Source organism: Hemibagrus wyckioides, linkage group LG07 (genome assembly GCF_019097595.1).
Source record: "Hemibagrus wyckioides isolate EC202008001 linkage group LG07, SWU_Hwy_1.0, whole genome shotgun sequence".
Lineage (NCBI taxonomy): Eukaryota > Metazoa > Chordata > Actinopteri > Siluriformes > Bagridae > Hemibagrus > Hemibagrus wyckioides.
The window spans coordinates 9,719,593-9,847,792 of record NC_080716.1 but is presented as its reverse complement, the minus strand read 5'-3'; the positions used below and the strand labels follow the sequence as shown (position 1 = coordinate 9,847,792).

At 37.9% G+C, this 128,200-nt stretch overlaps 7 protein-coding genes across 18 annotated transcripts; 3 read left to right on the top strand and 4 right to left on the bottom strand.

Moving 5' to 3' along the window:
* The first annotated feature begins 7,024 nt into the window (after positions 1-7,024).
* Positions 7,025-35,695, top strand: si:ch211-106h4.4 (MAM and LDL-receptor class A domain-containing protein 1). The gene is made up of 51 exons (XM_058394841.1): positions 7,025-7,251; positions 10,294-10,401; positions 10,553-10,681; positions 10,767-10,866; positions 11,057-11,219; positions 11,366-11,609; positions 11,713-11,835; positions 12,169-12,296; positions 12,389-12,623; positions 13,488-13,750; positions 14,300-14,390; positions 14,631-14,771; positions 14,940-15,071; positions 15,636-15,763; positions 15,855-16,023; positions 18,485-18,604; positions 18,689-18,843; positions 18,969-19,064; positions 19,838-19,928; positions 20,126-20,248; positions 20,335-20,437; positions 20,910-21,060; positions 21,216-21,432; positions 21,988-22,114; positions 22,255-22,384; positions 23,300-23,378; positions 23,505-23,669; positions 24,199-24,324; positions 24,721-24,936; positions 25,046-25,165; positions 25,447-25,599; positions 25,839-25,918; positions 26,103-26,273; positions 26,378-26,557; positions 26,698-26,806; positions 26,918-27,037; positions 27,245-27,344; positions 27,780-27,942; positions 28,262-28,379; positions 29,306-29,449; positions 29,541-29,728; positions 29,819-29,984; positions 30,566-30,784; positions 31,012-31,190; positions 32,992-33,223; positions 33,338-33,497; positions 33,597-33,711; positions 33,806-33,923; positions 35,178-35,277; positions 35,368-35,437; positions 35,557-35,695. Exons 1-51 carry the CDS (start codon positions 7,179-7,181, stop codon positions 35,569-35,571), a joined length of 7,146 nt encoding a protein of 2,381 aa, XP_058250824.1. The 5' UTR covers positions 7,025-7,178; the 3' UTR covers positions 35,572-35,695.
* A 957-nt stretch (positions 35,696-36,652) lies between these two features.
* Positions 36,653-46,955, top strand: plxdc2a (plexin domain containing 2a). The gene is made up of 14 exons (XM_058394849.1): positions 36,653-36,850; positions 40,666-40,898; positions 40,990-41,130; positions 42,367-42,436; positions 42,523-42,645; positions 42,726-42,844; positions 42,928-43,027; positions 43,151-43,252; positions 43,446-43,527; positions 43,708-43,768; positions 43,862-44,012; positions 44,960-44,998; positions 46,243-46,400; positions 46,728-46,955. Exons 1-14 carry the CDS (start codon positions 36,670-36,672, stop codon positions 46,953-46,955), a joined length of 1,788 nt encoding a protein of 595 aa, XP_058250832.1. The 5' UTR covers positions 36,653-36,669.
* A 10-nt stretch (positions 46,956-46,965) lies between these two features.
* On the bottom strand, positions 46,966-74,563 carry myripa (myosin VIIA and Rab interacting protein a). Of its 6 annotated transcripts, none has more exons than XM_058394845.1 (17): positions 74,392-74,563; positions 72,800-72,923; positions 62,488-62,709; positions 61,156-61,292; positions 58,032-58,106; positions 57,847-57,944; positions 55,032-55,112; positions 54,743-54,820; positions 54,390-54,543; positions 53,589-54,175; positions 51,966-53,450; positions 51,799-51,849; positions 51,328-51,507; positions 51,005-51,166; positions 48,228-48,305; positions 48,049-48,109; positions 46,966-47,881 (listed from the first exon to the last, which is right to left on the bottom strand). In XM_058394845.1, the coding sequence occupies exons 2-17, from the start codon at positions 72,907-72,909 to the stop codon at positions 47,868-47,870; spliced, it is 3,573 nt and encodes a 1,190-aa protein (XP_058250828.1). In that variant the 5' UTR covers positions 72,910-72,923; positions 74,392-74,563; the 3' UTR covers positions 46,966-47,867. The 6 variants fall into 6 exon arrangements, with proteins under 6 accessions (XP_058250828.1, XP_058250827.1, XP_058250826.1 ...); XM_058394844.1 differs by having other exon boundaries at positions 46,969-47,881; positions 51,966-53,453; positions 72,800-72,918; XM_058394843.1 differs by having other exon boundaries at positions 46,971-47,881; positions 51,966-53,453; positions 74,392-74,562.
* Positions 74,564-82,983: 8,420 nt separating this feature from the next.
* Positions 82,984-96,641, top strand: ackr4a (atypical chemokine receptor 4a). 5 transcript variants are annotated; one of them, XR_009204988.1, is made up of 4 exons: positions 83,031-83,091; positions 91,723-91,851; positions 92,147-92,283; positions 93,623-96,641. XR_009204988.1 is itself a non-coding variant. In XM_058394954.1 (2 exons), the coding sequence occupies exon 2, from the start codon at positions 88,810-88,812 to the stop codon at positions 89,899-89,901; it is 1,092 nt and encodes a 363-aa protein (XP_058250937.1). In that variant the 5' UTR covers positions 82,984-83,091; positions 88,788-88,809; the 3' UTR covers positions 89,902-90,041. The 5 variants fall into 5 exon arrangements, 1 of the variants encoding a protein (XP_058250937.1); XR_009204989.1 differs by having other exon boundaries at positions 92,068-92,283; XR_009204990.1 differs by lacking the exon at positions 91,723-91,851 and having other exon boundaries at positions 83,015-83,091.
* e2f5 (E2F transcription factor 5) lies at positions 96,580-104,767 on the bottom strand. Its single transcript, XM_058394953.1, has 8 exons — positions 104,460-104,767; positions 103,098-103,207; positions 102,728-102,889; positions 101,127-101,235; positions 99,118-99,400; positions 97,872-98,048; positions 97,733-97,771; positions 96,580-97,427 (listed from the first exon to the last, which is right to left on the bottom strand). The coding sequence occupies exons 1-8, from the start codon at positions 104,589-104,591 to the stop codon at positions 97,318-97,320; spliced, it is 1,122 nt and encodes a 373-aa protein (XP_058250936.1). The 5' UTR covers positions 104,592-104,767; the 3' UTR covers positions 96,580-97,317.
* Positions 104,768-104,903: 136 nt separating this feature from the next.
* lrrcc1 (leucine rich repeat and coiled-coil centrosomal protein 1) lies at positions 104,904-117,093 on the bottom strand. Of its 3 annotated transcripts, none has more exons than XM_058393862.1 (20): positions 116,993-117,093; positions 115,600-115,657; positions 115,217-115,422; positions 115,063-115,128; positions 114,776-114,943; positions 113,983-114,152; positions 113,399-113,578; positions 113,129-113,316; positions 112,061-112,226; positions 111,823-111,971; positions 111,087-111,291; positions 110,580-110,719; positions 110,105-110,306; positions 109,308-109,493; positions 108,660-108,834; positions 108,039-108,202; positions 107,741-107,949; positions 106,956-107,093; positions 106,730-106,865; positions 104,904-105,660 (listed from the first exon to the last, which is right to left on the bottom strand). In XM_058393862.1, the coding sequence occupies exons 2-20, from the start codon at positions 115,641-115,643 to the stop codon at positions 105,550-105,552; spliced, it is 3,003 nt and encodes a 1,000-aa protein (XP_058249845.1). In that variant the 5' UTR covers positions 115,644-115,657; positions 116,993-117,093; the 3' UTR covers positions 104,904-105,549. The 3 variants fall into 3 exon arrangements, with proteins under 3 accessions (XP_058249845.1, XP_058249847.1, XP_058249846.1); XM_058393864.1 differs by having other exon boundaries at positions 113,998-114,152; XM_058393863.1 differs by having other exon boundaries at positions 115,600-115,660; positions 116,993-117,081.
* Positions 117,094-123,096: 6,003 nt separating this feature from the next.
* On the bottom strand, positions 123,097-125,164 carry klf17 (Kruppel like factor 17). The gene is made up of 3 exons (XM_058395820.1): positions 124,970-125,164; positions 123,947-124,808; positions 123,097-123,505 (listed from the first exon to the last, which is right to left on the bottom strand). Exons 1-3 carry the CDS (start codon positions 125,054-125,056, stop codon positions 123,330-123,332), a joined length of 1,125 nt encoding a protein of 374 aa, XP_058251803.1. The 5' UTR covers positions 125,057-125,164; the 3' UTR covers positions 123,097-123,329.
* Positions 125,165-128,200: the final 3,036 nt, after the last annotated feature.

Below are 128,200 nucleotides of genomic sequence, written 5' to 3'. Positions count from 1 at the left end.
ACCTTCAATGTTGACTTGGCTTGAATGACCTGAAGATATTGATAGTAAAGGTATTAAAGGTGCATCTAAACATGTTTTTATTTTTTAAAGGGACTGTGTTATACAATTCACATAAGCGTCTAAAACTCATAGCCAAAGCTAATCATGAACTATCCACTATGCACTTAATCTTTAATAAATAGCTGACAAGCAAGTGCCTGTAAGTATTTTCACTAAAATGGGTTTAAATAATAATTCGTAATAAATTATTATACAAAGAATTTACCATTCACTGATTCAGTTCATTCACAATTTTTGAATAAGCATGATAGCTAACACAATGTTGGAGATAAGTATATTAATAAAGGACCTGATGCTTCATGTATAACCTTTGCATTTACAGGAAAGGGTTTCACTTATATTGCTCAAATGAGGCCATATAAATGAACTTGCTCACATCAGTGGAAAATATTACACTGTAATGATTTGTGATGTACAAATACATTTAACTATTAACCTAGACATCCATGGTCAACCCATGATTCACTCATTTTGAGGAAGTGTAGTGTTGGGAAAAGATATATTATTTAAAAAAAATTATTGCAAAAGTTATGTCAATACATTTAATTATCACTATTTTTATTAGTGACGCACATTAGTTAGTGCCCAGCTGCCCATAATGTGCGTTTTATAAACTGCTGAATAATCCAAATTGTACTCTGAAAGCTTTCATTTTTCCAATATAATACTGCTGGCTGTTCACTGCTGCTGAGGAGGACAACCCCATGTGAAGGTATACATGTATGTGACTGCTTTGGATAGTACTTCTTGGAAACTTGAACATCTGACATCTTTGGCAGTCACTTTAAAACTATAGTAATTACAACATCTACACTGATCCTCCTACTTAGTTTCTCAAAAGCTCCTGATTACAAAATTGCACGTATAAACAGATATAGAAAGGAAATGATTTATCCATGTACTATCCGGGTTGAGTCTTGTTCATCTCAAGGTTTCTTCCCCATTTCATCTCAAAGAATGTTTTCTTTACAACCATTGCCTCTGGCCTGCTCTTTAGGGATAACTATAAATAAAAATGTATTATTTATTACCACTCCGTCCAGGGTGTATCCTGCCTTGATGCCTGATGACTCCTGAGATAGGCACAGGCTCCCCGTGACCCGAGTATAGATCAGATAAGCGGTACAGACAATGAAATGAAAATGAAAAATAATTTATTACCTATTTTTCTATTCTTGTAAAAAGTGTTTTTGCAACAATGGCTACTGTTAAAAGTGCTATACAATTGAGTTAAATTGCAGAACTTATTATTCACTTTATCCTACTTGAATGTTCGAAATATCTGATTTGAATTTGACACAAAATTCATCTAAGGCCTAATACTGGCTATTTATCATGTCTTTAATAGATTAATTAATTAATTAAAACAAATCAAAAAATGCTGTATCTAGAAGTACTCCCTACAGTGCAAACATAGGCTGCTGTTGCCACGTCTGACCACAGAATTTGTGTTATGAATATTTTCTATACTGCAATCTAATGTGTAACCCAGATTTTTTTAAAGAACGTTGATATAATTTATGATAGAGTGCTGTGGTGTGTTGTGTTTTTAATGTCAGATAAACAAATTCCTGTAAAAAGATGCCCAGTCTCATAAATGATAACAAATGATCAAAATATTTTTCACTACAAATATGAGATATACTGTGTTCTTATGTAATTTAACCTCTTCCACTCTTCACACTTATTTTACTACCCTTCTTTTAACAATTCCATACTTTCTGGGAAGTACCTTGACTTTACTACTCTCGCGTGCTTTTCCTGTTTTTTTGGCTCTTTTTTCTCCACTGGGAGGATGGGGGCCATTTCTCTTGTGATTGATTTATCTGCATGGTTTTAATGCTTTCGACAAACTTTTTTTTTTGCTGCATAGTCTTCCTTGAACTGAAGTATGCACCTTTTGCACAAATTCTGCTAGCCTTTTATATATATTTATATATATACAATGTTCATTCATATATATATATATACAAATGGTTACATTTCACAACTATGCCCATGTGGACAGAGTTTTGCAACCTTGCAAGTCAAAAGGTTTTAGTTCTCGTTTTATTTCCTTCCTGTACAACTTCCAGCACGATCTCTCCACATGCCCTCTTTTTTTTTGAGCAATTTGGTTAAAGGTGAGGAAGCAGTAGCATACATTACACTAAAGTACACCCACAATTACAGACTTAACATACTGTCATAAAATCTAACAGGTTTTCATTTAATTGAAACACTTTTATATTGGTAAGAGGTCACACAGCTTGGAACATATTATATATCTTATAGTGTAAGCTCACTAAACACAGCAGGTCAAGTCAACAGATGACAAAAACACTGCAGTGGGTCCTTTTAATTTTTAAATGCTTTAAATAAAATAAAGCAAACAAGAAGATCAAGCACCAGAGTGATTGGTAATCTGGGTAATGTAGCATAATAAAGATATGCAGATGATATAATCTATTATAAAAGTGTCTTTCTTTGGGATTATTATATTGTATATAACTTGCTATAATGAACAATTTCAATTAAATTAAACAATAAATGTGTTCAAAGGACAAAGTTGCAGAGTATTTTCATCCAATTCAGGTAAAAGGAATAGCACTCTATGGTCAGTGGACACAGACATTACAAGACACTAGATTTCTTCCTTTGTGTTGCTACTAGGCCTTCACTGCAGCTGCCTTCTTTTCTTATTTGTTGTTGGGGAGGTTTGCCTTTAGTTTTTCCTTCAGCAAATAGAATGTATGCTCAGTTGGATTCAGTTCAGGTGATTGATTTATCCATTGCTGAACATATCCCATATTTGGGGGTTAGAGTGCAGGGTCAGCCATGATGCAGCACCCCTGTAGCATGGTGGGTTGAACCATGATCTGCTGGTCAATGACCCAGAGCTTTAACCAGTTGAGCTACTACTCCCCCCGGGCAGTGGGGCAGTGGCTTGGGAAATATAAGAGCACTTAGTCTTTTCCTATGCTGAGTAATTCAATTTGAATCTACAAGAACCTGAGAAGACAGAATTTCTCCAGTTTCTCCAGAATTTTTCATTATCTCATCTTACATCTTGTCAGTATGGTTTAAGTTAATCGAGTTGTGCTATCCTATTCAAGACCCAGCTTCATGACCTTTAACATAAAGTGGCAAAAAGAATGTAACTTGAAAGTAGTTATTTTAAGTCCATTACTTCAAGAAATATTACCCCCCCAATAAATAAATAATAATAAAAAAAATCACAGCTGAAGAGAACACTACAGCATCATGAGGTTGCTGTGAATATGCTTACTTGTCAGGGTGATTCTCAAATTAATGTCTTATAGACGGTACATACCATAAAAAAATTATAAAAATATTATAGCTTTGTGGATATAATATTATTTAAGAAAGTTCCATTTAAATTGGAATCAGCAATTAGGACATTATGTGCAATCGCTATTTACTACTGTTAAAACTGTTTGTTCCTTATTTGCATTTGTTAAGTGCCTGCAATGATAATTATGTACTACACAGTAAGAGACATTAATATATGTACAATTATATCTAGCATATAATCATTTGTAGTTCATGTATGGACCATGTGGCACAAAGTATACTTTTTGGTTCCTCTAGGATATGACATGCAGTAAAAAAAAAAAAGCTTACATTTCACCACATTTAGAAGGTTTAACAGTCTTCCTGGAAAACTACAGGAAATTACGTACATACACATCTATATAACAGTCACAAGCACATTTTACAACAGCAAACTTTACTCCAGTTTCAGAAAATATTGCTTAATTTAAAGCTTGTTTTATGTGCTCATGTCAATCCAGGTAAATTCATTTCAGTTTAGATCAAATCAGTTCAATGTACTTTACTAGGATGAGACTTGCTACACTGAGACCTGGCTACATGATGGCATACCTGATTCCAGCATTAATATAGATGGCTTCAGTGCATTGCAGGCAGATCGGAGACGAGAGGAGTGCAGTAAGAGGAAAGGAGGAGGACTGGCTGTTTATATTAATAATATGTGGTGCCACCTGTGTCATGTGACTGTGAAAGAGCGTGTTTGCAGCCCTGATATTAAACTTGTGGCTGTGGGGCTTCATCCATACTATTTGCTCATACACTCGGTCACTGCCAGACTTCTGACTCAACACCCTGACGCTCTGTATCTCATGACTGGCAACTTCAATCAAGCGTCCCTCACGAGGACATTTCCTACCTTCATGCAATATGTTGATTGCCACACCAGAGGTGTCAGGACCCTAGACTTGATGTATTCAAATGTTAAAGGGGCCTATAGTTCTTCAGAACACCCCCCCCTTAGAAAGGTCAGACCATAACCTGATTTATCTTCTGCCAGAATACACACCACTGGTTAAGCGGCAATGTGCTGATGTCAGAAAGGTGAGGAAATGGTCTGATGAAGCCAGTGCTTTGAGGCTACAAATTGGGAGGTACTCTGTGAGCCACATGGTGAGGACATTGACAAACTGACAGAGTGCATCATGGAATATATCAATTTCTGTCGACATCTGCATGCCCCTAAAAACCATCCACTGCTTCCCCAACAACAAACCCTGCATCACCAAAGACATTAAAGCTGCACTCAATGAAAAAAAGAGGGCTTTCAGGTTTGGAGACTGGGAGGAAGTCAAGAGGGTTCAAAGACTGCTGTCTGTCAAAATAAGGGAGGGAAAACAGTTCAGGAGGAAACTGGAAAAGAGTCTGCAGCATAATAACATGAGGGAGGTGTGGAGAGGCATGAGGACAATCACTGGCTACAAGACCAGCACCCAGGTGATGGAGGGTAATATGGATTATGCAAATGAGCTTAATCTATTCTTCAATAAATTTGATGTCAGGCCTCAGATGCAACCTTCCTTCTGCCCCACTACATGTTCACCATTTCATCCCCCTCAGGTAGTGGCCACTATTCCAGATTCCTCTGGAACCATCACCATCTCAGTGGATCAAGTGAAAAGGGAACTAAGCAGGGTTCACCCCTCAAAGACTGCAGACCAAGAAGGAATCAGCCCGAGAATACTGAAAGCCTGTGTCTTGCAACTTTGTGGAGTACTCGAAAACATCTTCAACCTAAGCCTGACTGAGGTTCCCAGTTCTATGGAAAACATCATGCCTAGTACCAATACCAAAGGTAGCATGGCCCTGTGCCTCTAAAGATTACAGGCCAGTAGCACTGACCTCTCATTTAATAAAAGTTTTTGAGAGACTGATCCTCAGTTCCATTCATCCCCTCTCCAATCCCTTCCTTGATTCCCTACAGTTTGCCTACCAGCCTCAACTCAGAGTGGACGATGCCATTATCCATCTTCGTCACTGCACTTACACCCACCTAGAGAAACCGGGGAGCTCTGTGAGGTTTATATTTTTCGACTTCTCATGTGTTTTTAACACCATCAGGCCCACCCTACTGGGAGAGAAGTTGAAGAACATGAATGTGTACACTCATCTGGTTTCATGGATTATGGACTACCTCACCAGACGTCACAGAACTGTATGTCCAACACCATGATCTGCAGCACTGGTGCTCTCAGGGAACAGTTCTTTCTCCCTTTCTCTTCACCCTGTATACATCAGATTTCAGACACAACTCGGAATCCTGCCACCTTCAGAATTTCTCTGATGCCTCTGTGATTGTCGGATGTATTCAGGGAGGTAACACCTCAGAGTATCAGACAGCAGTGGACACTCAATGTTGGGAAATCAAAGGAACTAGTAGTGGACTTTAGAAAATCCAGAACCCCAGTCTCTCCTTGGTCTTTCCATGGTGAGAAATTTGAGATTGTTGAGGATTACAAATACCTGGGAGTCCATATTGACAACAAACTGGACTGGAGACTAAACTCAACAGTGCTCTACAAGAAAGGTCAGAGCAGGTTGTACTTGAGGAGGCTCAGGTCCTTCAATGTCTGCAACACCATACTGCAGATGTTCTATGAGTCTGTGGTGTCTAGTATCATTTTCTATGCAGTGGTCTGGTGGGGAAGTAACATGAAGGTGGCAGAGAGAAATAAACTGGAAAAACTAATCAGGAGGGCTGGCTCTGTACTTGGCATGGAGCTGGACCCAGTTCACGTTGTTGAGAGAAGGATGCTGTCAAAACTCCATTCAATCCTAGACAATCCTTCTCATCCAATACACAGTGTGCTGGTTGATCAAAAGAGCACATTCAGCCAGAGACTGATCACTGCCAAGTGTTGTACTGAGAGCTTTCAATCCTGTGGCAATTAAATGTACATAGTTATTATGGGCCTTTCATGCACATTTCACCATTATCTTTCATGTACAATACAACTTCACCATTATCACTTATTAAAATTATCAACAATTTACAGTCCTTGTGTGCAATATTACAGTTCTACACTATTATTTGTACAGTATTTGTTTATGTTTATTCTATTTTATGGTTTATATAACGGAGTATATATTTCTTTCTTTCTCTCTTATATTTTTATTAGAGCAACTGTAACATGGCAAAGGAATTTCCCCCTGGGATTAATAAAGTTCTTTGAATCTTTAATGACTGTTAATGACTGCAGACATTTTATACAGAAAGCAATTGTATAACTCAAATGAAGCAAAAACAACTGCATACCAGGCGGTGCAAAGGTCAACACGGGGTGTACATGTATGTGTGTCTCAGGCTGATATGAACTGTGCTGCCAGAGCTTCAGGTACCTCTTACTCTCCTAAGAGAAAATGTCGACCTAATCAAAAAGAAATAAAGTTAAGTATAAATTTTGTATGTGTTTTTTTTAGGATATCTGTGGTACTGAAAAGTGCTATGGAATTTGCAAAGTCATTTCCCTACTCACGGTCCCCCTTCCTTCATTTATTTCAAGAGTGAGCAGTTCTCTTGATGACAGGACTTTTTACCTTTTTATTTTTTTTGCAAGGGGAAATGATGGTGATAATAATCTTGGTGTAATCATGTTCCACTGACCAAAGTTGAATGAGCATGTTACTTTCAAACTGTAATAACTGTATATGTGTGTGCTGTATCTTTACAGCTATACAGACTAGGACAGTAATATTTAAGGTTAACGAGTACACAATGGACTCTTGCAACAAAGGATTATTAAGATTAAAGGGTTAAGATAAAGAGTTGCATTTGGTCACAGTGACATATGCTTACGCTCTGTATCCTTCTCACCACTCTGTGTAACTTCCCAATGGCAGGCTTGTTCTTTCTACTACTTGGTAAGGCAAAAAGTATTTGTGTGCTTTCGTGTATATTATAGGTGGTTAAGTGTTCACACAGCAGGCTGAGATTTGGAGGAGGGATCTTTAATCGACAAGACTTAAAATACAACAGAGAATAAAAATGTCTAAATAATGTAGATAAATTCTTTAGTTGGTAAATTTGTTATGTAATGTGTGTGCTTGTTTTATATAGTGTTATGCAGTTGGGTTATATACTGCAGATATAGTCATTATGACAAATCATGTTCTTTAAACAGCAGGAAATTTAGTTTTCTACATAGACTAGCAGGCTCAGTGTGTTTACTAAAAAATTTTCAATGATCCTGTACAATCCACATTTACACTGGCAACACTTTTAGACACTATTTATTACACAGTGGTACAGTAGACAGTATTGGTGCTTAGAGCTGCAGGGTCTTGTATTAATACAACTGTCAAAAATATGCAAATAGTCAGACTGGTGGTGCTAAATTGACTTTAGGTATTAATATGTTCATGGCACATGGAAATAGATTGCCATTCTGTTTTGGAATGAATTCTCGTGCCTTGTGCCCAGTGTTCCTGGGATCGTGATGCAATGGAAAATCATTTGTTTTATTGTTCAAATCGTGACAAAACCACAGCTATTCTAGACACTAGAGAGCAAAACTGCCCAAGCAGTCTGGATGGGAGAAATGACACACTCTCTCCTGGTCACTCAATGCAACATTAACCAACTACAGACTCATATATAAGCATATAGCATATCCAGTATTCTTCCATGAGCAGCAGTAGCATGGCTTCATATGTCTCAAAGGAAGCATGTTCTAGCCCTCCCCCTCCCTAGTTTGTACTGAACTGTCTTGAGGTTGTCTTGGGTTCCTGTTTTAGTCTGGCTCCTCTCAAGGTTTCTTCCTCTGGTTGTAGGGATTTTTTTTTTCCACAGTCACCTCTGGTTTGTGAGGGATCTAAATCTTATTCCAAATCCATATCCAAATTTCTGCAAAGCTGCTTTGTGACAATGTCCATTCTTAAAGGCAGTATATAAACAAAACTGAATTCAATTCACTTGAATTGATATAGGAGAGCTGGCTAGTGGGTAGGAATTGACAAAAAAAGGAAGAAAACTAAAAAATAAAGGAAGAAGGAGAAGTGGAAGAAGAAGAAGAAGAACTGTTTGTAGTTTCACACATCATTTTTAATGTGATATGAGCACATGTTCAGGACTTGTGGCCAGTGGTCTAGGGGGCTGCCTAGAGGGCACCATGTCAAAAGTTTTTCATTTTAAATGAACAGTAGAATTTTTTGACACCTCTGTTAGCAATAAGCAAAACAGAAAAAGCTAAACTCCATTCTACATGTTTATGTTCTTGCACCCCAAGTGTGCAATAATGTAACATGTTATGTTGGATGGAATTTTAACAGATATTTATATAGAATTTATTTTATGAAAATGAAATTTAATTCAATTTTTAAAAAATTTTGATAAATCATTGAGGACTGATTCTCCTCCCTTCTCCATTTTAAATTGTTTAAACTGCTTCAGAGTGTCCTGATGGACAAAGCTTCATCTTGGGCAGAAGGCTTTATCCAGAAGGACACTCAGGCTGCTGTTCTGCAGCTGGACTACAGACAACAGAGCTGCACTCAACATATATGCAATATCTTTTTATTGCCTATATACCCACCTATATATTTTTCCTTGCCACAGTTGCATCAGGCTTGCTCATAAGGGATAAATACAAATACATTTAAATATAAGTTTAATATTAATCTTGAACTTTTTGTTTAATATTAATCTTGAACTTTTTTTACAGGGTTTCAAATAATGCATTATACAAATGCAGCAGACAAACAATGAAGCCCAATAGCAAAGTCCATAAACCATTCATGAGACAAAAACCCAGTCAGTGAAGAGATAAAGGTTAAAGGGTAATCCAGATGATAATCTCAGGAAAAGGCTCATTCAAAACAAGACAAAATAGGTAAACAACTCAGAGCTTACACAAGAGATATATCAGTAAAGCATTCATAATAAATGAGTGTATATGAACTGCTTCTATACTGATAAACCAAGTGACCCAGAAATGGGTGCAAGTGTCAGTAGAAAAGTCCATCATTCAAGTAACAATATCTTTTGCATTGTACTATTCAAAATTGATTTACGTCAGCACCATAAGTTTACAGGTTTTCCTAGAGTCTCACCCTTAAATCATGGGCTTGCCTTCTGAGAAAGAAAATCTATGAAAAAATGTTTTTTTCTGTTAAGTGCGATATGATGTATAAAATCATGCAGCAGTTAGTAATAATATTTATTCTAATATGATATATGAATGAGGAGAACTAACAATGGGCAAATATTGTAATTATATTATAGCTGAATGTAATGAATAGATCTAATGAGGTGTAAAAAAAATAACAGATGAACGCTTTGGTCAGCTTATCCTTTAAACCATGGGCACATTTTATTTAGAGCACACTGAATTACCAAAAATAATAGCAATTCTTGGATGCACTGCTGATGCACAATATGAAATATCCAAATGTAAGTATTTTGTAACCCCTGCATCAGGTTTGACTCTCTCTGACACTGAGAGAGAAACTTCTAGTTAACTGTGAAAATGATATGCTAAAGTAAGTTCTGTTTTTTATAAGCAAGTTGCCAATATGCCATGAAGATGCAATACTATTAAATGTTTATTTGAATACATGGCATTTTTTTAACACTCATATAACATCATATTCTGTGTTTTTATTTGTTTACTTTTGCATTGTATTTTGTTTTTATGTCACATCATATTGCATATTGACTGCAAAGACAAAAACAAGTTCTCATTTTGCATCACCTATTTGTTGAAGTATTTCTTTGAAATGCTTATTTTTTAAAGCTCTGGTGTTTAAAGCTTTACTCAAGAAAAAAAATCTAACACTATCAGAAGCATAAACTGAATAAAATAATTTTCTCTTGTGGATATGCTGAACTTCAGACTTCAAATTAAGTTGCAAATTAAGGGCATTTTGTCATAGAAGTGTGTGTATTTGCTATGTTTTTTGCCCTAGCTCTTGCTACCTGCTCTGCTGGACAATTCCAGGGTGTTTTGCAGAACCATGTGTCTTATAAAAAAGCGTGTGCCAGCTATACTGATGGACTAAACCCAGAGTTCTGTGGTATGCAATGAAGTCCTTTCTATTATCTCTATGATCACTTTTTTATAATCTTTTTAGAATATACTTAATATTCTGCATTACTTCCAAGCTGAAATGATGATAGAATATACTGTTTATAGTATTTATAACAGGTGTACTGCTGTATCTGCAGGATCTTGCAATTTTGAGAAAGATGCTTGTGGATGGAAAAATATCAGTACAGATACATTTCAGTGGAGGCTTGAGAAGGCAAACATCAGCAGCATCCCTGGTGTGGACCATACCACTGGAACACCATGGGGTACACACCTAGTATTAAGTATTACTTAGTAGAATGCAGAAAGTAAAAAGTACTGAATCTGCATATGTCTATCTGTCTTTTATAGGTCAGGTCATGCATGCAGAGGGTGAGAACGTTGGGATTTTCTCAAAGGCAATTTTGGAGTTTTCTTTCCCTCAAGAAACTGCACTTTGGTGCCAGATAAGGTAAGTGAAATAACACCACTTGACGGCACCAATTAACACCAGTTAAAACAATTCTTGCTAGTGACAGGCTTGAAAATACCACACTACTTATAACTGAATGTTTTTTTTTCCCTGAGTGTCCTGAGTTTCACATCAGGATAATAATTCATGCTAACATGCTAAAAATGTTCATAATGTCTCTCTTTTGTAGCTTTTGGTATCATCTTCATGATCCTTATGGAATATCCTCTCATTTTGCCCTAAGTCTGGTCACTAATGGATCATCTATGGTCTTGTGGGAGATTAAGCAGGGGCAGACTAATGGTTGGGTAAATGCAACTGTAAGAATTGGAAATCATCCTAAAGGATCAAAGGTATCCAGTGTTAAGCATTTCTTGATCTCTTCATTTCTGCGTATTGTTGATTCTTGCTTTATAACTTCACCAATTTATTTGAATCTTTGCTGCATATGTCTAGCCATCAAAATGTCTTACTCCCATTTACATGCATTTGCATACAGATGTTGTTTTCAATCGATCCAAATTTTATTGGAAATCAAGATATAATGCTGGATGATATTACACTGATGGACTGTGCAGAAGGAGATATTCCTGAAGACTCAGACCAGCTCAGCTGTGACTTTGAGAATAACATGTGTGGTTGGTACATAGACCAGTCTGCCAGTCTCATTTGGGAGCGGAGCAATGGTCATAAACCCTCATATGACAACCAGGGACCAGGATATGACAAGACAACTGGGTCTGGTAAAACAACCTCTTACATTTTGGCCTAATTTATCTTTTATGTTTTTTATTTATTTATTTATTCTACATGCCATAAAATACATACTTTTCTTACAATTCTAAGGTTATTATATGTTTATTGGAACAAAAAAAAACTCTAGTCCATCACAGACTGCAAGACTAATCAGTTATCCCCAGCAAGTCAAATGTGTCAGCTTCTGGTATCATATCTATGGTCCCAGCATTGGTGAGTGATGAGTAAATGAAATGAGCAATGAATTAAACACTTTCTTGTTTTGTGGGCTGGGGTCGGGGAATATCATCTTTTTGTACGAAACTGTCATTTTAGTATTTTGTTCAATTAAAGTAGCTCACAAAAAAAACCTCTGTTTTTTTATAAGAGCTGGGGGATGTATATTGGTAACAATTCTTTAAATGCCAGTCGGAATAATCAAAATAGTAAATTTAGCTTTAAGTTTGGCATTGAAACATATTTAATATGTTAATGATTGTATTGAAAACAAGGTGCTGCCAATTACTATAACATTTACTATAACGAGGGTTCCTGTGGCGTTCACAGGCTCTCTGAGATTTATTTCTAAGAATACTAATGGGACCGAGACAGTTATGTGGACTAGGACTGGTACACAGGGGAACAAATGGCGCTTTGCAGACCTTAGCTTTGCCACCAATGACAGTCCAGTACAGGTACTGTATTTGATATTCTGTATATATTAAAGTTTGTTATAGTTGAGTATAGTTGTAAATTATATGTTTTTTGTATGTGTTTGTGTGTGTAGTTCATCTTTGAGGCTATCTTGGGAGGCACTGATGGCAGTATTGCTCTAGATGAAGTGCAGGTCTGGAGCAGTGTAAATGGATCATGTCCACCTGAGAGAGAATGTACGTTCCAGAGCTCTCTGTGCAGCTTAGAAACCGACCCTTCAGCTGACTTTCCCTGGGTCAGAATCACAGGGATGCAGGATGCTGGTTCTGCAAGCCCAAGCAAGGATCACACTCTTGGCACTGACCAAGGTGAGAAATTCAGCACCAACCACAGTTCAGCAACAAGACCGACTGTTTCTATTTGTCAGGTCAGAGCGTCAAAACATACTGAGGATTGACAGTTGACAGTATTTTAATCTTTTTTTCATATTGATGTACAATATAGGGCTAAAAGTATGTGGCTGTGAAAGTATGTGAATAAGACATTCTAAAACCATGGTCATTAATATAAAGCTGTTCCCCCATAACAACTTCCACTTTCTAGAAAGGCCTTCCACTAGATGTTGGAGTGTGGTTGTGTGAGGAGGCCTGGCACCAGTCAGTATTCTAGTTTATCTTAAAGGGGTTCAGTGGGATTGAGGTCAGGGGTCTTTGCTGGCCACTAGAGAGTTTTCAGTCCAGGAAAACATGTCGTTATAGAGCTCGCTATTCTCACAGCAGCACTGTCATGCTGGAACATGTTAAGTCCTCTTAGCTCTGGTGAAAGAAAATGTTTCATTTGAAGACATTGAGGTAACTGTGTGCTTCTAACTGGTAATAGTGTGGGTTATATATGGGTGTGGTGGTCAGATATCTCCATAGTTTTGGCCAGTAGGTTAATAGTTTTTATACAAATTTAATGCATTTATTCAGGTAAAAATAGTTGAAATATTATCTGCATCTTTTCACTCTTCAGTTATTCTTCAATGTTTATATATATATATATACATATATATATATATATATATATATATATATATATATATATATATATATATATATATATATATATATATATATGTAAACATATATAGATATATATATATATATATATATATATATATATTACCTACACGTAATTGTTATGATGGCATTATGACATTATGGATCAATATGTATATTTCCTGCACTAAGGTTACTATCTGAGTGCGCAACAGTGGGATCGACCAAGTGGTAGTAAAAGTCGCATGGTGACACGTTTGTATGAGCCAAATCTTGAGAGCAAGGAATGCTGGATGTTCTGGTATCACATGAGTGGCAGAGATGTGGGAATGCTCAATGTGTACCTGCACGAGTCACACAACTCTCAAGTTACTCTTTGGAGCCGCAGTGGAGATCAGGGAGATCGGTGGAGACCTGGTCGAGCCACTGTCGTCAGCCCTCTCAGCCCTTACCAGGTATATGTCCAGGCAATATTATACAATTCACATGGGGCAACACTAAATAGACTTGCTATTACTTGTTGCTATGCAGGACTGCACACTGCTGTGGATTTCCGATCAACTTTATGAACTTAACCTTGTAAACAGTGATTAAGTAATTTTAAAACAACATTCTGTCTGATAAGGACCGGTTGGATGTGATATCATTTTTATGATTAAGAATTATACCATCAATCATAAAGATTAAGCAGGTTTCTCTTCGGAACTGCTGTTGAGCTGAATATGACTTACTTATCTAGCTTGAAATGTGACAACATAATAGTAATTTGAAAAGATAAACTTATACATTATGTGGAAATTCATGTGTATGCATGAAGTTCACAAAGGATTGCTATCCTGTTAAAAGGACATGACATACTGTATCTTCTTGAAAATAGCACACAAAGGAGGAACAGTAAGAGCATTTACATGGTGTATATAAAGACAGAATTGTTGCATACTTACAAAGATATAAGAATATAGGTCTGATAAAAATAACATGCATATTTTTTGGTCATCTATCAGATTGTATTTGAAGCAGTGGCTGGGGAAGGTCAGGTTACGGACATTGCCATTGATGATCTGAGTGTGTTAAATGGGCCTTGTCCTCCTCATGGTATGAATATTAATATCCCTACTTAAAAGGAACAACACCAGCACTTTAACAATATCTGTGAAACTAAATTATTTTTCATTCCAGCTAATGTTTTACATTTATAATATATTTTTTACATTAAAAATATACAGTATATTACATATTATAGCACAGTAAGGAAAATGATTATTATTTGAAATAAATTTATTATAAAATTTGATGTCATCAAACTGTGTGTGTGTGTGTGTGTGTTTCCCACAGGGTTGTGTGACTTTGAGATGGATCTGTGTTATTGGGAAAACAGTGCTCTTAGCACCCACAGTGTAGACTGGAGCTGGACATCTGGAGTCAGTGCCTCCAGGTTTGCACCTTCAGTGGATCACACCACCAATTCAAACCTGGGTAAAAAAAAAAATTCTTGTAAGATAACTAGCACATACACATGCACTACAAAAAGTACAATAAAGTAGGTTCTAAAGGTCTATTGCCTGCTCATGCAGTGTTATCAGTCTCTCTAACAAAACCGGAACTTTGCCTTTGGCTGACTCTGACGGTTTATCTGTTTTTCAGGACATTACATGGCCTTTAGCACAAAGGAAAGCAATGATGAGCAAATTGCTTATCTTCAGAGTGAGGTGATGCAGCCAGTGGACCATGCATGTCTGGAGTTCTGGTACTACATGGATATGTGGTATATTTTAGGTAAGCTTTGTATATATTTAAAAATAATAATAATAATAATAATAATAATAATAATAATAATAAAATTGTGGTTAATATTTAGTATGGTACATAATACTTTATATCATGGCAACTAAAACATTCTTCCTGATGGAGTTGCAGAGTTGCATTAATTCCTTAAACTGAGTATAAAATGGATCAAGGCAAAAGTCTAAACACAGTCCTTATTATGCACTGTAAACATATAGGAACATATTTTAAAAAGGATCAAGTGTTACACCCCTCCCTGATGTTGTATGAACAGCAGTTAGGAAAGATGCAATTGGCTGCCCCCTGTTGGTAATCCTACACAAATCCAAACAATCTTCTCCCCATAATTCATAATGAATATCCCTCCATTTATTTTCTCTTTTTAGCATTTGTTGTGCACATACTTATCATCTTAAATATCTAAAAAATTAGTCTACAACACAACTTAATTCATAATTAATAGCTTTACTACACCATAAACTATACAGTACACCGTTCATAACAAGTAACCAAAACCCTTGATTAATCTATAGCAGTGTTCTTTGTTTTTCACAGACAAACTCACACTAACTGTATATGTGAATGAGTCCGGCATTTCAAACTTCCTGTGGAATCAGACTGGCACTCAGGGCAAAGTGTGGCACAAAATCACACTGGATTACACAGCATCCGAGAAATACCAGGTGTGCCACTGTTTAGCCCTGACAAATCTCCAAAACCCGCCTGCTTTAGATTGATTTATCATCATCATCTGTTTTGTTTTATCATCCACAGCTTGTGTTTAAGGCCATACGGCCTGCACATGATGAAGGAGCTATTGCCTTGGATGATATCTACATCAGAGAGAGTGTGAGCTGTGCAGACACGATCACCACCACACTAGCTCCAACAACACATCCCACAACACCACCTGCATCCTCCATGGACTACAGCTTTGAGGAGGGTGAGGAATAAATGTGTGCTTAAAGCTAATTGCTAGACATTTGTCCAATATGTCAATATGTAAAACCAAGATTAATACAGCTGAACTTCACATTGGCATTAATTGTGCTGACTAAAAAGTAGGCTCCAATGTCTTACTCCATTAATATGTAAGATCTAATAGATTTCACTAATATGTTAAAAAAAAGATTGTACTGGTGTAGCTTTTATTTATATTCAAACCTATAATTATTTATCCATTTGACTGGTGTCACAATTACTGGACTTTGCCGTTTATTTTGCTAGTAATAATTTAACATCTTTTCTACACTTACATCCACCATTTTTCCACCCTAACAGAAGATCTGTTTGGATGGGGTTAGATTTCCAGACATACACTATATTGCCAAAAGTATTCGCTCACCTGCCTTGACTCGCATATGAACTTAAGTGACATCCCATTCCTAATCCATAGGGTTCAATATGACGTCGGTCCACCCTTTGCAGCTATAACAGCTTCAACTCTTCTGGGAAGGCTGTCCACAAGGTTTAGGAGTGTGTTTATGGGAATTTTTGACCATTCTTCCAGAAGCACATTTGTGAGGTCACACACTGATGTTGGACGAGAAGGCCTGGCTCTCAGTCTCCGCTCTAATTCATCCCAAAGGTGTTCTATCGGGTTGAGGTCAGGACTCTGTGCAGGCCAGTCAAGTTCCTCCACACCAGACTCTGTCATCCATGTCTTTATGGACCTTGCTTTGTGCACTGGTGCACAGTCATGTTGGAAGAGGAAGGGGCCAGCTCCAAAATGTTCCCACAAAGTTGGGAGCATGGAATTGTCCAAACTGTCTTGGTATGCTGAAGCATTCAGAGTTCCTTTCACTGGAACTAAGGGGCCAAGCCCAGCTCCTGAAAAACAACCCCACACCATAATCCCCCCTCCACCAAACTTTACACTTGGCACAATGCAGTCAGACAAGTACCGTTCTCCTGGCAACCGCCAAACCCAGACTCGTCCATCAGATTGCCAGATGGAGAAGCGCGATTCGTCACTCCAGAGAACGCGTCTCCACTGCTCTAGAGTCCAGTGGCGGCGTGCTTTACACCACTGCATCCGACGCTTTGCATTGCACTTGGTGATGTATGGCTTGGATGCAGCTGCTCGGCCATGGAAACCCATTCCATGAAGCTCTCTGCGCACTGTTCTTGAGCTAATCTGAAGGCCACATGAAGTTTGGAGGTCTGTAGCGATTGACTCTGCAGAAAGTTGGCGACCTCTTCGCACTATGCGCCTCAGCATCCGCTGACCCCGCTCCGTCAGTTTACGTGGCCTTTTTTCTGTCATTCCCAAACACTTCCACGTTCTTATAATACAGCTGACAGTTGACTGTGGAATATTTAGGAGTGAGGAAATTTCACGACTGGATTTGTTGCACAGGTGGCATCCTATCACAGTTCCACGCTGGAATTCACTGAGCTCCTGAGAGCGACCCATTCTTTCACAAATGTTTGTAAAAACAGTCTGCATGCCTAGGTGCTTGATTTTATACACCTGTGGCCATGGAAGTGATTGGAACACCTGATTCTGATTATTTGGATGGGTGAGCGAATACTTTTGGCAATATAATGTATGTCTGTTAAGTATTGATTGATTTGCGTGGGCAAAATAATCTGTATAAATTACATTTAGGAGTACGAGTGCCTTCACAATGCAAACATAGTTCTCACACAAAAAAATTCCAAAAAAAAGGATCATACTGATGCTTGTTTTAGGGTGTGGGAGTATAAGTGGGTGCATTAATGTATTACATTGCACTTGGTCATGCCCAAAATGTAGGCTATGCTCTTAATAAACCCCCAGAAGCATCAATTATCTGACAAACTCAATATCTAAATATCATCTACATATCATTATTCTGCATTTTAAACTCAGCCAGTACTTTTTTTTTTGGCAGGAGATGATAAAAAAAGATGGCTTCATTGAGTGCCTTTATACTGACAAAAATGTATGACACCTCCTTTCCCACAGGATATAAGTGGATTATTTCCAACATGTCACTCAAGATAGGATACAGATTACCTGCCCTATTATAGAATATAGATCATTGTGGAAAGAATATCAGGAAAAATAAAATACTAGAGCAACTATTTCTTTTTTTTCTTTATTTCTCTTAAATTCGTTTGTACTGGGCAGGTTCTTCCTCAGAATTAAATGCCTGTTCCTGTCTGTCAACCCAGATGTGCTGTCAGTGATCACTTTTACATTAGGTGGATCAGTCAACTCAGTGTTTCAGAGAAGCAATGATAACCTTGTCTCAGTTTAAATAATATAAGTCACATGACAAATATATCTTTCTTGAATAGAAAGTATGATCTGGTAGATAGTGGATTCTTGTGTAAAGATGTAATAGTCATTTATATTAACAGTGATGTTGAATGAAAATCATTTTCTCTTAGAGCCATAATAACATTTCTGCCTTTAGGACTATGTGACTGGGTTCAGGAACGTGATGACGGATTCGACTGGACGCGTCAACAGGGACTGAAGGTAGACACAAGCAATGAAGGACTCCTTTATGACCATACCATTGGAAATAAGCATGGTAACTAGAAGACAAGTCACTCTTCAACCATCTGCTCTATTTGTGTGTTTTATGTTGTTTAACAACCATACTTTTACTGTCTAGGTTTCTATATGGCTCTGAATATGCCTGGAGACAATGATGGTGAAACAGCAGTCCTTTCAACCCCTGTAAATATACAAGCCACGGCTATGTGTGTTGGATTCTGGTATTTCATGCTAGGAGCATCAGTGGCAAAGCTGGACCTTGTGGTTAAGTTGGTATGTAAGAATAAGGATTTTTAGCTTTTATATGCTGGTTAATCTATTTTCTTTGAAGCATCACAAGTGCATTGTTTTTTTTGCTGTTTCTACCGTGAAAATGAAGTTTTTCTTTTTCATCCCAGAAAACAACAGAATTGGTTTTGTGGACTAGAAGAGGTACAAAAGCTGCTGAGTGGCTGAAAGCACAAGTCACAGTCAGCTTGGTGGATGTACAAACAGTAAGAGAGATCTCTTTCTAATGGCTGTGACTCAGTACAGTATGATTTATACACCACACATCAGTGACAGCTGGTGGTGATATTAGAAGGGAGGGCTGAAATCTAATCTATATATCAGCAGCTTGACAGTGAAACTATTAAGGTTTAGCAGTGCACTATATCAAGCGGTCTCACTGATGGCATAATAAAAATGATGTGGGGCAAACTATTACACACACACTTATATGCACATTGGTAGCTCTATTCATGATTTTTCTTTTAATGCCCTGCTGGTGTATTAGGTAACATGCCTCTTCTCAGTCTCTGCTGATGATGTATTATGGAAAAATAAATAAATAAATAAAATAAATAAATAAATACCAAGCTTAAAAAAGAAAAGGGCTAAAATATCATCAAAATCATTAGTGGTGCTTGTCACAGAGCCAAATAATTCAGTTTATTAACAGCAAAGAAACTACTAAAGGGTGAAACAGAAACTAGGGCAAAACTAAGTAAAGCAAAACCAGATCAAGGCTAGGCATGACAAACTGACATCAAACAGAAGCTTAGACAAAGACATGGTGAGACTTACAGTTGAGGATAACGAACAGGGTAAATGAAACACACAACTGAAGAAGAGTTGAACTAAAAATGTCCAAGGTATCCATGACAGCACTTTTTTGTTTGGTTCCACAAAGATATCCTCCTTAAGGTATTTAACAACAGTCAATCTGTCTCTTCAGTCATCTGTTGATGACTAAAATGAAGCTATATATTGATGCGATCTTTTGCAGGTCAAATTCATTGGTAGTAGAAATGCCAATAGCAGTGGGTTCATAGCACTTGATGATGTGAGAGTGACCTCAGGTGCCTGTGAAGATCATAGTAAGTAATCTTTGTCTTTTACCACCACCCTTGTTCTGTTTGTATGCATCATTTGTGAATTTGTGAGTCAAGTACAACCCTGATTTCCATACAACAGTAAAACATCCAGACCTAGTTCCACAACCATTATTATCCAACAGAATTACTAACAGTACGATAAATAAAAGAGGTATAATATGACGTGTGTTTGTGTACAGGTCCATGTGGTTTTGAAAGTTCTTCCCTGTGTGGATTTGATCAGGACATAACTGACAGCACTCACTGGCTCCGTGTGAATGGCAGCACTGGCCATGTTGATCACACATACCAAACTCAAATGGGTAAGTCCCTTGCAACATGTGTAATTAGTAATGTCTTCTCAAAAACGCATTTAAAACAGTCACACTTTTTTTCTGTGGGCAAACAGGTCATTCAATGGCTGTTTTGGGAAAGGAGCTTCTGAAGCCAGAGGTAACACACCTCCTGACTCCAGCATACAGTAAAACGACTGAATCATGCCTACAGTTCTGGTAAGCCAAGGTTATGTTTAATATGGATACATCTGAAAGTGCATTACTTTTGTACAATGAACTGAAAACCAAATAAAACGTTTTTTTTTCCCCCCAATTTGTCCCTAAAGTGGAAATCTGCCAATTCCCACTCACCAGCCAGTTTTCCTCATCATAAAACAGCTGTACATGCTTTGTCACAAGGCAGTGTAACACACTCAAAAGAAAGTATTATCTGCTCGCTGCACACATTAAAAAATAAAAAGTTGTGTACAATAAAAACTCTTCATTCCTGTGTGAAGACATTATATGTTATATTTACTGCTGTAAAACCGTGGACACTGCATAAACTGGTTCAGGTAGTGTGTGTTGTCTGTCTACTCACAAATGGCAGTTAATATTTAGATTTCAAAGGGGAAGTAGCTTTAAATGCATAGACAAAATTTTTACTTTTACTAATACAACATGCTCATGAAATGTACACGCCTTGTAGGTACTTGCTGTCTGCTGGATCTGGTGATGCTCTTTCTGTGCATGTTTACCTAAATGGAGAGCTAGGTCCTGACCTCTGGTCTCTTTCTGGAGTGGCTTCTACAGGTTGGGAGGTGGCAGAGGTCACTGTATCTTCTCCAGACAAATTCAAGGTGAATTCTCAAACGCAATTTCTCATTCTAGGCAAGCTCATTAAATTGTTTTGTTGTTGTTGTTTTTTGGCTTGAACAACGCTGCAATACTCAGAAAAATGATCCATTAATGCTAATCGTCTGAAGGACGTCTTTAATGACATTTTTTTAAACAGGTGGCATTCAAGGCAAAATTAAGTCCTGGCCAGGAGTTTTTTATATTTCTGGATGACGTGTCAGTAAGAAATGGAGCTTGCCTTCCCACTGGAAGTTGTGATTTTGAGTCAGGGCTGTGTACATGGGTGAATTCAGACTTGAACAACCACGACTGGTTCCATGCAGATGGGAATGCGGGTGGTCCTCTGACTGACCAAACTACACACACAACAGATGGTGAGAAACCAAAAAATGAAAGAAAGAAAAGAAATTCAAATTGATGTAGGGCTGCTGAACTACCCTGTGTCTATCCACCATCACACATGGTAGATGACTGTGTCAGAATTGTGAAAAATCAGAATTGTGAAAAACTCAGAATCAGAATTGTGGATGCACTAGAAATTCATTCAACCAGCCCAAAGTCATTATTCATTTATTCTTATTAATTATTCATTATTCAAGAAATAAAAAAAAAACAGCATAACATAACATTACGTTTCATAACATAAAAATGAACTGATTTCATAACTGAAACAAAATATGTTTCTTACCTGTTTGAGAAAACCATGTAAACTTTGAAACTGAAATATACCTTTTAATGTAACAACTAGTTTAATACTGAACTTATTATTATGGTACTCTATGAGTTATACTTTATTACTGTCTTCATTTTAAGACTCAAAAGGTTTTATATTACTTATATTAGTGAAGAATTATTTTCAGTTGAATGTTTAAATATCAAACCATTAAAACAGTTTATGAGTATGAACATAAGTCTTGCTCTTCACACAGGCAGGTTTATGTTGAGTCTATCTCAGCTGACCAGTTCAGACAACAACAGTACATCTATGCTCATCTCTGAGCGGATCCAACAAAGCTCTGACTCCTGCCTCTCGTTTTGGTATAACGTAAATTGCAGGTCTGAACAAATCACACAATATTTCTCCTATTCCTTATTTTCTAACATTATATAGAATTGCATTAAACCTGAATTGTAGAATGAAAGACCTGCAACTTCATGACTTCACTCATTTTACTCTGGGTATCTTGTCCCTGCAGTAATTCAGGGACTTTGCGAGTCTTTTTGGAAATAGAGAACTCACGTGAAAGGCTGATTTTTAAATCAAATGCTGCTGAAAACAGCTGGAGAAATTTCTCTACCACAGTGTCTGAGACCAAGCCATATAAGGTGAGAAAAGAATCTTCCACACCATGACATATAACATGCATCCGCATACATTTTATGTCCACTTTAATAGAAAACCTGTGTACCTGCTTATTCATGCAATTATACAATATGCCAGTCATGTGACATGCAGTGCAATGCACATACATACATACATGCAGATACAGGTGAAAAGCTTTACTTATCTTCACCAGAATCAGCAAAATTTCTGTGATTTTGACTTTGGCACAGTTGCTGGTGCAAGATGGGCTTGTGTGTGAATTTCACAAAAACTGCTGATCTCCTGGGATATTTATGCAAACAATGATTTTCAGCTATCCAGTTTCAGTGACCTGAACCCACTGTAGCCTCAGATTCCTGTTCTTTGCTAAGAGGAGTAGAGCCCAGGGTGGTCTTCTACTGTAGTCCTTCCATCTCAAGATTAAAAGGTGCTGTGCAGTCTGAGATGCTTTTCTGCTCACCATGTATCCATGGAGTGGTTGTTTGAGTTACTAGAGGGTTCCTGTCAGTTTTAACCAGTCTGGCCATTATTCTCTGACTGCTCTCCTCAACAATGCATTGCTGCCTTCAGAATAGTCATTTTGTATATTGTTTATTTTTCTATACCACCATAGAGAGTGTTGTGCATGTAGATCAGCAGTTTCTGAATTGTTCAAACCAGCCATTCTGATACCAACAATCACGCCACAATCAAATTCAATGAAACCACATTTCCCCCATTCTGTTGTTTGATAACTGATGTGAACATTAACTGAAGATCTTTTAGCTGCATGATATTATGTACCAAGCTGGCCCACACTTAACTGATTTGATTAATGGATATATGAACAATGGTACAGGTGTTCATATAAAAGTGTCCAATGAGTTTAAATTCTATGACATTTTAAAAGATAACATTTTAGAAGTCACCTCTTTTAGATTGTTTTAGATGCTGAGTCTGGAAAAGGAGGATTTATTGCTGTGGATGACATAACAGTTACAGAAGGGCAGTGTACAGGTAGGGCACATTTTTTTTAACAATTGTATATTAGAAAAGAGACTAATGCTAATACAAAATAAGATCAAATTTAATTTTAGAGAATTTGTACTTGTTATTTTGAAAAAAAAAATCTGTCCAATACAGAGGAAACTGTGGTGAGTGGGGTATTTGTTGGGTGCAATTTTGAGACGGATAGCTGTGAGTGGAAAGATGTGAGTGTGGGACAGTTTTCCTGGCAGCGGGACCGCAACGGAACAGCTTCAGCTAACACTGGACCCACAGTTGATCATACTACAGGCACAGAACTGGGTAAGTCACTCAAGTAGCTTTATAAATGTGGTAAACAACATGTTAAAAAAATGTTTTAAACAAAAGTATAACATTTATCTTCATATAATCCACAAAGACAAGTACAGAGACAAGCCATATTAAATGTGATGTGTGTCCTTATGACTACTGGCAGCAGTCAGGAATTAAGATTAATTAATCAACTTAACATCATGAATTTGTGTTTGGTATATTTGCCAAATAAAAGGTGTCTCCTGGTTTTCTTTCATTCTTTTTTCTTTCTTTCTCATTCACTTATTATTATTATTATTATTATTATTATTATTATTAATATTAGTAGTAGTAGTAGTAGTAATAGTAGTATTGTTGTTGTTGTTGTTGTTGTTATTACATTTTTTCCCTTTTCATGTAAAAAAAATAGCTGGGGATCTGTAAAGTGACACCTTTCTATTATTTTCCCCACTTCACATGTTTATATCTAACCAGACACTCAGCCTTACTGTGCTTTAAGTGATCATAATGTGCTTACTCTGATTTTCTGTGTTGTTAGGCTGGTATATGGCAGTAGAGGCCAGTAATGGAGACCAGAACAGCTATGCTGCTCTTCAGAGTCCGGCTATGAGGCAAGCCAGCACCGAGTGTGTGCTTGAGTTCTACTATCATATGTATGGGGAAGGTAAGATAAACACCATAGTTCACATCAAAGGAGACACATGCCTATGGCCATTCATTCACTCATCAGCCACGTTATTCTGGTCAGGGTCAGTCTATATAGGAACCATACAGCCATATACTTACACACATATGGGCAGGTCACCTATTAGCAGATTTTTGGGAGGTGAGAAGAAACCGACACTGTATGGGGTGAACATAGGAATGTTCTCGTACATAGTAACCCAAGCTCAACGTCTACGTCTTTTGCCTCAAGATTTAATGTTTGTTTGATGAAACCTTTAGAGATAGGTTTATGAGATGAGATGATAGATGAGTTGGTGTGATGTAATGGAAATGCATTAGTAGTGGAGTTGTTTCTTAGTTGTAATAGAGTGTTTGTGATTTGTCCTACCCGCAGGAATTGGCGAGTTAAACGTATTCCTTCAGGAGGGCCTAAGAAAAACACCCATATGGTGGAAATCTGGTGATCATGGAGACAAGTGGCAGAGAGCAGAAGTGGCAGTTGGTCGAACTCATCAAGTCTTTAATATAATTTTTGAAGCCACCAGGACCTTTAGTGAGCTTGGTGACATTGCTATAGATGACATCGCTTTCATAAACTGCTCTCTCCCAGGTACAAACTAGATCAGTATTTGGAATGGCTCACAGCTAACAGTCCTAGGTGATGACAGAAATCTATCCGTCTGTTTATCAAGCCCCCTTAACAACTCTCTGTCCTTCAGAGCCTCAGGAGTCATGTTCACCAAATACATTCACATGCTCCAATCGTGTGTGCGTGGATGTGAGGAAAATATGTGACTTCAGTGATGACTGTGGAGATGGCAGTGATGAAGCATTATGTGGTACGAGGCCAACCTTTTTATCTATGGGATTTTGAGCAATTCAATACTATCTTAAGGACCTTTTATATTTCACAACTAATACAAGAGGATTTAGCAGTTTAATTCTGAAATAATTATGAACAGTAGATGAGTAATGAAACATCTTCAAGTTTAAGGTATTGACCTTACTCTATAAGGTATATTAAAGTGAACTGGATGAGAGTATTAAAACGTGAACAAATATGCCTGTCAGGTCTTTTACAGACAAATTTATTTTAATTGTGCTATGTGTCCATGGACAGATGAACAGGCTTTCAAGCAGCGCTGCAGTTTTGAGCAGGGCATGTGCTTATGGGAGTTTAGTGAGAAACAGGACAGATGGATGTTGAATAGAGGAGAGAGGGCATGGCCACAACTCGGACCACCCAGAGATCACACACGCAACATAGCAGCGGGTATGTAGCAACATCCATACACACTGATTACCTTCTGACTCATCAGATCTGAGAATTTAACAGTGTGGCATAAAACAGAATATAAAAATAAGTGAAATAATATGGAATGCCATATGAATGTCTGAATTTACAAAACTGTGGAATTATAAGATATTTAAGTGTTGAGAAGCATAGGCAGGTACAGAAATACCAGCTATCAAATATCAAAAGCAAATATCATAAAATAAATAATTTTTTAGGCCATTACATCATCCCTGCCAGTCAAAGCCAGACAGCTGAGATCATCTCCAACACGTTGCTCCCGAGTACCACCTGCACTGTGAGTCAAATGCTATCTGCTAAGGACTGAGTCAGATGAACACAATATATCACATATGAATGAGCCATAAGTGTCCTATATTGGTTTACCAAAAATGTTTCTTGGATTTTCCCCACTATCCACATTTTGCACTCTCCTAGCTCCCACATTGAATCAACACTGAATTGTACAAGTATTCTCACAGGTAACCTTTTACCACGTTTCCCGTGGTAACAACTCCACCACCAGACTGACCATGCGACTGCGGACAATACTCAGTGAAGATCAGGACACTACACTCTGGCAGCAGAATACGGCTCATGAATTTCAATGGCAAAGGACAGAGGTCATCTTCTCCTCCGTAGTAAAAGCCAAGGTCAGAAAGATTAATGCTCTAATTATGTGTTTGAGTTCATATCAAATTATTTGATCAGGAATGACCTAGAAGGCTTGTGATGCTAAGCTACATATTTTTTGTAGATTGTATTTCGGTATGATGGAAGTGGCAAGAGCTATGAAGAATACATAGCTGTGGATGATGTGTCCTTTTCACCAAACTGCATTCAGGACCCTGAAAATAGCCAGCTGCCAATCTCACCCCCTACAGCTCCCCCTACAGTCACCCCGAGCACTGCTACACCCACTGAGTATCCCTGCAAGGTGACACTAAATTGGTTATGTTGCTAAATACCTTGAATAGACATAGGCTACATTGCTGTTTTGCTTAGCCAACTTTTACTGCTTTTGTCATTTGTTGATAATATGTACATAATTCTAATTTACAATTTTTTCTTGCTTAGGAGAATGAGTTTTACTGCTGGAGGTCAGACGAGAAGAAATGCATTGCTTCTACAGCTCATTGTGATTACAGAATAGATTGCCCTCTTGGTGAAGATGAGGAGTCATCTGGTGAGATAGACCTCTTCTGAAAAAAGTCATTATTGTTTTCAGAAAGTTAGATATCTGTGCGCATTTCTTAAAGACACTAACTTGTCCTCTTGTTGGTTCGTGTAACTCTAGGACCCTGTACATTTGAGTACGGACTTTGCAACTGGAATAGCACAAGTCAGGGTAATAAGTGGCAGAGAGTGAAAGCTAGTGAGGATACAGAACCACCGACTGACCACACCACAGGAACAGGTGATACCACATTTCAACACAAATGGCACAAAAAATCTAACAAATATTTCTAGCTGTGTTTCACAAAACCACAAAGATTTCATTACAACTATATATACAACTTATATACTTATTAACTAACCTATACTTATTTACACCAGACCCAGATATCTACTTTGTTTTGGCATCTGTAATATGAACAATCCTATTATTGTCTCTTCTTCTCAGGTCACTACATGTATGTAAATTTGAATTCAGTGCCATCTGAAAATGAGGTGCAGTTTATGAGCCCATCACTGCCTCCTACCTCCCCATACTGCCAACTACTGTGAGTAACTTCATACCACACTTCATACTAGCCCTATTCAGATTGTACTGTATTAGTTCCACATGCAAACTGGTGTAAATCCATTCATCATGGGCTTATTCTGTGATCAGTGATGCTGGTGTTTTTCTCCTTGCATCTATTGAGAAGATTTCCAGCCAAAAATGCATTTAACACTTTGTCCACTTCACTCTGGATAGATTTTACTTCCATACTTTACTATTCCACTTTGCATATAGTAAATGTTATATGTATTATCTTATATTTCACACCAAGGTCTTGTTCACATGCTATTTTGTTTCATTGTACTGTATACTGTGATGATCATTTAGACTAATCATGCACTCTAAAATGCACTTTATTTTAATGTAAAGTGGACTGAATGGGTAAGAGACAGATACCACCATTTACATGATGCGGCTCTGTCACTGTGTTCAGGTTTCATTTCCACCTGGATGGCGAAGATGGTGTTAGAGGTCTAAGTGTGTTCATGCAGAATGAAAAGAATGACAGGACACAACTCTGGACTCGCACCAACAGTACTGAAATGCAGTGGACCCTGGCGCAGCTAGCAATAGGAAAACAACTGCAGCACTACAAGGTGTGTGTGTGTGTGTGTGTACAGTATATATACCATGGTCTGTAGGAATACTCATTTAAATGCACAGGTAGTTCCAGCCAGATTAATCACCATTCTAAATTTCATGGGCATCTTATAAACAATTAAAGTAAAATGAAGGTACAGTTTTATACAGAGTGAAGTATTGCATAATGAGCAAAACAGATGAATTTGATGAACTAGAAAAGAAAAATGGCACAAGGAATCAACACAATCAGAATTTAAGCAGATACAATTCAGTAAGGCTGAGGTTATGCTGAATAGAAAAAGTTCTTATCAGAATGTTTTTTTCTTGTCTCAGATCATCTTCAGTAGTCTGGCCACATCACTACATAACAATAATAATAAAGCTGTCCATCATGGAGCCTCTCTAGATGACATCTCCTTCCTGAACTGTGAGACATCATATCAACCACCAGGTGGGAGTCAAAGTCCAAACACTGTCTCTGTGTCCCTAATGGCACACTAAGTAGCCTTCATTTAAGTTGGTGCATATATTGCATTGCGTTGATTTTTCATGAGCTACAGTTTAGATATAAATGGCTGTGTGGATGGAGGGAACATTTCCATTGGTCAAAATAAAACTGCTAATGTAAATGTTGTAGAGTTAATAATTATATAAACAGGTCAATTTTCATACTATTGAATTATTTTATGGAGTTCATTACATATATTGGAACTCAAATACTGCAAAGGGAAGATCTTTTTCTCTTGTTTAATGTCTTCTTGTTTTCTGCCTACACCTTCACTTGTAAATGCAAGACACCACTGCTGAGTCTGCTTGGGATTCACCAGAGAATGTGGTAAAGGTTCATAGAGGATATTTGTGAACTTTCAAAACTTTACTCCTGCTTCAGAGAGCATAATTTCCTCATCTGTGACAGGTTCACAGAGGGTTAAAGTGTATAAGTATATTACGTCTTTTGGTGACTAGATAGCTGATCAAAAAGCACTTCACATTAAAAAAAGAAATCAGTGCTCCTGGTCTTCCTTTTGACTTAATCTCTTCATTTTCAAATATTTATTCGATTAAATGAACAAATAGCATTTCTTCACAATTTCTATATGCTATTTTAATTTGTATGTAAAATGATTACAGTTACATTTGCTCATTTGCTTGAGGCTTTAACACTTTTGGTTAACTTTGAATTTAGACAGTAAGTCAAAGTAAATCCAGTTTAATGCTGAAGCTGTATTGTCAGTCATCTGAGAGATGAAGGTGAGGAGCAAATTAGTGACTGGCTTGTTACTATTATTATTTACTATTAGTACAACAACCTGCTCAAACAGATAAGTGAACTGAAAGTGAATCATGTGAGATCATATTGTCCTTTTTGTGCTCCAGCTCTGTCGACAGTTGGCTGCTCCTTTGAGGAAGACCTGTGTAGCTGGGTGCATGGAAGTACTGGGGAATTCCACTGGCTGAGAAAGAGTGGACCAACTGAAACTGTCAATACCGGCCCTGCAGGAGATCACACCAGCGGCACAGGTCTGTCAGCCACATGCACTGCCATCTGAGACATTCATTTTCATTATCTATTATTTGTAAACAGTCGTTTCATAGCTGTGTTATTTCACAGGATATTATCTATATATTAAAAGCTCAACTCCTGGTAAAAGAGGCAGCATAGCTCAGCTGATGTCTCCTGTACTCCCCCCTGCTGGAAAGAACGGCTATTGTCTTAAAATCCAGTACCACATGTTTGGAGCAACAGTGGGCTCACTAAATATGATTCTGCACTCTGTTGAATCCAGGGTGTCCACAGTGGTGAGATGGCAGCCATTTTTACCAGAAACATTTGTATAATATTTCATCTATAGGAACTGGATTGATCATGCATGCTTTCAACAACACCAGGTGTGGCAGAGGGTGGGCTCTCAGGGAAATGAGTGGCATGTGGCCCAGAGGCATGTGATTCTACAGGAAGTTCATCAGATATTGATCGAGGCCTCAGTAGGTGGAGAGGCTGGAGATATTGCTATAGATGACTTATCACTTACTGAAGGAGCTTGTGTTCACACAGGTGCGTAAGAACATTACTCACATCCTTGCTTTTGTTTATAACAGCCTTTTTCTAAAAACACTATGAAACATGTAGTAGCAATGCTATCTTGATCTGTGACCACCAGCAAGACATGTTTTATTCCTTTATTTTTAGTATTAGTGTGAAAGCCAGAGAAAAAAACTGCTTATTGTAAAGGTTTGACATTTTCTACTATATACGGCAGCTAGTTCAGAAAACACAAATTTAAGTTTTTTAAATCTGGCTGACCTCAATGTGAAAATCAAGAAAATCTAATATTTTCTTGACAAATTGTCAAATTGTTGGGGTTTTTTTTCCAAAAGTAGCAGCAGTTAATGCACAAATACTGATATTTCCATGCGTCATCACTGAATGAATATAAAAGCCCTCACATTGAACAAATTCTCAATAAAATAAGTTCTGGTAAAAATTTAGCCTTTTTTCAGCTGACTATATGCGTGGCTAATGTGTTCCTTAAATACATACATATGAAAATATTATTATACTTCCTGCATTTAAAACACTATAGTGACGATGTTAACTGTTGCTATGTTGCTTAAGTTATGGCATTTTCATTTCAGATGGCCTTTGTGATTTTGAAGAAGGGAGCTGTGACTGGGAACAGGTAGTTGATGATGATCTAGACTGGGCTAGAGGATCAGGAAACACTCCAGTTACAAAATTCCAACCGAGCTTTGACCACACCACCAACACAGACAGTGGACATTACTTCTATATGGACTTCTCTTCCCGTGTATCAGGACACACTGCTAGGATGTTCTCTCCTCTCTTTACCGCAGGTATGCTAGGAAATAACAAGCGTCCTTCTTTCTGTGAGTCTGTCCTTTTCCCTTTGGGAATTGGTGTGTAGTTATAGTCCATGTAAAAATATAAATCACACTATCATATCAGGTTCCAGGGCTTGAGATAAATATACCTGGAGTTCACTAGAATTAAAACTATTCTTTAATAAGAATAAGAAGAATAATAAGAAGAATAATGTAAGAATCTTGTGCTTGATTTTCAGGAAACAACCAATGTCTCCATTTGTGGTTTTATATGAGTGGAAAAGACACAGGGACGCTGAATGTGTACCAAAAAAACTCAAATGGAGCTCATTCATTGCTGCTGAGTCAATCTGGAGAGCAAGGCGGGCTGTGGAGATTTGCCCAGGCGCCACTGCCCCACACTGGTCCAGAATACAGAGTGAGTCCCTTAATCACTTTAGCTTCAGGTCACTGAGCCCAACCCAATATTACAGGAATTATAATCATATGACATTAATATGGATGAGGCAGTTCATGTGATTATACAAGCTGTTGTATTCATAGCATGCCAGTGACATAGTGGACATTAAGTTTAGATCTGGCCCTCTAGATTACACTATATGACCAAAAGTATGTGGACACATCAGCAATTCCAATCCATTTGTATAATATTAAATTGTTTTTGCTTTTAGCTGTGGCAGCAGCCATTCTTCTGGGAAGGCTTTCTTTAGTGTTTTGTATGTGACTGTATGAATTTGTGTCCGTTCATGTAAAGCATAAAATCTGTTAAAAAAAATAGGATTGACAATTTTCTTTTTTTGTAATCTTATCGGAGGAAACACTAGATACTAGATTTTCTCAGTAAAATGTGAACATATTCAACAGAATTTCACTTGGTAAGATGTCAGTTTTTGCAGTGTAAAGCCAGTGGGAAAAGAAATTGTGTGTCCTTTATACTGGTGTCATCTGTACTGGTGGCTTCAGAAAAACAGACAGTTTTGATCAAGTGGAGATCATTTATTCCACAAAACCCAGGTCCTTGAATTCACTATTAAATTCACTCGTCATAAATCCAAATTATTCTGCAGCACAGTCCATTCCAAATTTCAGAAAAAATATCCCATTGAGTGATTTCAGTTTGGAAGGGGATCTTTTGTTTCTTTTCTTTACTAGAGTTTATTTGGTTCTGACAAAGGAAAGGATTAGATGGATGCAATGCGGGTGAGACAGTTTAATGAAAAACAGCAAATAATCCAAAATGTTATGCAAGTTCAAAGTCGAAGACAGGGAGAGGGTCAGGCAATCAACAAACAGGGTAGCATAGCAAAAACCAGAATAGAAAAACTAGGGGAAAAAAGCAGAATAATTTACAAATCTACAAATAAAAGCTTGGTAGATGTCTTTTAAACAGTGAGTGTGTGTGAGTAGACTGTGAATGTACTGGGACTGTAGTTCATGGCCCCATGTTTATAGGCTGGGGAGTTGACCTGACAATTTCTTGTCCTCTGCATGTCCTTTCATATCCTCAAATCTCTGTAATGTAATGATCAACCTTCACATTCAGGACTTTACAGAGTGAAATCAATAATTTAACTGGGTGAGTTTTTCCCACTTGACTGGGAAAAATAAAAACTATATAATGTAGATTATATTTACTGCCATGGAAAGCATAAAAAGGCAAACATTGTAAGTTTGGATGAGAGTTTGGACTTCTCACGAAGATGACCTATTTCAGAAATGCAAAGTGTATCATATCACAGTATTCCCTAGTTACATTTTTTTTATCCTAACCTACTGGAGGAAATTATGTGATTTTAGAACTATGTTGGATTCTTTTAGACAGGACCTTTAAGATAAGAAAAATTGCCTAGTGTATAGCTTGTGGATTGAAGTGTATAGCGTGTGGTTTGGAGAACGCTTTTAAAGGATTTTAGATTTTAAATTAATTTTGTCATATACTCACATTTCAATTTAATCTATTTATTTGTTTGTTTTCTGATTCTGTGTAACAAATAAAATATGCAATTGCTAAATAATCTTTCATTTTTACTAATAGCAATCTTTTCACCAGATGTTTTCTTAATCTTACTCAGGTACCATATTTAGATTACTTACTTTTACATGATTATAATTTCAGGTATCGATACTTAAATAAATGTATTAACTGTGTAAAGAGCATTAAAAAAAACAGTGAGAAATAATACTTTGAGAGTCCTTAAGAAGGTTGGCTGTTGTTTCAGATCATAGTGGAGGGGATAAAAGGACAGAGTGAGCAAAGCATTGTGGCTGTGGATGATGTACTGGTGTCACACTACCCATGCACTGGTCCAGGCCACTGTGACTTTGAGTTGAACATGTGCAGCTGGCGCAATCTGATGGCTGAGGACAATATGGACTGGCTCCGAAATCAGGGAAACTCTAAAGCTCCCAGTACAGGGCCAAGTGTTGACCACACTACCAACTCCCCCATTGGTCAGCTTTTTAAACACTTAGTATTCACACATTACCTAATAATGCCTAACACTTAGTATTCACACACTTCTATAATAATGGGTATATAATAATATGCTTCTGTTGTTTCTCTAGGTTATTATTTGTATGTAGACACCACAGTGGGGTGCTGGGGAGACAGGGCACTGCTGCTCAGTGAAATATTCCCCCCGGGCAACAGGGAGCAGTGTTTTACATTTTGGTATCACATATATGGCCAAAATGTAGGGACTCTCAATTTATACATCAATAACAGGTAAAACAACATGAACACAAAGATATAGTGCCAAGAGCAATTAAGTAAAATACATATTTACTACTTCTAATACACAAATTCTAACTCCCTTGCTCACAGGACTTTGCATGATAATGGGGATAAACTTGGACATCTGATTTGGACAGACTCAGGAGATGAGGGGGATGTATGGTGGAGTGCCAGAGTGAATATTAATCAAAAAGAGCCATTCTGGGTATTAACTGCATATTAAATGCATATTATAAATGATTTCACCTTGATATGAAGTCATAATCATTTTATAGCATATACTGCCTTTCATTCTGCAGTTCGTGTTTGAGTATCTCAAAGGTCAGGCCTCTGGAGGAGATGTGGCTATTGATGATATACAGATTACTTACTCTTCTTGCAACCCGGAACTACCTACTACAGAAGCTTCTTCTAATGGTAAGACATATTGTCCATAAACACTTAACCACCACAAGGTAAAGTTACTTTATTATCATTGTATACAATGCAACTAAATTTAGTATGGTAAATGTCAGACATTTTAACATAACACTGAAAGATTTTTTTAGTTAAGAAGCCCAAAAAAAGAGGAATTATGACTAAATAAAACAAAGTACATTGTAAAATATACAAATCTAGCCATGGGGGTCACAGTCCAGTGACTTCTGTGCCGGTCCAAAGCCCGGATAAATAGAGATGGTTGCGTCAGGAAGGGCATCCGGGGTAAAACATTGCCAAATTTAACCATGCGAATCGTCAGTACATTGTAAAATATACACATGATTGCACATATGTGCAACGCCTTGGTTATTGAAATATATATTGGGATGTATATATTGCACATTGCACAAAGTACAAAACCATAAGAGACATACTGCACATTGTATAATGTGAAAAAGTGAACTGTAGTGTATACAAAGTGTACTGTAGTGTATATAGAAACAAAGAGCAAGCTTAGTGTTAAGTGGTCCTTAGTCCTTAACAGCTGTAGAGGACTAGGGAATTACTGCAGGGATTTTGGAATGGGAACAGCATGTGGTAATGGCAGCTACAACTTTGGAAAAGAAGCTGCAATGCAGTCTGTTTGTGTGGGACTTCATGGCCCTGAACCTCTTCCCAGATGGTACAGGGATAAACATCCTGTGCTCTGGATGTACAACTACCAGAGTATCCAAAAATCTGAATCTCCATTCACGAAATAATTTTTTTTTTTACATTAAACTTATATATATGGATATACATAGTCTGCAGATGACATTATTTGTGTCCATATCACATTAGTTGTTAACATATTACATTAACATTGTGTTGTAGTTTAATACATGCTTAGAAAGTGATTGGAAAACATATTTTAAAGGTCTAAAATTTCATATGAGGATTTCGTAAACAAAAGATTGTTAATAATGTGTGAGTGAAATTTGAAATAAAGCTAGTTATTAGTAGTAGACTGCTGGAAGCCTCCCAGTGGTCCAGCAGCAGGATCCCACACTCTCATTGCCATTGCCTGGGTTTGATTCCTAGGCAGGGAGCTAACCCAGCCACTGAAGAGTTAACTTCCAGTATAAAACCTGTGCCAAACCTGTGCCAAATCAAAATATGTGGACCAAATGATTAGCTGAAAAAAACAAGTAGTAGACTGCTGGACCCTATTGTGTATATACTCACCTGTTTACCGTGTGGGTTATGTTTCAGGAGTAGGAACAGGAGTGGCAGTTGCAGTGACAGTAACGTTACTGGTGATAGTCATAGTCTGCAGCACCCTGTACATGCTACAGAGGAGACGCTTAAACAGGTGTGTGCCAGGATGGTAAAGGTTAAGAATGCTAAAAATTATTATAAAGGAGATAATGGACTTGAATACTTTGTACTCATATATTAACAGAGATTTTGCTACTGAACATGAAGTTATGGGAAGAAATGCAGTCTATGATATTGATGACTGTGAAATAGAGGTATGCAATTTCTGCAGTTTTGGTCATATAGTTTTTTATTCAAAAGAGTTTTTTTTCTATAAATTGAACTTGATAGTCTATACTGTGTGTCTCTAATGTGGATAATTATTCTTTTCCAGGATTCAGAGTCTTGAAGGGTGGAAAACAATTTTATAAAATGAAGCAGACCGAGCCAGAAGAAACATCCATTCTCACTGTTAATAATTCAATGACAAACTGTATTCTTCTCTGACTCCTTTGTTTTATAATACTCCGTGAGTAAAGCTCTAATAAAGGACCAGCAGATGTCAATTCAATCTAAGATCTAGTTGTGATTCAGGAGGAAGAAGCAAATTTCTTGATTCCACATGGAAATATGTGAAACATCTGGAACTAACCAAACTGCAATGGGAATGACCCCAACTCTGTCCTAGACAGTAATCATCCGGAACAGATCTTTCCCTGACTACTGGGTCTCTCAGCCATGTGAGACATGTCACACGTTCCTAATCCTCTCATTCTTCACAAGAACCAATTTCCTCACCAGTGAGCCAACACACACACACCCACACACACACACACACACACCACAGCATCAACATGGAAAATGTGCAATGGGGTGATTAGAAAATAGAAAATATTTAGCATTAGAATAAATCTGTGGATTTGGGATGTCTGGATTTTATGATGAATGGTTATATTGAATAAAACACTAAAGAAATGGTCATTTATTTCATAGTGCTGACACAGGGCTGGCCATTAATGTTCAGGAAACACTTATACCACTATACTAAACTGATATGGGGATTGTGGTTCTGATGCCTAATAATTAAAAGTGTCTAGAGACGACATAAATCATTACTCATGGAAGGAAAGTTTCAGAATTTCTCATTTGTTACATGACCTGACCAAAGAGCTCAGATAGCCATGCTGGGAAAGAAACGTTTACAGAGATCTCCAGTAGAGTTATATTTCAGGACACTAAACAGCTATTACAGTTTAAGATGGATGCCACAACAAAAAGAGCCAAACTACATTTCCAAAATGATTAAAAAAAAGGTTTTGCTGTCGTTGAAAATAGGTTGAATCGGCTCACAGTCTAAATAAAAATCTGTTTGACGATATAAGTCCATACCGGCTGGCAGTAGTCTGACCATCCCTGTTTGGTTTAATCAGTAGTTGGTTGTCTGAGCTGTATGTAGGCACTGTGTATGTGAGCAAGTGTCAGACGGAAACACTCTCCTGTGCTGCTGATGCCACTCCGAGCTGCAGATCTAACGGAGTTAGAGCTCCTCAAAGGTGCTGTTTCAACGCACAGTTTCAGGATTATTGAGCTGTCCGTGTTGGAAATGGCAACAAGATTCAACGTGTTTCTTGGGCTGTTCGCAGCCATTCAGATGAGGCTTACCATTGAAGAGGTGCTGTCAAAAACTGGTGAGTATATGACTGAATTTAGTTTGCATTTGTGTAGAAGGCAATAAGTTTAATTGATTTTTTTTTTATTATTATTATTATTATTATTCATCCTGTCTATAGACATGATATATACTTGCATAGCAACAGAGTAAGGGAGTAATTGCTAAAAAAAATAACTAATTTGGCTTGTTAAGTAACATTTGCAGATTTTGTAGGATTATTAAAGGTATAATAGAGACAGCAAGAGACACAGCCCCATCGGTTTTTTCATATGTCTGATTTTGATGTGACTGGTTTTATCCCAAACACTTTTTATAAGCCCCAGGTTCGTCCACACGGTATTTTGATATGCCCATTTCTATCCGTAGCACTTTTCTGTCTACAGATTTTTTTCGATATGTCTCCCATTTTATATGGGAATGTTTTCTCCCCATTATATTTCTATTTTGTTCTTTTGACTTGTGCCTGGTTTTGTCCCCAACACTTTTAGATATGTCTGTTTTTATTCCACACCTCGTAACTGCAAGGGGCAGAGTTTTAAACCTGGATACATTGTTTCCTTGTATGCACATGTCTAGAACTTTACCACAATAAACATGATAATGTCAATGGGTATCTGTCGTCTTCATTCTTCTTACCTTGCAACAATTTGTGTAACAGCTTGTGATTACAGTAACAGCTACAGGTGACCTGTCATTCGAAGTCAGCAATAACATATTAATCTCTTATGATTTCTTTTTGCATATCTCCTACTAGTAATTGTAGATTAATTTACATAGAATCTTTATCTATCATTTATTGCAAAGGGCAGCATTTCTTGGCATATGGAGCTCTCTCGCTTTTTCTCACACACACATACACACACCGCACAACCATCCAGAGCACCACACGTGAACCACACATTGCTCATTTGGAAGATTTTACCTCAAATATTGAGTCAAATCGTACTTGCGTGCCAAAGCACAAAAGGTCTGCTAGTCATAAAGCATAGGAATGGCCTGGTGTCGGAAGTTGCTGAGCTGAAATCAATAAACAAGAACAATTATTCTAATGTGGTGGGCATGAGGCATATCCCTTAAGGTTAACCACCACAGTTTATGAGCATCAGTGGCTTAGAGTGATTACCGCTGTGGAAGCCAGAGATGATCACCAGGAATGTTTCCACTGCCTTTGATTATATTAAAGAAAGTGTTTTCAGTTTAAATGTATCCTATGTTAATTATACAGAGATATGTACCCAGCTGGCAGAATTCAATTTTGATTCTGAGTTATGAAAGCACAGTCTTTCTTGAAGTGAACTATGCAGTCGTGTCTGGAAATAAGAATGATTTAGCCCTTGGGTACTGCTGGCAGACTACAAACAGTTTGGGACAACCAGTTGGACATGCCCTGCCAATGACTATCTTGGCCTTGAGAGGTCTTGGAAAGAGGTTTTTGAATCAGACATCAGCACAGCTGAATGGACTGGCCAGATAACCACAACCTTGGCTATCTACCACAAGAGACTAATGTCACATTGATGTCAGATTCCTGTCAGACACTTGGGCACCCTTAACCTAGCTGTTGGTTGACCACCAACTAGCAGAACCCCACTAATATGACAGACAAGGACATCAGACCAGGTGTTTCTGGCGTTCAGGGCCCAGACTTTGCAAATTCCAACCCTGTCATGTGTCCATTCCGTTTAAGGCATAATCAAAAGTGTAGACTCATGGTAGAACATATTTTGTTGTGCAGAGGAAAGACTGTAGTCAATGTCTTTAAAGCTCTTCCTTGGCATATGTAAACCTATCAGATGTTAACTATTTTGTGAAGCCACAGACTAGGCCCCATTGCTCAGTGTGATTTCTATCGATTTCACGCTCTCAAAGAATCTGCACAATTCAACCAAGCACACATAGCACTTTGCCAATGGTGAGTCAATTCCATGAGTGTGTTTTTTGAGTGTTTTTTCCGCTAGTGGACTCAAACAACCTTCTGGGATAAAAGATTAGCTGATGACTGGCCTTGTGGCCTATTGTATGCATTCAACATTCAAACTGCAGTGGTCTTCTCAGGGCTCTGAAAAGGACAAACAAGACCTTGGTTTATATTTATGCTCTCATTAGGGGTTGTGACACTTCCCTAGGTTGGACACATTGCAACATATGAATGGAATGGTGTGGAATGCCAAGCTATTTGTGCCCTGGGGTTTGGCCTCTTGAAGCAGTGGGCAGACTGATGGCTATGTCATAGCAGCTCAGGAAATAATATAGAAAGCTATACCTCTAGCACAAATGCTTGAAATGCTGAGTTCTTAAGCTCATAGCAGTGTTTTTTAAAAGAGATTAGGCACCCTGCATTGTTCACATTCTCAGAAAGTTAAAGAGACCAAGAGTCCCTATTGTGTTGGAGACAAGTTTCCTCTACAGGATACTTACCTAGTATTAATACTCACCTCACTATTAGTTGCAAAGTTCATTTTTCAAACAACTATATATTATAGATATACATCCTCTCACAAAATATCACAACAAAGTTGAATATATCCCTATTACAATATTACCACTGGCCTGTATAAGGTCCTACCAATCCACCTGCCACTATGGGGAATGCAAAGTATGTTTCACTCTTTCTTGTGAAAAGTAGACGATTTGCCCCTGGAAGAATGTAACAAAGTCATTCATATGATCTGGATTTTAGTCAAAACAGATACACACACACATTATGAATCTCACTTATATATATATCTGAGTATTGACAAGGATTGTGCTAAGAAATAATTCCACAGTTTATTAGATTAGTACTTTGTCTCAGCATGAATTTGTTTGGTTTTGATACTAGACCATGTTTTAATATACAGCAATGTAGCATGACTCTTGTGCTATGCTATCCCATGTTGTACCACATAGCAGTGTTCCATGAATGTTGCACTATTGTGCAGTTCCTGCAAAATTTCAAATCTCAAAGATGTTGCAATATTTTTCACTGTGTGTGTCCTAATTTGTGACTAGAAACCATTCCCCATATCGTCACTCTGCCACATATTTTCTTGACACCAAACAGAATAACCCTGCAATGTCAGTCAGTCCAACATTTTGCTCAGGTTTGATGCCCATTGGCGATGTTTTGTTGTTCTCTGACACTGATCTAGCCCATCCTCCAGTAGGTGGGGCAATTCCAGAGTACATTCTGTGACTACATTCTGCACACTGATGTTGAATTCGGTTATGATTTGCTTGGTTGTGGCCTGTCTGTTTGCTTAAACGATTTTCAGCATTATTTTTTTCTTTGACCTCTGTGATCCACAACATATTTTGTTTACAAGATTACCAAGTACTGGTTATTGTTGCTTTGCACACGATTCTTTAAATCCTTAAAATTGTTGTGTATGAGAATGATAGAATATCAGCCACTGGACAAATGCTACAATCCAGTAGCACATTCAGTTCAGACTGGCTGATTTATATCACATATTGTAATCATGTGAAATATGACTTGTTAAAATCAAGGTGATTGGCAAAGGTTTGACAATGCTGTATATAGATGCATCTGTGAAAGTTTCCTATATGCCCTTTTTTGTTGTTGGACTGTATACTATACAATTTGTCCACAGTCTACAGTTTTATTAGGAGTATTAAGTAGAATCAGGAGACCCTGCATGCCCTTGTAGCTATTCCTATCCTACAGCCACCAAATATACGCAAAATGGTAGTGAATTAATCAGAACACAAAAATCAGAGAAGTGTAACTTTTAAAATGTACTGAATTTTTTTCACGTAGAAAGCATGCCTACGAACTAAGACTGAAATGGAACAAATAGTACCATATGAATGTAATTCTTTATTTTTCAGCAGTGACCCATGCAGAATTTGAGGCCATTCATGAAAGGCAGAGTGCAGCAATTGGACTGAAAATCCAAAAAGAGAAAGAAAAGAGTGGGCTGCCCTCCTCCACACAGCCTAGTCATGCTTGGGCCAGTCATATTCAGGAACATGGGCATTATCAGGAGCATGGGAGGTCTGGAACTGAACAGCACCATGAAGTTTTAACTAATAAAAACCACATCAACAGATCCCACACTGAGGTATTATCTTACTTTTGTAACTGAAAACGCCTTGGATTTACATTTGTTTTACTTACATATAGTATACTGTATGCCTTCTCTTGTCTGACAGCAAGACATCGATCATATCTACTACATTTCCAAAATCTACCAGACCACAGATGTTGCAGGCAAGGACTTATGGGTGAATTTGAAACAGATGGATGAAGGAAAGGTTCATGGAGTTCTTTCCAATACCCACAGGCAAGCTTTGGTATGGCCACAAATCCCATTATTAACTGAAGTACTTTTGCTTGGATGATCTGCTATTAAAGGTGCCAAGTTATTTAACACATATAGATTTCAATAGCAGGAAATTGTGACATATTTCATCACATATTTATCTTTTGATCTCAAACCCAAATATCTTCCGTCTATATAAAAACAAAAGAATTGGTCTTGCCAATAAATAAATAAAGTTTAACTTTATCTATATGTTTAGCCCTATGTTTGTCACTGTACTTTGTCTTGTTATGTGTAGCACCTTTGGTCTAGGAGGAACGTTGTGTCATTTCACCGTGTACTGCATCAGCTATATATGGTTGAAGTGACAATATAGCTTCTTTGACTTTGACTTTGCCATTCCAGTACTTTTAGAGGGAACTGTATATTGGTAAGAACCTCTTAATAAATAGTGGAGTTCAGAGCTGAGTCTAATATGGGTCTGCTGTACCTAAAATGGTAATTATCTAAGACATTTCAGTGTCTTCAGACATTTCATTTTTTAATTTAATTTAATTTTTTTTTATAGTGAGTTACTTGAAAGAAAATATGTAGGGTCAGTTGGAGGAAAACCCCACAGAAAACCCAAGCATCTTAAATCAAAGGTTTCAAGTTACCCAGATAAGAAACACTCCTGACTTGTGTGCAATAGGTTGTCCTTAATCCGGTGCCAAAAAAACCTATATGTTCTATAAGGCTCTATTATTTTTTTCAGCACATAATTCAGTCATAACTACGGTTGTAAACGAGAGTTAAACCTTTAACACATGGCAAGGTTTACATTGGTGTATATCAGCTGTTTGCATGGTTTCTTGATCAAAATTGAGTTATACACCTTTCTGCCTTTATCGTTACGGCTATATTCTTTCACATACTGTTAGCAGTAGACCCAGATTCTGGGACTAATATCTTTGTGTTCGGTGATTATTTACATCTACTTGGCTAAATGTAAAGTGGCATAAACTGTATCAGACTAATGTATTTTTAGCAAATTGTGATTAGACATAGTAGTATAGTGTTTTAGAAATCAAACAAAAGGTTTCCACATTCCTAGTTTTTTTCTACTATGAGGTTGAATATTCTTTCATGAAAATGTATTTTGACAGTGCATGATTGACTTCTGCTTGAGATTAACTTCGTATATCCACAACACGACAAACATACTGCTTTCTGAAGGACTTTCCCTGTTTACCCTGAATGGATAAAAAATTTGGTTATTGTTTTACAGACTGTGAACTTGTCCTTTGAGTTTCCTTATTATGGACATTTACTGAAAGAGATAACAGTGACTACTGGTGGTGAGTTCTTAACAATGTCCTAAATAAACATACTATAAAGATTTATTTCTAGTAAATTACTGTGAAGAATCTCCCTATGTCCACAGGTTTTCTCTACACAGGAGACATGATCCATAAGATGCTGACAGCCACTCAGTACATTGCTCCACTTATGGCTAACTTCGACCCAAGTATTTCCCCAAATTCTACCATCATTTACTCTGATAATGGTACAGTGGAGCACTGCACATATTCTAGGCTTTTCCAACCACATTTCTTAGAAATTGTAGCTAATCTCTCTGGTTCACAGGCACAGCTCTTATTGTGCAGTGGGACCATGTTTACCTCCAGGACGACCCACATTTGGGCAGTTTCACTTTCCAGGCTTCACTGCACAGTGATGGCAGGATCACCTTTGCGTACAAAGAGGTTTGGAACTGTGTGACTTTCAAGGCAATAAAAAATGGCAGAAAGGTACTGTTTTGCTAATGCTGTTTAAACTTACTTCTCAGATTCCTGTTGATGTCAGTGAGATTAGATCAGAGAATCACCCAGTGAAAGTTGGCCTTTCTGATGCATTTGTGGTGCTTCATAAGATTCATCAGATTCCAGGTACAATTTGTCATTACTAAAGAAAGAAGTTGCATGCCAAGTCAGCCTTTCATTCTGTTTAAAAAAAATATATTAATGTATGAACTCAGACACACAGCTCTAAAAACCCTTGTATTTCAACAGATGTCGACATCCGAAGGAGAACAATATATGAGTACCATCGAGTTGAGCTGTTGAAATCCAAAATTACCAACTCCACTGTGATTGTGTTGCTGCCTCTTCCGAGTGAGTCTCTCTCACAGCTAAATGAGATCAGTCTTTTTTCTATCTTTAAGACCGTCATGTCCATCGTGTCATTTTTCTCAGTTTAGTGATGTGTATTTATTTGTTTAGTGTGAGTGAACCAGAATGTTCTTCCCCTTTTGTCACCTCTGTGTTAAATTATGCCACTGTTTCCTGTTCATCCCAAATGTACTAGCTTGCCTGCAGTTCTCCAGCTGTGACAGCTGTGGTACAGCTCGCATTGGCTTCAACTGTAGCTGGTGCAGCCGCCTACGAAGGTGCCATTCACTTGTACCCATTTTCTTTTACCTACAACCTACAACTGCCAAAAATGGTCCATAGAAAGATGGATAAAAAACTATTTTGGAGGAAAGTGTGGTCATAATGACACAGAGTCAAGAACTGATATTGTGTACTTATTCATAAAAGTTTAAAGAAATTTTATGTCTGGTGTGCAGATGTTCCAGTGGTTTTGACCGCAGTCGTCAAGATTGGGTTGACAGTGGTTGTTTGGATGAGGTAATTAAATGTTAACACTGTCACAAACATCATCCTCTGTTACTGTTGTTACAATTACTAGTAACTACATTCTAATGCATTTACACAAAAAAGAACCAGAGCTGCAAACCACATGCTGAAAGCACTGGACCTGCAGTCAATAACACAGCAGCCTCTACAGCCACAGCTCAGCCCAGCAGAGATAGCAGCATCATCAGCACTGTCTCATCCACAAATACTCGTCTAACCACAGTCTCTGCTGAGCGTGAGTAGAGTTAAATCTTACCAAGAATGCAACAATACTTATTTATTTCACAATGTTCCAGTCAGGTAAAACCTTACGCTCATATGAATATTAAAATAATAATAATACAAACAAATATGATGGACAGGATCTTATACAAATAACATCAAACATTCTTTTTGTTTATTTTAGCAAAAAGGGATTGTCTACAGTGAAAAATATCAAATTTCTTGCTTGACTCTGTGAGTAGGTTAGGACTTGGCAACATGATGAACCAAACAGACTACTAAAACTACTGGACCAAGTGCCTTTCAACCTTACTTAATTTTAGTCTTCATCAATAAATGTTCATTGTAAGAGGGCTAAATATTTTGAAATGTACATTTAGTAGAATAGAAACTGAAATACCTACTCAATAAAACTTAATGTCCCTCTATTTTCAAGTTTAAACGATCATTTATTGCATGTATAATTATTCTGTTTATATACATATATAGATTGAATACAGATAACCAAAGTACCAATAATTATGGAGGTCACTCTATGTGTGACATGGCTGTACAGAATGAATAATGTATAAAAGCAAGTACAAAGAATAAGCCTGTGGAACCAACCCTACTGTTTACCAGGCCAGCAGCCTGAAGCACAAGGCTGTATATCATGTCTACAAAGTCTTACTCATACATTCAGTCTGCCGCATCCAACATAACAAGACTGTAAATCTACCAAGCAGTGACAGTGTAGCTTACATCATCTCCACTTCACAGTCCATGAGGCCAAGTGCCAAGTCTTTCCTTTAATAAAGTTGGGCCTGTAAAATTAAAATGGAGTGGTGGACGTAAAATAGATGGAATGCAATTTTATATATATCATATATAAGGTTCCCTTTCACTCTAAAATGCTAGATACTAGAGATAAAAATGAGTCAGTTACTTAATGTTTTGTTTTATTTTGTTTTTTCTTTGCAGAAGGGACGAAGATTGCACTTCCTTTGACTGAAGCTAGATGTAAGTGTCTCACTGAACTGGAAAAGAAATTATATTATGTTGTATTATAAAAACTTATAAAAAAGAGGAGGAGTTGTTTTTCCTAGAGAGGAATGTTGTGAAAGAGGCATGCCTGTTGGTCAGGGTGAGTTGCTCTCAGTGAGGATAATTATGTTTGAGGCCACTTGAGCAGCTTTCATGCCAAGGGGATAAAAATGGAAGGCGGAATGGAGAAACTCCAAGCAAACAATAACAGACACAAGCTATAGAACAAGCCTGGAAGAAGGCTGCAGCAGTCTGGTGATGTCAGTGGGTCTCTTGTTTATTTGTTTGATTTTTAACACTTTAAGGTCTGTTCCTATACTTTTGCTCATCTACTCAAATAGGTGGTCTTTCACCAAAGGTGCCATATTAGAAGTTATGTAAAACAAGTAAATGTAAATATCAGGAAATGAAAGCTGAGTCTATCATCTTATTCATCTTTCAATCTCAAACCCAAATGTCTTCAATGTATAGCAGAAACTAAAGAATTGCCCTTGCTTTTCCAAAACCATCAAAGTGGACTATACACCTGCACTCCACTAACTTCCAAAGCTCAGTAATGAGTGGGCAGGATGATAAGGGAAACCCACTCGACCAATCTAGTTGCTGATATCACAAAGTTGTTAGATGTTAGAAATGGAGCTCAACTAGAGTATAACACCTCTCAAAATATAGACTGAGTGATGAGTGCAGTGCACCAAGAATGCACGGGTAACTGAAAAATCAAGAAATCATCAGGAGTCTATCACCATGTTTGAGGTGAGGTAAATAAAGGGACAGATGGGACAAAGTGATAGTGGTAGATTGGTGGATGGTAGAAATTACTGTAAAAACCAACATCATATAATCACTACAAACCACATACATGACTTTGTGGTAAGATCAAAGTAGGAAAGACAAACTGAATGAATTCTCAGCATTATCAGCAAAATAAGTATACATTATTATTACTTTTTTAATAGATGAATGAATGTTCTAGATCTGTTCGTATTTCAGACTGAATACAGTACACACCAAAAGAATGGCTCAATTTGTCAGCAATCCATTAATATGCCTCCCTTTATATTATTGCTGGGGATTTGCTATTTCATTTATATGTATTTCCTCGTTCAATTGTATTTGTATATATATGTATTTGTATATATATATATATAATAACAATAATAATAATAATAATAATGACACAATGTACACTAGGATTATTTGATGGTTTGTTCTGACAGCCTCTGAGGCAGGGAGGGCAGGTGAGCAAAGTGAAAGGATGCAGACTGGTCTGCTTATTAGCGTCCTCCTCATTGTGCTGTTGATGGTGGCTGCAGTACTGGCTACAGTCTACATGTACCACCATCCTACCTCCAGTGCCAGCCTCTTCTTCATCGAGGTCAGTACATAAGAACTTTTTTATTATTATTATTACTATTATTATTATTTCTTCCATATTTACAAATTATGTCAATGGCCAAGACTAGATGCAGTTTTTAAACTTGTTTATTTGGTCAATACTTTAATCTCCAGTGACATACAAAGTGGACAAAATGTAATTCAAGCATTTAGCAAAGCAGTTGAGAGTGTAGCAGATTCAGCAGCAAGGGTTTAGCAGGTAGTAAACAGTACCTTACCTTAATAGTACAGTACCTTAACTATTATGCACATTTCACTTTTCCTGTGTAAAACCACTCTGTTTAACTCAATATTCCTGCGTATTCAGAGACGGCCAACACACTGGCCTGTGATGAAGTTTCGGCGGGGTTCTGGCCACCCAGCCTATGCTGAAGTGGAGGCTATGGGACGAGACAAAGAAGGCTTCATTTTAATAGAGCCTAAAGACAGCTTCATTATAACAGACCGACGAGAGAGCTCAATTACAACAGACCAAAGAGATGGCTTCATTGTGCCTGACCAAAAAGAAAGATTCCTTGCTGTGGGACATCGCTGACATGCACTGAACTCACTCTGGAAAAGAAACTGGACATTAAACATACCTCAGAACATTTACTATGTCTCCTGTCAACTGTTTTTTTTATTGTTCTAAACAAATGCTGACAAATCAAATATATGCAAAAAAAATATTTGCACTACATAGAATTTTTTTTTATAAATGTAAAAATAGGAAATTCTCTTCCACTGTGTGTGTGTGTGTATACACACTATTTTCTAATTTCTAGATACTTAGTGCTACAAGCAACATGAAAAAACATGCAACACTGATATGATATTACATAAAGAATTTTAATCCATACTAAATATCTACACATTTTTATTTGTATCTATGATTCCTGTATGTGATTCTTGTAAATTTATTTCTCCGGAATGCTTTACTAGAGGAATAAACAAGAGCAAATGGGACAGAAATGCTTAGGATGCTTGTTAACAATGCTCTGAGAAATAGTGATATGAAAAACAAAATTTAGACTGGCTTTATGTGCTTTTATGTTTCTTGATGAATGAGTTGAAATAAAATGAATAGACTTTAGATTTTCACAACAAAGGTAATAATGTCAACTTGAAAACAAAACTGAGCCATAAGTTCAGCGTAGAATCTTCCAAATGCCTATGGCAAACGATCAAGCACATATCTCATGTAAGTGCATAGAGCATAAATAACCTACTGTAATATATTTAATTGTACACATAATAGTGATTTTTCATCTTCTTTTACATTTTGGCCATTTTTTTAAAAAAAATCCCACAGTAATGCTGTCTTCCAGTTCCTAGTGATCAGTTTTGCAGTGCATGATTTTGGTTATGGTTAACAGAAAAGGTTGTTTGGGCCTGTAATTCACTGATTAAAGGCACAGAGGTTCTGCTTGTTTGGCTGTAAAGTGATGCTTCCTGAGTTCCGGCCTCACTACATCTTTTTACCTAAAAATAGACAGAAGAAAAATCATTGATAAAAAAAAAGCTTTATGTTCCTTATGGGGGTATTATTTTTTGTTTGTTAGTTTCTGCATGCTGTGCAATAAAAGTATTCTGAATGTAATCAGACATGATGTAGTACCCCTGGGACAGTTTGATGCTATGGCTGTTACCTTGCATTGGAGGTGCAGGCAGGCGGCGGCGGCGCTGGCGAGATGAATCTATGGTTTGTGGCTGCAATAAAAGTGATATATATTTCACTAGGTATGTGTGTGGGTGTGTGAACATGAGCAGTGTTAATGCTGCACAAATGTGTCAAATGCTCAAGACACTGGCATGGTTTTCTTCTGACCTTGGCAAAACGCGTCTGTGGTGCTACATTAAGGCCAGCACTTTTCAGAGCTGCAATTCTTGCTGCAATGTCTGTCACCTGAAGAAGAAAAAGTCCACTTAGTATAGATTCATGTGAATCTACCCTGTCCAGGACACAAACAAAAGGCACAAACTAAAAAGCTAACATGTGAATGCGGTTGTCTCAAAGAGGTGTACTATTCAAATTGTGACACCGGTGCCAAAAATCAGCACTGTGCACAAGGCAGGATGGGACTCTAGTCCACCTCATCACAACATGCACACATTTACATACATTCGCACACACCCAGGAACAAATTTAAACCATCCAGTGTAAATTTAATGTAAAATTTAAATTAAATTTACATTTACATTTATGGACGCCCTTATCCAGAGTTCAATTCAATTCAATTTTATTTGTATAGTGCTTTTAACAGTGGACATTGTCTAAAGGCAGCTATACAGAACATAAGAAACATAGTACAAAAGTCCAAGATTAATGATAGACAAAATGAGGCGATTGTGGCAAGGAAAAACTTCCTTAGATGGTAAGAGGAAGAGACCTTGAGAAGAACCAGACTCAAAAGGGAACCTCATCCTCATTCGGGTGACACCGGAGAGTGTGATTATAAATTATTCTAAACACCGGAGAGTGTGGTTATGAATAATGTCCTTTCTACAGTCATATACAGTCAGTTGGAGTTGTGTGATACAGATACAGCATATTTAGAATGTTGTTGTGTGTAGCAATTAGGAGGTTGTTGCCATCATCCTCAAAGTCTACACAGGGTTGGCATCTTCGCTTTGAATACCCAAAATCTTCACAAAGCAAAAGAATGGCATAAAGTGCACATGAGCTGCATGTAAAACATTTGCCAGTTTCTCTTGTTTAATTGTCCTGACTCACGTTGTACAGATCAATCGAAATATAATTAATAATGTTTGGTAAGGTTAGTACTAACCCACACTAAACCATACCCACACTGGCTACTGCTACATAATGTACATACAGTGTGTTCAGAAGTATTCAGACCCCTTTACTGTCCTTGCAATTTGTTGTTGTAGATATACTTTTTTGGACAGTAATCTTCAAACAAAATCAATAATGATGAAGTGAAAATATATTTTTTTAAATTTTGCAACTTATCAAAAACTGAAATATTTCATTCAGGTGCATCCTGGTACATCAGGTGCATCCTCTATGTTTTGATTATCCTGAGATGTCTCAGGAGGTTCATTGGAGTCCAACGATAAGACATCATTTAGAAAGGCATGCACCTGTGTGTATACAGTCCCACAAGGTCAGACCAAAATTGAAGCAATGAAGTAATAAATATAGCTCCATTGATTTTGGGAAGTGTTTCCTCTTCTAAAGAGTTCACAATAATGGTCCCAGGAGCACATTGGGCTCCATTATTGTGAAATAAAAGATGTTTGGAATAACCAGTTTCCTAGAGCCTAGAGCTAAAGAGGCCTTGTTCTGGGAAGGAACAGATGCTATAACAAAGCTTAAGAAGTCCTCTACAGAAGTGGAAGTCACTCATTAGAAGCTCAGAACATGGAGAAAAAGATTCTCTGGTCTGATAACACGTAAATTAAACTTTTTTCGGTTGAACTTTGGCAAAACACAGGTAATGTCGATCATGCTACTGGGAAACTTCAGCAGCAGGGATAGATTCTGCAAGTAACCTTATAGAGGAGTGACGGTTGACCTTTTTAGCACAAAAACAACATCTGTGGAGAGACCTAAAGTTAACAGATTCTCCCTTTCCAATCTGATAAGCTTTAAAAAGATCTGCTAGGAAGAATGCAAAAAATGCAAAAACGTGTAAATCTTCATTACAGCACAGTGAAATTCTTTCTTCGCATATCCCATCCTTGGAGGTTGGGGTCAGAGCGCAGGGTCAGCCATGATACGGCGCCCCTGGAGCAGACAGGGTTAAGGGCCTTGCTCAAGGGCCCAACAGTGGCAACCCGGCAGTGGTGGCTCAAGTGGTTAAGGCTCTGGGTCGTTGACCGGAAGATCAGGGGTTCAAGCCCCAGCACCGCCAAGTTGCCACTGTTGGGCCCTTGAGCAAGGCCCTTAACCCTGTCTGCTCCAGGGGCGCTGTATCATGGCTGACCCTGCGCTCTGACCCCAACCTCCAAGGATGGGATATGCGAAGAAAGAATTTCACTGTGCTGTAATGTATATGTGACAAATAAAGGCTGTTTCATTTTCTTGCTGAAACAAAAAAGCTGTTGCAAATGTGCTTCTACACAGTACCGAATAAAAGGTTTCATTTTTTTTCATAGATTTGGAAAATGTTTTTCACTTTTTTATTATTGTGTAGATTAATGGTCAAAAAAGACAATGAATTGAATCCACAAGTAATGCATTGTACAAACAGTGAAGGGGTCTGAATACTTTCCTAACCCACTCAATACTGTGTGTGATTAAAGCTATCAGGAATGTATTTTAAGTATGAAGAATTTCTTCTTTTTTTTTTAAATAAAAGACTAAGCAGCTGGAGGCTAATAGGAATGGTATGTTGAACCAGGCAAGTGGATTAAGTAGAAATGTATAACATAACTTAAGCATGCAATAATATCTGCTTTTCATTAGGGTATAAATACAGGTTGTCATAACAACAGCAACACTGACAACAAAAGAAGAAGAAGAAGAAGAAGAAGAAGAAGAATGAGAAAGACCACATTACAGCAACACTGTAGATTCCCTAGAACTATTGCATTATGTGTTCTAGCAGAAGCAGTGTGGAGGAGCAAAGCATAACATACCTGGAGCTCGGACTGCTGTACTTGAGCAGCAGCTGAAGCCACCTGTTCCTCCAGATGAGAGAGTTCTTCCTCTGTGGTATCTCCACTGATGCTGCGTGCACACTCCTCAAGATCTCCCAGTTCAGCCTCCAGTCCAAATACGGCACTAGCAGCTACATAAACCTGATAAAGGTAAACAAAAATTTTGTGTATGCTCTGAGGTCTGCCTCAGAAATCAATACATTTTTAAAAAAAATTATAATATACGAAAGACCACATGTGGAGACAGATTCTATGTAACAGCTTAAGGCTGAATGGTGACAGTATGCAAGCTGGGTTATTACATTTTCCTCTATTCTGCTGAGCTGCTCATCCAGTCTCCTGCTCTGAGTAGGAGAAAAGGCAGGTCGATCCCAGGACTCTGACTGGCTAAGACCCATGGCCCCCTGGATAAGATCTTCAGTAGCATTGAGAACCTTCAGCACCTCACTGGTGATACTGCGCAGAGATGCAGCCGAATACTTCTACACACGCACACACACACGCACACACACAAGCCCACACACACACATAATTGATGGGACTTTCAGGAAAGTCTAGTGATAGCCAAAAAAAAAAAAAAAAAAACATAGGACAGTGGAGTCCACAAGATTTCGCAAACAAAGGAAAGAAAGAAACATTAAAAAAGAAGCTGATACAGCAGGCTAGCAAATCCAGATGAAGCCCTTTGCTGCTTTTGAAAGTATGTATATAATATTTCTCACTAAATGGAAATCTGTAATAAAATGCATTCCATTACGACTTGTAGGAATCACCTGCTGTAGCAGAGTGAAGATAAACTGCAGGTCTTTTTCTAAGTGCTCATCCTAACAGTCCCAGCCAGAAGCACAGGAAGAAGCAAAGTGAGAAGAAACAGTAAAGTAAAAAGCAGATTTTTCATTTTATAATCAATACACAAGCTGTAAAACAACACAAATCTTACCTTGTAGACATCCTCTGCAGAGAGAAATTCTTCCTGACCAGAAGTAGTGTAGTCCAGAACGTCCTTGAGTGTGTGGTCATTACACTGTTCTGCTTCTGCTACACAACTATGCTCTTCTGTTTTACCAACAAAGTTACTCTCATTTTCCATATCATCCTCTTGCATTTGTTCATCCCTGTCTATTCTCTCATTATGGAATCCCATTTCATTATCCTGTGTCATCTGATTTTGTTCTATTTGTTTTCCCATTTTTTCCTCCATCTCCTTACAAGAATCATCAGTTAAATCCGATATGCTGTATGATGTATTGCTGATTTGTGCCTCTGTTTCCTCTTCCATAATATTTAAACCTGTTACCACATTCTCAGTCATTTGCTTATATTCTGAGTTCTCTTCCTCGACAAAATCAAGATTATCCTGACTGAATGTTAGGCTTTCTTTCTCATTGTTCATTCTGTTTTCACTTCCAGTATTGTCCAGATTGTCTTTTTTACTTTCAGCTTCATATTCAGTGTCTTTTTTCTGCTTCCTACACTCTTGACTCTCGTCTTTTTCACTTTTTTCACAGCTTTCTACAGTTGTCTCCAAAAGACATTTTGCCTCTGGTTCCTTATGTTCCTCATTCTTTATACTGTCTGGATTTTTTACAGGTTCAGGCTCACTATCATCTCCCCCTTTACTTTCTGACCTGTCTTTCGTTTCCTGTTCAACATTCTGATCTACAAGCATTCTCTTACTCAAATAACTTGCTTTGTCTTCAGTAGTTTTAATCAGTCCGTCTGAGTCAATTTTATAAGTGGTATTTAATTCTCTCTCTATATGCTCTTCGGGTTCTCGATCCATCTCAGCTTGATAATCAAAGCACTCTTCCAGTGACATTCTGGCAGTTCCGTCTGTCTCAGGTGCACTTTGTTTCACTACTGTCTCTTGTAAAATTTCATTGTGCAAATTATCAATCATATTTGTGCTTTGGGTTTCTAAATTCATTAATGTTTTGGTCTCTATCTCATTAACTTCTACATCTGTTAATCCTTTGCCTACTTTGTGATCTTCATCCTCTTTTATCTCCGAGTTTTTCTGCCTGACATCCACCACCATATCACTTAAGGATTCTCTTCTCTCTTTGTCCCTCTCTTCTTTCTTTCCCCCCTCTCGCACTTCCTTTCCCTCATCTACAGGCTCTACTACTCCATCAATCCCATTCCTGGTTAATGGGAGCTGTGTTCCATTGACATGATTGGCCAGTTCGCTCAATTTGGATGTCAGCTGCTGATCTGAAGTACCACTCAGAACATGATGCTCAGTGAGGGGGTCTTCTGCATCAGGTGTAAAAGCATCAGGAGTCATGGCCCCAGATTTCAAAATGTCTGGTGTCACAGAGTCTGGCGTGTCTGCATTCATAGTCTCATCACTTGGAATCTCTGAGACACTCTGCCTCTTGCTCTGGCATTTCAACAGGTAATTCAACAGCATCCTGCCGTAATCCTGCTGCAGAAGATATTAAATATTAAATAATATTATATGTAATACAATATAAAAGATACAATAATAAGATAAATAAAATATTACTTAGAATCTTATAATTAACACTCTATTATAAATATTTCAGATGTTTTTCCTCACAGGTTCAGATAAAGATGGCCTTTCCCCACTGCATACTCTCAAGCCTTTCCCCTCTGTAGCCTCACGTTTATTTCTTCTCCTCCGTCGTGTCCTCTTGACCCTGTTGTCCTCTAAGCCATCCTCACTACTTTCTCCACCATAAGGGTTAGTGGTAACACCCATAACACTATGGCATTGGCAAGGTAGGTGCCTGTCCTCTAGAGACACCGTCCTCTTCAGGAGGGGAAGTGTTGGGTTATAGATTTGGGGCACAGGGTTGTTCTGGTCACTGTCACTTTGTGGTTGGTCAGAAGCATATTTTGTGGGTGATTTTATAGCTGGTTTGGAGCTGGTGGCATGACGGTCATATAACAGGTTGCTGGTGCACAGTTTGCGGTGAATCTCCCCCCGGGCAGCACCCCATGCTCCATCAGAGTCTGACTCAGTGTCAGAGGCAATTCCATCATAGGCTGAGATCACACCAGATTCTTTCTCCAGGGCATTGAACATCAGGTTCTCACGCTTGGTCGGTAGGCTCAGCCGAGGCAGTTGGGTACTCTGCAGGGCAAACCAATTTCCATCTGGACTCTGTAGCACTGAGGATGCACCTTTAGTCACACAGACAAACAAACGTGTACACCTTTCACCAATGGTCAAAACATACATTATTGCAATAATAGCAAAGCCCTTAAACATAATCAGATTATGTGCTCATGACCTTCAAGAACAATAAATAGATAACAATGTTCGTAAAATTGCATGTTTATTTTTGTTTGTAAATTGGTATACGGATATCTAGAGCTTAGTTTTAGAAAGACTTACAGGAGTTTTCCATCCAGTCCATATTCTGATTCCAGCTTGCAACAGCAGGAACTTCATCCTTCTTTAGCCCCTGGGTGCAGAGCATGGAACTCTGCTCAGTTTTATCATGCTGGGCCAAAATTTCTTCAGTGAGATGTGAGAAGGCTGATTGGGACTGAGTGATAAAAATGTACAATAGAGGCTGTTTAGGAAAAATGACACATGCAGCAGTACCACAACAAAAAATGTATTCACTTCACTCTTTTAAAGATTCCTCACTTTACTCGTTACACTCTTCCATTACTCATTTGGTCTTTAAAACAACTCACAAGGCTACCCTTCTGTCAATCATTGGCAGAAAAATGAGAACTCACATTACGGTTTTGATCAGGTGGTGGCTCCAAATTACACTCTGTATGCATCTCAGATAGATCTCTATTCTTGCAGATAATCTGAGGTAAATGACAAAGTTTTCAGCTTTTACCCCAAATAAAAAATGTGTTTTTAATGATTTGTCAAAATATACAAAGACATGCAAAAAATAATAAGCAGATAATATGTGGAACAGGCAAAGCTGATCTTGGATAATACATAAACTGGTAATCCTGCACAGTAGTTACAGAACTAAAATTTTCCTTGTAGGCGTTCACTCCTGTTACTCACTGTCTGCAGAATCATGGTGGTGAGCTCTTCTATCAGCTCTCCTTTGTTGTCTCGTAGGTAACAAACCTCCTTCAGCTTCTCCTTCAGAAAAAAGCTCAGTAAACTTCAGTACTGTCATCTGTTCTATTAACGTCACACACGTAGACTAAATTGTTGGGACCCTTCCATTAAAGGAAGAAAAACCCACAAGGGTCACTGAAATAACTTGAAACTGACAAAAGTTCAAGTTAAAATAGGAAATTTTGAATTGTGGTTCAACAGAAGAATGTTGTCTTCCAACCTGTAATAAGTCAGTCTGCCTATTTAAAGGTTGAAAAGTAGTCACTGTGCTGTTTGGTATCATGGTATCATGGTGTGTACCAGACTGAACCAGACTGAACATGGACCACAGAAAGCTAAGGAGAGAGGTGTCTCAGGAGGTTAGAAGGAAATAGATTGACATCTGCTCCATGCAGACTCTCCACTGGTGTTCCACAAGGCTCAGTACTTGGTCCTCTCCTTTTCTTCTTCCATACACACTCTTTTGTCAAAGTTATATCCTCGCATGGGTTTTCATACTACTGCTATGCTGATGACACCCAACGTATCTTCTCCTTCTCTTCCTCAGATACCATGGCTTCTGCTCAGATCTCAGTGTGTCTGATGGACATTTCATCTTGAATAAAAGCTCATTAACTGAAACTCAATCCCAGCAAAACTGAACTGCTGGTGATCTTGGGTTATATCTGAACATCTCCATGATCTCCCCTTTGGCCACTGCTTGCAACCTTGGGGTAACCATGGACAACTGTCCATCAACTGTCCTTTTCCTCTCATGTTACTAATGTCACATGCTCATGTTGGTTTCTTCTGTACAACATTTGAATGATTCGGCCATTTCTATCCACACAGGCTACTCAGGTGCTTGTTCAGTCTCTTGTCATTTTGAGACTGGACTACCGCAACTCTCTACTGGCAGGTCTACCTCTGAATGCAATTCATCCACTACAAATGATTCAAAATGCAGCTGCATGACTCGTTTTCTACCTGCCACACCACCCCTCTGCTGCATTCCCTCCACTGGCTTCCAGTAGCTGCACACATCAGATTCAAAACACTGATGCTTGCCTACAAAGCTGAGAATGGACCAGTACCATCTTAACTCAAAGCTCTTATTAAACCTTACACTGCAACACGCTCCACTAGCACTGCCCGACTGGTCCCACCATCTCTCAGGGTAAAAGGTAGGTATACACCTAGACTCTTCTCTGTTCTGGCACCAAGGTGCTGGAATGAACTTCCCTTAGATGTCCATACAGCCAAGTCACTGACCGACAGCTGAAGACCTACCTATGTTAATGTATTTATTGATAGAGACTTCAAAGCGCTTTTGTACATCGCTATGGATAAGAGCATCTGCCAAATGCCAGAAATGTAAATGTAAAATTAATGACAAATTGAAGAGACAGATAATACGAATGGAAAACAAAGAGCCCACAACGACCTCCAAAGAGATTAGAGGTGAACTCCAAGGTCGAGGTACATCAGTGTCAGATCGCACTCTCCATCGCTGTTTGAGCCAAAGTGGGCTTAATGGAAGATGACAGAGGAGACAGAGGAGGACTCCATTGTTGAAAGCAAATCATAAAAGAGCGAGACTAGAATTTGCCAAAATGCATATTGACAAGCCACAAACATTCTGGAAGAATGTCCTTTGGACAGATGAGACAAAACTGGAGATTTTTGGCAAGTCATGTCAGCTCTCTGCTCATAGACACAAAAATGAATTATACAAAGAAAAGAACACTGTACCTACTGTGAACATGGAGGAAACTTGGTTATGTTCTGGGGCTGCTTTGCTGCATCTGGCACAGGCTGTCTTGAATCTGTGCAGGGTACAATGAAATCTCAAGACTATTAAAGCAATCTGCAGCGAAATGTGCTGCCCAGTGTCAGAAAGCTTGGTTTCAGACACAGGTCATGGGTCAACAGGATAATGACCCAAAACACACAGCTAAAAAACACTCAAGAGTGATTAAGAACAAAACACTGGACTATTCTTAAGCAGCCTTCTATGAGCCCTGATCTAAACGCTATTGAACATTTGTGGAAAGAGCTAAAACATGCAGTCTGGTGAAGGCATCCTTCAAACCTGAGACAGTTGGAGCAGTTTGCTCAGAAGGAGTGGGCCAAAATACCTGTCGACAGGTCCAGAAGTCTCACTGAAAGTTACAGAAATTGCTTGATTGCAGTGATTGCCTCAAAAGGTTGTGCAACAAAATATTAAGTTAAGAGTACCATCATTTTATCATTATCATATTATCATTTTTTAATGCAGATGTTGAACCACAATTCAAAAGCAATGTCTGATTTTCATTAGTCAATTTTCAGGGTTTTTCTTTCTTAAATGTAAGGGTACCAATAATTTAGTCAATGTGCGTATGTTACTTCACAGTAACATCACACTGTTTCCAAAATTTACAGTAGTTTAAAAGCTGCAAATGGCTACAGATTTGATCTTACGGCAAACTCACATTCTCATCACAGACAGAAAGCATGATATGTGCTTTACTGTAATCCCTGTGAAAAAATTTTAATTAGGTCAAAAAAATATTGCTTGATATTTCTTTCTCTTTCACGCCCAACACTTACACTACTACCAGACCACTACTCAGCAGTACAGCTGTGTTGGATTAAAAAACGCCTGGAAGTCCAGCTTTGTAAAAAATCAGCTTTCTGTTTAAAATGTGTTAGAAAAGAATGAGGATTTTAGATATAAAAAGGAATAAGCTTACCTTAATGTATATATTCAACATCACTGATTACAAATAAGTACCTGATTGCCTGGTTGTTTTTCTGCCTTGGTAATAGCCTCATCTATGGCTTCTTTTGCCACACGCAGTGCCACACTGATGCTCTCTGCCATGCTTCGTTCTGCAATGACACCGTCCACAGAACACTAATCCATTTGTGTTAGAACATTTTGCAAATTAGATGTAATGTATCTCTTTTGTCACTTACCTTCAGTATGTTTGTAGAATGTAGAATCACTCTCATAAACACTGTCATCAGTGCTTTCAGCATATATACTTCCTTCTGTTAAAAACAAGACCATCACACTATTGGAGTTTGTAATTCACACACATACACACTCTTTTCTACAGGTTTTACAGGTCTGCCATTAACCAATTTATTACTGTTACTCGCTTTGACTGTGATTTTACAGCTACCCCTACCATTCTAAAATATTTCATAGCCTCGTAATATCTTACTGCCATTTAGAATTTCATGTATTGCTTTCTTATCGCTAGTAAACAATGCAAAACAATAAAACTTGTGTTCCAAAACAAGATTCAACATTCAAGATAAGCACAGTAATAAATTTACAACAAAAGATAGAGCACTAATAAAATGACTCTGCTGGAGGATGCACCTGAAAGATATTCAGAATGAACATGAAAAGTGAACAAACACATCTACTCAAGAATCAGCAATATCCCTGTATCAGTTTTCTCCTTTTGGTTTTTTTTTACTTTACTATAATATTACACAGGAAATATAAGCCCAGAGGTAATATTGTTGCCATCCCGATAATGGGACCTTGGCACCTTCAATTATCCTAGCTGTCAAACTGGCCTTTATATTAGAAGACCACAGGCAGGCCAACCATACAGCTTAATACCAGCAATGAGTCACAAGCACACTATGTTTATTTAATTGGGCTAATAAACTTTTTTAATCATATACAGCACCAGGGCATATTTCTAAATTATTCCTCTGCCATGATGCCTGTGAGTCATGTGCAGTGTGGATTTAGACACACTGAATTATGAAGTCTGATTTGAACAATAAATTAAACATATAGATGTTATTCCTGGAAAGATTTACGCTTTTAGTTCTAGACTTTAACTAATGATAAATGTGTTTGACCTAATTTACCAAAATATTTATTTATTTTAGTCATGCATTTATCTTGAGCAATCGGTGATGCCTGACTAACAGTGATAATATATCATCTTTTTTCACATCATTTACATAACACTGAGTACTGAAAGTATTTTTCACCTGCATGCAACACACTAAATGATTTTACTGTTCTCTCACTAGCTAATCAAAGTGAACATTTTGTCTTTCTGTCACTAAATTTTTTACCACCAGTTTTCACTAACAAATGGTGATCTGGGCATTGATTAGATATTGCCAGTGTCTGATAGAAGGTTTAATAGTAATACTCAGTGAGACTATACGGGCTGCTCAGAATGATTTGACAGGTTTTGTAATAGATCCCACATATTGACAACACCATATATAGCTCCAAAGGTCTTTAAAATCAATCCCCAAGCTACTGAAGTTCAAACAGCCTTTATTGCAGCTACCCACTGATTTGAAAGGTCTGCCCTTTACAATCAGACATTCCTACAGAAATAAGCCCACACAAGCATTAAGCTAAATACAGCAAAAGTAAACCTTCCCTGAGAAACTACGATGAGACGAATTTTGTTCCCTTTACTGTTTTCAGGGAGTGTAGAAATTCATGTTTAGAAAAGACCTTTCCTGTAACATACATTTCTACACAAACATTTATGGAAAAATGCTCCTTTTTCCATTCAAAGGCTACATATTTCGATAGAAATACACCCACATATTCAAACAGTGAGGGGCAGTGTGAGTCACCTTCTTGAGCGTGTGCACATGAATGTTGAGACCTTCCAACAATTTGCATACCCTGCTGGCAGCCTCTAATCTAGCTGTGACAGCCACCCACAAGGTGGGATTGGTGGCATATCAGGTACAAAATACAGTTCCACTATCTAAATCAGAGCCTAAAAAGACTGCCAGTCTGGCATAAGAAATGATCTCCCTCTAGGACAGGACATGATTAAAAGGGTCTTCCCAAATCGGTGAGAACAGTATATACTTCAGAGCCTTCTGTGTGTATAGATACCTCTACTAGACACTATAAACTCTAAAACAGTGGTATCCAATACAGGGGATTCTTCTCATTCTGGCAAAATTAAAAGCAATTAGTCATTTCAGTAACATCAGTAACAAATAAGAACAAATAATGCTTTAAAGCATGTTTTGACCAAATTTTCTGACAATAACATATATTTTATCAAACATGTACAAGAAACATGGGCATGGACATGTCTAACTTCTATTTTAGCTACATTAGTGTACTTAGTATAATTTCAGGTTTAATTTCTAACTAATTGTTTTTTGTTCTGCCTAATGAGCTACAGTATTGATCCAGGAAAGAAAATCTATAGAAAACACTCCACTGCGACCTTTCCCCTAGACACTAGGGTAATTCTCTGAAATCTCTTAAAATTAATCCAGATGGTGTACACCAACACAATCGTTGCAAACTCACATGTTGTACACATTGTCTTGCATAAGTATTCACCTCCCTTGAATTTCCACCACAAATGAAATGGACAATAGATATATAGATATGCCTCAGTATACCTTTTAATCCGAAATACCCTAAAGCTTGTAAGGCGACACCTACTAAACATCATCGTCTTGAATAATTTATTGGAATAGTATCAGTCTGGTTTGATTATTAAAAAAAATCAGCTGGTTTTCAAGTCACATTTTTGTCTCGTGTCTCATTTTGACCACAAAATATTTTTCCTCCTGCTCCTTTTACTCAGGATTGACTTCCATCTAGCCATTCTCCCATTAGGGCTAAATGATGAAGTATTTCTGAGATGTTGTCCTTCCACCAGGTTTCTGCAAAAGACATCTGAAGCTTTTTTTTAAAAAAGGTCCATTGGGTAATCAGTCACTTCCCGCACCAAGGCTTTTCTAATGACAGTTACTGTGCCTGGCCAGACAGCCAGCTCTAGTAAGGGAGATTATACCTTTCATTTTTTAACCCTGATATGATGGAACCCACTGTGTTCCTGGGAACATTCATGGTTTTAGAAATAAACTTATACACTTGCCCAGCTCTTTGCTTTTCCAATAGCACAGATATCTAGCATCTCAACCAAACCCCTAACTGTAGGCATATAGCTCAAAATCTGTTAAAAATGCCTCCAAATAATTATGAGATTTTACAAAAATTGGAAAGAAAAAAGAGACAACACCTCTATACAATATGAAGAATGGCATAAACGTTAAATAACTAGTTCAACACCTGTAAATTCAGCCTGGCTCCCTTGGTCGCCAACGTGCCTCCTATAGAGCATCTTCAGCACTTTGGCACTGCCAAACCTCTTAAACCGTCTCCTCACATTACTGTAGAACCACTCTAGAGACTGTGTCTTCAGAAGTCTGCAATTACACACACACACACACACACACACACACACACATATATACATATACATATATATTAATATTATTAAAACTATGTGCGACCTTTTGAACAAACAGGATCCATTCTCTCTAAAACAAATTTATATTCATTTAATCACACAGCACACACACATACGTCTGCAATTACTAAACAAAACAAACTGGGTCAGTAGGACACACAGAGATCTGTTATCCCAGTTATATCAAAAAAGAGTAATAGCATTCCGTTGGCATTTTGTATTATTCCATTCAATGATAGAGCCACAAAACATGTTCCACAACTACAGTGCTATATTTCATTGCATTGTGTGTTGACTTGTGTTTGATTGTGTGACTGAATTGTCTAATGAAGATATATCTGAGGGCAGGCGAGATATGTAATGTGAATAATACAGAATAATATCTGTACAGCCCAAAAACAGGAACGTTTTCAGGAATACGTGGTATTTCTTAACACGTCTCTGTTTTCAGGAATAAGTTATAAAATTAAACACAATAATCTTTGTCTTTTAATGCATATTATATTGCTATTTTATTGCTTAATAAGATAATTAATAAGCATGGTCCTATAGACAAAGTTTAATTACTAATCCCTAATGCATATATCATCAGAAATAGATCACTGTCAGTATGCACAGCTGAATCAATAAGGGAAGAAATGGTAAAACGTCGAATAAATACGCACCCATCTGTGCACAGTTTTTGCACATGTCTCAAACAGACACGAAAGAACATTCTGTATTAAACATTCACATGTACAAAAAAATATGAGCCTAATCTGTTCATTTTCTGTACATTGGCTTGAGTCATGCTGTAATATTTAAAAAAAAATTAAAAATGAATAAAAGTAATTCAGCCAAGGTATAGAATTATCACATCTCTGCCCACCCATGCTGTGCAATTTTGTTAATGTCAGGGGAAAAGTGGCATTTAATAAACTCTAGCTGAAAAATGGATAAATGATTGATTCTACTTTAAATAGGGCATGCAAAAATGCATTAGATTCACTGTATTCTTGCGAGTGTAAAACATTCTTGCATGTGTATGGAACAGAATCTCTATCAAGAGCAGCATCACTAGGCTTAAGTAAGCTTAGATCTCAGTCATGGCTCAAGCATCAATAGCAATCTAGATTCCTTGATCAGTTTGTAAGTGTAGTAAAAGCCCCTACCTGCTCTTCTCACAAGCGAAGCACAGCCAGCTTTTTTCAGTTTCAGAATACGAGCAGCACCGCTTGCAGACGTTGTAGCGACAGTCCAAGCAGCGGCGGCGTGGCTTCAGAAAGAAGGTGAAGGATGAGCAACAGCGGATGCAGCAACGCTCATTAAAGCCACACTGGCGTGACAGCAGAACACAACGACTCTCCTCCTGATCCAGCTCCTGTTTCAACTCACTGTGAGGGAGAAAGGAAAGAGCGTGTGTGTGTGTGTGTGAAATAATAAATGCTGAAAGATACCCAGGGAGATTTTGTACTGGATGACAGCTAGTAAATGTATTAGTGTAGTCAGTCGTCTACCAAACAGAACAGTATGTTGTTCTAAATTATATTCTAAACTCACACTCAGAGTGTTGTTTATGCTCTGAAAGGTTGGCACACGCGAGAAAATGTGCCCTGTACCAGCAGGTGCAAGGCCACGGGAAACACTGCTCCAACATTCTCGCCAAAGAACTCGCACCAGGTGAGGTGAAATGAAAGAACACTAAAGCTTATATTACTATGAGAAACCAGGCAGTATGCAGGGATAATATATATGTAATCTTCCTGCATGTCTATGACCACATAAAGCAGCAACAGAACATGGCTAAAGAAATCCCAGGACAATTATAGAATAGCACTGGCCAAATCTTAAGATGATTTTTTTTAAACACTGCAGCCAAAGTACAGCCAGGCTGCACTGAATCCAGTCATCTGATAAAGACAATGCAAAGGACTCTCCTGATAAAACAAAGAGTGATCTGAAAATCCAGTATGCACTGGAACGGGGTCAAGCAATGGCCTGCTAGACATATACTATTTTGGATACACTCTGCCCAGAGCAGGAACTGACTTCACTCCAATTCCTCCTCTTACAATGTTATTGTCTACCGGTTTGTAGTGGCTGCCATCATAACTGCATTGAGAAGGGTTCAGTTCCATCCATCCATCATCTGTACCTCTTATTATACACAGTGTAGGAGCTTGGAGCCTACCCGAGGCACAAGGCAGCGGACAATCTGGACAGGGCACTCACACACCCATTCACACACAGACAATATTAGAGATGCCAATCAGCCTACAATGTATGTCTTTGGACAGAGGGAGGCAACAGGAATACCCAGAGGTAAACATGCCAAACCACCATTCCCCCAGGGCTCAATTTATATGTGTAAACGTTATAAAGAAGCCATTTTTTCCATGAAAAGACTGCTCTCAATATATCTTCCTCAACTACAAAAAATAATTTGGGATCACAGTGTTTCAGACACTAGCAAAAAATGTCTTCAAGGTTTTAAAAGTGTCTACCATGGTAAATTTTCTTTTGGGTAAATTAGTAGATTTTCCCTCGTTTATAGACTATAACAGTATTAGCAGATTCATATCTGTTTGGGACGAACGATTTGTTCACCAGAAAAGTTATATGTTTCTAATCAAACTGGCTACTCATGATCATAATTTGTCTACCTTAGCCTCAATTGACTCCAGGACTCCTTTTGTGAGTGTACTCCTTTTTTGTTGCTTTTGATTATTGCCTTTACTATGGTCTCATCTCTTTGGCCCCTTTGCACACTCAAGATTTACCCTAGAAAGGATAGAGAGGGCTTATAGAATTCTCACTTTCACAAATATATTCTAAGAAGGCCAGTGAGGTGGCAAGTAATTTATACGTTCACAAAGAAGCTATTCTGATGCAGCACATCTCTATGGACTGGTGTAGTCTACCCAAAGGGATAATAGATCAGACTGTCATTAATATACTATGACCAACCAGTTCAGCATGTCCATGAGCAGGTCATTAACAACCTGCCACGGTTGGGCCAGTTGCTCCAAGGGTGCTTTATCATGGCTGCCAAATGTGCTCTGTAATGTATATGTGTGTGCTGTAATGTATGTGAGACAAATAAAAGCTTCACTTCTCAGTTTGGAACACACAAACTCTAGACAGTTTTTAAGGTGGACACATTCCATCTGCTCTTAGCAAGTGATTTGTGGTAAGTGAAAGCACATGATCATGACTTTAACTGTGGGATTAAGCTGAGGGTAGGGTCCACAGAGTGCTTGGGAAATCTACTCAATGGCAGAGGAGAGGCCCTGTAAGTTCATAGCATAAGCTCCAATATTTATTCAAAATGGCAGTGACATAATAAGCTGAATGAATCACAGTGTCTATTGTATTGGACCATGTGTTTAAAATTCAGATGAGAGTTGGTCAAAGCCTTTCGTTAAAGGGACACGATAGCATATATATAGTACTGTAGGTCTGAATTTCTATTATGCCATGCTCTAATATTTCAGTACTAATTCTTTAGTTGTTATAACAGTTAGTGATTACTCCCTATTAATTTGCATTAACTTTTTCTATTCACATGACTTCTGGCTCTGTTTTATTATTCAACTTTTTCGATTATTAACATATGTTTCTGTTTTAGTATCAGACATGAAACTAGACTGTAAATTGAAAGCATCCATAAGAGACTACTGGACGCATGCCTGATGCACCAAGCTTCTCCATCTGTGCAGCAAAACATGACACACACAAGCCAGAGAGTAAACAAGCACAGGACAACATTTTCTTCTTCTATGGCTTCTAGGCCAGAACAGCATTACACGATTCTTTGTTCATGTTTCATGCCTGCTTGGTACAAATGCTTGTTCACCCGAAAATTCTCACTCATTTAGTCTTGTTTCATCAGACTGGCTAATCATGCACTATACAGCTTGCATCTCACATATATCAGTTAGTAATTCTGTCATGCCATGCAACAGAGAAGAGCAAGGGGAACCCAACAGAGATGATATGGAAAATAAAGGAGGACAGGAAAAAAAAATCAGGAGTAGCCTCTAAATGCCTATATAACTAATAATTATAAGTAATAGTTATAAGATAGTATTCTGACCCTTTTGTTTTTGTTATTTAATATACTTCCAGTACATTTATATACTTCATATCTACAGACATAATGTCTTTTGACTTTGTAATTGTAAATCTGAACAAAAAAATATTTATTCATATGCATAAACAAAGAAATGTTAAAAAAACAAAATTGATAGCTTCGCGACAAAGCACTAACGTTGGTACTTTGTAGTGTCCCGATACTTTTTCCTATGTCGAGTCATTTTTTTAACATCCTTGTTCATATTTACAGAGTCATACTTTTTGTTCATATTTATGTGTGCAAATTTGAAGCGGTTATTTGCAAGTAAATGTCTCTTCAAAAGTATTGGACCGGCAATTCTTCGATTCCTTTGTTTTTGCTATACACTATAAATATTCGGGTCTGAGATGAAAAGATTAACATGAGACAATAGATCAGAACATGTTGAACAACTTCATAGGTGGCACTGTATGTTTGAGCCAACTCTTTTTCAAGTGATCAAAAATATCAGATGACTGACAGGTTTCTTCTTGCCCAGGTGTGTCCTGTTAGATTGACTGTTTAAACAGTTAATAGCTGTGAATGACTACACTTACATCCCTGTGGTTTTGCCTGTGAATACTGTATTTGTTGGTAAAAAATAAAACACACTAAAGATCAGAGAGCTGTTATTTTTGGGGTGCAATCAATGCTCAGAAATCAATCTTAGCCCTTGCACAGGTATCAGGTATAGCCAACAAAACAATCTAAAATATGCTGAAAAAGAAATAAACCATTGGCGTGCTAATAACCAGATGCCAAACAGGTTGGCCAAGGAAAACAACAGCAGGTGATGACAGAAACATTGTGGGAGCTGTGAAGAAAAACCCAAAGCATTACCCTCAAGCTGCACAGGGCATGGTAGAAAATATTACAATCCTTAATTCAAAGAAGAGCACTGTAAGGCTCAGATAGACTGTGTCAGCTTCATGAACAGGCTCACTAATCTTTACTGATGATGTAATTCATGATTGTGGCAGCAGAATGAATTGATAAATCTACCGAAAGATTCTGTTTGCCAATTTACAGAGAAATGCATTCAATCTAATTGGGAGGAACCTCAGCATGCAGCAAGACAATGACCCAAAACACACTGCCAAATCAGCAAAGCAGTTCATCAGGGGAAAAAGTGGAAGGTTTTAGACTAGCCAAGTCAATCCCACGAGCTTAACCCAATTAGCAGGATTACACCTTCATAACAGACTGAAGGGAGAAACCCCACAAAACAACTACAAATAGCTGCAGTACAAACACAAAAGAAGAACAAAACACAAAAGAAGAATGCAAAAGTTTGGTGATGTTGGGTTGTTTTGGGTTGCCATCATGATGTAGTTATTGAAACATGCAATATGCAACCACATTTAATGTGTTATTTACTTTAATTTACTTTAAGACTATTTGGTTTACTCCTAAATGTGGCATGTTCCATGTTGTTCTAGCACATCTACTGGAGTTGATACTATCAGCAAAATAATGCTAAAATTTTCTCGAACCTAAACGTTTTCAGTGTGTATCAGAATCAAATGAATTGACTTTGCCATTCCAATACTTCTGGATGAGATCCCAATGAACACACATACTAGTTTGTGTGTGCAGTAGGATAAATTGTGCATACAAAATTGGGCATTTTACAGGCAAAATCACAGGAAACCTAGACAGAGAGAATATGTAGAACTCCACAAGTTAAATAACCTTAAGCTTAAGATTGAGTCCTGAGCTGTGAGGTGGAAATGCTAACTACTGCGACATACAGCACAGCATTGCTCTCCATTATTGTGTAGAAAAATACCTCAGTTTGGAAAATAAGTCATTTTAAAGATACAATCTTTAAGAAGCAATGCCAGGATTCTACACACTATTTGAAATAACTTGTGCGGTTAAATAATTTTCACTGACCAATTACACCATGGTTCATTATCCACTGAACACACAAAAACTTATGGGAAGTGATGATGTACAAAAATTACATAACTTTTTCAAGTTCACTTGTGGGTCAAGCATTGGAAAACTCTTGGTCTTCTTCCAGTGGGATAATGACTGTGCTCCACTGTGTAGGATGTTTTGGAAAAAGTTGCCAATCCAAAGCCTGTGGCCTAATACAATAGGAAGATCATAGACTTTCGACAGTGGTTTAATAGCTCAACAATCCCCTACACAATGTCAATACAGATGAGCAACAATATATATAAGGAGCACTCCAGCCAAAATGTACTTGTACTTTGAAAATTATCAAAAGTGTTTCACTGAATTTCCAAGCTGTTGTAGGTGCTGAATACTGCAGCAGTCTGCTTTATATTACTAAGGAAGCAACAAACAATTAATCAATCAATATGGGCCACATTAGGAAGCCAGTCAGATCGTGAATAAATGTGGACATCAATGTGCAGCGGTTCCCAGAGGAATACATTAATCAAAGCATTTAGAAGTGGCCCAGGTCCACTGTGATTAAAATGTGGCCTTCTACATCGTTCACTGAGACAAATCAATACAGACTTCCATTTTAAATCATTATGCATCCACTCCAATCAGTTTATAAATTATGTCAACCTCATTAACCACTCAGAAAGTAAACATGTACAGAAACACTGACATTATGAAAGAAAATGTCAGTTTCTTTTGCCTAAATACTGAACTAATCTTATCCTGGGAACAAAAACAGATTAGTGTTGACACGACATCTGATTATTGTGCAAAGTAAAACATTGGTGCCAGACTCACTAATCACAGTGGGGGATTTCCATTAATCAGATGGGGGTAAAAACCTGATTTGTGGAGTGTTTTCTGGTTCATAATCTTTTGTACATGTACTGCTAATGGACAAAAATGAAAAAGGTAGACTAAAAATACTTGAAAAAGTACTAATTAAGTATAGATAATGTCAAATTCTTCCTCAATTAAAAGTCTACACTATATGGGCAAAGGTTTGTGGATATTTGACCATTACACACACACACACACATATATATATATATATATATATATATATATATATATATATATATATATATATATATATATATATGTGTGTGTGTAATGGTCAAAACTAAAGTTTGGAGTATGGCTGTGGGAATTTGTATTCATTCAGCCACAAGAACAGTGGGTGAGGTTAGTGAGGTCAGGCAGGTCAGGCGAGGAGGTCTGGGGTGCAGTCAGTTTTCCAGTTCATCCCAAAGGTGTTCAGTGGGGTTGAGGTCAGGGCTGTGTGCCGGACAGCTGAGTTCTTCCACTCCACCCTTGGCAAACAATGACTTTATGGACCACACTTTGCAGTTCACAGGGCCATTGGTATGCTGGAATAGTTTTGGGCCTTTAGGTTCCAGAGAAGGAAAAGTTCTAGAAAAAAATCCTAGAAATGTGCACTTAAAAATAGGTGGGAAATGGGGAAGAACCATATATGTGTGATGGTCAGGTGTACACAAATCTTTGGCCATATAGGGTATCCAGCCAAAATGCACATTCAAGTGATGTAAAAATGTTTACTTGTTCACTTGTGTGACTTCTTTATTTAAAAAGGGTTGCAGAGAATCTCGAGGCTATCCTGGGTAACACTGGGCCAGAAGCCAGAATACACACTGGAAAGGAAGCCAGTCCATTGCAGGGTACCAGGCACACATACATTTATATACTCATTCCCAGCTAGTGGCAGTTGATCTTAGCCAATACACCTGCTGACTTTTTGGGAGGTGAGAGGAAACCAGAGAACTTGGAGAAAACCCACAAGGACACTAGGAGAACATGCAAGAAAGAAATTCCACACAGCTCTAATAGGATCTAACACAGGACTGTGGAGTTGTGCAGCAGCAGTGTTTTTTTTTTAACTAATGAAATGTGCTATGTACACAATTACGGAAAACTATAGATTTTATCACATTTCAATTATTGTCACATGTTCTCACTTATCTAAATCTGTTACAAGCAATTGCACCAATCTGCTTGAAGATATAATTCAGTCTCGGATCTCATTTGCTGGTCATATGCAGAAGTAATACTGCACAGTGTGCTAATGAATGAATCATAAATAAAATATTATGTAAATAAATTTGGCATTAGATAGAATTTGACTTTGTGAAATTTGTATTATTTTAGCTACTTGACTCAATGCTAGCTGACATTAGCAAAGAAAACTAACAAAATATAGCCATTTACCAGGTACAATTTTCTTGTCAAACTGAGTTAGTTTGAAAGCTAATAAAAACAATAATAATGTTTTTTTTAAAAAATGATGGGCTGGGTTCCTTCTAGACCTGGCAACCTGTACTCAGGTGTCAATATGTTTTTTTGCCGCCTTTCTGGTTTCCTGGTAACATTAAAAAATTGCATTTTTTACGTCCTATTAACTTCACAAGAGACTGAAAGGCTCGGGTGGAAACAACTGGTTACACTTAACAGTTTATTCTTTACAAAGAACAATGTTTGTATACTGAGTCTTATCCATCAACATGTTTAATGTAGTCCAAAATGAATCGGAACAAGAAAATCTGGTAACACTTTATTTCAATAGTCTGCTTTAGACTGCACACACTGTACTGTTTACATCTTCTTTTTTTGCCATCTGTCAGGGTAGGCGTGTACAAATGTAGCATAAGAATTTCATTAAATATAGATGCCTATCAACAGATTCTCAATAACATATTGCATCACTGAAATCCCCTTTAACTGGAGTTGAAAGTGAAAGCACTAGGTAGAGGTCCATAGTGTATAGCTCATCTACTACACATCAATTGCCGTAAACTGGAGCATCAAATAGAGTGCTAAAAGTGTTCCACAGATTAACTACTAAACATGAGCAACTATAAATATTTGACAAGAATTTATTGACAGTTGGCAGTCTATAGAGGGTTAGTTGACTGGCCCTCCAATTTATCCCTTCATCTTGGTTTTACATTTTCACATGCAGAATCTCCCTGTTCAGCCACCCTTGTGTCGATCTTTATCATCAGTCTTCTCACAGTGTCGGACTACGCCACTAATCTGGTCTCCGTCTCTGCTGCTGATCCCTTCCAGGCTTAATCTCAGTCCTTGCTCATGTCTCAGTCTATGTTCTTTATCCTGTTCTCCTGAGCTCCTTCTCCTGACCCTGGCATAAACCCAGGCCCCAATTCCATAAAGAAGCGTACTATTTTCTGGAAGTAAATTCAAAGGTTTCTTTTATGCTTTTCCTCATACACACTGGTCAAGTGACATGGCATGTGCGTGTTGCACTAGTTTGAGTGTGTCAGGTGCAGCAGTGGTTTAAACACCCCTGTGACATTTTTGGGTAATTTCTGGCATTTCTGGTGTCACTAACAAAAATATGAAGGCAACAGCAGACCTACAGTTACAACGTAAACATTGCTAAGAGAAGAGGAAAGTTCACATACAATTATACATGTTGAAAAAAGTTGAGTTATAGTAGCTAATGTCCACAGACAAGGTGGACAAGGTGGACTATCATGTCTAAAGAGGTCAAGTGGGGAACAGAGTGTTTTAAATGACTGAAAATCAAAACAAATTTATTCTGAGTGTTAACTATTAATCTACGATAAAACACTATGGTTGTTGTACTAGGTTCAAACAAATGATAGAACCATTCAGAAGAGACCCAACACAAATTCTTGCCTGTTACAGCATAACATCTAATGCTATACAAATGAATCTAAAAATCTAAAAAATGAATGCCACAGTATGTAATATGTAAGATTTAATCTTTCCAAGCTGCCCAAACATACAGGGGTTGGACAATGAAACTGAAACACTGGCCAATTTAGTGTTGGAGGTTTCATGGCTAAATTTGACCAGCCTGGTGGCCAATCTTCATTGATTGCACATTCCACCAGTAAGAGCAGAGTGTGAAGGTTTAATTAGCAGAGTAATAGCACAGTTTTGCTTAAAATATTGCAATGCACACAACATTATGGGTGACATCAGAGTTCAAAAGAGGACAAATTGTTGGTGCATGTCTTGCTGGCGCATCTGTGACTAAGACAGCAAGTCTTTGTGATGTATCAAGAGCCACGGTATCCAGGGTAATGTCAGCATACCACCAAGAAGGACAAACCACATCCAACAGGAGTAACTGTGGACGCAAGAGGAAGCTGTCTGAAAGGGATGTCCGGGTGCTAACCTGGATTGTATCCAAAAAACATAAAACCACAGCTGCCCAACTCACTGCAGAATTAAATGTGCACCTCAACTCTCCTGTTTCCACCAAAACTGTCCGTCGGGAGCTCCACAGGGTCAATGTACATGGCCGGGCTGCTATAGCCAAACCTTTGGTCACCGGTGCCAATGCCAAACGTCGGTTTCAATGGTGCCAGCGGTGAAAATCTTGGGCTGTGGACAATGTGAAACATGTATTGTTCTCTGATGAGTCCACCTTCACTGTCTTTCCCACATCCGGGAGAGTTACAGTGTGGAGAAGCCCCAAAGAAGCATACCACCCAGACTGTTGCATGCCCAGAGTGAAGCATGGGGGTGGATCAGTGATGGTTTGGGCTGCAATATCATGGCATTCCCTAGGCCCAATACTTGTGCTAGATGGGCGCGTCACTGCCAAGGACTACTGAACCATTCTGGAGGACCATGTGCACCCAATGGTTCAAACATTGTATCCTGAAGGCGGTGCCGTGTATCAGGATGGTAATGCACCAATACACAAAGCAAGACTGGTGACAGAGTGGTTTGATGAACATGACAGTGAAGTTGAACATCTCCCATGGCCTGCACAGTCACCAGATCTAAATATTATTGAGCCACTTTGGGGTGTTTTGGAGGAGCGAGTCAGGAAACGTTTTCCTCCACCAGCATCACGTAGTGACCTGGCCACTATTCTGCAAGAAGAATGGCTCAAAATCCCTCTGGCCACTGTGCAGGACTTGTATCTGTCATTCCCAAGACGAATTGATGCTGTATTGGCCGCAAAAGGAGGCCCTACACCATACTAATGAATTATTGTGGTCTAAAACCAGGCGTTTCAGTTTCATTGTCCAACCCCTGTATATATACATATTTGGGAGTAATCCAAAATAGCTGCCCACAAAAATGAGACCATATCCTTTGTCTCAGGAAGTGAGCTATTGCGAGACAAGGAAGGGAGGGTCCTTCCTGTATTTTGTGTTTTTTCAGACGGAAAGGCTAAGTAATTTCTAATGAAATCTAGCAATGCATGGATTAACAAAATAATTCATGCTGATGCAGACACAACAGTGTTACAGCGAAATGCACAAAGAAAAACAAAAAAAACATTAATATTATTATAGATATGTTATAGTATTATAGTGTTCTGTCTGGAACTTTGTGTTTTTGGCTTTGCTGCTTATTTATTTTCTGTTGTCTTTTTGGTTTGCTCACACACATGCCTATAGGATTGATATGGATGATCCCAAGCTTACCTAAGACGCTCTTCTTCTGTCTTACGTAGCTGCATGTCTCTCTGCACCACCTGCAGCACATGCTCCGCCTCGTCCTCTGTCAGATTCGACATGTCCAGCTTGCGGCCCATTTCTTACCTCTTTTCTTTGTGATGGGTGGATAGAAAAAAATTTAAAAATTATTTTTTTATGACTTTATAGCCCTTTAGGAGATTTTAAAAGGTAGGTTTAAATCTAGTGGCTCCTAGATTTAATTCCTGCCTCGGTACTGTTACTTATAATCTTTCTTCTTTTTGTATTTACAAAATAATTTAATGTATACTTGTATTTGCTGCACTGTACCTGGAAAGGATCATTACGCTTCAACGTATTCACCCCAAAACGCATTATAACTTCTACTATGCTGAGTATATGACATTTAACAAGCAGTTAAGGATCAATGTGACTAACAGCCAGAAGTTTACATATATAGTCCACATTACTATTAAATTACTTCAATCTATTGACACTATTATAAAAAGATAAATCACATATTGCTATATCATCGCTAAAATCGCTAATATGCAATGCTGCCTTCAAACCTGCTCAAAATAAAGCACAGTCTTATGCTTCTGAATGTCACAGTGCGGTTATACTGAATATCAGCACAGCAGGACACAACATGTCCTGAAGCAACATTTTGAGACACAATATGGACAAATGTTCTGCTTATATTAGCTAATGGAAATAGATTCTAAAGCCACTGTCACTTTATAGCACATAGGCTGGTCAGGCTGCTACTAGCGATTTGTAAAGTCCCTTTTCATGTTCATGTAACCAGCTTCTATATTTAAAGTAGATAGAATTGTTCGCTGATGATGTCATTAATGCTATTGTATTAAGGGTTTCGAAACAAGAAGGGGAATTTTATGTTCAGACGTGCAGAGTGTCACATACACTAAAATCCTTCAAATGCAGAGGGAGAGACAATATTTTGCATCTATAACAATAACGTGGATGTTGAATAGCACAGTACATCAAATGACCAATTAAGTCCACTTAGCATTGAAAAGAAAAACGTTCAAATGTCACAAAGGTTTTGACAGACAAATCTGTGGCATGGTTTGCGAAATGTCTGTTCGTCACCTATATCTGCAGTATTTACATGAACTTTTTGCTATTAGTATATGTTTTCCTTGGAAGGGTCACATGGCAAGACATGCAAACTGTCTTTGTAATGGTGTGGCATGTTATTATACATATTATTGTACATACAGTATGCATGTATATGATTTTTAGACATAATTAGACATACTGGATATGTACAGCATGGCAAAACATACTGTCTAGGTATGATAAACATCAACAAAAATATCTTTATATATAGCTGATATCTTTACAGAACTTTTTAGATATTTTTTTTTACATAAAGTTATAAATAAAAGTAGTAGGTAGAAACCACATGAAAACCTATTTTCTTTTTATAAGAAGGCATCCCATTTTCTTTTCTCTGTTAGACAAGTGTTTGTCACTGGAATAGGATAAACTTTAGGAATGACGGACTCAAGCAACATAAACAGAAAAACACATGGGAAATGAGCAACAGTTCAGAGCAAACAGATTGGGCTACTTACCGGTTTCTCTCGACTCGATCTTGTGCTGTCAGAAATAGAAATGCATGTAGAATTTAGAAAGCTCGTCTGTTTGAAACAGCCCGTTTATGTCGAGAAGACGGAAACATCAGGCAGTGTGTTTCTGCCGGATGACTGGAGCTCACTGTACTTAGTGTGTAAAGAGCCAGCGCGAGACTGCTGCACCTGAGCAACGGGAGTCGCACGCGCCAACCAATCACATGTCTCGACCTTTGCCACGCACACAAACCATTAAAGGATTTACTGTTATTTGTTAGTCATTGTATTTTATCATCATCATCATCATCATCATCATTATTATTATTATGATTATTTTACATCCAGCAAAGTCTTTTCAGAGTCAATTAACCGATTAAGAAGACAACTTACATGCATTAACCGACCACTTTATTAGGAACACTAGTACTAGTACATCTGCACATTCATGCACTCAGCTAGTCATGTGGCAGCACAGTTAATGCATAAAGTCATGCATATTCAGTTAATGTTTACATCAAACTTCAAAATGTGATCTAATGACTGACCGCATGGATTGGATGGATTGTGTATTTCTTTAAGCTTCTGATCTCCTGGGATTTTCATGCAAAAATCAGTTTAAAAACAATCAAACCAGAAACAAAATACTCACTGCCTTCATCAGCAGTGGGGTCAGAGGAAATTGGCCAAACTGGCTCAAACTGACATAAAGTCAGCATTAACTCAAATAATGACTCAAGCAAGGTGAGCAGAAAAGTGTCTCAGAATGCCCAAAACACATTTGCCTCAAATCTTGAGGCAGATAATCTACAACAGCAGAAGATTAATTTTGAGTAGGATAATGTGCTTGGCCCCTGTTCCTGGACATTTTTCATTCCCTAGGATCTCCTTGGCCTCCTGTCTATTTAATGCCCTTGAATTCATCTGTAACTTTCTCTTTGTTGCGTCTCTGTTACTGTACTAAGACAAGCAAACCTACAGAGATTTCAAAATTGCTTGCATTTGACATTTGGCACTTGATTTGACTGAAAATAAAAATGAAAGATTACATTTTGCTAGTGTGATAGAAATGGTTTGCAATCAATTCACTTTACAGTTAACTCTATTCTTATATGCTGTTCAACACCAGAGTGGGATACCCAGTAATGCTAAAACAATCATAAAACCATATTACTAGTAGAATGTGTGCCACATGGAGTAAAAACTAGTGCCAAATAGGTACAAACAGATAATTAATTAGACAACCAAAAACAGATGTGATACAGGACACTAATTTGTTTCATACTATAAAAGTGTAATGTGAAATAGTAGTTCTTTATAGTACAAGATTTAATATGTTTTGTGATATTTGCTAAAGCTTTGCCTAGACAGTAGAACAAGTTATCTTAAATAATAATTGCAAAATAAATCTGCATGGACTGTCCAGACTCACTAAGCCAATTCACATGTACATTCAGTCAGCTGATTCAGTGGCACAGACTGCCAAAGTACACTCTTTGCTACCCGCCCTCACTGAGAAATTCTTCCAAAGTTGAAAACTCGTAGATCTTGAAATTAATCTGAGAACTGCAAATCAACTGTGTCAGTGCATAAAACATTTACAAAGCAAAACCACATTATCATTTCTGAGGATTATTCATTTGACATAAAATGGTTTTGCATTTTGATTATTAATAATCCCACTCCATTAAGGAAGAATGCACATGTTTGAAAAAACATACTCTTCTTAGAAGGAAATTCTTCAGTAACCGCTTTATCCTGGACAGGATTCTATTGTGGGAACACTGGAGACACACATTAACATCAAAGGGAAATTTAGTGTAACCAGTCCACCTACTGGTAGGTTTTTGTGAGGTGGGTGGAATAACACATGGGCATGGGAAGCACTTACAGAGAAACTCCACATAAACAATAACCAGAGCCCAGGATCAAACCAGGCACCCTGAAGCTGTGAGGCACTAACACTACCCAATGTTCCACAATGCTGCATGTCTACAGTATGTAAAAAAAATAATAATAATACAAAACTTGTAGACAAAAGTGTTAGATAAATGAAGCAGAGCTTGATGACAGAGCATCATAACATAAGCCTTGTCCTTGTGGAAATTGTCCTTGTGCACAAAGAACTCAAGCGTAAAATTTATTTTAATAAGCTTTTACGAGAAAGTAGGAGAAGGTTTCTTGCTAGAAAGAGAAACTGAGTGCCCACAACCAAGCCCATCTAGCAACGATGTGTTTTCATATGAGTTTTTCTGGAACAGTGTGGCTGTTTATATCCTCTCTCCAGCTCTCTGCATCTGGAAGTGATTAGGTGGATGAGTATAAAACAGGACTGCAGCCCTGTGTGTTTCATAGCATAGGGCTTCAATATGGCTTGGAGAGTGTTGCCCATGTTTTGGGGGTTCTGTCTCCTCTCCTTTAGTTATGGGGAAGAAAATGAGAGCCATACAGAGCTTCAGAGGGCAAAACAAGTTCCAGTTTCATCAACTGGACCTGGGCCAATGCATCAAGATGTGGTAAGAGTGGATTTTTTTCTACCGGATCCTTATCTGCTCTTTGTTGCGGTGTACCAGGGTTTCGGCAGGTTTGTAAAAATGGAAGGGTTGAAAGATAGCAATTTTAGTGTGTGTGTGTGGGTGGGTGGTTGGGTGTGTGTAGATGGGTGGGTAGGGGTTTTGTGTGTTGTGGGGTGTATTTATATCTTTGTGAGGACCAATTGTTCTCACAAGAATAGTTATATATGATAGTACACTATAGTCAATCTATTGGACATTATGTACTTTTAATCAAACAAAAAAAGTAATTATTAGTGTTATGAGTGAAGCAATGATTTAAAGCACAGGATTTAAGCAGACTTGATTTGTGTGCATTTTTGGCAGGCCTCAGTATTAGGACTGGAACAAGAATATCAGAATCCTGACATCATGCTGATGGTATGACAGCTCAGGCAATTTTTCTTATGCTTAACTCGTGAAGATACACTGCTGTGAAGAATATTTACTCCCTGCCTGATTTCTTCCATTTTTACACTAAAGTAACCTGAGTAAACTTTTTTAATGAAGGAAAAAAAAGTTTTGCATCACTTCCCTAAGCGATAAAGTAATAATGAATTAAACAATTAACCAAATTAAATTGAGAGTTTAATTAGACTAGATGCAACTAGGCTTAATTACAGCCCTACCGAATCTAAATATCACTTAAATAGAATCTTCCCAGCAATTTCAAGTCTCGACAAGCAGCACACTATGCCACTATGAAAAGAAATTTTAGAAATGATGAGAAAGTTATATAAATATATCATACTGAAAGGCTTACAAAGCCATTTCTAAACCTCTGGGACTCCAGTCAACCACAATGAGAGCCGAATGAAGAAAGCTTGCAACAGCAGAAAACAATCCCAGAAGCGGTCAGACTATGAGAATTCCTCAAAGAGCACATCAATGACTTATTTAGGAAGTCACCAAATACCCAGACAAACATCTAAGGAATTGTAGGCCTCATTCCCCTCAGATAAGATCACCATTAGGAAGAGACTGCTCTAACATAGCATTCCACAGTAATAATGTCACACCAACAATAAACACTACGGTGGTATTGTGTAGGGATTACGTAGGGATGCTTTTCTCTCTAGTCATCAGTCTGCAATCTAAAGTTCAAGTGTAATCAGATTATGCAGAAACAACAATAGCATTTAATGCAACAAAAGGAAATGAAGGTACATACTTTTTCACAGCACTGTATTTTGATATTTTTTTGGCTATAAGCTTATAACAAGCTTTGCTATTTCATTTGATATTCAATATGATTTCATAATTTCTTTCATTATCTGACTTATCATGTTAGAGCTACAGGCTTCGACTGCGTCGACATGCAGAAAAGAAGAAAAAGAAGCACAGTGCAGGAGCCTTTTCCCCACTAAGTGTAAGTGTGGTTCCAAAATAATCAGATTCTTCACCTTTCAACCAAATTGAGTGTCTCAAGAATTTGTTTTTGATAGCTCTCTTCCATCTTCTCCTTTCTTTACCACAGGCACCAAAGGATGGGAAGAAAACACAAGTAAGCTAGACTAACATGTCACTAGTTCCTAATTCAGAAATAAAGCTATGCCTTTATTTTTATATATAAAAAAAATGATTGGATAAAATGTTGGAAATACAAAACTCAGCAGAATTACTCAAGCTTGATTTGTGACCAAAACTTTTTAATTGATCAAAATGATCTATTTCTACTGCAGTATGAGCTCCCTGGACAAAAATAAGCAGCATTCTCCAACAGCAGCACCTTATTGTACAATCTCAATAGGCTGGGCATATGGATAAATATAACAGCATAAAACCAGATTGCTGGTTGCATTGTGTCCAGGAAAACCCAAAACTGACCATTTCTAGGATGACTATAGGGTGCATTTGCCTAAATCTGTGTGTGATGGGTTCCATACTGCAAACATTATGGAACACTGGGATAAACTCATACCTCAAGCCTATAAAAAAGTTCACGAATAAATTTCATGAGATTATTTTAACTGGCAGGTTAAATTATTTGAAATTTGCTGGTAAAACACCAAATTAGGCACTAATTTGCACATAACCTCAGGTAGGTGATGAGTAGGCTAGAATTGGCAGGAACTGATTCAAGTATCTCCTCATTCATTTATTTTGTTCATTCATTCATTTATCAGTAACCACATGCTTGTCACAGTTATGATACCCTATTTAGTTAGATTCCTCAAAATGCTATGAAGCAAGATAACCGGCATGCTACATACAGTATGCATAGGATATCTGGCAAGCCAACTCGATCACACAAAAATATCATGGAGATTTGAGCAATCAAGCATATTTTAAGTAGCGTATTTGGTTTTAAATTTTATTTCACAGTCATGTCACTTCAAAGCTATGAGTTAACCGTGCCCTTAATCCTAACCTTAACTTAAGTAACTTTACAATGCAAGCGAAACAAATTGTTATGAAGTTGCAAATTTACCGGTCCAGCCATATCAGATGAGTTTTCAGCAAACTGACAGCACAGATCTGGTTACCTTTGATCAACCAATCAGGACAACATGTCAGGCTCATGCATTTATTTTGACACTTTTATGTTGTAACATGTAAGTCCTGTAAATGAAGATACAAGATTAGATTTCATAATTACTTCTGCTTTGTTATTTATTTGATATTGTTTTTCTGCATTACAACAATACTTGTCTGTGCAAGACACCAAATACTGCTGAGAGCAACAAATGTTGACAGTTCGTGCCAAAATTAAATTCAATTAAATGTGAATGCTGTCAAACTAATGTGCATGAACATCATGTTTATTATACAGCTCAAGGGCATGTGACCTGAGCATGATGAGCAGAATCTGTGAGAGTGCGGTCATTAAAATGAGCACAAGCTGCTGTGAATTTCATGCATGGTGCCTTGAAGCGAGCGTGTATAGAAACTGTGAGAGCAATTTGGTTCTGCAAGCATGTATGCTTCCTTTCCATTTGTTCAAAAGGTCTGAGCTTTGCTTGTGGGTCAAGTATGATTAGTTCATTTCAACAAATTCCCTTTTTTCTACTATGTGTTAAAGATACTGTTTTAAACCCCATATCAGACACAAGCATTATATTAAAATTGTGCCATAAGAATTGTCAAATGTTGCTCTAAGCAAAATAAATCCAAGCAAACATCACACAGAAGAGATTAATGCACCTATTGGCCTCCATCACCACAACTACATATCACATATTCTCAGAACTCTCGCAACAAGAGGCATGAAAGGCCAAAGAACAAGAAGATGAAGCTAGTAAAACAACTATTAAAGCACAACAAGCCACATCATGAACACACATCTCCTACAGAAATACTTAAAGTCCCACAGGTACTCTCTTAAGTATCTCTTAACTATCCTCTCTTAATCCTCTTTATTCATCAGCAAAGCAAATTAAGAAAGAACCAGGTGAAATTTTTTTTCTTTAACAAACTCTTTTTTTCCTTGTCTGCGGTACAGAGGAAGCAGGTGAAGAAACCTCAGCCAGGAGTATTCTCTGTTCTCAGTTATAGTGCACAGAATAATGAAAGGTTTGTAAAAACTATGTTCTTTCATTAGGTTCATTAAAGATTATATTGTATATTGTCGGTAACAAAATGTATTTAAAATGAGGTGGAATTAATGTAAGCTAAACTTATATTATTTCTTTAAATATGATCAAAATAGATCATCCATCCATCCATCCATCCATTGTCTATACCCGCTTATTCCTACGGGGGTCTGCTGGAGCCTATCCCAGCGCACATATGGCGAAAGGCGGGGGTACACACTGGACAGGTCACCAGTCCATCACAGGGCCTCAAAATAGATCATATATATATATATATATATATATATATACCGTATGGCCAGTATAGCAAGTGATAGAAGCTCCATCAGCATTCCAGCTCATCCCAAAGGTGTTCAGGTCAGGGCTCTGTGCAGGAAACCTGAAATCGTCTACTCCAACAAAAAAATGTGTGCACAAGAGAATTTTCAAGCTGGAATAAGTTTGGGCTGCTTATTTCCAGTGAAGGGAAATTGTAATGCCACAGCATACAAACACATTCTAGATAATTGTTTGCTTTCCAACTGTGTGGCAACAGTTTGTGGAAGACCCACATATAGGTGTGATGGTCAGGTGTCCACAAACTTTTGCCATTTAACGTTATTTAAAGACAGATTGACCGTTTGACCCATTGATCTATTGTTGTTCTTTTGTTTTATGTTTGTTTGCTTTAGATCCCATGGACAAAAAGAAGATTTGGATGACTAAGACTTTGCGATCTATAATGATTTTTTTTTTATGTTCAGAAATTATATAAAGCTCACATGGCATGGATTCTATAAACGTATACAGAAATGTAGTCAAGAATACATTTAAAATGATCTACTCCTCTCTTAATAAAACACATACAGTATTTGCTTATCTGCCATTAACCTTTTCTCAATATTAAGTGTTTTTTTTTTTTGCATGTGTGCATTACCAAAAGTGACCACAGTGTGCCAGTAATTATGCAATCTTGAATTGTGAAGCATGTGTATGGAACTGTATTTAAGTCTCTGTTTCACAAAATTGTAAAATTGTAATAAATAAATTTCCTCTGAAAATATCTGAAATCTTACTGATTCATTCATCACTTTGTCAGGCTCACAGTGGGTGCATAATCTAATCCAGAAACACTAAGTTTAAGGCCGGATACACCTTGGGATGGGATGTAAGGTCATTTGCAGGGCAATACAGAAACCCTGAACTGGGAATTCTGCAACTGTGAAGAGGTAATGGTGTAGGAAGAGGCATGTTTTATTACATTGCCCCTCTTATGTGTATCAGAGATACTCTATAGTCATAGCTACAACACATACTGCTGAAGACTGCAAGAATTCTTTAATGTGTATTTAAGGATAAAGGGACAGTATGCTGGTGGTGAGTCATGTCTTTTATATCCTGTGTCTCTGGTGGTGCTGGAGGTGGTGGTGGCAAGTGGAGGTCAGCTTCAATCCTTCACACAACTCACTTCCCGTATCACTCTCATGATTAACAGTACATACAAATCAATTTGAAACAGAAAGTATGAACATAAAGCATGACAGTTTCACAATATACAGAAGTGATACTCATGTATAAGACAAAAAAAAAGGATTCATCCGTTGCTATCAATACCTTATAAAATATCTAAATCTATAATAAATATAAAAAGCTTCTTAGATGCGCGAATATACAGCACCTACAGTGAAAGATCGAAAAATATTCCGTTTTCATCTAGAGTAAAAGCAAGCATATGCATTTCTGAATCTGCATCGTGTGCAAATGTGCAAGTTCGATGTAAATAAATACATTCCTTTACAATAAGTAATCAAGCCTGTATCTTCTATCTTACATCTACAGCCTTCAGCTTTATGGCACTTGACAAACTTGTATTTAACTTGGCAGAAGAATACAAATGATGGCAAATGATGATAAAGGTTTGTAAAGTGACACTTAGTTTCAGTTTTATAAGCCTCAATGGAACTAAATTATTATTGTCATTATTATTATTATTATTATTATTATTATTGTTATTGTTATTATTATTATTGTGGTTGTTGTTGGAACAAATTTAGCTCAAATTGATTTACACTCCAAAACCTGGAACAACCATCCATGAATTATAACATTAAATAACAAAGTCTAATAAACCAATAATATCTACATAGCATTGCAATCATGTTTTATTTGAGCAGTAAAATCCACAGCATAATAAAGTCATTCCTGGTGAATAGATATCTTGCCAAGCCAATGCCTCAGTCTGGGCTGCATGTGCACGTTTGATCAGTTTTTATTTGTTTATTTTCCTTCAAAGACCCACATACACTTAATTACCCGCAATCACATAAAACCCAGAACCATGATAACAGTTGTATAAACACTAGATTACATTATGTCCTCATACAGATAAAACATGCCAAAAGAAATTCCCAAACAACTCTACATAAAATGACACAGCACGTAAATAAGATAAACACAGTAAAACCCCAACACCAGCTGAAATACAGACTCTTGGTAATTAGACATGTGAGTCACTTGACGTGTTATGTAGTAGGTTACCTCCCTCTCAATTTTAGCATTTCCACACACACACACACCCACACACAAAATGAGGGCACGCAGGACTTGAAACTGGAAGCTTTTTTTCTGGCTCCTCACACAAGGTAAGACACATCATTTTAATCTAAGGCTTTAAAAATGTAGATTTGTTGTATTTTCTTCATACATACCGGGTGCTTTTAAAAACCAAAGGCCATGCATTAATTATTCATCTCAGACCTGGTTATGTGACGCCTCACTGTAAATGTAAAATGTTAACTCTATCATTTATTTACAATATGTACACAAGAAACTTCAGCCGAAAGCAACGGGGACAGATTTACTCAATGTCCCTGACATTCATTTCCAGAATCAACATTGCACTTTTGGAAAGAATTTGCCCAGAGTGTTCGAAAAAAAAAAAAAAAAAAAAAGCGGGAACGTCAGGAATCCTGCAAGGCGCACATATTGTCTGGTTGCCATATGCTTACTTTTTTGTTAAATAGAAATAAAAACAAACATGCTTATGTAATATGTAAAAATGTTTCAAGATACTCTTTTTGTAGCAGCTCTATTGTTCATAGTAAAGCTGTATGCATATCCTCAGAGGTTTGAGATTTGAGACTTTTTCAAAGGAAACAGTGATTGGGCGTTGGGATTTTTTCTGAAAGACACAATGCAGTCTTTAACAGCTAATAAATAAATAATAATCTCACTGATCTCAGTAACTAAAAAACCTGTAGATTTTATGAAGACAGATGAGAACTGGTAACCATGCAAAAAGCTTGATTTGATTTTTTTCATGATTTATATCATTTTATCTAAACACAATGGTTACTCTTTAATGTAACAGTAAGAGTAATATTATTTATAAGGTGTTATTGAGCAACCAGTCAGTAGTCTAAGGTACAACATATGCAGTTTCGTAAGGAAATTGTTATGATTTTTTCAGCAGCTGTCGAATATTCCACAGATTTTCTGGATGGAGACTTTAGCTGTCACACTTTTTTTGCGTACAAAACCCAGCTGCCTTAATAATTATAATCTTTTGTTTTTTGTATAAAAAAAAAAAGTGGTCTGCTGCATTATATGTTGCCTTCTGCACCATTAAATTTTGAGTTGGAAAATTAATGTTTGTATGAATAAAAGGATCCTTTCCAGAGGATCTATATCTCTGGAGAAAAATAAGAGACCACTGCAAAATAATCAGTCTCTTATGATTTTTTCTTACAGGTTCATGTATTGGTGAGATGAACAGTTTTGTTTCATTTTTTTGTGAACTGCTGATAATATTTCTCCTAAATTCAAAATATAACTATTGTTATTTAGAGTGTATATTTAAAAGGAAATGACAACACATCAAAATAACCCAAGATCATGCAGTATCTGCAGAGCTTTAATAACTCAAATCAAACAAAATGCAAATCATTTGTAAACAAATTGTGTTAATGCTTTGGCTAAATAACATTAAGAAATCAGTATTTGGTGGAATAACCCCGATTTGCAATTACAGCTTTCATGCGTTTTGGCATGCTCTCCACCAGTTTTTCACATTGCTGTTGGGTAACTTCATACCACTCTTTTTGCAAAAAAGCAAACAGCTCAGATTTGCTTGATGGTTTGTGACCATCCATCTTCCTCTTGATGACATTCCAGAGGTTTTCAATAGGGTTCAAATCTGGAGATTGGGCTGGCCATGACAGGGTCTTGATCTGGTGATCCTCCATCCAGACTCTGATTTCTCGGGCTGTATGGCATGGCGCATTGTCCTGTTGGAAAATCCAGTCCTCTGAGTTGGGGAACATTGTCTTAGCAGAAGGAAGCAAATGTTCTTCTAGAACAACCCTGTACTTGGATTGATTCATGCGCCCTTCACAAAGACAGATCTGTCCGATTCCAGCCTTGCTGAAGCACCCCCAGATCATCACTGACCCTCCTCCATATTTTTCAGTTGGTGCAAGACACTGTGGGTCGTAGGCCTCTCCAGGGCTCCTTCTAACCATAACACGACCGGGTGTCGGGCAAAGCTGAAAATTGGACTCATCAGAAAAGATGACCTTACTCCAGTCCGCTACAGTCCAATTCATGTGGTCGTTTGCAAACTTCAACCTGGCTGTTCTTTGCTGTTCACTGATGAAGGGCTTTTTTCTGGCTTTGTATAACTTCAGCCCTGCGTGTAGAAGCCTGTTTCGAACCGTTTTTGCCGTGCACTTCACCCCAGTCTCGGTCTGCCACTGTCGTTGAAGGTCACTTGAGGTCAGCCTACGGTTCTTGATTGACATTCGAATAAGTTTGCGGTCATCTCGCTTGTTACTCACCCGTTTTCGGCCTCTTCCAGGCTGTGGCTTTGTTGTTCCTAGTGTCTGTTGCTTGATCTTGTTTTTGTGAACTGCTGTCTTTGAAACATTAAGGATAGAAGCAACTTGACGCTCACTGAATCCCTGTGCCAGTAAAGCTAGGATGGAGCCTTTTTTTTCTTCACTCAAAACCATTCTTTTCACGGTGTTTGGCATGTTCGATGGTTATATTTAGCAATTTCCAATTACCTTTGAAAGACTTCTATGGCGTCAAATCATAAGTATCGTGCTCGTGGGAAAAAAATAAAAATAAAACAGGAGAATCACAAGGATGCTAGTTTGTTCTTTGCAGGATGCTAGTGTTTGTTATTCCAAAAATCACGCTTAGAGCAGGGTTGCCAGATTGGACTGAAGATTTCCAGCCCAACTACAGCTTAAAAGCCGCCCATTAAAAAAATAAATAAATACCAGCCCAAAATGCATACTGTGATAACTGATACAATAACAAACAGAAAACCCGAAATAAAAAGGGTAGTGCAAAGGGAACTATTTAGACACACACACACATAAAAAAACACTTACAGCTTTACTAATAACTTTGTGATACTGGCTTAACGAGTACACCGATTAAAACAACCCGCCAATCAGGAGTGAAGTCTCTCCTCAACCTTACTGGCTAAACTGAACCATAATATTAAAACGTCAACATTACATATTATACTTCATTTTTAAAAGTGCGTTTGAATGGAAAATTTATTAAAATATCGTGTTTATAGTCAAAAATTAAAACCCGCCTGTTGCATCAAAAGCCATCCCGGATTATATAAACCCGCCTGTTGCATCAAAAGCCATCCCGGATTATATAAACCCGCCCCGGTTAGACGTGACCAAAAGGAGCCCAATCTGGCAACACTGGCGTAGAGTTTTATGCTGTTTATGGGGTGGGATAAAAGTCTCCATTGGTCCACTGCTTCTCAACCTACTGCCCTTCTCTAGCCAATCAGTAAAGTGACGTCACCGACGCGCGACTCTGCCAGTTAGTGTTTGAAACTGTCTTGAGCAAGTGAGAAGATGGGCGATTACATAGAGATACATGTACTCGATATCTGTTTATACGTCAGTTAGATGCCTTCATTGTCCAGGGAATCAGGTGTAATATGTCTAAAATGGTTCTTAAATGTCCCAGTTGTTTTGTGCAGGTGTGGAGGAGAGAGAGGAGCAGAGTGTTGGGGTTGTGCTTACAGAGACTGAGTGGATGCTGTGACCACAGGCACAGTTTAGGACAGACATTAAACCAAACTTCTGGATTTTTTTACCATCCAACTGGTCACATTGCAAGAAGAGAGTGTTAATTACATCAGTGCTTTTTTATACTTTTCCCCATTAAATAGGATTGGATTCAGGTGATCACCAAATCAGTACCTCATTAAGCAGAATGAGGTGTGCTTGTGTAGAAATTTAACAAAGACCGGCATGGAATGCTTGTCATACTCCGAGAGATGCTGATTAGGAGTAAATTGCAATGGTCTCTTATTTTTTTCCAGAGCTGTATATATATATATATATATATATATATACACACACATACACTGATCAGCCATAACATTATGACCACCTGCCTAATATCATCCACCTTTTGCTGCCAAAACAGCTCTGACCCGTTGAAACATGGACTCCACTAAATGTGTATTGTGGTATCTTGCACCAAGATATTAGCAGCAGATTCTGTAAGTTGCAAGGTGGGGCCTCCATGGATCGGACTTGTTTGTCCAGCACATCCCACAGATCCTCGACTGGACTGAGATCTGGGGAATTTGAAGGCCAAGTCAACACCCCAAACTTGTTGTTGTGCTCATCAAACCATTCCTGAACCATTTTTGCTTTGTAACAGTGCATTATTCTGCTGAAAGAGGCTACAGCCATCAGGGAATACTGTTTCCAGGTAAGGGTGTACATGGTCTGCAACACTTAGGTAGGTGTTATGTGTCAAAGTAACATCCACGTGGATGGCAGGACCCAAGGTTTCCCAGAAGAACATTGCCCAAAGCATAACTCTGTCTCCATCGGCTTGCCTTCTTCCCATAGTGCATCCCTGTGCCATGTGCTCCCTAGGTAAGCAACACACATGCACCAGGCTACTCACATGATGTAAAAGAAAACGTGATTCATCAGACAAGCCACCTTCTTCTATTGCTCTGTGGTCCAGTTCTGATGCTCATGTGCCTATTGGCACTTTTGGCAGTGCACAGGGGTCAGCATGGGCACCCTGACTGGTCTGCAGCTATGCAGCCTCATACGCAACAAACTGTGATGCACTGTGTATTCTGACACCTTTCTATCAGAACCAGCATTAACTTCTTCAGCAGCTTGAGCAGCAGTAGCTTGTTTGTTGGATCGGATCACACAGGCCAGCTTTTGCTCGCCATGTACATCGATGAGCCTTGGCCGCCCATGATCCTGTCGCCGGTTCACCACTGTTCCTTCCTTGGACCACTTTTGATAGATACTGACCACTGCAGGCCGGGAACACCCCACAAGAGCTGCAGTTTTGGAGATGCTCTGATCCAGTGGTCTAGCCATCACAATTTGGCCCTTTGTCAAACTCACTCAGATCCTTATGCTTGTCCATTTTTCCTGCTTCTAACACATCAACTTTGAGGACAAAATGTTTACTTGCTGCCTAATATATCCCACCCACTAACAGGTGCCATGATGAGGAGATAATCAGTGATATTCACTTCACTTGTCACTGCTCATAATGTTATGGCTGATCGGTGTATCTAGGCATATATTTTTAGTACAAGTATTATATTTATTTATACAACCAATATATTATTCAGTACAGATACAGTGGAGATCAGAAATAGAGAACAATTTATAAACACCTATTAACATACAGTTAATCTTCATCTCTCAAAATTTGAAAGAACACTACCTGTGGGTTATACCACTGTTCTACTAGCATATTCACAAAATAACCAAGGCACTTCAGCAAAAACCTTTTGAGGACTAGAAAACACACCACTGTAGCATGAAAAAAGATTACAGCTAAAATGTTTGAGGGTTACAGCTAACAAAAATTAGTAGAAAGCGTTGAGGCCCTTGCTTTGAATGACTTCATCACATCTGTGGCCGGTGACCTCAGGACACTAGTTTCTTACACTGCTCGGGTGTGATCTTGGCCCACAGTTCAGTAACTGTAGTCAGTTTATTAGCACTAACTTTGTTGCCATTTTCCAGAGATTTTCAGTCAGGATTTAGATCAGGACTCTGGGCTGGCCATTTCATCATTTCAGTGTTCTTTGCTTCAAAGAACTGCTTTACTGTCACACCTGATTTGCAGTGTGACGGGTGCTTTGTTTTGTAGTGTTACTATATATATATATATATATATATATATATATATATATATATATATATATATATATATATATATATATATATATATATATATATATATACTGTAACGTTACGATATATATATAAATGCAACTGTAATAATGTATAATTTTATTGTTTTGCAGAAATCTTTACTTTAAAAACAGTATGGATCACTCAGACAATGAGACGTATGACTATTATGAGCATGACAACTACAGCTACTTCAACTACGATGAATACTCAGACGTCTGTGATAAAGAAGATGTTCGCTCCTTTGCTAAAGTATTCCTACCAGTTGTGTATGGGTTATCTCTAGTAGTGGGACTAACAGGAAATACTCTGGTAGTGGCTGTGTACGTGTATTCCAAACGCTTGAGGACGCTGATGGACACATTTGTTGTGCACCTGGCCATGGCCGACCTCCTACTCCTTCTGACCCTACCTTTCTGGGCTGCTGCTGCTGTTCAGGGCTGGGAGCTAGGAGAGGTTCTCTGCAAGATTGTCACAGCCTTATACACCATCAACTTCACATGCAGCATGTTACTCCTGGCCTGCATCAGTCTGGACCGCTACCTTTCACTTTTCTCTGGACTCAAGGACTGTTTCCTGGGCCGGATATTTAAGAGGAACTACTCCACCAAGCTCTGCCTGGTAGTGTGGACCATTAGTTTCTTTCTAGGAATCCCTGATTTGGTGCTCTCAAGAGTTAAAGAGCTTCCTAGTAGAAGGGTCTGCATGGTCATGTACCCTTCAAACATGGCCATTCAAGCAAGGGTGGGCATGGAGGTGATAGAAGTGCTGCTGAGTTTCTTGGTGCCATTGGTGTTTATGATTTATTGCTATTTCCATGTGGTACGGAAGCTATTGGAGTTTCCACCAGAGAACAGAGGGAAGAGGTGGACAACGATTCGCGTCTTGCTGGCAGTGGTTGGAGTTTTTGTGCTCACACAGTTTCCCTACAACGTTGTGAAGTTCTGCCGAGTTCTGGATGTGATTCACACACTGATAAGCCACTGTGGAACTAGTAAAGCACTGGACCAGGCATCTCAGATTACTGAGAGTCTGGCATTGATCCATTGCTGCCTGAACCCTGTGCTTTATGTCTTTATTGGCTCGTCCTTTAGATCACACGTGCTAAGGATTGCCAAAGCCTTTGGCCAGAGGAGGAGATTGGCACAAAGGAGAGAGGATTGTGGTGTGGAGATCTCCTTTACTTCACACTCACAATCTCAAAAGACAAGCACTTTCTCCATATGAGTATATTTAGATTAGATTAGATTCGATTCAACTTTGTCACTGCACATGTGGGTACAAGGCAACGAAATACAGTTAGCATCTAACCAGAAGTGCATTTTCGCAGTGCAAATAATTAGCATATATATATATATATATATATATATAAATATAATAAGTATATAAACAATAAATAATCTGCATATATAAACAATATATAAAAATATATAACAGTATATAAACAGTATACAGAGGGAGGTAAATGCAATGAGTAAATGCAATGAGTGCAAATGAGCAAATGATTATAGGTTATAGGTTAAGAGCGATTTCTAAAGGATGACATAGGAAGTGCCTTTCTGTGTATCTTATCTGCATTCTGTATTTAACAGCATAACCACTTCCAGATATATATTTACATATTATCATATTATCAGTGTCTCCAGTCAGAGTTTTATCCTGCAGCCCGAAAAGGACAAGAAAAACAAGCCGGTTCAACTGGAAGGACATTCTAGTTGTTTTTTTTGTAACAGTAATGCCCTTTGTACTCAAGCAACAGCTAAAAGTAAACAAAACCCAAGTCCCAACTGACAGAGATGTGCTTTGACAATATGTGCAGAATTGATTTAATACCTTTTTATTCTTTAAATCACTCGGAAGTAAAGAGATGAACAAAGTAACAACTGAACAGGAACTGAACAAGACCAGTCCAGCCAAGGTTGTAAGGGGACAAAACACTGCACCAACAAAACACATTACTAACATATGCTACACAATATGAAGACTATGTGGCTATGTAGCCTTGTAGTTCATACTTTAAACTAAAATACAGGGTGGGAAAAATAAAACAATATGACTGGCTCCCACTGACACACACTCTCTCTCTCATTTCTGAATAAAATGTGTATATACATAGGTTTGGGTCATGATTTAGAGATGTTGCAAAAATGCCACAGTGCTATTCACCACTTATTTATTGTATTATTATGTCTACATTTATTATACCACTTATTTATTATGTTATTTACAGAGTGGGCATGATTACAATGGTTTCTGTATGCGTTTCTATCATGCTTATATAAATGAACTATAATCTACAAAGATGTTGAATTGTTTTTTGGTTATTGTATAGTTTATGTCTCCTGAAAAAAAAAAATGCATCCTAAAAGAGTTTAAAATTGTACATATATAGCAAGATTCATATATGAGGTTTCTATTTGGTTAATGATAACAGACAAGATTATTATTTTTCCTCTATTTGTGGCTCTGTGGGTTCATGCACAATGAACAAATAACCAGTGATTCACCAGTTGACTGGGCTTTTAGGGAAGGATATTGTGAAACCAGTGATTTTCCTCGGTAGGCATCTGAATTTCACAGTTATATTCTGGACATGTAGGGACATATTAGTGACTTAATCAGAACAATTCTTTTTGGCAACGCCTAGACTGGTTTGGAGTCTTTGTTAGACAAAACAAAAGGAAGTAAATCTCTTTTTAATGGTAAATCTTATGACTGCTTATTTTGATTTCCTTTGTAAAAAAAAAAAAAAAAATTACTTCTCTTTGAAACATTCCCTCTGCTATGAGTTGAGTTCAAGGCTAGGTGATCTGGTTATATCAGGTTATATATTGTGATATGTAAGTCTAAATTTAGATATATACTCACTAAGCACTGTATTAGGAACACCTGTAGACATAAGCATTCATGCAATTATCTAAGCAGTCACTTGCGTGCCAGCAGTGCAATGTGTAAAATCATTTAGAGTCAGGGCCAGCAGCTTCAGTAATGTTCACATGACTCATCGATGTTGGGAAAAAATGTGACGTGAAATTCCACTTCTGTCAGCCAAGAACAGAAAGCTGAAGCTGCAGTGCACATGGACGATAGGGTCACAATTTGGAACCTACAGATTGAATCCATAGCTCCAACCTGCCTTGCGTCAACACTCCAAGTTGGTGTCGGTGGTTCAATGGTGTGAGTAATGTTTTCTTGGCACACTTTGGGCCCGTTAATACCAATTAATCATAGCTTGAATACCACACCCTATTGAAGGGTTGTTGTTGATCATATGCATCACTTCATGGCCACAATTTACCATCTTTTAATAGCTACTTTCAGCATGATAATGCTGTAACAAAGCAAAAAACTAGTTTCATGAATGAGTCCTGTGTTATTTGATGGCCTTTCCAGTCAGTGGATCTAAATCAAACAAATTCAGATGGAGGAACGGAAGTTTTGCAGCCTGAAAGTGCACCTGAATATTTTGCAGGAATTGTGTGAAGTCAACCTGGAGCACATGCCACAAAGGAATGTTTCCAACATCTTGTGGAATCCATGCCAAGAAGGATTGAGGCTGCTCTGAGAGCAAAGGGAGGCCCTAGCTGGTGTTATAGTGTTCTTTATAAAGTGAGTCCAGTGTTATCTTTTATATATTATATATGTCTTTCAAAGCCATAATTGGCCGTACATGATGTTTAAAAGGCCTTCAGTATAAATGATCCATAAGTGGGAAATATATATTGAAATGATTACAAATGGGTGAAAAGGTCACAGTACACGTTTACTTTATCCTCCAAGAGTCTAATCTGACGGTGCAGCAATGCAAATTTCGAAGGAACTTCTCGTATACAGTGAGTCATAAGTTAAGCACGATGGAACATGCTCTGTTTGCTGACATTTTCAGTAACTTCCTATACCAGGAACATGTCATGGGACACCGCGCCATTACAGGGCACCACGTAGGAGGGGTTTTGTAGACTAGTCTACTTATACTTTTGTTAGTCACTATTGTGGCCAGCTCCAGCTGGGGCAGTGGAAAAAACAGTGAGTCAGATGGAAAGGAAAAACAGACCGGCCGTAAAAAAAAAAAAAAAAAAAAAAAAAAAAAAAAAGATAGGATAACTATCAGGATAACTGCACTTTCACACTGAAAATATTTCAGACTAGATGCCTCCAATTCCACTACACAAGAATTATTTGTTAAAAGTAAACAAAGCCAACAAGGTCAGCTGTAGAAGACTCCTCTGGGAAAACCCTAACCCTAAACCTAGCTGATTTTATCTGATCTCATAATAGCAATCGTAAATCAATGCTCTCAGTTTCAGAATCAAAAGATTTGTATGTCTTGTGTGTACATCTTAAAATATGTTCTAAAGTAATATGTTGCACAGATTTATTTACTTTCCTCATTCAAATTTAGCCCAAAATTTCTAAATATTTAAACATTAAATTGGCAGCGGATGTGTTGTGGTTAATTGAAGTGTGGTAGGATACATAGTTCTTTGCTAAATAAATAAAAAATAATAAAAGTAATATTTAATTATTGCTGACTAGTCCAAAAAACTGTATTTGTATAATCCCTATTATAAACACACATATATTCATACACTCATCTAGGGGCACTGAAGACTACCAGCATGTTATTGAGCAGTTGTTGCTTCACAACTGTGTGGAATTTTGAATATTCTCTCTTGTGTATATTCTGTATTTTGTTCTTGTGTTTTGTCTCACTTACTAAAACACCTTTAGGCAGATTATTTATTCTAGATTCCTTCAATCAATTTGTAGCAAGTTGTTTTATATTTGGAAAATGTCAGGTTCTATTTAGATATCTTCTTACACGTAGACAGATTTGTTCTACTTTAACATTCATAAGCGTATTTTAGAAAATGCATGCCTAATCATCAATAATGGTGCACCCCAGGGATGTATGCTCTTTCCACTGCTCTTCTTCTTGTATTCTCAGGACTTCTTTGAAGTTTTCGAAATGCCTGCAGATAAAACCATAGTCTGCCTCATCCGAGATGGAAAGACGGGAAGATAAACCTCTGGGAACCACCATCTCTAAGAAACTGAAAGGGGAAGCTAGCATCGACTGTATTGCTTAAAAGTCTGAGCAAAAAAAAAATTTGATTCCTGAGATAGCTGAGGAAGTTCAACCAACCACAGAAGTCTGTCTTTGGCACCTCATCAGCAGTCTGCTTTGGCACTGTAACCAATAATTAGCTGAACAGGCTGCAACACATTGTCGAGTTAGCTGAAATGCTCATATGAAGATATCTGTACTCTTTGACCACCACATACTTGAACTTGTTCCCTCCAGCAGCTCAGTGTGTATTCAAATCCACCAGACTTAATAGCTTCCTTCCCAGATGCAATCAGATTTAGGAGCACTTCATTTCCACACAAATATAGAGAGTCACTCTAAGCATTGTGTTTTGTGGTCAGTGGTTTTTCAGTGTAGTATTCTTCTTCAGTATTCTTATATGTCTTCTTCTTCTTCTTCTTCTTCTTCTTCTTCTTCTTCTACTTTTAAATAGCAAATTAAATAGATATATTGTAAAGCCTACCTATTAATATTATTATATTAATAGGTAGACTATAAGACACATTTTTTGTACATGTCTAAGTGTTTAATTATATGACCAGTGTTCTATTGTATTAAGTGAAAGCACAATTCTGTACCATTTTGCTTGTGTCTTTGTCAGGGAAAATAGCTCAAATGAATGAAGCGTATGAACAAATACCAAAACACTCTTTGCTATATTTGTAATAACTAGTCTCATTTCATTAGCAAGGTCAAACAAAAGCCTTTTACTAAGATCATTTTGTTTACTTAACTAAAGGCTCCGCTGTATTAAGGTCAGTAGGGACCAAACAATGAGTGAGGAAGAAAAATACAGTTATGCAAAAGCAGAATGCTATATAGTGAATTTCTGAACCGAAATCCACTTGTATTCAGTTTGATATAATGCTGATAAAGTTTAAACAAACCCAGCAGGTTTTAATATAAGCATATGGTTTCTGTCCTCATGACTGCATAAACATTTAACAATTTCCTGGTGTATGTCCCAGGAACTGAGGGAAAGTTTTCTGTCCAAGAATGACAGCACAAAGAAAATGAAAAGAGCTAGGTTTTTATCAGCTCCGTTTGCTATTTTTCTTTATTTTCAATATTCCGATCCAGTAAGCTTCAACGAGTATTCATTATAAAAAAAGAGAAGATCATTTAAAATGGAGATGCTTGATGTGTAAAATGTAAATGAATGAACCTCCTACTCATATCCCTGCCTTTATTTTTTAAAATTGTTAGATTTACAACTATAGATTATGTTCATATGCTTAACACACAACGCTTATCAGTGTTGACTCAAGTTGCAGTTATCTGAACGCTATGCATATCATTTTTACTACTTTGAATAAATCTTTTCTTCACACAACTTAGTAGGCAAGTGACTCTCGACAGTATTCATCTGATATTTTTGCTAAATGGTAGCAACCTGCAAGAGACTGAAATAAATTTCTGTATATTTTTGTCTGCTGCCCTCCTGTGGCCATAAAAGCCCATGTAAAATCTTACTTTCAAAGGCTAATTGAGATTCACCAGCAGAGGTGATCAAAAAAATACCCAATTTCTTTACTCACGTAAATTGTAAATGCAAATAATTATCTAAATAACGCTTCAGATTTGTCCTCTAATTAATGCTGAACTGAACTTAGTAAAAGTACTAGGAAAAGTGACAAAAGAGGTCTGCCGTAAATCATCATGATTTTAATTTCTGATGGTATCAACATGGAAAAACATGGGACAACTAAAGCTTTTTTTTTTTAAAAAAACAAAAAACAAAAACAGCTTTATTCCTAATGTTGCCTAGCACGATAACCTGAATGCTAAAGGTTAGTGTACAAACAGCGAACTGTACCGTTTACACTCTCGGACACCCAAATTGTACAGTACATCTGTGGCTGTGAAAGCCTTTGCTTCTTGTTTTTTTTTTACTGTTTAGTAATGGAACCCAATCTGGTCTTCTGTTGTTGCAGCTGATCCATCTTAAGTTTAATATTTTGTCCATGCTGACCATGGTGGTAAAAAAAAGAAGTAGCCTTTATTATTGCCACACATACAGCTGAATTATTTTCTTCACATCTCCCAGCTGAGGAAGGAAGTAGGGGTCAGAGCACAGGGGCAGCTATGATACAGCCCTTCTGGAGTAATAAGGGTTAAGGGCCTTGCTCAAGGGCCCAATAGTGGCAGCTTGGCAGTGCTGGGGCTTAAACCCCAATCAACAACCCAGAGCCTTAACCACTTGAGCCACCACTGCTCTGATTATCAAGATAATTTGTGCTACTGTAGACTTCTTGGCAACTAGAACTAATCTGCCCATTTTCCTCTGACCTCTCTTAACAAGATGTTCCCACCACTCTGCGTAAACTCTAGAGACTGTTGTATGTGAATATCCCGGATTAGCCATTTCTGAAATATGTAAACCAGCCTCTCTGGGACCAACAACCATGCCACAAAGATTTTTCATAACTTTCCGGTGTTCTGAAGCTCTTGATATACATCTGTATAATTTGATTCATTATGCTGCTGACAGTGAATGCATGCAGTACAAGATAGATTACATTATTAGTATTGGGTCTTATTCTTACAGTCAGGTGTTAAGGTTTGGATTTGCTAGGAAATCAGATGAACAAGTGAGAGAGTTTGAAAGTGTAGCAAGTAGAAGGAAAACATTTCTTTTAAAATGTAGTGTCAAAACCAAGCACAGATATTTAACAACAGATTTAAGTACAATATCAATCTAATTATATTTTGTTTCTTCTCACATGAAACTTTATTGGAGAGATATTTACGTTCAGAGAGATTAGTCCTTATCTGAGTAAAAAACCGCCCAAAAAAATCGAAATAAAAGCTCACAATATTTTTTATGCAATCATTTTATTTAAAAAAAATCATTCAACAAATGTGCAAACCAACCAATACAAAAAAAAAACACTAATTTGATTAGTGCGACTGAAGGCACCGGTGTTTGATCCATTAGACCTTTAGATTCTTAAAGGCAGCTTAACAGCATCACATTCTCTTATTCAAGAGTACATTAAGTGATAAATTAGATACAAAAACTAGGCAAATTATTTTACAAGAAAACATTTTCAACAGCTTACAAAAAGTAAACTTTCAGGATTGAAATAAGGCAGCACTGTAATTACTCTTACAAACACTAACCAAAAAGCAGACAAGTGCCCCCGGCATTCCAGATCTCAAAGAGGATCTTAAGGGACATGCTCCAGTAACTATGCAGCAAAACAAAACAAAACTGAAAAGGGTAAGGACAAAAAAACGAAAACAAAAGTCTCTCAGAACTTGTATTAAGCAGAGTAGACTGTCAATGTAGACTACACAACTCATTCGTGGCTAATAATGGTATTCTGATACCTGATGGCATCAAAGTCAGCAGTAAGATTCATAATGTGGCGCTTAATATAAGGAAAACTGGGGTTCGGGGGAAGGGGATGATTTCAGGCCAAGGTACAGTGTGTGGATAGGAGTGATGGATTCCAGTGTGTTTGTTGGCATTTATCAGTGGCAATGTTCTGGAGTGTTACCATGGAAGGGAAGACAACTGTGCCAAAGTCCACAGAAGAATTCATCTTTTCTTAATAATTGAGAATCTGAACATCAAACAGGTCACACACTCCCTCGCTGTCGTCCAGGTTGAAATTGTAATCCACACCGTGGTTGGGCGAGAGGCGCAGCAGGGGGAAGACTGCAGACACAAAAACAGATTAATGCAGGTGCAGCTGTGCAAACATAAATAGACTCTTCCAGGACTGTTATAGGGAATTATTGGCAGGGATTGAGGTGAGGCTCCTCTAAGGTTTTATGCCATTCCTTCACTCCTTAAGTAAACAATCTCACTTTTGTTGCCATTTCAACTCATAAAATGTATGCACCTGATAAGAATGGCTGGGAATGACTAACTTGGTCACCATGGAGAGTGAAAGAAAAAACACAACAGATTACACAAAGTAGACCAAACAGTATGATTCAAAGTCATGGAACGGAAGTTACCATCAGATGACATGAGCTCATCAATGAGATCAGCAACACCTTTAAAGAAATAAATGCAATTTGTAAGTATTAAAAAAAAAATTGATGATATTATGTAAGACTATATACCAGTCAGGATAAACATATTGCTCCTCCTTACCCTCTCTCTCCTCCTTCATCTGGTCCACAGTGTTAAGTCGGAGCAGATTCCCCACATCCAGCATAGCCTGCATATCCTGTCCCACCAGATCTCCATGCGGCTGTGCAGAAGTCTCAGGTTCAACAAGGGGCTCCGGCATCAACAAGCACTGAGTGCTTGGGGATTCAGAGTCGCATTCTGAAAAGGACAAATGTTTAAACATAACTAAAAAAAAAAAAGAATGAATAAAAAGGTCTAGTAGTAGTAAGTCAAGACAAGAAGACATGGAGTGAAATCTCAATCATCTGCCAGGATTCGAGTCCTTATTTAACTGATGTACTGATGCATGCTGAAATATCTTCGAAATTATACCACATTGTCTTAATGTACCACTACTACCAACAGACGATGTGAATAAATCTACTATTTATAACAAATATTATTATATATAAAAAAGATGCAACAAATAAAACATGGCATGCTGTTCTAAGAATATAATCAGTGATGGGGTGGGGTCCCGATAACAAAGCTTTGTTAAAATTATTACCCCAAATTAACCATGTCTTGAAGGGTTTTATTCCCCTTCCCCTTATGCCACAGCAACTTCTGAACAGTTACTGTTAATTCATAAACATCATACTAGTTAAACATTTATAATTACATGTAATATTGAGTATCCACACAAGTTCCTGTTATCACTAATGTTACAGCAACTATAAACAGTTGCTCTTTTGTCAGGCCTCTCCCTCTCAATATTCCCAAGACAATAAATGTAGCTTTTCCCCTTACTGAGAAACCTATTAACAGTCTATAAACAAGTTCCTGTTATCACTTATGTTATAGCCATGATGAACATCATTCCCTTATCAGAATCCTTTCTGTCTCACACATGGAAACCAAAGCATTTTACATAGAGAATGAAAAATGTAAACAACTCTGCCCTAAACACTTTCCCGTCATCATTTTTTTTTTTTTTGGCTGAAGAACATGCTTTTAATATACGTTTAGAATTATGCAGTGTTTTCGCATACAGGTCTCTGTATTTAAGCCATTGCTATAGAAACATTTACATTTATATTACAATCAGTGCATTACTAAAAGCCTATAGTTTTTTCATGTTATAGCTGGAACTACTGTCTGAGTCATGCAGTCAAACAAAAAATAATACACAGCTTCTGACCAATCAGATTTGAGAAATCCATGCTGTGCTATGAATTGTTATAAGCATCTTGAGATGTGTATTTGTGTATCATTGAGTTGACTATACCCATATGAACATCAGGTGGAGTAGACAACGGGGTGAGCTGGTGCTCAGGCAGTGGGCTCTTGAGCTGGTTGTGCTCCAAACTACAGGACTCTGAAGTGATAGGGTACTTTTGCACACTGGCAGGTGTGCTGGGGGGAGTGGGCATGGCACAAACATCATCTGGAGGCGGCACGGAGAAGACAACAGGTCTGGAGCCACAAGTCTCTCTGTTGATCAGCAGCACCTGGATGGGAGTCGAGTGGCTCCGCAAATTCACCTGGTATCTCTTCTGGCCATTCTGAGACTGAGATAATACACATAAAGCAACAAAATGTAAAGATAAACTAGTTCAAATGTGTTTTCTATGTGGCTGCCTGATCCACTTTATCTTCCCTGACTAAGAGGAAAGAAACTGCATATTTTGCATACATTATATTGCCAAAAGTATTCGCTCACCTGCCTTGACTCGCATATGAATTTAAATGACATCCCATTCTTAATCCATAGGGTTCAATATGACGTCGGTCCACCCTTTGCAGCTATAACAGCTTCAACTCTTCTGGGAAGACTGTCCACAAGGTTTAGGAGTGTGTTTATGGGAATTTTTGACCATTCTTCCAGAAGCGCATTTGTGAGGTCACACACTGATGTTGGATGAGAAGGCCTGGCTCTCAGTCTCCGCTCTAATTCATCCCAAAGGTGTTCTATCAGGTTGAGGTCAGGACTCTGTGCAGGCCAGTCAAGTTCATCCACACCAGACTCTGTCATCCATGTCTTTATGGACCTTGCTTTGTGCACTGGTGCACAGTCATGTTGGAAGAGGAAGGGGCCAGTTCCAAACTGTTCCCACAAAGTTGGGAGCATGGAATTGTCCAAAATGTCTTGGTATGCTGAAGCATTCAGAGTTCCTTTCACTGGAACTAAGGGGCCAAGCCCAGCTCCTGAAAAACAACCCCACACCATAATCCCCCCTCCACCAAACTTTACACTTGGTACAATGCAGTCAGACAAGTACCGTTCTCCTGGCAACCGCCAAACCCAGACTCGTCCATCAGATTGCCAGATGGAGAAGCGCGATTCGTCACTCCAGAGAACGCGTCTCCACTGCTCTAGAGTCCAGTGGCGGCGTGCTTTACACCACTGCATCCGACGCTTTGCATTGCACTTGGTGATGTATGGCTTGGATGCAGCTGCTCGGCCATGGAAACCCATTCCATGAAGCTCTCTGCGCACTGTTCTTGAGCTAATCTGAAGGCCACATGAAGTTTGGAGGTCTGTAGCGATCGACTCTGCAGAAAGTTGGCGACCTCTTCGCACTATGCGCCTCAGCATCCGCTGACCCCGCTCCGTCAGTTTACGTGGCCTACCACTTCGTGGCTGAGTTGCTGTCGTTCCCAAACACTTCCACGTTCTTATAATACAGCTGACAGTTGACTGTGGAATATTTAGGAGCGAGGACATTTCACGACTGGATTTGTTGCACAGGTGGCATCCTATCACAGTTCCACGCTGGAATTCACTGAGCTCCTGAGAGCGACCCATTCTTTCACAAATGTTTGTAAAAACAGTCTGCATGCCTAGGTGCTTGATTTTATACACCTGTGGCCATGGAAGTGATTGGAACACCTGATTCTGGTTATTTGGATGGGTGAGCGAATACTTTTGGCAATATAGTGTATTTGTTATTAACCTCTTTATAACGGAGTAAACATTAGTGGGTGCCATTTTATTTGTTTTTTTGTTTTTGCAAGAGAGAGAAGAAATTAGTGCATTGTAGTTTCCTTTTCTTTGTCGTGATAGTTAACACTGAACTGTCTTGATTCATGGCAGCATTTTGTTTGATATTTTGGCATGAACCCACCTGAGAGAAATTATTCTGGTTTGTTATCCTTTACATCAAACAGGCCTTGAATATCATCTCAAGTTTCACTGACAGTCTCTTATTGTTTTTTGACAACCTCCTACTGAACACCTTTACTCAGTTCATTACTGCACATAGTAAGTAATTACTAAAATGTAATGTTACATACCACTTCTGGCACAGGGACTTCCAGCTGCGTCCCTGCAGGTGCCATTACTGCCAGGAGGGTGTCTCCGCTGAACACATCACATATGTCCTCATGAGTCACATAATTATATGTATGCAAAGTAAAGGAATATATGAAGGATAGACTTCAACAACATGCACCATTTGAGAAAGCAGTTAATGCAAAGCAGACCCTATTTATTCGTCGAATCAATCTTTGACTCTGGTGAAACCATTATGTCTTCAAAAATAAATTCTAAATCCAAGGACAGAGAAGTGCCGCTGGGCAAGAGGCCAAACAGCCTGGCTTGAGACCGGAAAAACTGGACTCTGTGCACAACAGCCATAGTTAAGCACCTATAATTATCTGCACTTTTCCAAACGGTGGTGTTGAGATTACGATGGACTTCTACGGTTTTCAGAGAAACTCCACACTTACACTTCAAAGTTTTAGCCTACACAAATCAACGGCTGTGATCCTTTGTTAGATAATGGCAATTTAGTTGATGGAATATTTAAAAGATCAAGACCTAGCCATAAAATGCTAAGAAAATAATTATGGATGTTTTGAGAACAAAGTGCATAATTATTTCACAGTTATGCCACACCACAAGCATTTACTATAAAGTGCTTCTTAATACACCATATGCCACAACCTCTTGCCACAAATTTACACAAAATGCTAGTCAGTTCACTATCCATGAATTCCAGTACTGACTGAGACAGCCACATCAATGCCCTTCATCATCTCCTGGCCACTTGCAGCACAATGGTGTATACAGGATAGGATTAAAAATCCCATTTTACATCCCATCTTGTTCTGTGGTTTTTTCTTCTAGCACTAGTTATAACTTTGAAGTAGTCTTCATTTGTTAGAGCTGCAGTCATATATACAAAGTAAACAAAGATAAACAAATGACTCTGCCGGCTGTATAGCGATATTGGTTTAGAGGCAAGTTCCTCAGCTGTTTACTCAATGACCATTAAAACAGCAATATAAAAACCAATAAGGCTTTAAGCGCAATAAAACTTCCCTGTGAAGTGCGCATCTATGCTTGAGCATGAGAGAGAGAGAGAGAGAGAGGGAGAGAGAGGCATTTAATCTGGACATAAAAACAATCAATGATCCAATCAAATCATGGATTTGACACACAGCACTTTCAACCAGTATTTTCCTGTTTTACAAAGCTGAGATTTTTATTTGCCCTGTTTGTTAGTAATTTTGGATGAATTGAATACAGGTTTATGGCTCTTGCTCCTTCTTCATGGCAAAAAAATATATTTTTTGCAAGACTTTAAGTAATTCATTTTCAAGCTGTTCAGTTTTCTAGGATGGCATTATTCCATCCTAAACAGAAAATTTAATCCTATCCTAAATATAACATGTAGGGAGACTGCATTAGTGCTAAAATAATGGAATAGTTAAAATGTGTGTTTTAAGGCATCATGTGTCATTCCTGCCTTGCTAAAGGAAAATTCATTCAAAACATTTTCTGGACTTCCATCATTTTTTCACACTTGCAAAACATGCAGATAAACTCTAATGTGCTCATGTAAATGTTGCTGCTTCTAGATGCAAAAAAAAAAAAATGTCTCAAAGGATATCTGCTGCTGTTGGGGTCTTCCTGTAGGTGTTTGATGCTTTGCTGAAGGCATGCTTTCTGCATATCCAGCTCCCTTTCTTGCCTCTCCAGCTCTGTTATCTGAGCTTTCAGATGTTCCACTTGCTCTAGAATCTCCTGAGGCTGGCAGCCTGAACTCTCACCCCTAATACAAAATGAAGCTGCTTTTTAACAATTAATATCGTCTGCGGGAATACAGCATTGTGAACATGTGCTAAAAAGAAAATAGAGGCAACAATGTATTTGCACACGACAACACATTCAAGACACTAAAAAGGTGTCTTGAAAAAAAACTGAAAACTAAAAAAAACTGACTAAAAAGGTCATAGTTTTTGTTTGGTCTTGCCACTCACTTCCATTGGATGGTGTTCTTAGTCTTTTTCTCGATGAGCCCGATCCCTTCCAGGACATTTGTGATGTCGTAGATTCTTCTTTTCTGTCTGACGGCCAGGCATTCTGCAGCCTGTAGAGGTGTAGAGGGGAGCACAGAAACCAGTTCACATTTCACTAACAGACACAGCTGGCAGAACAAGAGCCCCTGGTGTGAACATTACTGCGGGATTAGTGATTAGGTTTAGAGGTAGTTGAAGACAAAAGCAGGAGGGGGAAGGGGGATAAAGTAGGAAATATTTCCTTATGGCTCAGAGGACTTTCGTACAATTAAATTTTCAACACTTTGTCATATATATATATATATATATAGTAAAATTTATAGTTGTATAAACTTATGCTATGACCTAGCAAGACCCAACAAGTACAAGAATAACTTAAATTAGCAGTCTAAATTTCTCTCTCTCTCTAATGCTATGGCCTAGCAAGTACAAGAATAACTTCAATTATCTATCTATCTATCTATCTATCTATCTATCTATCTATCTATCTATCTATCTATCTATCTATCTATCTATCCATCCATCCATCATCTCTCTATCATCTATCTATTGCTATGGCTTAGCAAGCAACAAGTACAAGAATAACTTCAATTTGCTGTCTAAATTTATATTTTCTCTCTATCTATCTATCTATCTATCTATCTATCTATCTATCTATCTATCTATCTATCTATCAAATGTGATGACCTAACAAGACAACAAGTACAAGAATAACTTCAATTTGCTGTCTAAATTTCTCTCTCTCTCTCTCTCTATCAAATGTGATGACCTAACAAGACAAGTACAAGAATAAGTTTGTTTTAGTGTTATTGGTGTTAAAATGCTAAGCTACTCTGAAGTGACCTAAAGTCCGCGTTGATCATCTCACAGTAACACTGTGCAGGAAATACACCACACAACTCTCATAGTAAATCACAGCAGCCACATCACCTGCTGAAACTCCAGGTCCTTCCAAGGCGCACACTGAAACCTTCACACACAGGAGTGACTAAATGTTTAATATATATCTAAATATATATATATATATATATATATATATATATATATATATATATATATATATATATATATATATCTAAATATATATATATATATATATATATATATATATATATACATACACAATGAAATAACGCGTGGTTTTGATAATATGACGCTGACGCTAAAGGCTTGTGTGCCTCACGCTGTTACTGACAGACTCCGTCACCTCACCTCAGGCTCCTCATTCACAGGAGTCTTAGCGTCACCTGGCTCACCGGTGTTACCTCAGTCCCGAACGAAAACATGAGAAGAAATGTTGTTGTTTTGTTTGAGAAAATTTACCACTTTTAAATCGAGGATGCCGTCTTTGGTTTCTTGAAGCAATGTGACGAATTTGATAGCGAGGAGCCCCAAACTCTTCTCGTGACGACTGGACCCGTTCGGAACCGCGTGCGCAAGGCTCGACTCAGCCATAGCACCATAATACACGCACGCGCGCACACACACACACACCAGTCAAACTTCACTCGGAGGAAATACTTATATCGTTAGGTTACACACAACTACCTATATAACTGCTGCTGAGGGGGGAAAACTTACAGGCATGGTTTTTTTCCCACCCCCCTTTTACCTCAGACTAATACACCAAGAGAGCTGGATTTTTAAATGAGCGGAAATGACGTTAGGTTACGGTTACCTTAGCAACCAGCAGGTTTCATCGGTTGCTCTTTCACTAAATGAAACACGACACACAATGTTATTGTAAACAAATTTAATAAAAGCGCTTATATTTTAAATAACATACAAATTATACTTGTGCTATGAAAACCGAGTTAAAACGTATATATATTAACAAAAAGAGTTTCATCACCTCAAAAAAGGGAGAAAACACACACACACACACACACACACCTAGCCCTTTAGGTTTTCAGGGCAAGAAGCCAGTTTATCATCACCTGAACATCAACACATGATATAAATTACAATGCAATAAATAGTGCTACAAATTATAATAAATTTATATATAAAAATGATTTATATAAAAGTTTTGGATAAAACACTATTGCTACAAGTTAAACAGAAATTTTTAAAACAATTTGCAGAACTGAAAACTAACAATATGTGCAAATAGTGTGAGAAAACAAAAAATAAATATATACACTAAACTCCTTTTCCCCCCCATCACTTGGTGCTGACCTCAATTAATGCTGTCATCATATTTGTACGTTTAATAGAATTCTTTCCCATGGAATCATGGATATAGCCTAATGGCTTTTTAAAGCAAATCTAGAAAACATGCACCAAAGTACAAAAGGTATCGCCCCAGTGCCAAGCAAAAATAGTTTAGTAGCCTTTTTCAAAAAGAGTGCACTTCAAATCTCCTACAGACACGAGGAGAACTGGTGTATAATTTATGATGATGTAAATGTGGTTAGAAGTCTTTGAGCACACTGGTGAGGCGTCTCATTTTCTCCTCCATTGCCATTTTGTTTCTCTCCGTTTCTTCCAGGAGCTGCCTCATTTCTTCCTCCACCTGAAGCACCTGTGTAAAAACACATCAGGAGTTCATACTACATTTAACAAGCAGGCTGGAAAATGCTCGGCTATTAGCTGATCAGATTATCAGCTATTAGCCGTTTTGAATGTACAAACCATAATATGATAAATTGGTGAAAAGCTAAAAGATTTAAAAACAAGCTCACTTTCAAAGGAATTGAAACTGAATTAACAATCTAGGATAGCACTGTTCCATTTGTCCTTACTGCACAGTATGAGATCACACAGGTCCTGAATATGGGTGGACTTCATCATTCATCATTATCTCGGGGGGTGTAGCATTAGGATTACATTCGCATCATACTTCCACAGACTGTCATGCCTACTCTGACATCCACTTGTTGACTAGGGCTCGTTTACACCTATTAGTCGATATCAGAGCACAATCTACACTTTTGGTTTATATGCCATACATAAACCAAAAAGGCAAAAAATAAATATAATGGAAATACTGTATGCCCTGTATGCCCTTAACATGGTGCAGACACTAAATAAATTCATTCATCATCAGTAGCAGATTTATCCTGGTCAGGGTATTTTGAGTATCCTGGAAACACCGAGCATGAGGTGGAAATACACCTTGGATCTCACAGTGTGATCACAGGCCACAATGTACCATTTTAAAATAATATAAGTAGCTAGATTAAAACATTTTGTATGACATCCAGCATTAAACAGAGGAACAGAGACATACTGTAATCTGAATATCTGGACAGACAAAGAGAAATCTCTTTACAAATATTCAAAACACATAATATTTCTGCATCAGTACCGCTCTGCCCTCACACCTCATTTTAGCTGCCACAAGCAAAATGACATGGCTGTTTGGTTCATTTTAGGCAAGGGTGAACTGCTTTCCACTGCATTGAAACGGCAATAGAGTTTATTTGGTACTGCACGTATGGTTCTCATCTACCTACACAACCTGCACCAAGAAGAATAAACAAATCAGGGTTTGATTCAGATGGACTAAACACTACACATTTGAAAGTGTCCTAAATTAATCCTGAGCTCTTTTTTAGTTAACAAACATGTACATGTTCTTGTTTTAATACCCTCTGATTGGCCTGTTCTATTTGCTTCTGTTTGTCATTAGCCAATCGGAGCAGCTCAGCCTGATGGGAAGCTTGCAGGGACTCCAGCTGTCTACGGAAAGCATCATCCACATTGTGAAGTTTCTCAACCGCTGCCCTAAATAGAAACAATTGATAAGATGTCAGTACAGTACCATGAGTGAAAGTGAGTTTACTGTGCAACCGTTGCTTATGTCTTTGCTCTTACTTGTGGCCCCGGACAGCTTTATCCCTTTCTTCCAGTAGTGCTTTCTCTTTAGCATCGAAACCCTCCTTCATACGCTTCACCTGGCTCTCCAGTTTGGTCAGCAGGTCTGCTTTATCCTGCCATTTCCGACTTGAGGCACTAACATGGTTTGAAGCAAGCAGTTGTTGTTAATGCTGTTGTTGTTGTTGTTTTGTATAGTATGGACATTGAAATTGATAGGAGAAGCAAACCAAAGATAAAAAATAACATTACTGGTTATTCATGATATCTTATTTTGCTTACATGGCAAACTAGTAAGTAATTTTTGGTACCAAAACATAGCACAACAAAACAGTAAAAGCTTCTTATGCTTTGCTGTGAGCCATCCAGAATAAACTTTGGAAAGCACAGAGGTTTAATAGTCTTTTAGATCAGGAAGCAGATATTTGTGATCTGTAAAAGAACACATTTTAATGTGGCTCATTCAAATAAAATAATAGGACTTGAGGATGCTGACATTTTGCCATGACCTCATCTACAGTGAGAAAACCTAAACACAGTTGCGTTTTGAAATGGATGACTTTAGAAGGGTCTTTTCTCAGAGCCTAGCAGAACACTCAAGCAGGTGTCTTGTAGGTGTCATCAGGTTCAGTCACACCTCATGATGTTCTAGTACTATGTCAACTGGAGTTTGCATGCTGAAATTAGAATGCAGTCAAGCTGTGTACATTTATTAAAAAAAGCCACCTGTGGTCTCACAGGACACGCATATAATATGAAGATAGAATACTACACCATGTGGGTACCTGTAGGCATCTTTGAGCTCATCCATCTCAGCCTCCTTGTCAAGGAGCTGTTGCTTGAGCTCCTCTTTTCTGAGACTGAGTTTGTTCACGGCATCTCGGAGCTCTGCTGCTGAGGCCATCTCATCCTCTAGCTCCTTCTGAAACTTTCTCTGTACCTGCAGATTCTCCTCGTGAAGAGCCCGTAGCTGCTCATCCCTTTCCTGCACTGCCTAATATGACAACAATTTGATGCACTTTTTGAAGACAGGGCACACTGAAGACAAATTATATTGAACTTCTTAACAGGAAGGGTATTTACCTCTTTTAGCTTGCGGATTGTCTCTGTCTGATCATCCACTATCTTCGTTTTGATCTTTAGTGAGTCGTTGTCTCTCTGATTCTGTTTTTTCTGGGTCTCCAGCTCAGTGGTCAGGACCTCAATTTTGGCTTCCAAGCGACCTCTGTCCTGGGCAAGAGATGCTCCTAAAGCAAAAAGTCAAGTAGCTGATGTCAAATCATTCCACTGCAATTATAAACTTACTAACTTCTCAAAACATTTAGATAAAACAAAAAAAAAAACCTGACTTGTGATGAAGACTAGTTGTGATAAAAAAAAAAAAAAAAAAGCCCATAAAGGTCTACAAAAAGGGCAGCAGATGGTGGATCTTATGGGCAGTGAGTAGATATTGTTCTGTGATTAGAAGGTTTCCCATAAAGGTTGAATCCAATAAGGGACACTTTTGGGCCCTAGAGCAAAACTCTTAATTTCCATGAGCGCAGTTATATTATTGTATAGGATTGTGCATTTCTTGCAAAATGCGTTTAATAATAGCATGTGACAAATGACTACACCAAACGTCTTCACAATAACAGTTTAATAATATAGAAAGTAAACTAGGTTAAAAACAATTCTAAAATCAGTGGTGCGTGTGCTTGGTACCTTGCTGAGCAAGCTCCTGTCCCCAGAGCCTTCTCTCTGCTCTAAGTCCTTCTATCACAGTCTCCTGTGCACTGAGCTGCGAGAGCAGCCTGGATTTGTCCTTCTTCAGAAGTTCCAGTTGCACACTTAGACGCCTGTCATCCTCTGCTCCTGCCTCCAGAGTCCGCACTCTTGCCTAAAGCACACAACCACATATTTCTCTAATCTAGTGTTATGTTTTACTATTTCACTTTCGAACTCTTCGAACCCATGAGGGGTCTCTTAAAGAGGAACTCCAGCAAATTGTAGGAACATTTTTCCTAAGTTTTGTTATCTGTTACTTTGATCATTTTGAGATGTTTTTAACTTATTTGATCAGGCTACTTCAGATCACACTAAAGCATTTCAATGTAGTTGGGTTCAGGGCTGATGTTCTTCCATTTTTGTAAACTAATAATGAGCTTGAAGGAAGCCCAAGCCTTTAGAAATTCTATTGTCCTTTCTAGTATTATAATCTTCATTAACTTTTAATGGAGTCCTCTTTTGCTCCATATTGTCCTTGAACACAATTCTCTTGCAAGGATCAGGTGTTTTAAAAGGGCAGACCAGGTCAAACAACCCCTTATTATTGTGTTAGAAATTGATTAAATAAAGTACATAGCTCCTTACCTTTAATTCTGTTACAGCATCACGTTTGGCTTTGATGAGGTCAGCAATGCGGGTTTTCTGCTCCTTCACCATCGCTGTGAGCTCCTGCACTAGAGAGCCTGACTGCTTCTCTCTCTGCTGAGACGAGGTCAAAGCTATCTTCACCTCAGCAAGCTCAGCAGAAACTTGTTCAAAGCCCTCTTTCACCTAATCCCATGCAAAAGATTATATATAACATACACTCAATTACTGACGCAGAATAATGAGACACAATACAGACTAAGTGCCATGCCTTGGTTTATCAATATATATGACAGGTATAGTCCTACAAGTGAAATAATAACAGTTTATGTCCCAGGATTTTTATTGTTTATTGAGTCCAAAGATCATAATGGGACAGTTTAAATACCAGGAATGCCAGAGAGCCACTGCTGGCTTTTAAATAGTGACTGCTGAATAAGGTAACAGTCAGCTGCTCTATGCTTACATTAGATTCTGTCTTGTATAAGTTGTGAAGAACAAATTAATTTTAAAACAGATACTGTTTATTTTACTGTTCATTCATATAGATTTAAACCTCAGTGCATATTTTTATACTTGCCAAAAATGCTCATTTAGAATTATAAAGTAGAGTGCAGCTGTTCAGCAGATTCACTGTGATTCATTCAGGTGTTGCTTAATCAGTCCTTATATAAAATCATCCTTTATCATTGCCATGAGTACAATGAAGAATATCATCAAAATTTTATTATAAATTAAAATATTCTATAACCTCATACAAATAAAAAATTTAACTCAGAGCTTGCCCTAGACCTTACCTCAGAGAAACGATTAGCTTCGATGGTTAAAGCCATGCGGAACTCATCCTCCAGGGTGGCATACTGGTGCTGGGCATCAACCAGTTTCTGCTCCATCTCACTGTGTCTCTGAGTGTGTCTCTGCTCCACAGCCTCCACTTCCTTTGTCACAGCTTCACGAAACTCAGCACTACCTGGAATGAGCCGTGAAGCCAGCTCCTTCCTGAGCCACATGGATAATTCAAGCCAAATTTCTCATTATGTTGATGATACAGACAATACAGGGAGTTTCACACACAGGCTTGCAAATAGCTATAATAAAACAATGGGCAAAACTATACTGGTTCAGCAAACAAACAGCTATACGTAAATTAAAAAAATCATTAAATTAATTCACATTTTACGACTACAAAAAAAGATACAAACAGTAAAAAAACTCAATCAACAGGCCCTGTCTCACTGATTTACTCATGTTTTTAGATGAAAAAATACACACCTGTGTGCTTCCTCTCTTGAGGTCAGCAGCTCTTGCAGATGCTGTAGTTTATCTTTATGCTGCCGCACAGAGGCTCTAAGTATTTCTACCTCTCTTCTTAGAACAGCACATCTGTTCTCCAGCTCTTGCTTTCTCTTCATCTGAAATCAGAAAAATGGAGTAGTAATAGTAGTAGTCAAGTAGTCACAAAAGCTGCTTCTGAAAATCTGATCATTTTTCTATCGCACTGTCTTAGTATTAAATATACAATGTTTCGCGCATCTAGACATCTTATAAAGTGATGGACAAAAACACCCTAACTTTGCATAATTTTGACATTTGCATTGATAGAAAATATAGCAAAAGCTGATGAAACCAAATCATGTGGTTTAATGCAAAGTATTGAGGATGTGAACAGTCACTCCGCAGCGATTTGTTTAAATTAAAAACCACATAGTAGGATCAACATTTTTCCTATGAGCCCCACTGAGACAGAACCTTTTTGGATAACTTTAGGAACAGTATTACCTCCTCAACCTGCTGAGTGGCCCTGAGGGCCTCTTGTTGTGAGACACTCTCCTGCAATCTGTGCAGTGCATCCTTGTATTGTGCCTCATGGCTGCGCTGTTGCTCTAGTTGTTGTGCTGCATTTGCACATCGTTCCTCTAGCTCCTCTACTCGAGACTGAAATGCTGTCCGCCCTGAACGCTCCTTCAGCAACAACTCTTTCAGCCTGAGTGCAAGCAAAGCATGATGGTCTGACACTTCTTAAATCAAGATGTTAAAGGAATGTTTAGACAACATGTTGTAATCATTCCAGTTTTAGAAAAGATCAAAAAGCGTCTCATTCTAACTCACTAGAGTTGCAGAAGAGTACAGTGGAGGTTGAAGTTATGTTTTGATTGATGGTTTTCTGCCTATTACCACTCCTTTAACTGCGCACCTCCCCCTTAATGATGAATCATCATGCCAGGAACTAATTCATCAACTAAGAACACTAAGTGTGAATGTTGATTGAAATCACAAAAAGATGGGTAAACAAGGTTTTGTTTCATTCAGTTGTATACTGTTGTTTCACTGTTTACAAAATTTTATTTAATTTTATTGTTAAAACATTTGCAATTTTTGGTTTCTTTTGTGAAGCACAGTTTTGAAACCCGTAACACTCATATGAACCTACATTTACAAAGACAATATGTGGAGTCACGGGCTACACTGTCCCTCATTCCCTGTTTGGCAAGAGGAAAATTGTTTACACTCTCACCTATCAGTTGTGTGCAAGGCCAGGCTCTGGAGTTCTTTCTCTTCTGTAGCCCGTGTTTGCAGTCCCTTCACCTGCTCTGTGAGCTTCTTCACAGCCTGCTCTGCTTTCCAGCGCCGTTCCCTCTCCTGATCCCGCTCTTCCACTATCACCTACACACACGCAAAAAAAGTCTGCTTACATTTTTGACAATTTTGGAATCTTTAAAGAAGACTGAAATTGCCCACACCAGTCTGCATACCCTGTAAGTCTCCTGTTGTGTGTCATTAGAGTTTTTGTCTGGAGTGGCCTGGCATGCTCTGAGGCCTTTCTTTGCTCTTTGTGTTACCCCCACAGTTTGGACTGCTGCCCTCTGCCCAGAGCCAGCAGTGAAGTTTAAACTCCTGTGCTTTTGTGTGGTTGCTTCACTGTGGTGAATACAGACATCATTTCAACATGCCATAGTAATGGCCACAAAGAACAAATATGGCCTAGAAAAGATGCTTTCACAAACAAGACAAAAGTTCCTAATCTTATATTTTCAATACAGCATAAAAACATAAAGAACTGTTTCACACAAAGCTAGTTCCGGTTGGCCAAGTGATGATCCGATAGTGCTGATATTTATTATGACAGAACTGGCACATTTCACTGTTTGCATCACTCCGATATTGCATTCCCTTGCATCCAAAACCACATAAAAGTTCAGGTTCACAGACAGCTGGGAGTGCAAATAACCTAATGGCTAAAAGACACAAGTGACTCCCTTTGACTCTCTTCCATGTCAATAAAAAACATTATTACTATACATAATTATACAATATGCAGTTGTGGTCTTTATTTATATATTCTTTAATTGATGACAATAGAATTATAGAAGAATTTCCAGAAATGTTCTCAGTGGTACTCTTAGTCCTTGACCTAGTGAAGCAGCATGTGGACGTGTTTCTGACAGAAATGCCAAAGCACTTCTAGAAATTTACAGCATTCAGCAGACTATCTCAGGATAAGGGAGTCTGCTGAATGCTGTAAATTTAATGAAAAATTAGCAATTAACCTAGAGAGTATATAACATATATACTGAATAATTTACAGTGACCCATGCAAATAATACACTATAACACCTGACTTGAGATTTTTAAATATCCTATTGCAGTTTTAGTTCCTCTTTGCTGTTATTACAATGCCCACTTATCTGTGAAGGCTTTCCACTAGATGTTAGAACTTTTGTCATATTGTCAAGTGCTTTACATATTATTTACAAAGCAGTAACTGAAGTAACCTTAACTTTGGAATCAGATCTAGAATTCTAGCTGTAAATTGTGGTTACCTGTCAGAGTGTTTGCCTTTTACCAGCTTCTTTGCTGTTGTGATTTTGGGTCGGCGGACTCTGGAGTGCTGCAGATTCTCTTTTGTGCTGTCATACTCACTCTCTGATGTGAGATCTGTGTCCCTTTTTGCCTTCCATACCACAGACTGCAATGCAGAGCACGCATTACTGCCGTCAGCCACCGGAGTCTGTGACAAGTAGAACTTCTTAATAGACCAATAAAAAGCTCACAAAATTGTAAGTAACAACTTATATAGGGTCCTGTTTTACCTTCTGGAAGAGTTGGGACACCTGCTGCTCCAACTTTTTAATTCGGAGCTCATTTATCTGGTTCCCTGAGTGCTCCTGAACTGCTGATTCAGCAGGCACATTTAAAACTCTATTGCGATGCCGAAACTGTGTCAGAACCTGGTCAATCCGCGGGGTGGGGACAGAAGCATCTATCTGGACCTTTGGAAAGAAGAAAACTAATGAGCTATACTTATCACAAGTTTACACTTTAACCTAAGGTGTAACAGTATTAAAGAGTAATGATGAAATAGGCTTACAAACTAATGTAATAGCTTTACAAACCAATGGCACTGTTTACAGAATCTCATGATATTTATTTCTTAAAGAAACTAGTAGAATATATTAAAGTGGACAATTTAGGTGGATCAATCTCCCTTATTTTAAGTTTGTTGAAATAATATATAATATTCTATTTAAACAATAGTAATTCTTTGCAATATCGCTTAAACCTACTTCAGATTTCATTAACTTGGTATTGCATCATTCCAGGTTATTATCACACCCCAAACCTAAATACTAAAGAACATCCTTTGCAATTTACTTAAAAGGAAGGAAATGTTCACCGGCTCGATATTCACACTACTGTCAGTTGAAATCAGATACTCCAGAAAATCGTCCAGTCCTGGGATGTCCATCGGGCTCTCATCCTTGGGTGAAGTGGGTTTTCCCAACCTATCTTCTCCATCAAGAATAGAGATTTGTTGCAAGGGCTGCAGCACCATCTCCCTGTAGCCTATGTAAAATATAACATGAATAACACAGGATAAATAAACCTTCAGGCAAAAAAAAAAAAAAGTAACAGAAATACAAGTTGCACTACAAAGCCTGAGTCTGAGTTAATGTGTATGAGCACTTAGTGTATATATATATACTTTATATATATATATATATATATATATATATATATATATATATATATATATACTTTATATATATATATATATATCTTTAATACTTTAATATGTACAGAATAAACCAGGTCAAAGCAATTGAATCTGAACTCACAACCTTCTGATCAGTAATTCAACATTTTGTCCACTACCATTATTAAAGTCTTTTGTTAAAGGACAAAAGCTTCTCCTCACTTTTTATGTCTCAGTTACTCCTTGTGCAATTGCAGACAATGCAGCTGATCCAATATGTATCAGTATCCAACACACTAGTCAGTTGGAAAATTGTCTAAATGCATGGAAATATGAGTGATTCATTTTTCCCTATCTCACTACACTTAAGACCAGCACTGCCAAAAGGCAAGACTCAAAATCTGTGCAAGACTTCAATTATCCTAAAAGGGTTTGCTGAATAGGTCTGAGACCTACATTTTACTAAAAAGAGGAGAAAAGTTCATTTGCTAACCTGGCAGACGGGAGACAGGATTATCAGCACCATCCATTCTGAGAGTGACATCTCTCAGATTGTGCAGTCCCACCATGCATTGCAGCAGATGATTCATGTCGTCCAGTCGATTGCTATGAAGCTGGAGGTGTTTCAATTTGTAAGCAGTCCCATGCAGATGTAAGAGACCTAACGGGACACAGTACTCTGCTTAAAACATCTGATGGTTCACACAGTTTCACATTACAATATTATATCAAACATGAGAAACATCATGAAATAATTTAAAATAGAAAGTTTTAAATTACCAGTGAGGTCGTTTATTTGATTATAAGCCAAGTTGAGCCTTGTAAGGTTTACAAGTCCATTAAGACCTAAGCAAAATAAATTTGGTCAGAAGACATGACATTAAATATAAAATGACATACAGGCACTGACTCATTAACCCTCTTCAGACTTTACCTTCCACTTTGCTGATGCTGTTACAAGACAAGTTTAAGGTACGCAATGAAGAAAGGGCACCAAGGCCCTCGATACGTGCAATGTGATTTGATGAAAGGTCCAAATGTCGTAAATGCCATGCTGTTGCCAACCCTTCGATCTTTGACAGTCGATTACAGTGTAGATTTAAAGATGTGATAGTGGGCTTCAATGGAACCTCTAATAAACTATACAGAAAAACGAAAATGTGTACCACATTTAACTCAGATTGTAAAAACATATATTTAACTAACATTGAAATGCATTTAGAAGTAAAGGATGTTGGAAATTCTATTTGTGCAACAATGAACTGCAATGCAACAATCAGTAGATATGAGAAGGTACAAAAGTAAACAAGAAATTACCTTGAAATGTTTTTATCAATCAAACTAAGCTCTCCATCGGCCATGACGGGATTCTCACCTGCTTAAAAATAACAACAGACAACTTGTAATTGAAAAAAATCTATATATCTATATATAACAGCTCACACACAAATGTATGAATGGTTTGACAGTTTGGAATCGTTCTAGTTGATCATATTGATAAGATTATCTAAATACACTATATTGCCAAAAGTTTTGGGACACCCCTCCAAATCATTGAATTCAGGTGTTGGACTCGGCCCCTTAGTTCCAGTTAAAGGAACTCTTAATGCTTCAGCATACCAAGACATTTTGGACCTTCTTGTTCCAACATGACTGCGTACCAGTGCACAAAGCAAGGTCCATAAATACATGAATGAGCAAGTTTGGTGTGGAGGAACTTGACTGGCCTGCACAGTCCTGACCTCAACCTTATAGAACAGCTTCCGGATAAATTAGAGCAGAGACTCTGAGCCATTCCAAAACTGAGATGTCTGCACATGAATTTAATATGGAGTTAGCCTGCCCTTTGCAGCTATAACACCTTCAACTCTTCTGGGAAAGCTTATGGGAATTTTTGACCATTCCTCTAGAAGCACATTTGTGAGGTCTGACACTGAAGTTGGACGAGAAGGTCTTCGCTCTAATTCATCCCAAAGGTGTTCTATCAGGTTGAGGTCAGGACTCCTCCACACCAAACTCGCTCATCCATATCTTTATGGACCTTGCTTTGTGCACAGTCATGTTGGAACAGGAAGAGGTCATCCCCAAACTGTTCCCACAAAGTTGGGAGCATGAAATTGTTCAAAATATCTTGGTATGCTGAAGCATTAAGAGTTCCTTTCACTGGAACTAAGGGGCCGAGCCCAAGCCCTGAATTCAATGATTTGGAGGGGTGTCCCAAAACTTTTGGCAATATAGTGTATTATCAGAAACTCTGGTAGCAGTTGTAAAGAAATATCAGAATCGCTACTGCTCATTAGCAGACAAAGTTATCATAGCAGTAGCAAAATATTTGTTTATTAGCAGCACGGTGAGACGTTGCCATGGCACTATGCAGCGTTTACTGTTATCTGTACATGAATTAGCCATACATTTCATACACCTATAATATATATGGACTTTATTTTAAAGACTATGAACAGTCTTCGAACCAGTGTTTATGTGCTGAAACTCTCCACTCTACCTAGTCAGCTATCTTTGCTATGCATTTAGTTCAGTCCGCTTTAGCTGCGAATGCCGCTAGCTTAGCAACAGCTACCGCAACTACTCATACTTAGCTGCTAGCTACTTTAATAGGCGTGCAAACTGTATTAATATGACATTAATATATTCAACACCATTGTGATAATATTAACAATAACTAATCGTGAACAGGTTTAATTAAACCTACCCTGCTGTAACTAGCTCCGTTTAACACTTTGCGAAGAGATAAACAAATATCGCCATGTTACTTCAAAACTTGAACCACCCGCTCGGGGCTGTAGGAAGCGTCACTTCCGGTTCTGTTCTAGCTTTTGTTTTGGTTTTTAATAGATCTTCTGTATTTACAGTAATAAGCATCTCCACGTTAGTATAGTGGTTTGTACTTATTTTCTTTCATTTAAACTTAGTTCGTATTTTTTTTAATTAAGTGTTTGATTGCAGCATTTACAAATACGTTTAAAATACTGTAACTGTATAACATGGCATAACAATTAAAGCATAAATACATCTTATACTTATATTTCAACAAAGTACTGCACAATCAAAGTATCTGGAGTTGAAGTTTGTGGACACCTGACCCAATTCCTCATCCTCATCTTATTCATTTAGGAGATGCTATTGTACAGAGGCAGTATAAACGTTTTTTTTTTCCTGCTAAAAGAACCAACAGTGACATAGAAGCTGAAAAACTACAAAAGAATATGTGATACAGAAGCTGCAAGAGTACAAATAACATTTTGTGGGTTTCCCTAAAACCTTTACCACAAAATTGGAAGCCCACAATTGTACAGGATGTCTTTGTATGCTGTAGCATTACAATTTCCCTTCACTGGACCTAAGAGGACCAAACCTTTAGGATAAATTGGAATGCTGCACACCTCATGACTTCATTAATGCTTCTGTGGATGAATGAGCGCAAATCCCTAAAGGCACACTTCAAATTTCAGTGGAAAGCCTTCCCAGAAAAGTGGAAGTTATAATAATAAGAAGAATAACCACATTGATGACCTACTTTGTGCTTGAGCTTTATTTCAGCAAACTACTATACAATCATATTTGGAGTTTGTGGACACCTGACCTTCATTTCCTCATCGTCATCTCATTCGTGTAGTAGATGCTTTTGTACAGAGGCAGTATAAAACATTTCCCTGTTAAAAAACAAAACAACAGAGCTGAAAAACTATTAAAGAATCTGTGACATAAAAGCTGAAAAACTACAAAAGAATCTGTGACAGAAGCCGAAAAACTACTAAAGAATCCGTGACAGAAGCTGAAAAACTACTAAAGCATCTGTGACATAGAAGCTGAAGAGCTACTAAAGTATCTGTGACAGAAGCCGAAAAACTACTAAAGAATCTGTGACATAGAGGCTGAAGAGCTACTAAAGAATCTGTGACAGAAGCCGAAAAACTACTAAAGAATCTGTGACAGAAGCTGAAAAACTACTAAAGAATCTGTGACAGAAGCTGAAAAACTACTAAAGCATCTGTGACATAGAAGCTGAAGAGCTACTAAAGAATCTGTGACAGAAGCCGAAAAACTACTAAAGAATCTGTGACATAGAGGCTGAAGAGCTACTAAAGAATCTGTGACAGAAGCTGAAAAACTACTAAAGAATCTGTGACAGAAGCCGAAAAACTACTAAAGAATTTGTAACAGAAGCTGAAAAACTACTAAAGCATCTGTGACATAGAAGCTGAAGAGCTACTAAAGAATCTGTGACAGAAGCCGAAAAACTACTAAAGAATTTGTAACAGAAGCTGAAAAACTACTAAAGAATCTGTGACAGAAGCCGAAAAACTACTAAAGAATTTGTAACAGAAGCTGAAAAACTACTAAAGCATCTGTGACAGAAGCTGAAGAGCTACTAAAGAATCTGTGACAGAAGCCGAAAAACTACTAAAGAATTTGTAACAGAAGCTGAAAAACTACTAAAGCATCTGTGACATAGAAGCTGAAGAGCTACTAAAGAATCTGTGACAGAAGCTGAAAAACGACTAAAGAATCTGTGACAGAAGCTGAAAAACGACTAAAGAATCTGTGACAGAAGCTGAAAAACATAAAGAATCTGTGACATCAAAGCTGAAAAACTACTAAAGAATCTCTGATGTAGAAGCTGAAAAACCAATGTTTTGTGGACACACCCATATGTGGGGAAGCCCACAATTGTGTAGGATACAAATGTCATACAAATGTCTTTGCATGCAGTAGCATTACAATTTTCCTTCACTGGAACTAAGGGGACAAAACCTTTGGGATATATTGGAATACTGCACACCTCATTACTTCATTAATGCTTGGTTGAATGAGCACAAGTTCCATAAAGGCACACTCCAAAATCCAGCCTTCCCAGAAGTGTGGAAGTTATTGCTGTAATAACAGCAATAACAACACTGTAGACTTACTTTGTTTTAATGCCCATGGTTCTGGAATGGGTACATATCAATTGACTGTCAGATGTCTACATACTAAGTGCTAATTTTACCCAACAATATGAATGGTATGAACTCAAGTAACATATAAGAATAGGCTTATATCTTGAAAAATGAGATGTAGAAAGAAACTTCATTTATAACTTGATTCTATTGCTAAGACTATACTATAGACAATGGCCTTTTGGACCATTTAGCCACAACCCCAATATTTATAAAAAAAGAATATTTTGATGAATAGAAACCAATTCACCTCCAAATGACAGTCAAGCTGTGAGCTGGTGAGCTGGTTTACTCACATTTCTGTGATTTATGATTGCTCATATGGAATTATTTGGGGTGTTGTTATACATGAAGGTTGACCTTGAGTTCAGATAGCCAAAACTGTAGTTGTGATATGTGGAATAAATATTTATCAGAGAAGTTTAGACTTTTTTCAAATTAAGACTTAAACTGAACTTTCCAATGCAGCTATGAAAAATACCTAACCTTTAATGACTGCTTTTAAATATGCAACTTCATTAAAATGTGTTTCTGAAATATCTTTAAACTTGTTTATGATTCTTGTTCCTTAAATGAGTTAATGTGTTGGACTTGAAAATTTTTGTCATGTAGTTTATCTTGCTACCAATAGAGGGGACAACAACTGTTTTTTTTTTTTAAATCGCTCTATATACTACAACCCAGATGGCCAAGTCTAAATAGCAATAATTTATGTTGTGGTGACACTATTTACTACACAGCATGTAGAGTTCATGTAGTTTTTGACACCCCAAGTATTCACGACTCACATTTGCTCAGTATAACAATTCAAATCAATTTTATTTGCAAGGTGATTTTAATAGTGGACATTGTCACAAAGCAGTTTTACAGAAATATATACATTTCGTATATAAACTATACATATATACGTGTATCTCAAATGAGTAAGCCAGAGGCAATGATGGCAAAAAAAAAACTCCTTTAAATAAATTCCCTTCTCTGACTACATACCATATAGTCAAAAAGTACAATTGTTTCACCAGGGACTTATGAGCTTGTATACTCTTGGTATCTCAGGAGTAGCATGTGTAGCTAGAGAGAGAGAGAGAGAGAGAGAGAGTCAAAGATTATTAGGTATGCTTATTGTCATTGCCCCATCATCACATGATGTATTCATTCATCCCAGAAAAACTATTAACAAAAGACTTAATTAAACAAATGTGTTTTTGGCTTAGACTTAAAAACTAGGACTGAGTCCTGAGTGCTATTTGGTTCCGTAAATGTATAAGTGCTTTGTATGAAAGAGCACTTAAAAAAAACCCCGAAAGCTGTAGCCTTCACTATTCGAGGTGCCAACAAAGAGCCTGCACATTTTGATTGAAACTGGAATGGCAGATCATAAAAGGCCAGAAAAATGTGATTTGAACAGTGCTTTATAGGACTCATTCTCATTAACAATAAACGCTTTAGATGTGATCCAATTTAATGCTAATCAGAACAAAATTTCTGAGTAATACTACAGTCTCAATATAGCGAAGACTGAGAGATGACTACTAGATTGTTGGTTTAGCCTGCTTTTCTGCTCCTTGGCCTTGGCTCTGGATTGTTACCAATTAACTAGGCCTGTTTTATAAGACTATGAGCTATGCTGAAGAAATGAGAGCAGATACCATCCTGCCCTAACAGGCCAGTCTTGCCATCAAAACTACTTACAGCAAATATAACCTATTGTAAGCTACATCACAACACCACATTGGGATGTGGCCAGAGTGTATTCCTGCATTGGACATCGCCTTTGTTAATTTACATACCTCTACAATGCTACTCTTAGCAACCACAGACAGACAAAAACATCCTTTGAAAACTTATGCTTGCCTATGTCCCTAAACCTGCTAAGTTCAACACCCTGGCTCCCAGAATACAACTAACTAAAGCTGCTGCTGCCCCTATAGGCCTATAATTTTATTTGGGTCTCCTATAACCAGAGCTATAATAGAATATTTGTTTTGCATAAATTCATGTTCAATGATAATCCATTTTTATGTAAATGTAATAAACACAGTTCTACATATTCTCTAATTACAACTCAAATGTAAAAAATGTATGATATAGTAATAATAAGAGCACCACTCTACTGTTATGGCTCTGCTACTGAGCAGTAGAGGCATTAAGTGTCTGAACCATCTATTTGTTTGTCTGATATTCTTGTTAGAGCTATATCTCAAGAACAGGTGGTTAAATGTTTGAAAATGGATTTATATGGCCTTAACATTGTAAGCAGCAGATGAACTTATTAGAGTTAGAAATGATTCCAAACAATATTAAGGTCACAGCAAGGTCAAATATCTGAAATAGTTTTTCTTCAATAGCTTCCATGGTGTTTTGAAGTCTATAAGGCTATTTCTGGCATGCTAATGACATGTTGGTAGCAGAGGAATCCATTTCAATGCCACTGATATAGAGTAGTGCTTGTTCTTTAATATGAAATTAGTCCACTGTTACAGTTTGAGGCTAAATGCCTCCAGACCTCAGGCTAAGCTTCAAAGTTTTTTTTTTTTTATCTAATCTTTGAATTGTTTTTCTTATACCTGTAAAAGGTTTGGCATAAGAGCAAGTGAGTACTCTTATCCAATATAAGCTTGAGAGGCCTCCAATATAACCTTTGAGAAAAAAATATCTTAATACATATTGCTTATTAGATGAGTTATATGTCCATACTGTGTATACTTTCAAGGATGACTTATTTTTTATTTGTAGTGATATGAATTCTAATAAAAAATCTGAAATAGGGTTAGATGGTAAATAAAAATCCAGTAGGGGGCGACAGTGGAAAGAAAAGAGTAACAACCGATATTGAACTGGAGTGAATTTTCCCAACGGTGTGAGCCACTACAGTGAAGTGGCAATTATTTGGGGTTTTTTTGTGCTTTTTAGGTAGTTCCTGATTAGGGGTGACTTAATAATATACTTGTAATCTTACCTCAAGTTGCCTGATGAAAGTAAAATGAACCTGATCTCTTAAAAACTGATAAGAATTTAAGTGATGGTCAAAGTGTTGAATTCTTTTGAATTTCATAAGAGCAACCTCTAACCACACCCTTTTATCCAAGCAGGTAGTCCAGAAATTTAGTTTGTGGGTACCCACATACTGGGTATTTGTAGTTCTGCAGTGTACTTTTTATTCAACTGAACCTCCAAATTTGCATATTACTCTTGACTCATACATCTTACACTATTAGTGTTGGGAGCCATGTAATGTATTGAAGGCTATAGTTTGTACACCCTTGTGTACTGGACCTGCTGCTTGCTTTAACTGTGTATGTGTATGTGAATATGATGACAATAAAAACTGATCCATGTATGCTATTACTCTTGATTTAAAATGTATGAATAGATGAGCCAGTCAGGTTATGATTTCAACTTTTTGTATTTTAAAACTTTGTCAGGGGTTATATACATAAAAAACACAATATTCAAGTATGTAGTATACAAAGGTTTAAAATATTTGCACAGACACTTTGATAAAAAAAACTGATTGAGTACCTGATATGAAATTCCTTGAGTTCACATTGAATTGTATATGAACAGTTCTAACAACTCATTGTACAAAAAGGGGCATAAGAAGAGATCCTGAATCCTACTAAAAACCTCAAATGCCAAATTCCCCTGTCTCAGCCTGAAAGAATGAAGACAAAAAGCAATATATACAAAAATATGGGTCCTGCCCTGTTTCTTTACAAAGCTGTCTTCGATGTTTGCACTAAATAACTTATTTCTTTTTTCAACAAATCTCTCTTCTTCTTAAATACTGCTATAATTTAAATTCGACACAATCCTTGTCATATTTACAACCCTGCTGCCCAAACACAGTCATAGCCTTAAAGAAGTAGTTCATGAAGAAAAAATATAACTAATGTACACAAGTTTTGGTGATACTAATTAGTGGTCATGAGCTTCCATTATTAGTTAGGTGGATTAGCTAAGGAGCTCCAGTGCAAAACTAGTTAAATATTGATGTGAGGTAAGGGGAAAATGTGTATAAATTAGCTTTTTCTCCTTGAACCACTTCTCTAATTCTAATGAAAATGTCCTTTTAAATAAGGCATGTTTTCACATGTGTCTCTTCATGTGCAGGGCAAGGTGGTCGGAGCGGGAGAATGCTCTCTCACAGAGGTGGCACTGGAAGGGTCTGTGACCGGTGTGTTTCCTGTAGTGACGGGTCAGCTCGTCGGAGCGGGCGAACTTCCAGCCACATCCCTCCCAGGTACAGTGGTATGGCTTTTCACCTATAACACATGAAAAGGAGACTGGTTACATCTCGATGCTTTGACAGCAAGGAAAGAATGTGATTACATCCCCATATTACTGAATAATGCAGTTCATGAACACATCCACTGTGCCGTAAATAAGTTGTTTTATCACTTTACATTATTGTTGTAGTGTTTTGGATGATGCCTTTCAGAGACTTTGTTTCTCAATTTTATTTTTTAATCCACTACATTTCCAATAGGTGGCGCTGTGGCACCTTTAATTACCTACTACATTTATCACTTATTTACATATTTGAATAGTTCTTTTGCGAAGTTTGACGTTATAGAGAAAAGACTGGGAATTGAGAAAAGTGCATTTTCAAAGCTTCATTTCCATCTTATTACCAGTACTAAACTACATTAAACTGAAGCCTCCTAATATTCTAGATGTTGCTCTAAGTTATCAGCTTCACTTACCAGTGTGAGTCCGCATGTGAGCCTTCAGGTGCGAGCTCTTCGTGTAGGTTTTCCCGCAGCCCGCAAACTCGCAGTTGTGCGTGGCGGCGCGTCTCCGGGCCCACGCGCGCCTTCCCCGCTTCGGTCTGCTCTCCTCAGTGCCGTAGAGCTCGAGCAACGGTGACGACGGTGGCGTGAGAACTGTGCCGGGCATACCCGGGTGATGGGCCCGCATAGGTTCTGTGAAAATGGCGTACTGTCCGTGATAGTGCTGCGCGCCGTGATACTGCGGTGGATATGGATAGTGCTGTTGCTGCTGCGCCACGTGCACGTTCACCTCCCGGGACACGTCGTGTATATGCTGGACAAACGGCTGCACGGGAGCAACACCGTGAACCTTCTGTCCATAAAAGTGTCCCGTGTAGTCGTTGGCCATCATGCATGGCTGCTCGCGCCGCTCGGTCTTTATTTTGTAAGCCGACGCGTGTGGAGTGGCGAGGTGCAAGTGCGCGTGACTTCTGGTGTCCACCATGCTCAAATCAGTGTATTCCGGTGTATCAAAATGTCCTTTCGGGTTGTAGTCTTGAGTCGTATCGGGTCGGTAGCCCATGCCTGGGCTTAGAAGCTCGGCTACAAGGCCGTGCGCAGAATCAGCGCTGTCATACGCAGTGCTGCAACTCTCCGGTGATTCTGGTAACGGATACGCCGGGGTAACGGAGTGACCCTCATTCTGTGATGCCATCGAGTTAGACAGAATAAACTCGAGATCCAGAAACCTGGATAGCTCGTCCTCGTCCTTGGTTAGTGGCGGGGACTCAACGATACTGAATTCAACTTCGACGCGGGGTTTTGTCACGACCTCGGATTGATCATTGGACCATTCCTATAAGACACAAATAGGACTTTAGTCATGCATCTTTTGAAAGTCAGATGAATTATTTTAATTGATTTATTTTTAAAAATAAATTCTGTTTTGACAATACAACACTGACATTAGGTCTAGTCTATAATCATCAAATCTTTGTAACAGCAATTTTTACTTACTCTTAGGACTTCAGCATGTTTTTCATCCAAAATCTGAATGCTGGAAAAGCCAGCGATGGACGGCAGAAGGGTATCGGCCAGAGCCATCCTTTACAAACAACCTAAAGAATTCAACAGGTTTACTTTCTCATCCGGACAAAGTGAGCAGGAGTTGACACCACAGAGCTGACGGTGCGAGTACCTCCAGTGCGTGCGACTGAGCCCTTTAAGACAGGGTTTGAATGGCAGATGGGCGTGCCCTCGTGACGTATGACGCGACGGGTCCACCCCTTCAGTCGTAAAGTTGGTAAAGGTGTTCAACCTGTCATAAACATCGTTTCAATACATCAGTGGCAAGGTTTTGGTTTTGGTGGATAATTCAGTTGATTTCTGTACCAGTCTGAAGTCTGTACCAGTCTTGCAATGATTTCACATCGAGTTTTCTATTTGTTTTGTATAATTAAGACCTGTGTGTGTGTGTGTGTGTGTGTGTGTGTCTGTGCGTTTGCGCGTGTGTGTGTGTGTACTACAAAAAGCGCATTTTGATCGTAAATATTAATAAATATAAATATCTCAGATTTTTTTATCGCCTGTAAAAGATCTTTTTTTATTCATTAGTGTTGAGTAAACAAAACATTTTCACCTAGCTGTTCACTGTATTTCTGTAAAAAAGATATTTCATTACATTTATGTGATAACTTAATTATGAAGGTGTTTTTTTGTTTACCTGACAGTTTGTTTTATTATTTTTTAAAGGGTTAAGCACACATAGGGGGCGCAAGTTTCTCTGAACAATAATCAGTCCAATCGATATAGGGCAGTTAGGTACCTGCTTTCCTGGGTTTTTACGCACACTTATGCACACAGATATTAATATTTTCTATGAAAGTAAACAGAGGAAGAATAACACACAGACACGAACACAGGCACACTGAATTAAATATTGGGAGATTCAGAACAAATAGATGGCCTTATACATGTCAACAAGAAATCGAAACACTGGTTGCGCGGTGACATTTTGAGCAAACAAAAACCTGTGAAATGAAGAGTTTGCACTGCGAGTTTCGACCAGCAGCTCGAGCTTTCATATGAAAATGAAGTTGATCCAGGGTAGAGGTGAAGACACGCAGGAGGCCTGATATTAATTTGTCCGAATCGAATATTCACAACTAATTAACATGCGAAAGGCTAGCTGTGAAATCTCGGAACCATCGAAACAACATGATAATCTTAATGTCAAACAGCGGACTCAACGTAAGATAATGATGCCTAAGTAAATAAGCCCATTCTTTCAGTTGATTATTATGCAAATAAGGATTTTTTTATCTATTTATTTTTGTTGAGGGTTGCCGAAATCATGTTTAGAAGCAAGGTTGGTAGCTTTACCCACGAAAACCTACTCATCATCATCATCATCATCATCATCATCATCATCATCATCATCATCATCATCATCATCATTACTACAATGTTGGAATTTTCTGCAGAGTGCAAAATGATTCAAAACTGCATATTTCATACAGTATTCAATCATTTCGTTAGTAAACGTCCCTACCACAGTAAAGCACGTATAATATGGTATCATTTCGTTACATCTCATCATTTACATCATTTTAATGCTTAACAGTAGGCTGTTTACACTGTGGCTGAGCCGCAAATGACTCAAAATTCATGTTTAATTTAATATGCTCACAATTAATCAACGCCACCACCACCAGGCTTTCACGTTTCATACATGATAAACAGGAAAAGAAAAACAAACAAATATGTATAACATGCATTAATTTTTTATCAGATATCTTTTTATTTTCGTTCTTTTTAAAATATCTACCCAAAACGCCTTCACTTTATTGTAGCAAATAATGTTGATCTCGTTCTAAATGACTTGAATAAATGGCGCATTTAATCACGTTATTGGATAAATGTTAAAGATTCGTTTTTGAAACGGATTTTTTCCTTTTTTTTGGGTTGTGTATCGAGGTTTAAAACAGTGTGGAAATCTATAAACGACAAACAAACAAACAAACAAACAAACAAACAAATTGGTCAAATTATTATTATTGTTATTATTATTATTATTATTATTATTATTATTATTATTATTATTATTATTATTATTATTATTATTATTATTAAACGGCTATCGAAGTGCTGTGTCTTCTACATACATAAATAAAAGTGCAGATTCAAATCTGTAGAGAAAAGGACGTTCCTTCTCTTTCTTTTTTTCTCTCTAAACACAATTAAACAGATTGTAGTATGATTGCAGTTTGGCAGACAGAGTAGCTTCCTTGTGGATGCGGTTTCATTTTACTAGATGTAGTCAGATAAGTGAAATTAATACACGCTTCGTTTACTGAACAGCCTGCATGTGGATGCTGCTGGGAAAACTAACGGGAAACGGACGCCGAGTTTCGTTGGAGGAAGATTACAGAGACGGAAAGACACGAACACGTGGCCGTTTCCAGATGAGAACTCTGCAACTAGTACTAGGAGAAATCGATGTTAGTCAGAATAATAAGTCTGAATAAAATTGCAACAAACAAACAAATAAACAAACAAAAAAAAAATAAAGCGAAAAAAAAACCCAAACTATTTTGCCTTCTGACTTTCTGGCTATTCTTCTTCTTCTCTTCTTCTTCTTCTTCTTCTTCTTATCATTATTATTATTATTATTATTATTATTATTATTATTAGTAGTAGTAGTAGTAGTAGTAGTAGTAGTAAGTTTTCTTCTTCTTCTTCTTCTTCTTCTTCTTCTTCTTCTTCTTCTTCTTCTTCTTCTTCTTATCATTATTATTATTATTATTGTTGTTGTTGTTGTTGTTATTATTATTATTAGTAGTAATAGTAGTAGTAGCAGACTGTTTAGAATACACCAGGGGTTTTCAATCCTAGTTTAGAAGAAAAACAAATACACCCACAGACACTTTAAGTTCAGGTTTTTAGGAACACATTACAATTATTCTAATATTATTATATCATTATTTAAATGTACACAGTAATAGTTGGTCTAAGCTATTTGGCATCATAGTGGTTTATTCCTGAACCTTCCACTCAAAGAAGACATTTATAATGAGACTGACATTAGCTTCAAGTTCCCATGAATTACAGGACTACTTGTTGACTAATAAATATAATATATATATATAAGTTTAACAATAATGGGCATTTGGAGTTCTGCACATTTGTGGAAAAGAGCAAGAAACAATAACAACAACAACAACAACAAAACAAACAAACAAACAATAA

What these genes read in the sequence shown, in the direction of transcription:
- si:ch211-106h4.4 (XM_058394841.1), top strand. Translation starts at nt 7,179, where the DNA reads ATGCTTACGCTCTGTATCCTTCTCACCACTCTGTGTAACTTCCCAATG. An exon ending in TATCTATGGTCCCAGCATTG is followed by an intron (nt 11,836 to 12,168) that starts GTGAGTGATGAG and finishes TGGCGTTCACAG; the next exon opens with GCTCTCTGAGATTTATTTCT. An exon ending in AACTACACACACAACAGATG is followed by an intron (nt 21,433 to 21,987) that starts GTGAGAAACCAA and finishes CTCTTCACACAG; the next exon opens with GCAGGTTTATGTTGAGTCTA.
- plxdc2a (XM_058394849.1), top strand. Translation starts at nt 36,670, where the DNA reads ATGCCACTCCGAGCTGCAGATCTAACGGAGTTAGAGCTCCTCAAAGGT. An exon ending in TGTGTTGCTGCCTCTTCCGA is followed by an intron (nt 43,253 to 43,445) that starts GTGAGTCTCTCT and finishes CAAATGTACTAG; the next exon opens with CTTGCCTGCAGTTCTCCAGC. An exon ending in TCCTTTGACTGAAGCTAGAT is followed by an intron (nt 44,999 to 46,242) that starts GTAAGTGTCTCA and finishes TTGTTCTGACAG; the next exon opens with CCTCTGAGGCAGGGAGGGCA.
- myripa (XM_058394844.1), bottom strand. Translation starts at nt 72,909, where the DNA reads ATGGGCCGCAAGCTGGACATGTCGAATCTGACAGAGGACGAGGCGGAG. An exon ending in ACAGAAGAAGAGCGTCTTAG is followed by an intron (nt 62,710 to 72,799) that starts GTAAGCTTGGGA and finishes TCTCCCTCACAG; the next exon opens with TGAGTTGAAACAGGAGCTGG. An exon ending in GGACTGGATGGAAAACTCCT is followed by an intron (nt 54,176 to 54,389) that starts GTAAGTCTTTCT and finishes GTGTGACTAAAG; the next exon opens with GTGCATCCTCAGTGCTACAG.
- ackr4a (XM_058394954.1), top strand. Translation starts at nt 88,810, where the DNA reads ATGGATCACTCAGACAATGAGACGTATGACTATTATGAGCATGACAAC.
- e2f5 (XM_058394953.1), bottom strand. Translation starts at nt 104,591, where the DNA reads ATGGCTGAGTCGAGCCTTGCGCACGCGGTTCCGAACGGGTCCAGTCGT. An exon ending in AAGTCCCTGTGCCAGAAGTG is followed by an intron (nt 99,401 to 101,126) that starts GTATGTAACATT and finishes GTATTATCTCAG; the next exon opens with TCTCAGAATGGCCAGAAGAG. An exon ending in TCCACCTGATGTTCATATGG is followed by an intron (nt 98,049 to 99,117) that starts GTATAGTCAACT and finishes TGTCCTTTTCAG; the next exon opens with AATGCGACTCTGAATCCCCA.
- lrrcc1 (XM_058393862.1), bottom strand. Translation starts at nt 115,643, where the DNA reads ATGGCCGATGGAGAGCTTAGTTTGATTGATAAAAACATTTCAAG. An exon ending in ACAGGAGCTTGCTCAGCAAG is followed by an intron (nt 108,203 to 108,659) that starts GTACCAAGCACA and finishes TTTTTGCTTTAG; the next exon opens with GAGCATCTCTTGCCCAGGAC. An exon ending in AAAGCTGTCCGGGGCCACAA is followed by an intron (nt 106,866 to 106,955) that starts GTAAGAGCAAAG and finishes GTTTCTATTTAG; the next exon opens with GGCAGCGGTTGAGAAACTTC.
- klf17 (XM_058395820.1), bottom strand. Translation starts at nt 125,056, where the DNA reads ATGGCTCTGGCCGATACCCTTCTGCCGTCCATCGCTGGCTTTTCCAGC. An exon ending in AACATGCTGAAGTCCTAAGA is followed by an intron (nt 124,809 to 124,969) that starts GTAAGTAAAAAT and finishes TGTGTCTTATAG; the next exon opens with GAATGGTCCAATGATCAATC. An exon ending in TCACATGCGGACTCACACTG is followed by an intron (nt 123,506 to 123,946) that starts GTAAGTGAAGCT and finishes CATGTGTTATAG; the next exon opens with GTGAAAAGCCATACCACTGT.